This window comes from Elgaria multicarinata, chromosome 8 (assembly GCF_023053635.1).
Source record: "Elgaria multicarinata webbii isolate HBS135686 ecotype San Diego chromosome 8, rElgMul1.1.pri, whole genome shotgun sequence".
NCBI classification, from domain to species: domain Eukaryota; kingdom Metazoa; phylum Chordata; class Lepidosauria; order Squamata; family Anguidae; genus Elgaria; species Elgaria multicarinata.
Window position 1 is genome coordinate 58305127 of NC_086178.1, and position 125227 is coordinate 58430353.

General features: G+C 42.6%; 1 protein-coding gene across 1 annotated transcript; it reads left to right on the forward strand.

Annotated features, from left to right (window-relative positions):
- Window positions 1-25038: 25038 nt before the first annotated feature.
- On the forward strand, window positions 25039-99205 carry TRIM8 (tripartite motif containing 8). Its single transcript, XM_063132566.1, has 7 exons — window positions 25039-27390; window positions 27624-28310; window positions 85393-85488; window positions 87336-87569; window positions 90722-90753; window positions 92365-92480; window positions 97522-99205. Exons 2-7 carry the CDS (start codon window positions 27741-27743, stop codon window positions 98127-98129), a joined length of 1656 nt encoding a protein of 551 aa, XP_062988636.1. The 5' UTR covers window positions 25039-27390; window positions 27624-27740; the 3' UTR covers window positions 98130-99205.
- Window positions 99206-125227: the final 26022 nt, after the last annotated feature.

The window sequence follows — 125227 nt, forward strand, 5'->3', positions numbered from 1 at the left end:
GCAACCTTATGCACATTCATTTGGAAATGTTCTACTGAATTAATGGGACTTACTGACAAGTAAAATTGTATTTATTTATTTATTTATTTATTTAAAACATTTATATCACGCCCTATATCAATAAGATCTCAGGGCGGTGTACAGATAAAAGCATATAGTATAAAACAGTAAATATACACAGCTAAAAACAAATTAAACCATAAACCAAGTTAAAACAATATATAATTTAAAAGCAGTAAAACTATTAAATGCATAGGAACGGGCTGTGCAGGTCAAATGAGGATGATAAAAGGAGGAGAGAAATACAAAATGGAGAACATCATAAGGACAATGATGACCAGTGGATGAACAACATTGACAGGTAAGCAGGAGGACTTAGCTATGACCCAAAGTATTTCAGGGAGGACCAAAAGGTTATAAAAGTCCTCCACATTTGTGAGGAACATGCAAGCCCTTTTTGATGGCAGAGCAAGCATTTGATGGCAGAGCAAGCACCAAGAAAGGGCTGAGCACTTAAGCTCCTTGATTTAATACGTTAATGTTGTGTTAGATTGTGGTGTTTGTCTCTTTCTACCATATTGGCTTGTTCAACAGAAATAATAGAAACAAAAAAACATTCATAAGTCTCTGGTTCTCATATCCTGAATGTGGACCATGGACAGTTGGAATAGGCATTCTTGTGTGGCTTTGTAGCCACATGATTATTAGCTCCACATGTATCCACGTTGACAAACCTAGACTTTGTCGCTGTTTGTTTGTTTTTTAACTTATCTCCAATACACAAGTCCAGTACACTTTTACGCAATGGGCTGGGGTTTTCTCAGAGAGTAAAATCTAGATAGATTTCTGTGGGGCTGCAAGTTCACTTGCTTTTTAAACTATAATGGTTTGAAATTGAATACCTAAAGGGACAATACATGACCCATCTAGATCGGTTCTGATTCTGACGCTAAATAGAGACAGGCTTTGTTATTATCCAGTCCAATAATATATCCACATGGGCCAATTTATGTAACCCATACCTGGAAGTATCTCAGAAGAGAGGTGTGATACACACTTCATCATACAACTTGCCCCAATTTGTAGTGTACTTATGGTAGGAGTGGGGAGCTGTGGCCCTCCAGATGTTGTTGTACTACAACTCAGATAAGCTCCAGCTAACATAGCCAATGGTCAGGGATAATGGGAGCTGTAGTCCAACACATCTGGAAGGAGCCAACATGGCCAGTGCTCAAGGATGATGAGAGTTGTAGTCCGATCACATGGAACAATGTGCATCTCCTCCTAAATTATCTATCGGCTTCTTGGAAATTAACACTTGGCCAGCACAGATGGATCTTCAGAGCCCTTATGACAGCCAAAAGACTTATATTAGCACGTTGGAAGTACAAATGCTCACCTCTCATAATGCAATGGACTGAGGACCTAATAACACTATCAACTTTTGAATGGGTGTTATATAAGCGCAACTTGAAAGTAGATAAATACTTGGATATTTGGTCTGCTTTTCTGGAAACCTTTCTATAACTCTCTCCCTTTTTCTTTTCTTTTAATGAATGGTACATATAATGGGAAAATGACAATATTGTTATATATGTAATGTGTGTGTTTTTCCTCTTCTTTTTCACAGTGTATTTTCTGTTCTGTTTTGTTGATATTCACCAAAAAAGGGGTGGGGGCACAACAGGAATGAAAGAGGAATGGATAAGTGTCTCACAATGTGCCCTCATTGGTACTGTTTTACCATTTCTCCTTCATTGTTAGAACCATTTTCCTTTAAAAAGAAAAGTAAAAATAACCTTTTATACACATCTACCTTTTCACCGTAGACTCCTTGCAAAAAAAAAAATCTGTTAATTAGTTCTTGAGGGAAGTCAGGAGGGTTATTTCTGACTTTGCAAAATCTCAGCTATTTTATAATCGCACAGAGAAGTCTCAAGGACACATATATGCACAAAGATGTCCTTTCATTCTTGTTTTACTAAGTGCATCAAAAATTATTGGGTTTTGTCCGGATACACCTTTGCATTGCACACAGCCTTATTTAACAAGATGAGGAGATCTATATGCCTAGCAAATGCACAAGGGCAAGAAAATTAAATCCAAACCAAAACTAAAGAGAATCACAGTGAAATGCAAGAAAAGACCCCTGGTCTGTCCAATGCCCTACAGAACAATTCTAACCTTGTTTACTCAGAAGTAAGCCCCACTGAGATCAATGAAATATTCTACTACCAAGTAAGTGTCTTTAGAATTACAGCCTTAGAATTCTATCCAAAGCATACTGACCAGGGCGTAAACCCATTGAGCTCTGTGGAATTGCCTTCTGAGTAAATATGCATAGGATTGTGTCCAGTATCTCTCCCCAGCAGTGACCAATAGGACAGGGTCATGGCTTCATGGTACAGCATGAACTTCACATGTAGAAGAACTTAGGTTCAATCCTTGGCATTTCTAGTTAAGTTATCTTCTTGAAATCTGATCATGGTCCTGGCCTGAATCCCCGGACAGCTGCTTCATTCATAGTAGACCGGACTAGATAGACCAACAGTCTGGCTCAATACAAGGCAGCTTTTTATAACTTTATAGATTTTACAGAACAGGATCATGAGGCACCAGAGAATGTTGTCTGGTTCTGTGCCCATTACTCGATTTTGGTCTCTTCTCTCTCTCTTCACATGTTCATATTACAGCTGAAAAGTAGAGGAAGGCCAGACAGATAAAGACTACACAGTCCTTGCGTGTGTGTGTGTGTGAGAGAGAGGGGGGAGGGTTAGAATCACGGAAAATTAAGTAGTAGTGAGCTCCAAAAACAAGATGTGAATTTATGAAATTAAAGATGGCTATTGACCTATAAGGGAAAGGAAGAAAAAGTCTGAGAAGTGCTCCAAGGTCACAGTTGCAAAGAACTTGAAAAGGGGTGAGAAGATAGGCTGGGAAGAAATAGTCAAAGGACTCTGCAGGGCAGCAAAAAGTGACTTGAAGGGCTCTTCCACACGTTGTACCGAGACCGCTTCTAAGCGACCCCAGTGCGACCTCAAAACGATCGTGTAACTGGCCTTTGGAAGAGCCGAGGAAGAGGCGTCCTTGCCGCCGCCGCCGCCACCCACAGACCTCCTCGCCTGCTGGGACGGAGAGCTCGGGGGAAGAAGGCGGGGTGGAGAGCTTCTTCCGCTCTCCACCCCGCCTTCTTCAGCAGAGCTCTCCTCGCTGGCTGGCGAGGAGGTCTGTGGGTGGCGGCGGCGGCGGCAAGGACGCCTCTTCCTCGGCTCTTCCAAAGGCCAGTTACACGCTCGCTTTCACGTCGCACTGGGGTCGCTTCGAAGCGGTCTCGGTACAACGTGTGGAAGAGCCCTTGTGCTGTCCTTTGTTGGAGGTACTGGCCATGATTCTTCTGCTTCTCAGCATTCAGCTAGGTGGGCGGGGTTCTTCTTGAGGAAGTTCACCCACATAAGGCTTCCCTTTTAAATCCATCAGGGTGCACTCCTTTACATACTTTCTTGGGAGTAAGTTCCATTGACAAGTACAGGCTTGCACTGTCAGTATTATTAAACAGATAGACTTTTAGACCTGGGAAATAGGCTTGCAATTCCTAACTGGGCTATGGACTCGCTTAGGTGACTTTGGGCAGGTTAGGATACTTATTCACTACATGGGTAAACTAATTTGGAGCTGAAATGAAGACACTATGATGGTCATTGCTGCCCCCAAAGAAGCCTGGGAATTGTGCTTTCATTATCATTCCAAGAATTCTGACAAGAACCACAAGTTGCCAGTCACTGATGCTCAGCCTGATTGTTGTGAGGAAAAAATGGAGAGGATGATGATGATGATGATGATGATGATGATGATGATGATGATGATAATGTACTACCTTGGACTTCTTGGAGGAAAGGCAGGATATAAATGTAACAAAAACAAAAAAAAATCAATAAAACACTTTCTTCCAGGGACGCCCTAAGACATTTTTCTACCTGGGGCAGATCAGCAAATTACACTCCATCCGCACCCAAGTCAAGGTGTATAGTACTGAAGCCAGCCAAGTTCATTTGGCACCCAGTGCAGAAAATCCTACAAGCACCTCTCCCCTTCTCTGGCAGTAAAAATGCAACAATAAATTAAACTTAACCATTTGCTGCCAAAATTATGACACCCCAAATCAGCAGTCAGAAGCAGCCGCCTCACTCTGCTTAATGGCTAAGACTAACAAGACCAAGCCGCCTTGAACACCATTTTCTTGGTACAAAGACTGGGTATAAACTTAATAACAACAAACAAACAAAACCCAGGCCCATTTCAGTAAGGTGGGTGGGGTCAGTGGTTAAAGATATAGGCCATCTCTCACAAGTGAGTATGTTTACAGCAACACTAAAGTCATGCAGTGTAAAAATATGCACAGCTAATGTGGCCACCCATAAGCTTCTCTCCACCATGCCTAGATCTTGACGACGGCTCTTCACGACCCATAAAAAGAGTCTCTAATGTCCAAATGAACATACATTTCTTCACCGGCCTGTCTTTATCATATGAAATCATCCAGAGCGCTTCAGAGGCATTAAAGAAGGCTTTATTCTCAGGAGTCAAAGAGGAGGCAATTTGCTCCAGGGGTAGAGTGAGTGTCATGTGGATGAAAGCTCATCGACAGAGTGCAAGGGGAGCTGTCCTGTGACAATAAAGCAGAAGACCGAAAGAGTTCCTCCACCCATTGCTGGAATGCAGCCACCCTGGTTGAAGGTCACAGAGCAGCTACTTACCATCACTTCTTCAGGAGCAGAGGACGGGAAGTACTGAATCGATCAGAGGAGTGGGCAGGACCAATTTTTTGGGAATTGGGCAGTACCGGCTCCAGTTTTTTGAGGCCTCTTGGGCCCGACACCCTGAAAGCCCCCACTCCCTCAGTGAGCCGGCCTTCGCCCTGACATTGTCAGCAACTGCTCTTGTTCTTCCTCGTCTCTCTCATCATTGCTACTACTTGCTTGCTAGTCAGGCAGAGAGCCAGTGAACAAGTAGGCCGTGGCATCTACAGCCCCTCCTTCTCTCCACCAGAAAGAGAGGCAGGGAAACAAGCACAATGCAAAGGAAGAGAGGAGGAGCAACTCCAGGCGGTTCTGTCAGTGGGCTCCTGCTGAAATGTGGGCCCTTGACAGTGTGAATTTCTCTGTCCCTTGGGCAATCATGCATTCCGGCCAACTGACACAGGACACTCAAAGCAGTGAGACTTCTTCATTGCAGGAAATCCCAGGGGAAAAGCTTAATGGTTACACCCTTCAGAAATCATGTAGCTGATGGTCAGTAGCTTTAGGCTCCAAGAAATTCCAGAACCGTCAAAAACTAATCACTCCTACTGTGATAAGATCCCCATCAACACAGTTTCCCCATTGCCGTCTCCACAGTTCTAAGAAGCACAAACAGCATCCTTATAGGCGAGAGCAGCGCAATCGTCTGATGTATAGAGCTGCAAATTATAAGAATCGTTACTGTTTTTGGTACTATTTCTTGGTCTCAGGAGCACAACTATGACACCTGGCAAAGTAAGAAATATTGGGCACTGGTTAGACTTTTGAAGAAATTCCTCCCTGTCAGTTCCGATGCAAGTCCTTACACTATGGCAGGCCTGGCACTATGAAGGGTAACACAAGAACCTATTACTGATGTGTTAATATTGATGTGAATATTGGAGATGTATCGTTTTTAATTGGTCGGTTTAGCATCTGATTACTGCTGTCAGGCTTAGCCTGTGAATGGGAAGGACTAACAGGAGAGACAGACCCTTTTGATTGGCTGGGACCTCCCTGCTGACTCACCTCCATCCAGCACTTTGCTCCGCTTTTCCAAATGCTAGTTCCATCTGCTGACTCACTTGAATGGTATATAAAAAAGAACTGGTCAACTTAGCAATACATGGAATAGCGTGCTTCTTGTCCAGTCTGGCTTTGGACTCGCTAAATGCAAGTAACGTAAGCTTATTCACCCGCATGAAGAGAGACCTATGCCCAGTGCTGGTTCCAGCGTTGTGGGAGCCTTGGGGCAAGATGCCCTCCCTCAGCAGGTCTATCCTCTCACAGCAATTGCCAGCCGCTGCTCTTGCTTTCCCATCCTCAGTGGACAAGTAGGCTGTGACATCTACTGCACCCCCTTTTCACCACCAACATTGTCTAGGCCAGAGCAGGTTGCAATGGCAAAGAGGAGCAAGTCTAGGGGGCTCTGGTGAGATGTGGGCCATCGGCAGGTGCCTGACCATGCCTAACTTTGATGCCGGCCCTGCCTATGCCCTGCTCTTTCCAGCTCACAAATTCAAGCAGGCCCCAGCAGTGAATCTGTTCCCCAAAGGATGTTTGATGTTCCCACTGGGATACAATGCAATTATCCAGATTAGAGTTGCCAAACCCCTCCAACCAAACATCTGAGCCCCTGCCTCTTTCATTCCTGTTATGCCCCCCCCTTTTATGGTGAATATCAACAAAACAGAACAGAAAATACACTGTGAAAAAGAAGAGGAAAAACACACACATTACATATATAACAATATTGTCATTTTCCCATTATGTGTACCATTCATTAAAAGAAAAGAAAAAGGGAGAGAGTTATAGAAAGGTTTCCAGAAAAGCAGACCAAATATCCAAGTATTTATCTACTTGCAAGTTGCGCTTATATAACACCCGTTCAAAAGTTGATAGTGTTATTAGGTCCTCAGTCCATTGCATTATGGGAGGTGAGCATTTGCACTTCCAACGTGCTAATATAAGTCTTTTGGCTGTCATAAGGGCTCTGAAGATCCATCTGTGCTGGCCAAGTGTTAATTTCCAAGAAGCCGATAGGTAATTTAGGAGGAGATGCACATTGTTCCATATTATAGATTGTTTTAGCACAAAGTTTATCCTTATTATAAATTCCTCCCCAAAAGGGGCAATTACAGGGCGTTGCCAAAACATATGAGTTAAAGAAGCATTAGATGCATTACATCTCCAGCAGTTGTGCAAGTTAGACAAACCCTTATTGAAAAGGCATTGTGGAGTCCAATAGACACGAAACATTTTTTTTTTTTTGCTGAATAAGGCGTAACCTAAGGTCCATAGAAGCTTCAGGTACAGATGCTAGGGTGAAAGTCCATTGATTAGGCAAAATTGGCCACTCCAATTTGCTATTCCAATCCTATCTTAAACTATGGGTATCATATTTATTTACTTTTATTAAATACTTATGTATATGGGTCAGTTCAGCTGTTATAAGTGTTTCTAACAGTGCTGGAGGCTCTGAGGCTGTAAAAGCAGCTGGACCAAAACTAGATTCCAACAGGCACTACAATTGGAAGTATTGCCATTGAGCCGTAGTAGGTAAATTATATTTAACACATATGTGTGAAAAGGACAAAAACTCAACATCTGGGCCTGTTAGTTGATCTAAAGTAAAAAATCCTACCCATCCATGTCCTCCACAAAAACACTTTCTTTCCAATTCTTAAATTTGGGTTTCCCCATAAAGTCAATTTTACATGAGAGAATGGATCAAACTTTAATTGACATGATATTATACACCACACCATTCCTGTTATAAGACGTGTTGGGGATCCTAGAAGAAAGCCTCTGGGAGCAGGACTCAGAACCTAAATTTCAGCATTGTCATGGGAGCTTGCCAGATGAGGGAACTGTTGGCCTGTTCTGTGTTGTGGTTTAACACCATCATTGTGGATGGCCAGAGGATTGTACTGTAGCTGCCAACTCAGCAGGGGACAAGTGATACAAGGGATCAATAGGGTTCTATTTGGCCATATAAATCTGCTGCCTCTGGCCTGCCTCCTCATTTTGAGCAACTTGTTACCTTGGCACTGATTGACCTTTCCCCCGACTACCATCCCTGCTTAGTAGCATGCCTTATTCTCAGCTTTACTACCAGTTTATGTTCGTATTGCTAGCCCTGACACCCACTACCATTAGTTTGTGTCCATTGCTCATGGAGGCTGCTGACAGTGCAGTTCCAACCATCATGGTTCTGTACAGTGTTGCCAAGACACACACATCTGCAGTACCAGCAGAAAGAAAACATGGCAGTTGGAATTAAGGCAGTGTCATGGTCCAGCAGCACCATGTTCCCTGAGTGAAAGGGAAAATGGGAAAAATAGTGCACTGTCATGCCTGCCCCTGATGCTGCATTCTCAGAGGAAGAGTCTGATTCAAAGATACCTGAGAGAGTGCCTTCTCCCCTATTAACCTGCCCCGTCACTGAGGTCATCCCAGGGCATGCTCCTGGTGGTTCTACATAGACCTGTCATGCAATTGGAGTCCATTGGGAAGAGCCTTCAGTGTAGTGGTCACCCTCCTGTGGAATTTCCTGCCTCTGGAGGTCAGGTGGGTGCTAACTTTGCATTCCTTCCAGTGCCTCCTGAAAACGTCATCGTTCCAGGAAGCCTTCCCTTAACGACCAGCCATGGTTTATTTTGCACTTCTTTTCTTTTAAAATGTACTTTTTATGTGTTTTTATTCTATTTTATTTTATCCACCACTCTGAAATTTTGAATGGGGAGCAGTATATAAATATTGTAAATAAATAAATAAATGATAGAAGGAGATGATTTAAAGCAAAGTTAAGATATGGATTGGATGGGCTCAGGGAATTAGTCTCTGCCTGGTTTTACAGTACATTGCATTGCAGGCTGGAGGAGGAACCTGTACCACCAGACCTAGTCATGGGATAAGTGCTTGAGAAGCCCAAGGCAGAGGAACATTCCTTGATAAGTGGGCTGTAGACAGAGTCAACTAACACAGGGGTGTGCCCAAAGTTATCTCCTAGGGGATGGCATAGATTGAAGAAGCTAGAGGAAAAGCAACCAACTAGATTAAGTGTGCGTCTCCAGGTGAAGTTTCACAGTAGAGATAGATTGACAAACAAGGCTCTCTAGTTGCTTTGCCCCTGTATGGAAGCAAGCAGATGCAATACCAATTTCTGAGTACAAGGTTGCTGGTCGCACACATTATTTTGCATGGACCCCTGGACTTTAACACCCCTTGAAGCCTGTATTTGGACCCTGCTTTGGATTATAACAGTAGACTTTAAGATCCTGCCTCTGGCAACTGTTGAATTACCTGGATTTATTGAACTTGGGCACACTAAAACCTTTGATCCGTGGACTCTGGTGAAGTGCTTGTGCTTATGTCCTTCTGTAATAAAAGAGTGTGCTGATTGTTTGACACATGTCTAGTTGCTGAAGTGGTAAGGGAGCCAAGCCTAACATGCGCCCCCACTCCTTGTTACCATTCCCTTCCTGTGGCCTTTTCTGCTGCCACTAGGTAGAAATATTTTCCCCCTCTGGCTGTTTCCACCAACCTAGCCTTAAAACTCTCTGCATCTCAGCTATTGACTTTAGGTGGTGTATGTCAGGTTGATCCAGGCCAAGGTAACTCATGAGATTATGTTTTGGAGACCTCAGAGTCCAACAAACCTGTGCATCATCCTGACACTGACACCCCTAGCACCTCCAGGGAAAGGACACTGGGTCCTCCAGTACTGGTGGACACTGCGAACTCCCTGAACAGGGACCCTGAGGACCATATATCCCCTGCAGAGTCTGAGGAGGAGCCTGAGCTTCTGCCCAGCCCTAGAGTATGCCCATGCCATAAGGTGGAGGCAAAAGCGTGTGCCTCAATAACCAAAGCATGTGCCTCAATAACTCAAGAACAAAGGGCTCCTTGTGAAGGCCCTCCTTCTGCCAGACAGGCAGCTGAGCCCAGGTGGAGCTCTGAAAACTATATAAGCCTTCAGTCAGAGCTTACTAGAAACAATGCTTTATCTCAGCTTCTAGCGCCTTGAACCCTAGTTTCTCTGACCTTGCTCCATTTGCTATTGACCTCTGAACTCCTGCTTAACTCTGCTTTTTGGACTGTTTTTCTGTTCGACTACTCACCTGTGTTTGGACTTTGGATGCACCTGAGACCTTTCCTTGTGGAAACCAACCTCTTGCCTGGTGGTAATACTGTGTCTTGGCCATTGCCTGTATCCTAACTACTCCTGCCTTAAATTGATCCCATACTGGACTGAAATCTCTTGTGTTTGACCATTTGCTTGCCTAATTGACTTGCTATTAGATTTACCTCTCAATTGCCTTAACACTAAGGTTGATGTGGGGTGTGTAACCACCCCCAAAAAAGAGATAATAAAATTTAATTTTTTAAAAAAAGAAATTCACTGAAGAAAAATGTTAATAGGATTTTTAAAAAAGAAATCTGAATGGATATAAACACCCATCACACACACCCTACACACACACCGTATGAGCATTGGAATAATGAAATGACCAGGGATAAATGCATCCAGTTAAACTAACTAGTCTCTTATCCAAGGAATATCTTACTATCAAGATTTCAGCAATTCTACAGTTCCAGCAGCTCTCTTTCTAGCCTTCTTTTCATCTTCTTACTTTGTTTGTCTCTTTTTTGTTCTTTGTCTTAGGCTTTTGATCATAAAACTAATTATTCCCCCCACAACTCTAACCAATCAAGAGGATAGTTTCTTGTTCTCCTCTCCCTGCATTCTTTTTCCTAAGGTCTTCCTCTGACCTTCAGTGGAGTCTCTTGAAAACCCTTTTTTTCTCCTAGCTGCTCTGCAGGGCCGGTCTACACAAAGTAGGATATAACACTTTAAAAACGGTATGAAAACAGTATATGTAATGTGTCCTGGGCCTGAACAGTTGTCATAACCATTAAAAACTGTTATAAGCAGTAGTGTAGATCCTGGACTCCATACCTAACTAAATTTTTAACTTGAGCTACCTGATAACCATTGGCTTCCTGAGCAGACATCCTGGCTCCTCTAATCCAATGAAAGGTTTGACCTTTTGACTGATACTGACCAGCACAGACAGACACATACAAATGTTTTAACCCCATAATATCAAACCCCCTAAACTAAATACAAAAATGGAGGGCAATTCTGTTCCTACAGAGGCACCAACAGTCATCACCAAAATTAGGTTTGGCATGGGCACGTTTCAACCATGTTTCTTATTCCCATATGACCAATATAGCTCATCACCTGGAGGTTACTGGAAGACATCTTGACTGGCTGCTACTTTGGCATAACTGTCTGTCCTTGGCTCTCCCTTATTAATCATTACTATAGCAGGTGTTCAGACTCATGGTAAACACTTGAAGAGAAGGCGCGCAGCACAGGAGCCCCAACACCATAATTATCTCTTTTGTCACCCTCTACCTATGGAAGACAACTTTCTGAAAAGGACAGCCTCTTGTATCTGTGGAGGATCTCCATGCAATTCAGGACACTGGAAAAATCAGACCACTGACATCAGAAATGGAGGCTATTGCATGATTGGACAAAACAACCATCCATCTCTGCTAAGGGGCTAGCTTTTACTGAACTCAGATTCCCATAAAAGAAGTCACTCATTCCTTCTGGAGCCATCCACATACCATCTAATCTGCTCTCTCAAGCCATCCTCTTTACAGTGAACTCAGCATATGCTCTGTAACCCAAGACTCTGTCTCAAGTAGGTAACATACTGTATAACTAGATTAGCTAGATTGACTTTATTGATTTCATTTTGAATTCTCTCTCTCTCTCTCTCTCTGTGTGTGTGTGTGTGTGTATATATGTGTGTGTGTGTGTGTGTGTGTGTGTGTGTGTGTGTGTGTGTGTGAGAGAGAGAGAGAGAGAGAGAGAGAGAGAGAGAGAGAGAGAGAGAGAGAGATTGATTGGTTTTTGCCCTTTCCCTCCCCCTCTTTCCTAAATACTCTCCTTTTTTGTATTTGGACATTTAGCTGTGTTTTAAAAATGAATCCTCACTAATCTTTTCCCCAAGTGAAAGATTACATAGTTACAAAGCCAACATTTGCGTTTTTAGGATTTTTAAAGGGTTTTGTTAAGTTCTGTGTTTCTGTACTTTGAGAAAGAAAATCCGAAATACCCTTCTTACCTTTTCCTAGGGCTGGGCTGAAGGGAAGGCAAAAGGGCTGAGGACAGACTAGGGTGACGGGTGTGTCACGAGGGTCATCCTGACTAGGAGCAGCCTCTCAGAAATCCCTTTTCCTGGAAAACTTTAAAGAAGGGGCCCAGCAGGAGGAAAAGTGATCACCCCTCCCAGTCCCATAACAGCTGTCAGATTTCGTGGCCAGGACTGCACAAGAGGACCGAGAGCTGCATGCTACCCACCCCTGCATCACATGCATCACATTCTAGCCTCCCTTCGCTTACAATCCCAAACTTTGTGCATGTTCAGCAAGAACCATTCTCCACCGCTGCTAGAGGGGAAAACAGCAACCCATGGAGATGGGACTTAGGGCCAGAACTGCAAAGTTCCCAACAATACCCAGGAAGGGGCCAAGCTCAAATTATCACACACTCACACCCCACAGCTTCCAACACACAGCTTTTAGAACCCTCTAAAAGAAGGCACTCTGCTGTGATGATATCATGAGCTGGCTAGCGGCCTCCTTCAGCAAGCTCCTCAAGGTCCTGATTTTATTTATTTATTACAGAATTTATAAACTACTCCACATTACAATATATCGGAGAAGTGTACAACAACTTAAAACACAAAAAGAAAATTACAATAAAAATAAAAACATCAATAAAATAGTGGCTGGAATAGAGTCATTAGTCAAGAAAAGCTTGCCTGAAAAGAAAGATCTTCAGCAAACACCGAATAATGTCATTGCATGTCTGATTTCTGTTGGAAGGGCATTCCAGAGGGTGGGAGCCAACACATGAAAGGCCCTTCTCTTGGTGGTCTCCAAGTGGATCTCTAATTCTTGTGGTACCACAAAGAGTGTCTCAGAGCAGGCAAGATGATAAAGAGGAGGGCATGATTCTCTTAGGGCAGTTGCTCTTCTCAAGGATTGGTTGATTTGTGATGTTTATATACTGCTGAATATAATACGTTTTATAATCAATCCCTCACATATAAACCTATAAATAAAGGGTTGTTGAGGTTGCCAGATATTTCTGACTGCTGTAGCCTAACTTCTAATTTGATTCTAGGGAATCGAATCCAGCACGTCTCTTGCCTCTGGCTTCCACCTTGGTAGGGACGTGAACTCTAGTGCTCACCCTATTCCTGCTAGGTATTCCGTGAGATGGCAGGCAACCATGAAACCTAAATCTGTACAACAAACACCCACTCTCCTGCTTTTCCTCATTTGTTCCCTTTCACCAAGGGCAGGAAATAACTCAGTCTTTATGGGCTAGAGTTGAAGAGCTACTTGAGCTCAGCCTCTAAGAAATGCAGTTGCTTTGTTAGGTTATTTCCACACTTCCCCCTTTTCATAACCTTCTGTAAAACCTCAGTGTTTGCATAAGAGTCCAGAGAGAGCACATGGTAGTGATGGCCCCTGCATGCCAGAAACAAAGAGCTTATATCAGGCCCCTTCTGTTTTGTTCTCCTTTTCTGACAGGCTGGATAAGAGTAGCTGATCTATGAGGTTTGATGAGGTAATAATCAACGTTTTAGATTAAGGCAGCAATTCTATGCATACTTTCTTGGGACATAGTGAACACTGTGAGACTTACTTCTGAGTAAACACGTATAGGAGTGGGCTGAACATGAATCAACCTTACTGATGATGCATGTTTTATTACCTCTCTCCACCCTATTTTTCTCATTCCACCTTTCCTCTGTTTTCCATTAGTTGTTTATTGTCCTTCCTCCTCTCACCTCAAATTGATGTATTTTCATATACTTAGTGCGGCAATAGTAGTACAAGTCTACTGTTTTTATTTCTAGAAGCCGCCAAAATATCCTTCTTGCAAATGTGCTGAAAGTCAAAACGCAGAAAATGTTGTTTTTCTTCTAACTTTTCCCATTTTCCTTCATGAAGTGGAGTCTTTGGGCCTGTTTGCATGTCACGACAGCCACTGTGGATTAATGTACCTATCAGGGCCATGGCATCATACTGGTGCTTGCAGGCACCATTGGTCTGTGGCACCTGCAAACTTCCGGCTTGCTGTGACTTGCTGTGTTGTGCAAACCCAGGCAGTAGGGATTGTTTCATGGTTAAGCAACCACAACCCTCAAACTATCCTTGCCACCTAGGTTAACATGACACAGGAAGCCAGGTGCCCATAGGGTGCCATGAAAAAATGGTGCACAATGCAACAGTTTGAGTAGGCAAATTAAGCTGGAGATGGGCACTGCAAGGTGTCCAGGACTACAACATGACTGATCCTGGAGAAGCCAGCAGGAGCCCCGGGAGAGTTCTCTTTCCTTCATGAAGGTCAGAGCACCCTGGAATGGGTTCATCCCAAGAGCATTGGAGAGTGTTGCAGTTCCAGCGGCATCCAGTGAGCTCTCGCTGGCCCTTGAAAACCTAGGAAAGAGGGGGTAAATCTGGGCCATATCCATATCTGCAGCAGGTCACCAAGGTGAACAGCCTCTGGCATGTTAGAACCGATTGAAAGGGAGTTGGGTTCCGATCCCCGAATCCAGAGTGGCAGAGACGAGGGTAAATTAAGTCATGGTGGGCTGTCGTGTTGTGCAAACCTATACATCAGGGGTGGGGAAGAATCATAGTGATGGTATGGAAGATACACATGCAGAAGTCATTCAAGTCCATCCTATGGCTGGAAAGTCCCTAGATTAGAAAGAACTTATCTACTTGCTTAAAGGCTAGTTTGGAACAGAACAGCCTTAATACACATTTTCCTGAGGCTTAAAAAGGAAGGAGCCATTCTTAGGCTGCAGTCGCACACCCAGTTTCCTGGGAATAAGCACCATTGGATTGAGTGGGGCTTACTTTGAATAGATGTGCCTAGCAGTGGAGGGGAACTTCTTTTGACCTCTTTCAATTTCAGAGTAGCTCTCATGGGTTGCATTCCAGCCATACGGGGCAGCATTGGAAACGGGGTGGGCCAAAGGCAAAAGGAATAGGGGCAAAAATGCCAGCATATTTTAGCTTAAAGCTCTCCTAGCCAGTAACTAAGCCGTAGGGAAATGCACCTTTTTAATGGTGAGCTGCTTTTAAATGCACTGGTTTAAAACATTTGAATTAGTTTTATGTATTTTATGGTGTTTTATTTGTGTTGTACCCCGTCTCGATCCAGAGGGTTTATTACTATTATTACAGACTTTTAGAATGGGTGAGAATGTGCAAAAGCTGGGATAGCATCACCAAGCAGGGGAAATGGGTATGGACACCCCAGAAGGCCAGATTTGGCCCACAGGCCTGAGCTTCCCCACCCCTGATCTATAGGTTCATGCTGTTAGGCTCTTTCCCCCACCTACATCAAGGCTGCCATCCTATGTATTTGGGAATAAGCCCAATTGAACTCGGGCTTAATTCCAAGTAAATGTGCATAAATTGGGGCTGCATTTTAGGAGTCAAATTTCTGGGCTGGGTGAGATTAGGAAACCCAGGCTGGATGTTCCATGGTTGCGACACACTTGCCTGTTCCATAGCAGCCATTGCCTCAATCTTTCCTAACTCAGGAACGTGGCGCTGCAGCTGTACGTAATACAGACAGACTCATTGCAGCCAGTTGGTCACTTACATGACATCAGACTAGTTTAAATAGGGGAGTTTCAGTGAAAGGATCATTCGCGGCAACTGTATCCATAAGGAGAGAGGTTGATGAGTAACCTGTAAAATAATTGGGCCTTTTCCATGGCATTGGCAATAAATATGCACATGGGATTACATTCCTCCACAGTCAGCTTTACTTCCAGAGCTCCATGCAACATGTCAGTCCATGAAGCTGCAGCATCATGTCGGATCCACTCAGAGTGGTTTTTTTATGGCGGTTTGCTGGTGGGAGAAAGGCCAGGCAGGGGCTGCAGCAACATTTCTATTGCCTGCACACCGCCTGATCAACCAGAAAGCAAACACCAATGGGTAATGACAAAGTTTGTGCATTGCTAAGAGACACGTCCCTACATGCATGTATTTGTTTTACAGAGTCTGTTCGGGAAGGAAGGAATGTCTTCTTTTAAAACACAAGGGATATATTTTCAAGAAATCCCCAACTGGGATCATGACCTAGTTAAGCAATTGTGAATTAGTAACTCACTTCACTGTGGAAAGAAAGCAGAGAAGTTAACTTGGTTGCAAATAAAGAAACAACATCACATTAATTATCTCCTGTGCCCCATTTTGTTTAATATTTTTGTGTCTTTGGAAGTTTTAGCTGCTCAAGGTCACTTCACTAGATTGTCTAAAACTCCAAATGTTTTATTAAAAACTATTCCTTATACTCCAGGCTCCTTTGGCATAATGTACCTCAGCCCTTCTTGCTCCATGTGCTAGACTAATACAATAATATGCATCTAAGTCATATGAACATGCTGGACAAGATGAAATTCTACTTCAGTGCAGTTGGTTGGACTACATATCCTTCCAGCACTACAATTCTATGACATTTGTATTTTACACCTTTCAGGGCGGTCAATCATTACATTTATGCAATATCATAAAAATCTTTACCAACTTCTCTCCTATAAACAGAAAGGCAAATTCTGTGTTCATAGCCTCTTCCTCATTCTGAGGTCACTTCCTTCTCCTTCTCCAATACATAGGAAGGGCATTTTGATTCGTCAATTCAAGGCCAACTCATAATGTGAAAGATATTTCTTTTGGTGAAATAATCAGGTAAACTGAACCCAGCAGCCAGTCACTACAGAATGCAAGTAGCTACGACAGGCAGCTTCAGAAGAATGAGACCTTCACATAATATTCTTGATTCTTTGCCTCTAAACCTCTCTCTCTCTCTCCAAACTAGGGCATATGTAGATACTGAACCTGAAAGGCAACATCTAAATATCTGGCTAGAAAGTGAGTATGCAACCTGGCCTATTATCAATTCAGGAATTATTTCTAATTCATCAAGTACACTTTTAATTGTGATTGGCTCTTACTCTGTAACTTTCTGGCAAATGTGGTTACTGGCATCATTGCTTTTGCCTGTATCTGTTCCCTGTTGGATCAGAACCTCACAGTTTATGAACCTAGCATACTCTGACAAATGTCTTTAGAGTATCTCTTGCTCATAGATCCTGGTACTATAACTGGTGTCAAAGTTTGTCAGTCAAGTACACGTGGGGCAAAAGTAATGAAGGCAATCCTGAAGTAGCACAATGTCCAGAGCTGGAGCTGACTTAACCCATAAATCTGATATAGAATTCCTAGGAAGGCTGAAAGATCAGAACATGAAAAGTTTGGAACATGGAAAGATCTTAAATAAGTAGAATATAGGCAAAGGAGCCTATTTATTTGTTGATACCAAAAAGGATATGGTTCATCCTTGGTTCTTCTAAGGGCTCTAGACACTAGTTTCAACTCAAGTAAGGTTGTGGGTGCACTGCTAAATGCTTGAGATCAACAGCTATTTCTGTAAATGTCAACCTTGGTTTCCTCACCTGTAAAACAGGAGCAGTGATTCCCTGCCTTCAGGGCATTCTAGGGCTTCATTTGCTGACATCAGCACTGTTGCACTCAGCTCTTGGGTTGAAAGTTGTTATGGTAATGGATAGTATTGTACGAGAATAAATAAAAGGGAATTAGCCCATCTATAAATCAATCCTGCTTACATGAATTGTGAACCCCTTGGACAAGGGTTTACCTGTCAGTTAATTTTCTGCATTTCAAATATTTACATATAAAAACCAAGCAAGTCAGGGTGGTATGAAGAGGGGCTGATATGTTTCTCTTGGATTGCACAATGCAGAATGTCCATGATGAGACTGTCAAAAATCTGCTAAAAACAACTTCTAATCATGCATATTCCATTAGCATTACCTATGCCTCTGTATCAGCCTTTCCCAACTTGGCGCCTCTGAAATGTGTTGGACTACAAGTCCCATCACCCCAAGTGCAGATGATGGGAGATGTAGCCCAAACACATCTAGAGGAAGGCTGTTTTATATAGTGTTGTTGCCAACATTTCAGCTTTTTGAGGTAGGACATTATTTTTCCCATTAGCTGCAGATGAGAACCTCTTCATCTGTGTAAACTCACCATGAGTTTGTAACTGAGTCAGGATTTAAATCCAGGCCCCCTCTCATTCACTCAGCCTGTTCAATGCATTTCAAAAATGCTAATGAGTGGGGAGAAGCTGAATGGCAATTGACTAAACTACTGTTAACACATAGTCCAATTTTAGAGTAGCTTCTTTACTTGTTACTGAAGAAGAAGAAGAAGAAGAAGAAGAAGAAGAAGAAGAAGAAGAAGGAGCAGCTGGCTGGTAAACTGAGGAAAAAACAATAACAGAGTTGGAGATCAGGTTAGTATTTGTTTATGACAAGTTCAATTCATTTTATTTACAACTAAGCACAATAAGAACTCAAGGTTAAAATCCTACGCATGCTTAATCTATACATAAGTACCACTGAACTCAGATGAACTTACCACTAAGTAGAGCACTGCATTGCATTTGTTTTGGAAAGCTGGCGATCCTGCTTCTTCTCAGTCCAAGATGCTTTAAGAGAGCCACCTAGATTCACTACATTCAGTGGTGCAGCTAGGTAATTGTAGATCCTAGACTTAATTGTTTTATGTTCGCACTTCCCTTAGAAGCCGTGTGCATTACTTCAGTTGTGAAGCACACAAGTAAACTTTCTCTTCACCCACAACTGCCATTCCATGCTTTACAACTGCTTCTAGTCCTGATAGCTAAATGCTACCTCCAGTATCAGGGGCAGTATGCCTATCTGCACCAGTTGCTGGGTAATATGGGTGGGAGGGTGCTGTTGCACTCATGTCCTGCTTGTGGGTCTCCTGTCGACAGTGGGTCAGCCACTGTGTGGACAGCATGCTGGTCTAGATGGACCCTTGGTCTGATCCAGCAGGGCTTTTCTTATGTTCCACATTTCTGATACTAGAACTATAACAAAACTGTCTGCCAGCTCTGACCAAAATCATCATCATCATCATCATCATCTGATCATGTGAAGTTTTGCATTTTAAACTCTCTTAAGTCATAACGCCATAATGACTAGAGGGGAAAATGGAATTTGCTTCTGCTGGCCTCTCCACCTGCCACTCTCTGGTGGCCATTGGGGCAAGTCCTGGGCTGCAGTTCTCTGGACTTTAGCCCCAAGATCCAGTTCTTGTTGCACCACTGACTACATTTGATTTCCAGGACCTGAATTTAATAGATTAGATTTTGTTAGATATTGGTCTGTATTTTAGACAGTGCCCTTTTATTATACTGGTTGAAGCAATGTCAGTTTAGTATTGGCTGGAGATCTTTTTGCAATCATAGACATATAGCTGCCAACACAGGTTTTCTTTGGAGCAGTTTTTTAATGGTACTCCCCAGTCAAAATGTAGATGCATCCGTACCAGACAAAATAAGCAATGAAAATTTAGATAAAACCCATCCCTTATAGGTTCCTTCCTTCTTGAGAAGAGCATGGCTTATTGAGCACAGTGTCTGGTTCACCCACAGCACTAACTCATTATGAGTTGTTGAATTCTGGGTTGTCTGGATGGCTTCATACTACATGAGTATGGGCATACCCTGGGTTGTCATTGAACCATGGGTTTTTGTTGAAATATTGGTTGCTGAATTGTGTGAACCCAGACACAATAACAAATCATGGGTGTTAACCGCAAACAACCCACAGTTCACAATCCTACAACAAACCAAGGATTCTCTTCGTAAATTGTTTGTGGTTAACAAACCATGTTAGCATGGCTGGGTTCATACAACACAACAACCCATGGCTCAGTGAGAACCCACACCCCACTCATACTCTATTGGTTAATATTATGTGCAATCTAGTCCTGTATATTTCACCTACTCTAGCCTCACCTCCTTTAGGAAGTAACCTGCTCATCTCCTATTCATCTTTTAACTAAATCAGTAGCTTGCCTGACTTTGGCAACCATATTTCTTCCAGATACTCTACACTAAGGATCCTGTTGATTTTACTCCATTAAAACCAACAGGAGTTCTATTCATTCCACCCCTACCTCTCCAAACTCAACACAAAACTGAGCGTATGCATTTTTCTTCTGGCCAATCTATTTACACAGAGTAGAAAAGTATATCACACCCTGCATGTTTTGCAGGATTTGGACTCATAACCTTCTCCCCCCATCTTGTGGGAAAAGCTGCTGCTGCTAAGATTGTCAGGAAAGTTCTGATAACAGATATACTAGTCTGTATACTTCCAGAGGAGAAGAGAATTGGTCAGTTTTCAGAAGAAAAAAAGAAGGAAACAATAGTGGCATTTACTGTTTTTGGGGGGTGGGGTGGGGAGAGAAATCCTTTGTGTATAATTTTTAACATTATAAACACAAAATACAGCTGCGGCGTGCTGGAAATGCGTCCTTTGGCTTTAAGAAGGATGGATTTGGGATTTTAAAAGCCAAGAATTTCAATATTTATTTTATTTAACCTGTTCCCTAGCAAGAAGGGTTGGCTGGAAAAGACTAGCCCTACAAATGAAACTGCTTTTACACCAGTTTCAAATCATTTTAACTGCCACAGCTTCTGTAAGAAACCTTGGAAATTGTAGTTTTATGAGGGTGCTGAGAATATTTTATTAGACATCTTTCTACTCCCTCAGAGTCCCCAGGGTTCCTTGGGTGCATGTTGTGGCAGTTAAAGAGAGTTGAAAATGCTTTACATTTGTGTTGTATAAAATAATGTTCTCAGTTGCCTGCTTTTCCTTCCTTCTTTTTTGATCTATAATTAAGTGCAAGTAAGAATGGATAAGTAAGTGGGTTTTAAGAGTTTGGGTTGGATCCAGGATCTGCCTTCCACAACAGGAAGAGACCTTCTGCAAGAGAAAAGGGTCTGCTTGTGGAAGATCCATCCACCTGATTTTTTGGATGGATGCCACATTGCCACAGCTCACCCCATGCAGTAGGATCTTCTGACTCAATAAACTGGTTCACATGGCATGCTAAGCTATGGTGGGTTGTCACCATGAGTAGTTGCAGGGTGGCTTAGTGTGATGTCTGAATCCAGCACAGCTTTTTAGTCGGCCACCCTGAGAACCCATGGCTTGTAGTAGGGTTCTTTAGGGTGGCTTGTTCTAAGGGTGGTGGCTTGTGATGTCTGAACCCAGCAGAGTTGCTTTAGCTTGCACTGTTTAAAACACTGATAGAACTGCCTGGCAAGAGTGGCGAAAAACCTTGCCAGGCTCTCCTGATATTCCTTCTTCATATTTCAAGATATTCCTTGAAATGACACTAGTCAGTTTCATCCTCCACTGCCTCATCTCTCTAGACAGCGACAACACACCTACCCCTGCCCCATTTTCAGGGAGATTTGCACAAACTTATTTGGCTTCTAGGGAGGTTTGCGCCAGTCTGCTAAAATGCAGTAACTACTCGCTAAATATGTGCAAATAACATTAGATTTGCAAAACTTTAAATGTGCACAACTTTTTTTTTACGAATTCTACAATTCCCCCATCCCTCTACTCCCTAATGAGTACAAATCCACTCATTTGCAGATTAGTGGAGTAGGCTGCTAAGGTTGTGCTTCAAAGGCTGATGGGATACGTGCTGGGAGGAGGCGGAAGGACTAAGTGGGAAACAAGCCTCAGAGTACCTGATCGTCTGTGGGGAGTAACATGGGTCAGTGAACGAACAATCAACTCAACATAGCTTATCTTCAGGGTGGCTTATCTGCAAACTAGCCCATTAGCATTTTCAGGAGTGGGGGGGGGGGGACTGCCGCAGTAAGGAACGGGATGGGGAATCCACTTCTGCCAGTGCATACCGTGGATTCAGGTAAAATCCAGATCCAACCCTTTGTCTATAGGACTCTTCATTGGCACAATGCACATAATATTTGGGCCTGTTTGAGCCCCCATCCGTTTTATAGACTGCGAGATCAAAGCAGGTTTTGCAGTATGTACAGTAGATGCACAGTATTCATGTAGGAAGAAAGGGAGTCTGCTTTTTCCTCTTCCTGCATTTCCAATATAGCACCAAAGAGCTGAACCAGAAGCACAGGCAGCTCCTGTCCAGACATGACTTAAGAACCCAATTGTTGGTCCATTATTTGCTGCTTGTCAAGAGCACAGTGACACTGGAGCCTTATCACACAGTACACCCTGCCAAACATCCCCATCCACCACCCCCCACCACAAAAAGTCCCATGTTGGCTGCAAAAATCATAGCACACATGAGGAAAGTCACTTAAACCTACTTTGAATTTGGAAAATTTAGAGTAGCTCCAAATATTCTAGGAAAATATGTGTGTTTAGGCTGTTTTCGTATTTAGGGTGGTTTTAATTTATCCTCCTTTTTCTAAAAAGATTATGGGTATGGGATAGCCATGACTTTTTTCTTTACATAGGCACTGATAGAAAATTGTAGTTCAGTATGAGCTGAGCTGTAAATGCAGCTGCTACCAATGAATGAAACATTTTCAGGATATTTTTTTTAACATGTTCCCCAGACGTGGCAAAAGAGAACTGGGTCTCCCACAACGAGGAAAGTTGTGTGCTTCCCCGTGGGGAAATCCACGTGCTGTATATGCCCACACGGGGAGCACATGGATTGGGTGGCAGGGAAAATGCATGCTTCCCTTTTCTCATGAGAACTGGAAATAGGGGAAGAGAATGCCAGTTGCACTGTATATTATGTTTGCCAGTTGTCTGCAAAGTGGCGCTTACAGTGCTTCAGCCCTTTGCCTAGCGCAGCAAATGTCCCTCCCAACCTTGATGTGTTCCCATGCAACTCCTTCTAATTTTGTTGTTTATTCGTTCAGTCGCTTCCGACTCTTCGTGACTTCATGGACCAGCCCACGTCAGAGCTTTCTGTCGGCTGATGCCACCCCCAGCTCCCCCAAGGTCAAGTCTGTCACCTCCAGAATATCATCCATCCATCTTGCCCTTGGTCGGCCCCTCTTCCTTTTGCCTTCCACTTTCCCTAGCATCAGCCTCTTCTCCAGGGTCTCCTGTCTTCTCATTATGTGGCCAAAGTACTTCAGTTTTGCCTTTAATACCATTCCCTCAAGTGAGCAGTCTGGCTTTATTTCCTGGAGTATGGACTGGTTTGATCTTCTTGCAGTCCAAGGCACTCTCAGAATTTTCCTCCAACACCACAGTTCAAAAGCATCTATCTTCCTTCGCTCAGCTTTCCTTATGGTCCAGCTCTCGCAGCCATAGGTTACTACGGGGAATACCATTGCTTTAACTATGCGGACCTTTATTGTCAGTGTGGTGTCTCTGCTCTTAACTATTTTATCGAGATTCTAATTACACATTGAAAACATTCTAAACCCGTGCTAAAGCATCCAGCAGCAAAATCCACAGCATGCAAACAGCACAGAAGTTAACTAGTTAGCAAATGTGTAGCAAGGGGTTAGATCTGGTTTAAACAGATCCAGTTGGTCTTCTGCCACCTTTGCTGTTTTCTTGATTTAGAAATGCTAAATGCTGTGCAGAAAATTATTTTAAATGTATACACATTCAAATTACTTAATATATGGAAACATACCCTCTGATATTTCAGATAATAGGTACCCTTGTTCCCCGTTACATGACAAAGGAGCTCCTCTAGCTTTGCTGATGCTATCAGAGGAAGAGGAAGCAGCAGTCAGGTACTCTCTTATCATGCCTGGATGGAGTTCACGCCAAGAGGGCTCCCCCACCCCACTACCAACTGCCACTGGTATGAGAGGGAGAAGTAGCAGTAACCTCTCCCTGTGTTTAGATCCTGCTCTCTCCGTCCCTTTTCTAAACAATAAACCAGTTCCCAGTCTAAACAACTGAATTTTTTGGTCAAAATGTTTTTTTTTTACCCACTTAAAAAACACACACTTTTGTTTTCCACCCACTACATATCTGAATATGTTAATACCTTGGTACTAGATGCACAGAACGTCAGCTGCATCACTCTCTGGCTCACGAAAGAGTGTAAATCAGCTGAGCTGTGATCACAGGTAAGATTTGTACAGCACCTGGTACGCTGCTGGCACTAAATCAATAGTAAATAGCAGCAGTTTGAGCAGAGCATAAAAGTTTATCTATTCTATTAACCAAATGAAGCAGAGTGGGATAGGGTTAGGGGCACAGGATTGAATGTACCCTTCAGGGGCTGAGTAGCACTTGCCGAACCACGTTCCTGTTTTGGATGCTGTATTGCAGTGGAGAAGATGGAATTTTCTCCATGTTTGCATCGACTTTCAGTAATTTGTTTTTTAAACTATTTGTGTAAAGAGAAGCAGGAGAATGGGGTTTCTCATAGGGGATTCCCCCCCCCCACACACACACCCTGATGCAACTACCAATGTACCTTTTTGAATAGCAAGGGAAGGCCTGTACCTGATAAAACACATATGGCTTTGCACGCCAACCATCCCAGGTTCAGTCCATGGCATCTGCAGGTAAGGCAAGGAAAGAGCCCTGTTTAAAATGCTGGCGAGCCACTGACTGTATGGCCAATACTGAGCTATGCCAATTTTTATTATTTTATTCGTAACATTTATGTACTGCCTCTCCGCAGATGTCACCAAGATGGTGTACAACAATTTAAAATCAAAACATAAAAACAATAAAACCACACTAGAACATTTAATCAGCATTGAAACAACATTAAAACCAATAGACCAAGGGCCTGCCTTGCTATTAAAAGGTATGGGATCTTTACCCTCTATTGCATTTAGCAATGGCCACCCTCGATACAGCAGCTGGTCCGTAGCGCAGTCTGCCGCCGGTGTACATTATACATATTATATACACATACACACACTGAGAAAACACGCGCTGTGCTTGTTAAATAAGTAGACCTGGCCAACGTTTCCAACATCCACTCACTCACCCCGCTCCCTGCCCTGGTGGGGGTGGCAACCCACTGTGACTCAAGCCCTGACATCTAGCAGAGGTAGGTGGACGGGGACAGAGGGGCTCAGCAATGGCTGGCTCCCCTCCGGCAGAGCGAAGCGGCTCGCCACTCCCGAGTAAGTAGAAACGCGGAGAGCGAGCTAGAGGCCTACTTGGACCCCCTCCCGGCTTCTTCTTCGACAGGGGCGCCGTTGCCCCTTTAAGAGAGGCCGGACGCATTGTGTTTAATGTATCAAATTGTAGCGGGTCACGTGAGGCCCTGGAGAAGGGGTTGAGCAGCAGCGCGGCGACACCGGCAGCAGCCGCCGCCGAGAGTCGACTGAGCCGGGAAGCGAGAGGTTGGCGGTAGCTGCAGCTACGCTGGGCACAGACCCGGCGGGAGGCAGGGAGGGGACCGAACCAAGGCGAGGCCCAGAGCAAGGCTTCTCACCCGCCCACCCCGGATTGGGCTCCGGTTTCTCCCTTTTTCTTTTCTTTTTGTCCTTGCTCCTCTTGAGGACTCCACATCTTGTTATTCATCGGAGCCGATCGATCGATTGGCTATTGATCGGTTAAAGGGGCCCTGCCGCTTGGGAGACTCGAAACCAGGATCGTATTGAGACGCTGTTCCTTTAAGCCAAGCCGCGGGAGGAGGCGGGAGGAATCCAGCGATGCGCCCTTGATCTGTAGTCATCCTTCCGCCCTTGAGTTCCTTCATACACCCCCACCCCCATTTTTCACACCAACCCTAATGCGCTTTCACCACCCCCGGGAGAAGAGGACGAGAGGATGAGGCAGCAGCATCGCTACCTATTCCCATAGGCAACCCTCCCTCTCTCTCCTTCACCTTGATTGATACTCCGTCGATCTGCTCAAAAGATTTCGTTTAATTTTTATTGTGCCATCTACTCCCCAGCTCGGTCTCGCATTATATTGCAAAACCTGACGGGGAGGGGGCGGCGGCGGCGGCGGCGGACGGGTTTTTAATCGGCTGTATGTATGTAGGGGAAAATCTCTCCTAATCAGGCAGAAGAGCTCTCTCCGCTTACCTTCCCCCGCACCCTTGAGCCTTGAATGGGGAAAGGATTTTTAAAAATCTATATAGGGTTTCTGTTTTGGGTCTTAACAATCGATAAATGGATCTATTTTTTAATGTATCACCCAGTTCTCATGATCTGGAATTCCACTATTCTTCCTTGCCTTCCTTCTGTGCGATAGTGTGGTGATAGATCGATCGCAATCCCTATCTTCTACCCCCCCTTTCTCCCCCGTCGTGTCTTTCTCTTGGGTGGAAATCGTGGGTCTGTTCTGTGTTGTTTCTTTTGCATGTGGCAAAGGTGAAAGAGATCGTCGGATCCACTGGGCTGCTAGTTAATTCCTGTTGTTTGTGACTGGGAGCTTTAGGGAGAGGTGCCGAAGCTAGCTGTGTGTGTGTGCGCGCGCGCATATATAAATATATATTTTAAAATAGATTTTTATTTAAAAGAGGAGAGACCCAAGATGGCTGGAGGTGGTTCTGAGGAGCATGTAAGGGTTTTTTAAATCTGATGATAAAAGCTAAAAGGCACAGCAGCAGCTGCAGCTGTATAAACTCAATTTAGAGCCTTGCCCCTTCTCCCGATCTCCCCCCCCCCCAACATCAGACGCACACTTTGCAGGGTGGTGCTATCCACCAGCTTTCTCCCTTCGATCTTCGTCTTTTAACAAATTTGTTTCTAACCCCCCTCCAAATCTACCAATTAAAAAAAACAAACTCAAAATGGCTGAGGATTGACTGGGTCCTCTTGGAATTGTACGTTTCAGCAGTTCCCTTTAAGCTTGCCTGTGTGTGTGTGTGTGTGTGCGTGCGCGCGCGTGTGTCCGTCCGTCCTCCTCCTCCCCCTCCTCGTTTGCAGGCTGGTTCCAAAAGGAGAAATAGCTTTCATGTCAGAAGGAAAACAGAGAAGCAAAGGGGAAGAGGCGGGGGCCGGGCTCTTCATTAGCAGTTGAGAAATTCCTTTTCAGTTTGATCAAGGCATACTTGTTTTCCTTCCAGCGAGAGCAACCCATCACTCTCCCAAAAGACTGAGGATTTTGAAGTGGGGAGTATTGTTTCCATTTCAGTCTTATTAAAATTAAAATAAAAATTGCGACGGATTTTGAGAAGGCAAAATCCCAGGGTGAATTGGGAGCAGGTTGATTCTCTTGGTTGAATTTGTCTTCAGCGGTTTCCACTCTCTCGGGGTCCTTATTTTTCTTCTTCTCATTCCTATTTGTGAAAGGAGCGAAGGATGGGAGGGTCCCTTTGGCTCTGGGCTGGAATTTCATCCGAGAGTGATTGACCGTCTTCCTACTGAGAAACCCAAGGAAATCTTTTTCTTTTTGCACCATTCAGCTGCATTAGAAGTTAGCTGCTGTTTTTCTTCTTTGTATCTTTAATCCTGCATTTGGATTTTATCTCCCAACTTTTTTTGGTGGTTTAATTAAAGACTTGAATTCTGAACTCTGTTACGGAAACTAAAATTCGAAAAGGAATCCTCTTTGACTTTAGTCAGGAAGGATAAATGTCCCCTCAATATCAAATATTGGGCAAAAAGTCGTGATAAATTGGCACTGTAACTTAAGAGTTTTATATGGCATTTGGACTCCTTCCTTCTGGATTTTGTATGGATTTTTTCCAGTTCTCGGTAAGTTTTGCTTTTGCTTTTCAGAGTCAAAACTAAAAACTTTGAAAGAATTAAGATTGTTTGGTTTTAATCTTTAGAAGCTTCTCTGCTTTGCAGCTTTTATGCTGATAGTTAATTTCATTGCGTCTATTGAATTTTGCTACTGGTTTTTCTAGGTTGGGTGGGTTATTTTGCTTTGAATTTTAGGAGATAGTTCTGCATTGAATTTTAATTTTAATTTTTTGGTTCATTAGCAACTTAGTGGCCTTTCTGTTGCAAAAGTGGAAACTCCTCATCATCTGCGTTGGTAGACCAAAAACTGACTTTTTAAAGAGATTTTTTTCAAAATAAAATCTGTGTTGGTGTGAGACATGGCTGAAAACTGGAAGAACTGTTTTGAAGAAGAGCTTATATGCCCCATTTGCCTGCATGTCTTTGTGGAACCTGTCCAGCTTCCTTGTAAGCACAATTTTTGTAGAGGATGCATAGGAGAAGCTTGGGCCAAAGAGACGGGGCTAGTGCGTTGTCCTGAATGTAACCAGGCCTACAACCAGAAGCCCAACCTTGAGAAGAACTTAAAGCTGACCAACATTGTGGAGAAGTTCAACTCTCTCAACCTGGAAAAGACTCCCTCAGTCTTACACTGTGTCTTCTGCCGCCGTGGGCCACCTTTGCCTGCCCAGAAGATCTGTCTGAGGTGTGAAGCTCCATGCTGCCAGTCCCATGTTCAGACACACCTGCAGCAGCCCTCCACAGCGCGTGGGCACCTCCTGGTGGAGGCGGATGACGTCAGGGCCTGGAGTTGCCCCCAGCACAATGCCTACCGACTGTATCACTGCGAGGCTGAGCAGGTTGCTGTTTGCCAATTCTGTTGCTACTACAGCGGGGCACACCAAGGACACTCTGTATGTGACGTGGAGATTCGGCGTAATGAAATCAGGGTAAGTGTGCAACATTTGCCTCTCTGTCAGGCTGCCTGGTTGTTGTTGTTTTGTCTGCAAAATATTAGTAGTGTGCTTGGTGCTGTACAGGAAGAGTTCATAAAAAAACAGTTCCTTGCCCCATGGTGCCTCCAGTTTCTAAAAGACAACCCCCCCAAAGTAAGATCTGCCAACCTTAATCAGAAGCCAAAGAGGTAAATAATAACTGCAGGTGCAGTGGATGCTTGTTTCTTACAGTTTTCTTGATTGCGCATTGACTAGATCAATATTGGCCCAGCAGCTCTGCTTTTTAACCTCTAGGGCAGGATCTACACTACTGCTTATAACGGTTTATAATGGTTATGACAACTGTTCAAACCCAGGACACATTACATATACAGTTTTCAAAACGTTTTTAAAGTGTTGTATCCTGCTAAGTGTAGATCGGGCCTAGTTCTGCCAAGAACTGTTTTATCCTTAATGAGACAAGTTGCCCGTCTCCTCAAATGTAACCTTTTACAATAACAAAGTGAACCATTCCATTCAAAGGTGACCTTTCCTTTTAAATAAAGATAGACAGTTATTCCCCCCCTTTTTTTCATGGGCTACAGAATATATCTTCCCATCACTGCCAATAAGATTTGCTGTAGGTTGCTGGGTATAGTTTTGCTCCACCTATCCTAGTGCTGTGCTGACATCTTAGATATAGTGAAAATGAGGAAGTAAACAAAAGCTGACATGATCTTTTCAGGCCCCATTAGAAATGCATCCAGGGAAATGGACCCTCACTAAACAGGATGTGATGGAGGAAGGGAGGGGATAAAGCATTGGAAATGTGTGAGTTGAGGGGGATTAGAGGGGGCTACTTTCAATGTAAATGTAGCTTTTCAAACAATAGTGTGTGAAGTGGGGGATGGGGTGTATGGCGGTGGTCTCTGAGGCCCATTTGTTGTCACTGTGTGAAAACAATAGAATCTTTAAATCTTCTAACTGCTTTGCAAACGATTAGGAGAATAGGAGGAAATCTGCTTAAGCTGCAGATCATTTGTATATGGTCAGAGATAAGTGCAGGCCTGTTAGCAGGTATAAAAGCTCCCTCCTGCATATATTCTTCCCAGTGGTCAGGGAATGGTTCAGTAAGATTCTTGGCAACTCCCCCTCCCCACTCCGCTTTTAGCTTTAAAAATCAAACACCCGTTGCTCTTTCACTTGTCCTGTAAACCTCCAATGGGCTTGAAGCGATCTGGTTCTAGGCAGCTTTGCTCCCAGGGGTTGGGAGCAAGGCCTTGATTACAATGCAGCTCTCCTATTGTAAGGCTTGTCAATGTCAAATCACCATCTCCCTCCCTTCCTTCCCCATCCTTTCTAGCCAAGCCTCCTATCAGGAGGAAATTCCTTTCAAACCCATCCCTCTCTCCTGATGCTTTGGCTCTGTGCTATGGAGGGAGGTGGAGGCCATCTCTTCCTAGCTATCCAGATGAGAAGAGTATCCCAGTGACAAGCCGTTCTTTAGTGTTGGGGGAAGGGAACTTCACTGGAACAACCCCAGCAGCTCCAGGCTAGCCTTTGCCATAACAATGGAACAAAGTTTGGGGGGAAGGGCAGAGGGGATCTCTATCCACTTCCCAATCCCAAATCCATTCCAGTCTCTTTCGCTTTTGGATATTAGTCTGGAATTTGATATAATGGAACGAGTTTAGAGAGGGTTGAGTTGTACCTGCATGAATGGAGGCTGGTCGCAGTGAGGATCCATGAAAGTTGATAGGGTATATAGTCTCAGGATTACTTAATGTATGATGTTTACCCCTTAACAACAAAGGTGGCCGAAGGGTGTTAAAAGGGAAGGTTTCCCCCCACTCTTGTTTCTCTTAATGGATATTTATAGATGAAAAGAGGTTGTAGTCTGCATTGGTGATTGTGGCATTTACTCTGGATTAATATGGAGTTCGAGGGTGTGATATTAAGTATGTGGCATGTGAGACAGCATGCAGGTGTTGTAACACAGCTGTTCTCCAAAGCTGGGTTGCCTAGGCCTTTCCCCTTGTTCTTTTCTGGTTAGGCCTCTGCCTCCTCTTCCTGCTCTGATCCAACCGCCTTGAAATCTCTGAGAAAACTGCACCAACAGCACTTCGGATTCCTTTCAAGCTTCCTTGTGTAGGATAAATATTTAACAACAAATGAACAGCGGTGGCTGTAAAACAGAGACAACTTCCTGTGTATTCTAACACTGCCAAAATGAGTCACCATTTAGCCATTAAAATGGGGGGGGGAGAGGAAGAGAAGAGTCGTAAATAAAATTGCTATCTAATTATTTTCCAATTGGACAGCCAGGCCCTTGTGGATGGTGTGGGGTGTGGGGTAGAAAGGAGAGCCTCTGAATTCGAACAGGAAGGCTATTTTTTCCTCTTCTGGGTTTTTGGGTGAAGCCAAAGACCTCAATGGAGCTGCTGGCGGCTCCACCACGCCCACACAGGAAGAAGGAAGATTCAGCGAGGCAATTGGGAAACTAAAAGGACTGGCTTCTCCCCTCCCCCTCCTTTCTTTCTATTAATAGGCACCCATGAGGGAGAAGGGAGGAGGGAATGCTGGGCCAAGCAGAAAAGATGGCCTTTTTTCCCAGATCTGGGAGAGGCCTTGCGGTGACGTGACTGGTGAACTGAGCCTGGCAAATCCCAGTGGCAATTCAGTTTAGAGCTAGCTTTGTTTTTAATGACTCAATTTTTAGGAATCTTTCGTCGTGTCCACACCCATCTTTTGCTAGAAGTTTACCTTGTGCTTTCTTTTGCTGTAGGCTTATAATGTGGAAACATGCAGTCATCATGCCCCATTTTAGTCTCTCCTTGCTCTTGGTAGTTAGGCCACATTCTGTGTGAGTTGCTGAAAAGCCTTTCCAGAGTCTCCCGTGGGAATTTGCCTGACTAAGCCGAGAAGGCCTGGAGCAGCTAAAGCCTCTGAACTCCCATGTCCTTGTGTTGTGGTAGATGATTCTGGGTTCTGTTCTCGAAAGAACCAAGTTGCTGTGTATCACAGCTGATTGTGTTGTATGTGCCAAACCTACCATCTTCTGGGCAGTAGACAACTCAATATATTGAGGCTCATTGTTTCCCATAGCTGTCTCTAATCTTACCTGCCATTGCTTAGCTTGTGTGTTTCATTTCCCACAGGAGGATTTTTTTTAAAAACTGAGGTTTCCTCTACAATATTATCTGCGCTCAAGCTCTGCAAGAGCTGAGCTGCTACATCTCACCAGTGCCCCTTGCAAGAACTGGTCTGCAAGTTTTTGATTAGAGCTGTGTCTGTTTCAGTTGTACATGTAACTGCATTTTCTCTCACACATTTCTTTTCCAGGGGGTCTCTTCCTCCCCTCCCTTTGTTCTCCTCTAATGTAGAAATTTCAGTTGTAAGTGAAGTGGGGTAGGGACGTACTTCTTTTGCTTGTTACTTTGACAAGTGCCATGCATGTGGGTTGTGATATATAAAATTAATAACATAACTGCCAGTATCTGATGCAGTCTGCACCTCTTCCTGTCTTTGAATAATGCTTCTTTCCAGTTTCCTTGCTTAACAGTTAGTCCTTTGATGAAGCAGCAGCAGCAGCCTTTCCATAGTGCTCCTCATGGTCACATTAACTAATATCCTGGGCTGAACCTAATCCTGGCCATTGTTCTACTGCTTGAGCCTTCTCTTCTTCTTCCTTTTACATGCTGTCCTTATGCACTTCAAAACCTTATTCTCTTTTGCTCATCCACAGGATGATAGGCTGAATGTCTTTCTTAATGCATATTAATCAGGACTGCTTTAAAAAGTTTTTGCTCCTAGAAGAAGGAAGCATATATATATATATTTGGCAAATCAATGAAGGAGGACTATAGAGAAATTATAAAGTGTGACAGGTGTAAATCCCCCCCCCCAAACAGTGAGAGAAGCTTTAGGAGAAGCCGCTTGATGTCCAGACTCCTACAAGAATGGAGTAGAAAAGGTTAAAATCTACTGCTCAGTCTTAAAATATTGGGATTGGAAAAAAATTTTACATATGAAGTTTAGGGATACTTCCTTAATTCCAGTACTAAAGTACCTGTACCATTTTTACTGGCTTTGGCTTAATTTTTACCCTGTGTCAAGTATCAAAGGTATGGAGGAGGTAGAAGGTATGTTAGAGGGATGGAGACATTTAATTTCCGGGGTGGGGGGAAGGGGACGGGGATGGGACAGTGGTGTAGAATATAAACCACCCACATTCTAAAACTTAGATTGGCGTGTGGAAAGGCATCTAGACATAATTGGGTCTTTAGTCCAGGTTTGTGCAGAAGGTAGATCTCCGGAAGTTTTGGACTTGAACTCCCAGCGTTCCTGACCATTGGCCGTACTGACAGGGGCTTCTAGAAACATCTGGAGAACTATCTTCTGCCCACCCATGCTTTAGTCAAGCTTTGAAAAGTTTAGCAATTTCAAAGTTTAGCAGGTGGTTCAGCAATCTTTTAAAAAATGAATGAGGAATTTCTGTATTGTTATGCATGAACACAAAGTACCTTACAGATCCTTTTAAAATTAAATTTGGACTATTCTACTCCAGTGATTTGCAAATTTGATGGACAACATTTATTAAGGTTTGATTATGGGCTGCTTCACATTTTATGTAGTGTTCATATGTGCTGTAGTAAGTATGTAAAATTGGAAAGGCATATGCATGTCTCAAACACACAGTGGGTATAAGCCAAATGCATCAGTCTGAAGACCTGAATCTTCCTTTCACACTTAACTGTGTTAAACAACAGTGTACAGCTAGTGTAAGTAAGATCACCATATTATTTATCCTTTATTGGTGGCCTCTGGATATCAAGTGGTGTCAATGAACAGAATAACAAAAGGGTTGTTAGTATAAGAATTGAGATAAAACTGCAGTGGATTCTTTTGCTAAGTAGGAGTAGATCTGATGGCAAAAGGCTCTTCAGGTGGCACTTTTTCTATGCTAAATAAGGGAAATGTGAGGCTTAAAAGCAGGAGAACACTATTTGTTTGTTATTCAGATCTCATTTCAATAAATCAGATTCTTGTGTGTGCTTTATGAGAAACTGTGGGCTGCCTTTGCGTCAGGAAAGGCCTTGTTCTGTTTAGGCTGGTTTGTCCTAAGGGCTGCAATAGAAACTAATCACAAGTTAAAGATTTTTTTTAGTTGTCTAATTTGCATATTGTTATGAATACGGTACATGATATGTTCAACAGAGGCAGAAATAGCTCGCATCTACGTATTTGTGGACTTCATATTGGGGTTACATACTTTTCCGCAAGTTGACTTTCTCAAAATATCACAAGAAAGAATACACTTGAATTTCATCTTTTCTTCTAGTCTCCAAATGCCTTGTTTATTTTGGGGAGTAGAAACTTTCCGAATGGAGGCACAGTACTCCAAAAAGAACCTGAATGTTTCCTAGTTCTTCTTTTAGGCCTTCTGGAGAGATCAGTCTTCTGGACTATTCCAGTTAATTGGAAACTTAACTGCTCATCTCACTGGCAAGGGAAGGTCTGCAACTTCTTTGGCCAATTGCTGAAATTCAAGAGGAGATCTTCATTTTACTGCTGCCCTAAATGCTCCTGTCATTATTATCCCCAAAGACCCAATCGGTTTATCTTTGCTAAAATTAAAACCAATAGACTCTGTTCATTGCATTGGATATGTTGCAATTCACCATCCTAAGTTTGCATCAGTAGCAAAACAAAAAACAACTTTTTGTCTTGGTGTATTCTGAAAGCAAGTTGGGACAATTTATATTTTTCTGTTAACATTTCTGTATGATATAAGTAATTGAACTCTTAACTTGCAGAGGTGCTAACTACTGCAAGCAGCTTTGGTGCAATAGACTACGTCTTTGCAAAAATAAATACCTTAATTGTGTATGAGACTTCAGGAATAAATAGAGACTTCTAATAAAGAAGAAATTTGCTTCCTCATCTTTGAGCCATTTCCTGCTTGATGTCTTGCATTTGTAGTGCTAAGTGCCCTACATCTTTACTTCTTTTTTCTTGCTGAACAATTACACTGTGTTGTATTTTCCCTTCCTTTACCCTAAAAGTCAATCCTGGAAGTTACCTACAACAATTTCCTGTACTAAATATAGCATACATTTAGTTTTAATTCTGCAAATGGGCAGCCAAAACTCAGTTTTTATTTAAATAATCACCTGAAAGAGAATAGGATGAAATAAACACATCTTGAAAATTGCCCCACATTCTGTGCGTATAGCTATTTTCAGCTAGACTTTTATAATAAATTCAACAGATTGCTATAAGCATTTAAAATATCACTATTTAATCACATATAGTTCCTCTTTAAACTTGTTCCTTTACAGGGCAACCCATAGTTCTAAAAGTATATTTAAAAGATGTCTTATTGTGTGAATGAAATTCTCTCCCCTACCCTCATATCTAGCATTTACATTGGGCAGTGTAAGCATTTTGGATGCCTAGCGCTTTATGTGAATGCACAGTATTCCTTGGTTTCCTTATAGAAGAAATACTGTTTTAACTGCCAGCATGTCTGCTCCGGCTAACAAGCAGGAAAGATGCTTCTGACTCTGAAATGCCCTGTATTGCGTGGATGGATGTATCTGTTCTATAGGGGACAAAGCCCAGCCTGTTATATCTAATGAAAGAGGAAAGAGCTACAGTACACCGTCATTTAAAATGGGAAAGAGGACAATGAGTTTTGCCAAACATAAATGGATTTTTGTGAGGGAAGGATGTTAAAATGAGTCATCTTTGGGGAGAGATCTAGGACTGAATACTACAGCATTATAAATGAAAGGCAAGAAGGGTAGCGACCAGAGAAGAGGTTGCCAGCAGCCTCAGCTTGGGCGGGATTAGCTTGCTTTGCCTATGAAGGCAAAGCAGCTGCCAGCTGATATCCTGCAAATTGGCTGTTCTCTTTACCATCGCAAGCCACCACCCCTCTCCATTGCCAATAGCAAAGCAGGTCACAGAAGATGGCCTTTGTGTAAGATAAATTCTGGCAGGGGCGCAGTCTCTTGCTGAAGAGAGCTCCATCACTTCCAGTGACTGAAAATGCAAAGTTACTCTGGCTCCACCCAAACCACAGAGCAACCAGCAGTGAGAGAAAACAGAATTCACAGAGGATGTTTCGAAGGCTTTCCTTAGGCCAGCGGCTATGCTGAAAGGTGGTAGTTAAAACCCTTAAGTGTAGATGGTGGTATCATGTCCTCTACATAGGCATAATTTAAGAGGGTCACCCTTTTCTACCCTCCCCACCCCCATCCCTTTCCCCATCTATGTCTTTGCTACACTGCCATGATTATAATCTTGCGCAGACAAGTAGGAGTACAAGTTTCCGCAGGCTGGCCTGTAAAGCGTGCTGTTGCTTGCTTTCCCAGTTCCCTTTGCTGCTATGCCTGTCACTTTAAATGTTAAGCTGCAGGCTTTCTTACCCACCACAGCTATTCTAATACTGAAGACCATTTTCTCCCTTAGAGGGACCTCGCCTGCTTTTGCCCTCTAGTCTCTTTTCCACAGAACCTTTGATCGTCCCCTGCTTGGTTTGCCAAACTAGTACTGTTATATATGGTGATTTCTCTCTCCATTGGGCATACTGCCCAAATGGTTTTTAAAAATTATTTGTAATGACTTATTAGGCCTTGGGTGATCCCAGCAAATCTCTCATCACCCACTCAGGCTCATTCTCCCTGTGCCCCTCACTGGTCTCCCTGACTGATTGGTCTGGACAGCCTCTAAATTCTTTTAAGCTGGGCTTTTGTTTTTATGGAAATTTAGGAGGCAGGAAATTAAATTTATGAGATAGCAGGAAGGACGGCTTCATAGGAATCTGAGAGATTATGGTCTCTTCAACCATTGCAGATTCTGAATGACATTACATCTGGGGTGCTACAGTGGGGTGGAGTCTGCTATAAGAATGCAAGACGAAGGTACCTTGGGAATTCTTTTCTAGACTAATAAAGGTTTTGCATTTCCAAGGTTAAGTTATTTCTTCTCTTGTTTGTCTTTCTAGTAAGCTCTGTGGAATTGCAAAATCTTTAAATGGTTTCACTTTAGCTAAGGAGCCTTCACTGCCACTCCCTCCATATGCTTTACATTGAGCCACTAAGAATAATAGGATGATGCCCATGCTGGGAAGGGCATGTGCAAGACACCCTCACAGGCCCCTCGTCTCCCTCAGTGACTCTTACCTTCTTACTGCCGTTGTCACCAGCTGCTCTTGCTCTTCATCCTCTTTCTCATCATTGCTATCTCCTGTTTGCTTAACCGACAGAGCCAGTGGGCAATTAGGCAGTGGCGTCTACTGCTCTTCCTCCTTATTATCATTGTTGTCTGAGTGAGAGACAGGTGAACAAGCAGGTTGCAATGGTGAGGAGGAGGAGCCTTGTTGCTTGGGTGTGGTCCCTTGGCAAGTGCCTGACCATGTCGACCCTTGATGCCATCCCTGCTCGGAGGGCAACGCTTTGTAACTACAGATGGGACCAAATACACGGAGTTTCATTAAAATAAATAGGATGCGTTTGTTTCCTGCGTTTGGGGTACATGTGCGATACAAATAATTGCTTATCCTTGTAAGGAAGGATTAAGATCTCTTTTGCATGCTGAGCTTAAAGAAATCTATCACTTAATTTTTGTGGCACGGTTTTGGCTTGTTCTCTTCATTTAACCATCTGGGGGAAAGAGAGCATATGGGAGTAAAAGTGAGCACCCTCAAGTGACCTTGTGGGTAGATGGGGGGAATGGAGATTGTAGCTTGTGGCTTTCCTTTGTGCCCATCCTCATCAAGCCATGCTTGAATGGAGAGCAAAGCAGAGAGTGGCCGTCTACTGCCATCACTTAACATTTACTTAGTGCCAAAGATATGCTAGGTGCTATTTGACAAGGTGACAATTTGGCCTTCCCTCTGGAATAACTCTGGTCCCCTGTCTAGACCTGCATAGTTACACACAGCTTTGGAGGGCTATAGAAAAAAAATACCTCTGGCAGTGATAAATTTTGGCGCTGTATCAGTCTGACCCTAGGTTGCATCTATATTGTTCAGTGCAACCATTGGGGGAGCAAAGGCATGGTGAACCATTCTTTTCTCCCCGGCATGAATCCAATTGGAAAAGGCCAAAAGCACCTTCATTTAAAAGTCTAATTTCCTCCTAGGAACAGAGAAGCTTGAAGGCACGGCTTGACATTCTCGCTGACCTCCCACTAATTAAAAGGGCAGAAGACGCGCTTTTTAGTATGGTCTTCATTGTTTGGAAGGCTCTTCTTGTTTCTTCCTTCTCTTGTCTCATACGCTATGCTTCGCTTACAGTCCCATGTTGAAAGAATGATTTCCTGATTTCTCTCTGCTGCATGCATGTGTGTGTTCCCCTTCACTGGAGTTGCTCTTGAGCTGAACCACTTGCAAAGGCCAATGGTGTGCTTTTTATGCATTGAAACCTGATAAGAGGAGTTAAGGGGTTGTCTGGCAACAAACGCCGTTGTGATTGGTTGTGAAAAAGAATAAAAGGTGCTTGCTTCCCTAGAGCCTCATGGCAGTTCGCCCATATGTTATGGGGCTTCCCTTGTGAACTGTTCTGCTGCTTACTAAACGATCTTCCCTCTTTAATTTGCAACATCCCTCAGTGTACCATGCATATGCCATGTGGGGAAAGCGTCGGGGCTTGGAGCCAAGTTCTCACAGACTTCAGGGGCCCAAATACTGGACTGTACCACTTCAGCTTGTAGATGAGAGATAATATTTTTAAAAGATTCCCCACAAAAAAACCCCTGCATCTATTAAACTTTCATAACAAGAAGACTTTTACAAAGCTTTATCTCTTATGTGCTGATTTTCTACATGCAAGAAGGAGTGATTTAAATATATATTTAGAGGGGAAGCGCTATAAAATGAATACTCCCCCCCCCATACAAAATTGCAATTTTGAGTCTAGAGTTCTGCTCCCAGTGTACTACCTCATTCTCATTAATATGTATATCTAATCTTGGGAGTTGTGGAGGTCATGCATCCAAACAAAAGAATTTTGATTTTAATTTCTTTACAGGCATGCCGCTAGTCCTTATAGCTGTAAGTTGCTGTTTTATGCTGCAAAGCTTTTTAAAGATGGCTTTAACAGAAGGACATGTTTGAATTTGTAATTAATTTTGGGAGGGAAGTGATGGCAATTCCATGTCTGTTCAGGGAAGCAACAGAAGATGTGGGATTACAAAGGAGGAGAATTGAAAATGGAAGTCCTCGCCAAGAAACATGCAGGAGAGAAGGCTGTTAAAAGATTCAGCACCTTTTCAGAAGGGCCAGTCTGGATACTGTGTGTGGAGCAATGGGGAACAGCTCCTATTTTAGCACCAGGGCTGGCATGGGCATGCAGGGGCCTAACAGAGGTGACACTGCTTACCACAGCACACTTTCTTCTTACTTTAAACATTGTAGAGCTAGGAGGCAGCCAGCTGGGCATGTACATGTCTACAGTGGCTCATTTTTATTTTTTATTTTTTAAGCTTTAAAAACCTCCTTTTCTATAACAAAACAGTGCTTTCCTCAAGTAAATCTCTTTAGTATCAGAGCAGCAGAAACAACCCCTTCTTTAGTTCTGTAAGCTATGATTTAAGTGAATTTAAAATACAAAGCTACACTTGCTCAAAGCTATTTCTTTATTATTCATTCTTACATTTATCTCACACATTTCCCCCCTCCAAGGAATTGAAGTGGGGCAGAAATGATCCTCCTCCTCTTCCATTTTATCCTTACTACAACCCTGTGAGGTCGGTTAGCCTGGGAGTCAGTGACTGGCTCAAAGTCATTCAGTGAGCTACATGGCCGAGTGGGGGCTAGAAACTGGAGCTCCTAAGTCCCAGTTCAACACTTGTTGGTTTGTGGGGGTGGGGTTCTGCTCTAATGTATCAGCAATGTAGAAGCAGTTGTGAAGTATGGAATGGTGGGTAAGGGTAGAAAGAAATGTTAGTTGTGTGCTTCACAACTGAAGTAATGTACATGGCCCTTTAAGTAGAGTCTAAAATTGCCCAGGCATCCCACTGGATGGCCCTGGGAAGTTTGCCTTCAGGGTTGTTTTCTTTGGTGACTGTGCTGGTGTGTTGCTGTGTTCTGAGCAGCAGGCTTAAGGAATGAAGGAGTTGGGCAGCCCTACAGGGACATATGGCCTAGGAAGTAATGCCAACATTGTGTGGATGCTCATAACAAAGATTCAGTAGTCTCCGTGATCAAAGCATTCATCTTGATATAAGCAAGATTTTGCTTCCTGTTGATCTCTGGAAGGTCAAACATCTGGCTAATGTGCCTCAGAAGCCACTTGTGTACTTGTGTGTAAAATAGTAAGGCACTTCATTACATACTACTTTTTCCATTTAAGGTGCTGGCTGAGTAAAAGGCTAGTATGAGCTCCGTATGGTAGCAACACCGGCTGTTTTCTGTGCATTTGGTTTCTCTTTTATTTATGGATTTCAGAATGTTCAGCTGTAGACAGCATCTGTGGTAGAGGCTATTCGAAGTGACAGATCCTTGGTCCAAGGACACTAGATGTTTTCTAGGTGCAAAGGACTGAAAGCTAGCACTGGGCAAAATTATGTATCCTCAAATGTCGTCTCAGTAGTTAAAATTGCCTCTAATTTCCACTGCTAGTCTTTCCTTTCACATTTGTAGATCTGGTTTCAAAATCTAGTTTTTTTTTATTAATCCTAACAAGTAGGAATTTATCGAATTGCAGTCTTTTGTGCCTTAGGATTTAGCCTGGGCAGTCTCTGTAACCTTTTCTCTTCATTCTTATTTCCTGAAATGTATGTACCCATTTTCCCTACCCCATTTTTAAAATTAAAACTAAATTTTGTATGGAACCTCTGGGGCATGAAGAAGAATGATTTAACTTGACAAAACTTGCAAGATTTTGTAATTCCTCTTGAATTATGGAATGCCAGTGGTGTAGTGTGTAATGTTCTTGACCCCCATGGTGATGAAACTGGTGAGGTGGAGACTGTGGTCATGCTGTTTTGTGAGGAGTACTTTCAACTATCAGCTGACAAATGCTTCAGTCATCAAGTAGGAATTATGTCAATCCCAAGAATTAAAAGGTATATGGCTTGGTTCCATAGAGGTACTGTGGGGGTTAGGAGATGGAATTTGAACCAGTATGTTCTGAGTTCAAATCTTTTCTCAGCAATGAACTCTATGGATGGCTTAAAACAAGACTTTGTCCACATCAGTAAACCGCCCAGAGAGCTTCAGCTATGGGGTGGTATATTAAATAAATAAATAAATAAATAAATAAATAAATAAATAAATAAATCAGCCTCTTCAGTTATATGAAGATGATTGTACTGACCTACCTTACAGGCTGGGTGTGAAGATTACTGAGAATGTATGGGAAGCAGTCTGATCACTCTAAAGTGCTCCTTTAAATGCCTGGTATTCCAGTGCAAAGATAGAAAGGTGAATGTGCTCTTTTTGAACAAGATAACTACTTATGAAGCTTTGCATGTGCTGGTCCGAAACAAGGATCTTCTCTAGGCGATATGCTATTCTCTCTGTGAGGTATTTATTGAAAAGTGTGGAACAGCAGTGTACAAATTACCATTTATTGGCAAGGACTGAAGTGTTGTACCTTCTTTGGAGTGCTAGTTTGAGCGGATCCACTCTTAACCTGCAATTTGTGCATGCCATTATTTGCTTCAGTTTGGGTTTGATCCATCAAGGGCCATTACTTTGCTGATATAGTTTTACTTAGCAACAGGCATACACTGGACAAATCAAAGACTTTAAAAGTAAAATTCATAATGCTGAGAAAAACGAACAATTAAAAAAAAATTTTTTTTAAAGCCACTTGTACTTTTGGAGTCTGTCTTGGGTGCCGTTCCACAAAATGGGTTGTACTCTCAATCCAGTAGGAAGCAGATCGCATAATATAAATATATTGGCAATATAAATTGATTGGCAACTGCCTCAAGGAACAACACATCTCTTCCTGTAGCCTCCTAGAAGTCTTTTCCCCTGGCAGAAAGTGGCAGGCTGGTTTTTTTTTTTCCCCCTTGGCAGGCTTCAAGGTCTAACAACAAGCTTGCAGCTAGAGACAGATTCATTCGATTACTTCAGGCACCTAACAAGGGTGAGCCTTCACTTTCCTAAACCAGTGGTTACCTCACTATATGCTGCCAGGTACTCCCACCATTGTGCCTCCTTCCTAATCCTGAGTCTAGTTCAGCATAAAAAGACCAGAGATTTCACAGACCTAGTATACAGTTAGGTAACCATAACCACCTAAGACTTGATGGGACTAAGGCTAAGAGAGGCAAAGGACCAAGAAAAGGTTACAGGTTTATTGGTTACGAGGATGATTCTGCTGGATGAACAGGGAATACATATTTATCCGTGTCTTGATGGCCTACTCATTCTGGCCTGTTAAAAGAACAATCGAACATGCACCTATATCTATAAAATGACTCACTTGACATGACTTTCAGATCAACTGGAAGAAGAGATGTCCAGTCAATCTAGTGCATCTTGGGGTGATCTGGATGTAGGAGACCTGTTTCCATCCTCAGAGCCCATAAACCACACAATCTTATGTCCCCTCAGACACTGTTGGGGGGGGCATAGGATTGCTCCTTAATAATACTGTTTTGTCTCAAAACACAACAAAAATCTACCTTTTTAAAGGAATGCAGTATACTACAAGAATGGAGAAGCTGTGGCCTTCCAGATGTTGTTTGACTACATCTCTTATCATTCTCACAAAATATATCCGATTGCATGGTTTATGAGAATTGTAGTTCAACATCTGGAGGGCCATAGATTCCCCATCCCTGGAGTACTCCTTGATCTTCCTGGAACTTTCTTCCCATTTCAAGAGAAAGGTAATCAACAAGATCTAGGTGGAAGTAGGACAGGTAGCTTTAATAGAACCTCGCTGGCCTTGCCTGCTTTGGTTTCCCAAATTTCAAGAAAGGATGTGAAGTTGCCCCATAAGCAGAAGGGGCAAAATGCTGTTTGAGTACTCTGCATACAAGTCTTTAAGCAAGACTGTTTCCAGGATGCCATAAAGAGTAAAGCTAATAAGACTCATAGTGCAATGTTGAGAACTTTTGTAGAATGGTGCAAGGACTATGAATTGCATCCCACCCAAGTGACAATGTGTCACTTTGCAAGTTGGCTGTTAACCTTAAACTGCGTTTGAGACGGAAGACTCTATAGCCAAGTGTCTTATCATATGATTGAATTTGGAACCCTGGTGTGATGTATTTCTTAAGTGCAAGTATTTGATTGAATTTGGATTCCAAATTCAATCACATGGTTGTGCTCAAGTGGTATACTGGCTTCCTTTCAGAGATTTTAAGACCAGCTTCATGCTAAGATGTCCTTTGAGCCCATTTGTCAGGAATGCACTCTTTCCTCATATTAAGGTAGCCTTTCTCTTTGCCATTACCAACTGGGACTTCATCTTTCCCATCCAATATTTGTATAATTCCTAAGGACATAAGATATCTTTTTCACCAGATCTGGACTTCAAGCCAGAAGTTAGTAGACTTCAGGCTTGCAGGATCTACTTTTTTTTTTTAACTAGAACCCAAAGTTCCTCCAACAGAAGCCTGAAACAAAAGACAAACACTTAGAGTTAAATAATTCTGAGCCCAGGAACTCAGCTGAGCTCCACTCACCTTCCCCACTCAAGTCCACTCACCATTAACCTAGAGTTTAATTTCAGCAGCCTAATTATACTGGAAAATGTCATTTTGATATTGCTTTGTTAAGCAAGCAGGAGTCAGAAATTCTTAGTGATCTACTGCAAATCACCCAGAGACCTACCAGCGCATTGAGATTCTGCCTACTCCAGCTTTAGCCTGAAGTGACTTCTCTGTCATTCTCAAAACCTGGTCATGCCATCATTCTTTCATAACATACCATGAAGAAAGTAAGACACAGACTAGATGGTGGAGCAGTTAAGGTTTCAAATTCTAGGATGGATTCTTTTCTAGGAGAAATCTGTATTATTAACTCTGGCTAAGTAAACATGAGGATGGAAAGCTTTAACTGAATTTGTATGAAGGTGGATAAATGCATGGAATTTTTTTATAGCACGGATCCCTACATTTGTTCGGTCAATAGGTACATTTTGATTGCTGAGAAAGTGTTGTGGGTGCTCTCACAAAATGGCTGTCAGATAAGGCTCAGAGTTATTCTTGGAAATAAAGATGGTGCTGGAGGCACTTCACTTTGCAGGATACAGACCTCCCAGCTAAAAAAAATAATAGTAAAAGAAATAAAAAATATAATAAAAAATAGGAGAGGCAGGGAGCCTTGAACGTTCCAAGAGTGGTATCCATGGGCATATTGGTGTCCATGGACACCATGTTGGAGACCCCAATATTATAGGAATCCTATAAAGCCCCTCTGGTCTGGTGCTCTTCTTCCCCACCTGCCCACTACACCAACATCCTTTACATAAGGATGCAGCAGTTTTCTGAGCCCTGCAATTCAGGGCTTCCGGAGAAGAAAGAATTATGCAGGACAGCCATTTGGACATGATTTCTTTTGTGCGATATTAAAGGATGGGAACTTCTCGTCCTTGGTTATATGGTACAATATACTGTTCTTTTTTAATTGGCATGCTTCCATGATGGAACATAACTTATTCAGTCCTTTCTTTAATCTAGTTTGTCCTCCCTCTCATCAGGGCATTCTGCTGTGATATAATGCATGTTGAACGGCAACTGAGACAATCTAGAGCATGGTCAGTGGTGTACTTGGCTGTGATTTGTCTTCCGCTGATTTTGTCAGGGGCCACTCCAGCTTCCCATCCATATGGGAACAACAGAAAGAAGAGAGGCGGGGGATTAAATGGTTTGATCATGCAGTGAGTGGCTTTGGATTTTTACCATAATGGATAATAGGGGGTTTGGTATATGTAGATGTAGTGTCCAGTTGACTTGTTCATATGATTGGCCTCTCACTGCTCTGGGGGAGTATAACCCTTCTTGTGGAGTTTCACCTAAGAGAATCAGAGGGCCGCTCACAACCGTTGAGCTCTCTTGACTGCACAGTGTACAATGTTAGCATTCCAAATAGTTCCATATCGATGCAGTTTTTATGTTCATGTTCTTGCCACACACAACCTGCCTTTGAAAACTGTTGGGAAACTTTAGTTGGTTCAGAATGCTGCAGCCAGACTCTTGATCTCCTTGCTATAACAGCTTCACTGGAGTCTGTTTCTAGGCACAAATCAAAAGTGTTGGTTAACCTATAAAGCCCTAAATGGCTTAGGACCAGGTTACCTGAAAGGGTGGCTTTCTCCTGTACAAGCCTGCCCAGGTCTTAAGATCTTTGGGAGAGACACTTCTTTTGATACCGCCACTTTCAAAGGTGTGTTCAGTGGCAACATGAGAAAGAGCCTTCTCAGTGGTTGCTCCCAGGCCGTGGAACTCTTTGCCAAGGCTTGGTTGGCTTCCTCTCTGTTGTCATTCCACAGGCAGGCAAAGAAATTTGTATTTAAGTAGGCCTTTGGCGTGTAAGCAAGTCTGTTGGGTTGGATGTTGTTTTTATTCTGTTATTTCATTTTGTTATTACTTTCATCTTATTTATCTGATTGTAAGCCATCTTGAGTGCCATTTAAGGGGTTAAGGTAAAAATTGGCTTATATATAATTGAACACCAGTGTACCTTCTTCAACTCTCTTCTCTTCCACACCATGCCTCCCAAACTGTTCCTGAAAAGAATGTGTGTGTGTGTTGCTACTTCATTTATATGAATGCAGTCCAGCCTGGTTCATTTGCGCATGACACTATGTGCGCATGGAAGAGCTGGAAATGATCCTGTCTATCATTTTGATTCTGGTTTGCAGGACAAGCACAAACCATAGTTTGTCAGTTTCAGTGAAATGCCAAACTAGTTTGCCTCAGATCGGGAGGGGAGGAAGGAGGGAGCCTGCAATCCTAAACCTGGGCATGTAATGTCAAACCACCCAACTAAATTCATATGCAATACATTGATTACTGTGGGCTTCCTAGAACCACGCAGTGGTAAGTCATCAGATCCTAGGATCTAAGAGATATTATCATGTATATCTCCATTTTGCAAATTGCTCTCACAACTATGAATGGGGTATAAGTTTACTGACCATTTGCTGAAACACGATTCCAGCCTTAAGTGGTCAGTGGGATAGCCTGTTTGAACGTCAGGGTAATGGGAGTTATAGTCCAAGACATCTTGCCTGTCCCTGGTTTTACCGCTTACTGAAGATAACCCTCTTAAGGATAAAACATGACTGAGGCGTGTCCAACCATCCCATATGTACGCATGCATGCACTAACGTAATTCTAGGGAAATAGTACTTTTGTTTGTTTGTTGCTTCTAAGTAGCTTCTAGGGCTGATGTTCTTGAAGCAGCCCTCCCTAAGGATACTTATTTAGTATTCCTGTAGCACTTTTTCTTTAGAACATGTTTACAATAAGGTACACAAGCTTTTTTCAGGTGGATTAAAATATAAAAGAAGATGACTTACAGCTGGTGGCCTTTTGGGGGGGGGTTGTTCTGGTTGTAGATAAAGTCACAGGAAAGACAGGGTTTTATGAAGTTCACACAGGAGGCTCAAAACCCAGTGGATAATAGAGGGTTGTCCCATGGCCCCTAAAATTGTCAACAGGTCGTTGTTAGGACACGTATAGCTCCCACTCTTCATGTAGCAAAACCAAGTTGCAAGGGAGATTGTGGAGAGCTTATGTTCTTCCCTGGCAACTCAAAGCTGGTGTAGCATAGCGACTTAAGAGCCTGAGCTGTGTCTAATTCAAATTTCTCCTTCCCTGCTAACTCATTAAGTGGCCTTGGGCGAGCTGTTGTGACTTAGACTTGGCTCTCCATGTGCAATTTGGGTAGAACACTGACCTTCCTTACAGGGCTGTTGTAAGAGTTACTGAGGGAATGTCTGTGGAATGCTTTGAACTTGCTACACCCACAGAAATGTGTGGTTGTGTGTTGGAGAATTGGCTTGAAAAAAAGGCCTCAGCTTGAGCATTGGAAACGTGCTGGGCCATTTGAACAAAAGAGGGATGGGGTGCTTCGCTGCCTTGGCTAAGATTAAGCGTAACATAGTGCACATTGCAAGTCCATCCCACAAAGAGCTGTTGGCTGAAATAATCGGTCTCTTCGCCTTGACTCTGTGTGTGGAATCTTTTACTGCCTGACTTTCTCTCTCCCCCTCACCTCCCCCCTCCCTCAGGGCGAAAGGGTGGGGGGGTTTCTACGTACACCCGGGCTCAGCTGAAAACACGTCAGCTGTAGATGGATCCAGATGAAACAGTTGGCAAACAGGGACGTTCTGGATGACTGTCTTTCTTTCCCCCCCTCCCCATGTGATATCTGAATAAATGTTGGCAAGCCAACCTGCTTGTACAGTCTGCTGGTTTTGCAGAAAGCTGTGTTCTGTAATTCCCTCCTCTCCTGCTCCCCCCTTCCGACCAATGCCCATTTTTTGGAACACCTTTATCGCACAGTACTTCTAGGAAACAGTAAGGTGGACCAGAGCAAAGAAGCTCCGTACCATAAGCTTTCTTTGAATAGCTTTGCCTCCATTCAGTATTATTCAGTATTATTAATCTGCCTTTTTTCCTGAATGCATTTTTCACTTGTCCTACTTACTTCTTTATAGGTCTGTGTGTGTGTGTGTGTGTGTGTGTGTGTGTGTGTGTGTTGTTATTTTTGCTGACACTGCAAACAAGCATGAGGTCAGATGCTCAACAGCACACAAACCGTATCGATCATGGCTTGTCTCAGGGCTGGGAGGATTTCTTCTGCCTCTGTAAGGAAGGTTGGGGGGACTGTGGTTTTCTGGATGGGAAAGGGAGGCGAACTTCAAGAGGTTCTGCCAGTTTTCATTTGTACCTTTGAGAGTGGATGGGTGAATCAGCACGAGCTGCAGCTCTAGAAGCAGGCAGGGATGGCCTTTCTCAGACAAAGGGACCATGTGTGTGTGCCTGCCTGTCCCTTTGTTCTCTCCGCACCATACGCTGACATTGAAAGCTGCTTTCCTATGGGCTTGGGATAGGGGGAGGAGAGGGGGGGGCTGAATTGCAAGCAAAATAAGATGAAAGCCGTAAGATCTCTGGCTCCGTTGTGACCCCAGTGGTGGTGGAAAACAACAACAGGGATTCTTATGAATCTCTCTTCTTCCTCACTCCTCCCAATCAGCTTATTCATGGACATTCGTTAAAAGAACCCCCTTTTCTATTTTTGAGGGATGTGAAGTTAATTCAGAGTGCTTCCATGGAATAAATGTTTATCGTGGAAAGGCAGGCCTCTGAAGAGTGTGTCTTTGAGCTAACTCATGTATAAAGGTTGAGCTAACCATGATTTATGACGTGGGTCTGGGCTTCTGCACCTCACCCCACCCTCCAGTATCTCAATTTTGTGTAATCTGTTAGTTTAATCAAGGCCCAGCTCCAGAAGTTTGATTCAGCAGCCTTTAAGTCTCGTTATTCGACCACATAGCATAGCAGCCAAAATGACCACTACCACATGGCCTCTTATGTTAGTTTCCCTCCCCCCACCCTTACAAAAAGGCACTAATTGATAGACTGAGGCTTCTTTTTCTCTGTCCTCTCTGAGTGCTATGTACGTGTGGAGTCCCCGGGTTTCCCCATTGCTCCAAGAGCAACCAGGAGAAATTTTCTTCTGAAGTTCCCTTGGTGAATAGGTTGTTTGTGTATTCTGGGCTTCCTGAGTAGTGAGCCCCAACATCATAGGAATATAGGAAACTGCCCTATGCCGGGTCAGATCATTGGTCTGTCTAGATCGGTCTTGTTCACACTGACAGGTAGTGAGTCTCCAGGATTTCAGATAGGAGTTTTTGCTTGGTCCTACTTGGAGATGCTGGGGACTGAACCTGAGACCAGGATGCACACCGTGTTGTCTTGCCCTTTGGCACTCTTCTTTATGTTGTACAGCAGAGGTAGGCAAACTGATGCCCTCCAGATGTTTTGGGCTACAGATCCCATAAGCCCCAGCCCGCATGGCTAATTGTCAGCGATTATGGGAGTTGTAGTTCAAAACATCTGGAAGGCACCAGGTTGCCTATGTCTTGACGTACAGTACTAATCAAGGACCATTGTGGGTTTGGGATTGGTTCAGCATTCAGAGCCTGTATAATTTATAACAGGGCTATTTTGGCCATATTCAATGTTATGTTGAATGTCAGCTGAATTGTTCCATCAGTTGAAGTTGGCCTAAGGGTAGGTGACTTGCTACTTCATTTTTTTAATGTAAAACAAAAACTTCAAATCATTATTTTTTTTTTAAAAATCACATCTGTGGTAATATCAGATGGATTTTTTCATTTCTAAAACTACATAGTTTCATAAAATTAATTTATAATTATCTTTGTTTTTCAGGTGACTAATTCTAGGAAGCACAACATTTATTGTGTATACTGCTCAGCTCTTCACATGCACAAAAAAATTGGTTATAATCTTATGTACAAGTTATCTGAGAGTAAGCTCCATTAAATATGATGGGATTTACTTCCAAGTAAAAATGCATAGGAGTGTGCTGCACATATGTTAACAGTTTTCTGTGCCTTGGTTTTCCTTACAATTTAAACAATGTTTATATGTATTCTAGTAAAAAATAATTTCCAAGTTACGCTTTGGTTTGAATATAATTAAATCATGGTGAACTTTACTTTTGCAATTTATACAAAATGTAGAATTAACATAGCTTTAAAAAAAAAAAAAAAGCACCCACCAGCAACTTCTTGTCCTTTACAAAATGTAAGTCAAAAGCTAAATTCCAGTAAGCTTAAGGCATTGCATTTTGTTTCTGGAACACTTTCCAATTCAAAATGTTCACGAAAAGCTATACCACTGTACATCCGTTCATACCGTATAACCCTAAAACATTTAATACATTGTAGAAATCAGAACTAATATTCTAGCATTATACCTTAAAGCAAAGATCAAATATATTGAAGATAATTTATTATCTTCAAGGAGAAGGCAAATATTTGTGTATTTTGCCTTTGAAATGCATTCCAAAATTTAATTAACATGCTCATCTGGAATTTGTTCTGCTTGTATACCCTCTCTAATACTTACTAGGTTTATTGACTTAATTATCTTCATTGGTTTCCAAGCATGTCATAATACAGATGAAAAAAAATCCATTTTGCTATTTTGATTTTTGCCACAATTAAGTTCAGTATCATTTCCACTTCTAATTGCTCAGAACTCTGCCCCCATTACCATTTTGTGAGGTTGATCTAAAAAGCTTTATAGAAATGCTTAAAACAAATATCCAAGAACTATTATAGGAGGATCCAGAAGTAACAGCTTACGTAATTCTTTGTACAATCTATAGAACTTGCTTCTAGAATCCTTTCTGATAATTTGCTGGCAGCACCAGGATATTTTCTTTCATATTTTGACTAAAAGTCAAAGTTCAAGATGGTTAACAAATCTCATGCATCCATAAGTGAATAGTTAAACTAATAAAGTTGAGTTTGGAATCCATCAGCTCTGGAGTATCTTCATTTCTAGTTGGTCAAAGAGAGCAGTGGCTATTGATAGACCACACCTTAAGGATACCCACCCCATCCCTAAAACCTAAGTACCTACCTATCTCCTACTTGCTGGGAAGACTTTTTCAGGGAATGTGTTGATCTAGAGATGCCCTCATGAATCTGATATCTGCTAAGAAGAACCTTTAGTTGGATGGTGGTTTCAGAATTTGTTCATTTAATTTTGCCCAAAATTAAAAATAATTACATAGGTCTACTATTAGACCTTTGCACCAAGTGTGGAGTCCTGTCTTATCAGCCCCAGTTAATTGCTGGTTAGGGAGTTAATTTTTTAATGCAAGAGCCATAAGTGAATTTGAATTAGTGTCATTTATGTGGTAGGATTTACAAGCTAAAGCGGGGGAACAATGTCTATAGATTTTCTCTGTGTAATGCATGTATGAAAATGTATTGTTTTGTTGGTTAGACACAGTAGATAGTACTGAAGCATTGTACCCCTTTGCTCTTGTACAATGACAGCACTGCAGGGAGTTTATATTGCCACCAAATTAGTTGGTAGAACCTTTTGATGAGCTCACAATTCAGTTCTAGTCCCTTTTGTGGCTGTAAAAGACAACCAGTGTGGTATAGCAGTTCGAGTGTTGGACTGGAACCCGGGAGACCTGGGTTCTAGGCCCCACTTGGCCATGAAGCTACTAGGTGACTTCAGGCCAGTCACTGACTCAGCCTAAATTACTTCACAGGGTTGTTGTGAATCTTAATCACCCACATGCTTAGTTTTTTTTAAAACGGTTTTTAATACTTTATGTGTGTATGTTCTATGTTTTAGAGTTTTAAATTTTGTATACTTGTTTTTATCTCAATTTTAGAATTTCTGTAAACCGCCCAGAGAGCCCTGGCTATGGGAGCGGTATATAAGTGTAATAAATAAATAAATAAATAAATAAATGAAGAGGAGGGTCATGTACGCTGCTGGAGTCTGGTTCTCATGTAACAACAGCCCAGAATATGGGTTGAACCATGGGTTATTGTTGAATTGTGAGTTGTTGAATCATGGGTTTTCATTACATGCAAACCCTGTACCTTGGTGTAATTATGGGTTGTTAAACACAAGCAACCCAGAAAAAGAACCCATAGTTTATTTTTGAGTTGTGAACTTGTCAATGCATACAAAGCCCGTACTATGGGTTGTCATTATGTATGAACCAGGTCTTAGGCTCCATGGAGGAAGGGACAGATATAAATGTAACAAACAAATAATGAATAATAAAATCTGTGTAGATCCTTATTTGATATAGAGAAGATTTTGGATGTAGAAGGAGGGAAAGCTACAATAGAGCAGCACTGTAGTTTAGCCTTCCCCAAACTGGTGCCTTCCAGATGTGTTGGATTACAACTCCCAGCATCTTCCGGCCAACACATTTGTAGGCTACCAAGTTGGGAAAGGGTGCTCTAGTTTTTTGTCAAAACTAAGGTTGCCATAATTTTGGCAAAATCAGTTAGCAGAACCGTAATTGGTATGAATCAGCTGTATAACTTTGAATTTGAAGAACTTTGCAGGCTTTTTTTGCATGCTGCTTTTTGTGCAGAGTGTTCTAGCTCTGCTAGATATTTGTATATTCCAAGATATCGCAACCACACATCCCCCAGGCTATTTCCTTTCCTAATACCCTATTCTTCTAATTGCTTACAAATTCTTTCTCTGTCCACTTCTCTTCCACCTCTGGCCACTTTTAGTTCTTTGCCTGGACTGTGACATGAAGCAGTTAAAAACTGCTATAGAATATTTCACGCACAAAGAAGGATCCTGGGAATTCGAGTTTGCAAGTATTTTATTAGCAATGGCCCTAGCTTGGAAGGCATTAAACCAGTGGTTCTCAACCTTCCTAATGCCGCAACCCTTTAATACAGTTCCTCATGTTGTGGTGACCCCCAACCATAAAATTTTTCGTTCTTCTCTACACAATCCATTGTCATGGTATGGTTTGCTAATGAAAATAATACATAACAATAGCTTTAGTAATACAAAAGATGATACATGACATAGTTCAGTCAATACAGTTTCCTAAGACCATCGGAAATATGTGCTTTCCGATGGTCTTAGGCGACCCCTGTGAAAGGGTCATTCGACCCCCAAAGGGGTCCCGACCCACAGGTTGAGAACCGCTGCATTAAACCATCAGTCTGTTGCTTCATAGGGGCCAATATGGATAGTTGCCAGCAGAAATGGGGGCAGTCTGTGAAGGGTCTCTGTATAATTGCAACTGTGCTACTTTCCTGGTTATAAGCAACCTGACTTTGCCATTCCCAGAATAGGGAGTGTGATCGTGGAAAAATAGCTCTGTAGTGAAACAGAAACCCCTCATAACTATAACAGTGCTGAGAAAAGCAGGAAGCTAAAAAGACCAAGAAACTAGAGGCATAGAAATAGCTGAGCATGAAGCAGCAGCTGGTTGTCTGATGTCAGAGCCGTGTCGCAGAAGAGGAGGAGTAGGGTGGAAGGCAGATTCCCATAAGCAAAACAGTGGCCATTGCATCTAAGAAATCTATGAACACACCAAGCCTAGAGAAAATTTTATAGCTGATTCAAACTTGCTCGGTAGTTGCAGAAGGAAACCTAAGTATAGAGCAACTAGCCATCTTGACGCAGGGTTTTCACTGAGGAGGAGAAAGGCATGTGTTTTGTGTATGTGCTCCAAACCTACTTCAGACAGAACAGGATAAAGATGCGGTTGGGCCCCTTGAGATAATTCTTTGGGTCCAATGCAGTTGCATTGCTGATCTGGAGCCAACCTGTATCAAGTTCTTGGGAGACTTCATGAGGGCGACTTGTTTGTCATTCTGTGCTGTCATTTTGTACACAAGGCAGGATGCAAATATAATGAAACAAAAGGCAGCGGTGTGAGGTGACTCAGCTGACTTGGCCTCAAGAATCTGACCCGAGCCTTCCAACACCAAAATTGGAGGAAAAGCCCATTACTTCTGGGTGTTGAGATCATTGGCGTCAAACCCAACAACAGCCGAGAATGCAGTGTTAAGATAGGGGTTCATATAATTAAGATTTTGTATTACTTACGTCAAGTTACCCATTACAATAATGGAACATTGTTCATTTCTGCAAGGACTGCGCAATTCATAGGAGTTATTAGATAAATATTACTACATAATTCTACAAGCAGCAGACGTTTCTGCCTTGGCCACAACCCTTACGTGGCTCCACTTTTGTCACACAAGAGTGGACACTCCATGAACTGTGCATTTTCAGCAGACAGAATTCTGGAACAGGAATCTGTGTAGAGTTAAGGACACTTCTTCTTTTTGAGGGGGGAGAGAGAGCTCAAGCAAGAAGTAAAGGACACTTCAGTAGAGAGAAAGAACATACCAATAAACTGGGTGCAACAAGGACATAATTTAACAGGAAACAAAATTGCTATGCATGTTTACTCAAGAATTGGTCTTACTCCCCAGTAAGCGCATTTAAGGTTACCAGCAAAATATTACAGCAGACTACCAAGCCAGGGAACAGATTTGCCTCTCTACTTAGCTAATTGAACCTAAACTTATTTGTTTGCAAGAATTATGGAGTTGGGTGCTAACGGATTGTTGGTCCATAGAATTTTAAGATGCTTTTCAGGAAACCTGTTGGCCTCCAGATCCGTTCTACAGTAAAGTTTGAAGATACTTTGACGTTGTATAAGAAATCTTTTAGTTAAGGGAAATTGTTTGGAAATAGCAAGCTTTAGACCAAGGGTGGGCAATTTGTGGTCCTCCAGATGTTTTGGCCTACAACTCCCATCTTCCTTCTCCACTGGCTATGTTGGCTAGGACTGATAGAAGTTGTAGGCCATAATATCTGGTGGACCACAAATTGCCCACCCATCCCTTAGATTCTTGGAAATCAGTGGCACAGCACCAGGGAAGTGTGTGGTGAGTTCTAGCTGCTGTGTGATTACATTCTTAGTGCTATATTGATTTTCTTCCAGAGCAAGCAAGACAGCACCTTTTTATTTGGTTCAAAATGTTGGAAGGACAATCTGAAGGACTGCATGTGCCTAACCTTCTAGACCTGAAGATTGGCCATGGAGACCCTGTTCACATGCCTGCCAGAAAGATCTATCAGGTTGTCAGGCACAAGAGACAGGGTCATTTCTGTGGGGGGGTCCCATCCTTATGGAATGCTCTTCCCTCCTTGGCTATTTTTAAATGGGAGTTAAAGACATGGACATTTCATTCCACTTTTAATTGATGGTGGCCTATATCCGGCATTTTATGGTTTAAATTGTCTCTGTTATTATTTTATTTGTATTTGTATTGGGACAGTATTTTAATGTTACTGTTTTTATACACACACATGCACACGGACACTGTTCTGTGTTTTTATTATCTAAACCATCTGGAGAAGATTTTTTTTAACCTTTAAAGGCAGTATAAAAAAACTTTTAAAATAAATAGGACACACGCTTTTGAGAGTTTAGGCCTCTTTAGTGTGTTTTGTCTGGGGTTGTGTGCAGTTGTTTTAATCAAAAGTTGACAAGTTACTTCTTTGTGGTAGTATCAACCCAGCATAGTTGAGTGCAGCTTTCTAAAAGTAAAGGTATTTTGTCCCTTCAGCTCTTATTCTTGCCACGTCGAGCTCTTTAGCCTAGAAGCATTTCACAAGCCAGATTCTCTAGCTCCCATAAGTTGTAATTGTCAGGTTTCTGGGTGAGTGAGCCAAAAAGTGACTAGAGGTTTTTCTGCCATTATGACACATAAGGAGAAATCCAGATTAGCTGGTGGTATTTTCATGGCCAAAGTGATTATTGCACCTACAGTCAGGTGACTAATTAAGAGCAGCTGGAATGGTTTGCTGACTCACAAAGAGTGTGGTAAAGCTGATGTAATAATACCACATGGTAAGAAAGCCACTAACTGATTGGCTCAAAGGACTATAAAGAAGAATATGGACTATGGATGGTGTGAAGAAGAAGGGTTAGGTTTAGAGTAAAAGTCATTGTGTATATTGATGTAAATAGCTACTGCTGCACTGCCATGCTGTAATGATACTGCACAGTAAAGGACTTAGTTGAGTACTACTGATCTTTGTCTGTGTGGTCTTTCATCTTGAGATCAGCTTCTTTGTTTTGACACTGGACTTCCTGAAAAACTCTGCTTGTGTGAGTTGCATTCTGCACTAGCTTTAAAAAGTGCATTACTATACTTACCACGTCAGTGTTGGGTTATGGGCCCAGACCGCTTCCAGTGCGAAGACTGAGAGTTGGTGATATCTCAAAGAAGAGGTGGCATCTCAAAACTGCGGTCTGGTGAGTGTCGTTTGCTGTGCCGAGGAGGGGTTGAGGAGCAAGGCATCTCAAGAGCAGTTTGTGAGAAAGTTGCAGCTATGGCTTTTACAGGCATGCCGTTGAATCGTCTAAATGAGACTAATTATCTGGCTTGGAGCTGCAAAATAGAGCACTATCTCCGGAGGGAGAATCTGTGGAATGCTGTAAGCAATCCCCCAGCCCAGCCAGATGAAGAGGAGGAAAGGAACAATGAGAAGGCGTTAGCAAATATTATTCTGTGCTTGGAAGACAGCCAGCTGATCCATGTGAGAGGGCTAACTTCAGCACAAGCATGTTGGAACGCCTTGAGAGCAATCTATGTGCAAGATACTGCTGCAAGTAAAGTCTTGCTAACTCGCAAGTTGTATAGAGCACGTCTGCAGTCAGGGTCAAGTGTGTCTGACCACATCAACCTGATGCGGAAGCTGTTTATGGACTTGGAGGAGCGAGGCATGAACTTTGCAGAGTCACATAAAGTATATGTAGTACTCAGTTCCTTAGATGATTCGTGGGACAATTTTGTCCTAGCCTTGGAGGCTATGCCAGAGGCTCAGCTCACACTCCATTACTTAACTGGGCGCTTGATAGAAGAGCAAAGTCAGAGAGATGATAAGCGGCTTGAGTCCAGTAACGGGAGCGTGAGGCAGTCTGCCAAACCGAAGTATTCTTCCACCGAATTGGCAGCGACCCAGGATGAAAATAAGGCGTTTGCTGTTAAGTGTTGTTTTCGTTGTGGATCAAGAAAGCACCTGCAGAGAGACTGTCCAGTACCAGCGGAGAAAAAGCCTGCACCACAAAAGAAGAAAGTGAGGCCCAAGATCTCCGTGGTTAAGATTGCTGTAGAAGAGCCCAATGACGTTTGGCTAATGGACAGTGGCTCCAGCCAGCACATTGCAAACAGAAAGGAGCTGTTTGCAAGTTTGCATTCTCCACACCAGAAATCAGTGACACTGGCAGATGGAAAACCTTCCAATGTCCTTGGTGAAGGTTCTTTATTTATCCCTTGTCTTGGTAAAAATGTAAATAATGTGCTTTGTGTACCGTCTTTAGAGTACAACTTGATTAGTGTATCTTGTTTGGATAAAGAAGGGTATACTGTTTTGTTTTCTGACAAGCAATGCAAAGTACTAGAAGGGAATAATCTGCTAGCTAAAGGAGAATTAAGAAACAATTTGTATGAAATGGTTCAAAAAGGTTCTAATGTTTCTGGAGATGTAAAATCTGTTTTTGAAAATAAGCCTATGCATGATAACTGTGTGCACCTGTTACATAGACGCTTGGGGCATGCTAGCTTTAAAGTGTTAAGCAAGATGCCAGATGCGTGTCTTGGTTTGAAGGTAAAAGCATGTGACCAATTTCTTGACTGCACCACCTGTAAATTGGCGAAATCCAAAGTTGCCCCTATTGGAAAGAAGAGTGATAGAGTCACAAAACAAATTTTTGAATTAGTTCACGCAGATTTAATTGGGCCATTGGATAAGACACTAGGAGGGGCAAGGTACGTCCTGGTGTTGGTAGATGATTATAGCAGATATGGGTTTTGTTATTTGCTACACAATAAGAGTGAAACCTTTAAGGTGTTCCAAAATTGGCTGAGTTGGGTGGAGAGAAAATTCTCAACCAAAGTTAAGCAATTGCAGTCAGACAGAGGAGGTGAGTTCATGGCTGATGTTTTCCAGAAGTGGTTAAGAAGAAAAGGGATCTCAGCCAGGCGAACTGCACCTCATTCCCCATGGCAAAATGGAGTGGCTGAGCGTAGAAATGGAGTTCTTCAAACCATGAAAGATTCAATGATGGCAGACTCGGGGCTTCAGGCCCACTTCTGGGGTGAAGCAATGCTAACTGCCAATTATGTGGTTAATAGGTTGTGGAGTTCTTCAATTAACAACACCCCCTATTACCTCATGTTTGGAAAAAAGCCATCTCTAGCACACCTGAGAGTTTTTGGCAGCTATGCATGGGTTAACATCCCAAAAGCTGCAAGGAGAAAGGGGCTGGCAAAAGCCAGAAGGTTGAGGTTTCTGGGCTATGCACCTGGCTCCAAAGCATACAGATTCTCAGCAGGAGGCAGCAATGTTGTTATCTCCAGGTCTGCAAGCTTTGAAGAGCACAGCAGCTGGGGGAGGCTTCATGGAACTGAGGTTTTGTTGCCAACTGAAGAAAAGAACTTAGAAACTCCAAAACGAGAAGAGGAACAAAGAGATGTTTCCAGCAGGAGTAGCAGTAGTAACTCTACTGCAAGCTCCAAGAAAGAGGAGGAGGAAGCTGGCACATCATTAGGACCCAGACGCTCAGAAAGGAGCAATAAGGGTGTTCCACCAGATAGATTCACTGCTGGCCAAATCAGAATTTGTCAAGTCTCCTATGAACCTGAGAATTTTGAAGAAGTTAAGAAACTGCCTGAAGCAGAAAGGGAAAAATGGGTTCAGGCCATGAGAGTAGAAATGGACTGTATGTCAAAATATGATGTTTTTACACCAACTATGTTACCAAAGGGAGAAAAAGCCATTGGTTGTAGGTGGGTGTATAAGAAAAAGGTGTTAGGGTCTGGAGAGACAAAATATAAAGCCAGACTCGTGGCACAGGGATTTACACAAAGGAAGAACATTCATTATGATGAAACGTTTAGTCCTACAACCAGGCCTGAATCGATGAGGCTAGCTTTAACGGTTGCAGCAATTAAAAAATGTGAAGTATATCACTTTGACATAGAAACAGCTTATCTAAATGCTGATTTGAAAGAAGACATTTACATGGCGCAGGTCCCTGGTTATGAAAGCCCAACACCAGGTTTAGTATACAAACTCAACAAGGCAATTTATGGACTGAAGCAATCTGCCAGAAATTGGAACAAATGCTTACATGAGGTTCTTGAATCTATGAGGTTCAAAAATAGCAGGGCAGATTCATGCTTGTATACTAGAAATGAAAATGAGGAACAAATATGGTTGTTAATATTTGTTGATGATATTTGTTTAGTGGCCAAAACAAAAGATCAAATGGAAAGATTTGAGAAACAATTGGGCAAGCACTTCAAGTTAAAGAATTTGGGAAAAATGAAAGAGTATCTTGGGGTGGAAGTTTCAAAGAAAGAAGGGGCTTATGTGATAAGCCAAAAGCAAAAGATAAAAAACCTGTTAGCCAAATACAACATGGAAAAAAGTAAACCTGTAAAGACACCAATGATATCAGGTTTTGTTTGCAACAGTAATGATGCAGAATTTGAGGAAACAGATTTGTATCAATCTGCAATTGGAAGTTTGTTATATTTGGCACAGTGGTCTAGACCAGATATTGCGAATGCAGTGGGTATTTTAAGTAGGTTCTCATCAAAACCTACTTACAGTGCCTGGCAAGGTGTAAAAAGAATCTTAAGATATTTAAAAGGAACTATTGACACAGCTCTGATGATCAAGCCCACAGAGCAACTGTTTTTTCAATGTTTTTCAGACAGCGACTGGGCGGGAGATTTTCAGGATAGAAAATCAACCTCAGGTTTTGTTATTAAATATGCAAATGTATTAATTAGTTGGAAAACTAGAAAACAAAATGTGGTAGCATTATCAACTTCTGAAGCTGAATTTGCTGCAGTCTCAGAATTGTGCACTGAAATGATTTGGTTTGTGCAATTGCTAAAAGATTTTGGATTGGATGTAGAATATCCAGTGACAGTTTTTGAAGACAATCAAACATGTATTCAGATGGCACACTCTGAAAGAGTTAACACTAGAAGTAAACATACAGATATCAGATACTGCAATGTTAGACAGGCTGTACAAGAGGGGTTAATTGATTTAACTTATTGTGCAAGCGAGGATAACACTGCAGACATCATGACAAAACCCCTAACAGTATTGAAGCACAGAAAATTTGTCAAACAGCTTGGCATGGCTGAGCAGGTTGCATAAGTGTGCAAATGTACAGAAAAAAGGAGGGGTGTCAGGTTTCTGGGTGAGTGAGCCAAAAAGTGACTAGAGGTTTTTCTGCCATTATGACACATAAGGAGAAATCCAGATTAGCTGGTGGTATTTTCATGGCCAAAGTGATTATTGCACCTACAGTCAGGTGACTAATTAAGAGCAGCTGGAATGGTTTGCTGACTCACAAAGAGTGTGGTAAAGCTGATGTAATAATACCACATGGTAAGAAAGCCACTAACTGATTGGCTCAAAGGACTATAAAGAAGAATATGGACTATGGATGGTGTGAAGAAGAAGGGTTAGGTTTAGAGTAAAAGTCATTGTGTATATTGATGTAAATAGCTACTGCTGCACTGCCATGCTGTAATGATACTGCACAGTAAAGGACTTAGTTGAGTACTACTGATCTTTGTCTGTGTGGTCTTTCATCTTGAGATCAGCTTCTTTGTTTTGACACTGGACTTCCTGAAAAACTCTGCTTGTGTGAGTTGCATTCTGCACTAGCTTTAAAAAGTGCATTACTATACTTACCACGTCAGTAATGGTGAAAGATGCCACAAAATTCAAACAAGGGGGATTTATTTGAATTGGGCTTTTTATAGTCTTTTTTTTATTCCTTAGGCTTATGGCAGCCAGGGCAGAAATTCATAGTTGGAACATTTTATTTGGTTTGTCTTGTCCTCTATTTCTTTTTCCCAAAAGGCATTGCGCCTTGGACAGCTTTCTATTACTCGATGCAGATTAGGAGAAAAGCAGAGAGGAATAAGACAACTCACAGTTGCAAGAATTTTAGCATGGGAAGAGCACAGAAGCAAACTGTAGTTGGCTAGCAAACTGAATACCGGGCTAGATCTGGCAGTAGTTAGTCCTGCATTAAAAAAAAAAATGGGTGAGAGCACTCTGAGTTCAAAGTACAGCATTCATTCATTTAACAATGCTGGATCTTGAATATATTTTGTTTAGATCTGCAAAGTGGGCTATTTTCCCTTGAAGCTTACAAAGGCAAGCTAGTTACATTTCTCCATTTTGTGAGTCCCTTGTTACTAATGCAAACCAATGTTAGTGGGAGGTCCCAACAGTGCCGGAGGCTTGACTGAGGAGTTCTCCCTCCTCCTCTTCTTCCTCCTCCTCCTCCTCACATTACTGCAGCTCACCTGCAGTGCTTGTGGGAAGTAATTCTTCTTGACATCATAAGGGAACTAATGGTTTGTGCAGGCCCAGCCAGGGGAAGAGCATGTCCCTCTCTCTCGATTAGAGCCCCAATAAATTTAGCAGCTCAGTAGGAAAAAATATACTACATAATAGCAGCCCCAGTCCCATATAGACCAGGGAACTGGGAAGGCAGCTGCTGAGCTCTGTTGGAGCATCCGTTCTCACTACTTAGAGTAAGGCCTTAATTTGCTGAATAAGTTTGCAAGCAATATGGATGCACTGAGCTTTATAAGGCTTCCTTTTCTCTCCCCATCCCCCAGTGATTAGAAAAGCTTTATTGTATAGAGCAGCCTTCACCAGCCTGGAACCCTCCAGATGTGTGGGCCATGCTTGCTGGGAATGATGGGGGTTAGAATCATAGAATAGTAGAGTTGGAAGGTGCCTATAAGGCCATTGAGTCCAACTCCCTGCTCATTGCAGGAATATACCTTAAAGCATACCTGACAGATGGCTTTTCAGCTGCCTCTAGTGTGGGAGAGCCCACAACCTCCCTAGGCAATTGGTTTCATTGTTGTACAGCTCTAACAGGAAGATTTTCCTGATGTCCAGCCGGAATCTGGCTTCCTGTAACTTGACCCCATTATTCCGTGTCCTGCACTCTGGGAGGATCGAGAAGAGGTTGTAGTCCAATACATCGGAAGAGTGCCAGGTTGGGGAAGGCTGGTACAGAACCACTCGCCTTTGTTCAGTTCAAATCATGAAATGACTTGATGCATTTTTAAAAATCCATATAAAACAATCCATATTAATAAGTACAGTTTGGGCCACTTGCATGGTATTAGCAGTCCAGAATAGCTTTGGTACCTGCAATGGGGTGGTGGTGGTTACAGATTATATAGAAGAATGTTTCCCTAAACCAATTGGGAAGTTGCTTAGAGTATTTAGCTCAACCTTGTACATATTCTAGTACTTCCCGAAGCTATCCGAAATGAGTGGAAACATTTGTTTCTGGAATGGCACAGGTCAGCGGAGCTTGCAGAACAGAGCACCGCTGACCTTTCCTCTTGGAAACGCACGTTTCCACTAATTTCTGGGTTTCCTTTAAGAAGTGCTAATTTCTGTAACTTGAAGGTGCAACAGATCCAGCAGAGGCTCAGCAGGCATATTGGATACTGCCCAAAGTTTGCATGGCTTTGTATCGAAATGATTTAACTACAGAATCAGATGGTAGCAGATGATGTGAAAGGCTTCTGCCTTGAGAACTTGGAGAACAGTTGCTACTCAGAGTAACCAGCCTTCTCCAACCTGGTGTCCGCCAGATGTGTTGGACTCCAACTCCCAGCATCCCAAGCCAATGTTGCAAATGCTAGAGAGATAGTGGCCCTGTTCAGAAGATACCTTAAACAAAAAAGGCTTAACCACCATGGTTTAAGGTGCCTTCTGAAACAGGGCCAGTGTGGTTTAGCATCTTGAGTGCTGGACTTGGTCCAAGGAGACCCAGGTTCAAATTCCCACTCAACCTTGAAATGCACAGATACCCTCAGGTCATCTCTGAGCCTGAACCACCTCACAGGGTGGTTGCCGAAGATCATTCATGTATGTCACCTCAACCTCCTTAGAGGAAGGATGGAATAAAAATGTATTGAAATAAACATGACATTATTCAGAATGGCCATCTGAAGCTCTGGATTGACATCTGAAAGTGGCAGGACCACTTCTAAAAATCCTAGATCAGCCTTCCCAACCTGGTGCCTTCCAGCAGTTTTGGACTACAGTTCCCAGGATTCTTGGCCATTGGCCATGCTGGCTGAGGCAGGTGGGAGTTGAAGTTGAAAACATCTGGTTGGGACAGGCAGTTCTGGGGGGGATCTACACTACTGCTTTTAAAGCGCTTTAAAGCACTTTGAACACATTTTGAAAACTGTATATGTGGTGTGTCCTGGGCCCCAACAGTTGTCAAAACTGTTATAAAGCGCTTTAAAGCAGTAGTGTAGATCCCCCCTTAGAAGCAGGTCGAAGACTGCATTTATATTTGAAGGTGTGTGTTTTTTTCTTTTGGCATGGAAATCAAAAGTTTGACAATGCTGTGAGTAGCTGGGACGGTTCACACCTTGTGCTATTCCTGATTAATAATAAGATATTGAAAGTACTAACCTTCCCACTGTGTCCCTTGTATAGTTTGGATAAACATCATCAGATCAGTGGTCCATCTAGTTCAACATTCTGTTTCCTACAATGGCCAAGCAGGTGCTACTGAGAAGACAGACATGGAGTCCCTCCTGTTTCTCCCCAGAATATTGCTCTTCCGAGTCACAGTTCCTCCATACTCTTTTAATGGGCTGTGGGGGATACATAACTGGATTCACAGTGACACTTTAATTAGAACAAATCCAAAGAGCGACCCATACTCCTGGGAGGAGGTAGTTGTTTATAGCAACAAGGCAAAGGGTGGCACAGAGCATTAATTTATCAGTTTGCATGCAAAGCCAAATCGTCGTTTGCCCAAATCAAGCCATTGTTTGGCAGTCACCTGCAAACTGTGGTTTGCTGGCTGGCACCAGTTCTGTCACAGTAAGCCATCGTTTGGCATTACTTCTCAATGTACCCTAAGTAATGATGATAAAGCCCAAAGCTAAGAATAGCAATAAGAGATGTTGCACAGGCTGGCTTGAGGAATCCCAACCCTATTTTAAGGAATGAAGCTGCCCAGTCCTATCCTTGAATTGCCTTGCTTCCATGGAAGTCCCGTGGACAGCAAGCATGCACTTCACATCTCTTTATGGGAGGGTGCGGAGCCATAAAGCTAGAAAATCAGCTAAGATAGTGTCATCCAACTGTTTGGCTGCCTCGGTCTTCTACCACATCTGACCGCCCAATCTCTGTCTCTGCTGTTAGGCCATAATGTGCCATGGTTGGTGAGCATTTGTGCGCCACATGGACGTGTATGCAAAGCAATAGCCATACACATCAAAGGAGCTGAGCCACTCCTTTCATAGGGTAAGGCCCTCCCTCAAAGTCTAACTAAGGTTCATTAGTCAGAATAACCTGGGGGAAATGTCAACCTGCCTGCCATTATGGCCAATCAGAGCCTGAATATGAATCAAATCTATTTACTGAATTTCCCAAAATTCCCGTTGCCTTCTTAAAAGCACAAAGCAAATCAGCATAGATGCCATCTATTTCAAAACGCTCTTGACTTGAAATGTTTTAAAAACCCTATATTTTAAATCTAATGATTCTAGTATGCACAGTTAGCTTCATACGGAGGCCGTATGGGAAGACAGTGTAGGTTGGTGCTGTTTTCGTTTTGCTTGGCTTATATGGACAGGCCTTCAAACAGGAGTATCCCACTCCATTGAGAAACTTGGTTCTTTTTCTGCCCTTAGGAAGGGTCCCAGGGAGTTGTGGAAACAAGGGGCGCTCCTTTTCTAGAGTGTCTCTACCTCTGCTAATTCCTGTAGATAAGCAATCCTCACAGCTTCGATCGGTATCATAAACCCTAGCTGTGTGCTTGTTTAAAAATATAGATCTGTATCATTTTGCTTTTTAAAATTAACAAAAACAATCCAACTCCCCCCCCACCCCACCCAAAAAAAACCCAAACCCATGCTGCAAGCTGTAGCCAGCTGCTGGTTGGCAGCTTTGCTTGAACATCTGGTGTTCCTGGGCTGTTCTAACGATAGGATTCATAAAAGATTATAATTCAGGCCTTTAGAATTCCGAACAACCACCCCCTCAAAAAAAGTAAAATCCAAGCTGATTTTTTTATTGCATTTTTTAAAAAAGAGGAGACAGCTGGAGGGTGTGTTAGCAAAATAGTCAGGATGCTTCAGCAACTTTGTAATTAGCACTGCTACATGGAGGCTGAATGGAAAATCTGTCCTGATGTGGAAATCTCTTCTCTAAAAAACCCTGGCTGAGGTCTTTGTCAGCGGCTGTATCGGAGGTCCTACCCCAGAAATAAGAGATTTGTTTCTGACTTGTGGAATGGACCAGGCATGTCTTATAACATGGCACTGAAGAGACAAAGATTAAAGCTTGCTGGACCTTTTCATGCAGCAGGCCAGCAATTTTTTAATTTAAATTATATAACAGGGGTGTTCTTTAATTGGAAGGGGATATACGCTTGCTCCTACTATGTAGTAGTTGCAGTACTGTGTATTCAGTTCCTTTTCTTGACCCTGTGCTTGGCTGAATTAACTGAGGGTTGGCATACAAAAAACCTAATGTCTCCTATATTTGAACCACAGACCAATCCATGTCTTAGGAAGAAGATAAACCCAGCTACTGTGATCTAGTTGGATATTGCATGAATTGCTTTATAGATGCAGAACGGAACGTGCTGTTTAATGAGAGTGAGTAGTTGTGTTGATGTGGATGCAAACACGCAAACATGGAGGGGCCATAGCTCAGTGTGATAGAGCACATGCTTTGCATGCAGAAGGTCCCAGGTTTGACCCCTGATTTCTTCAAGTAGGGCTTGGAAAGAACCCTGCCTGATACCCTGGAGAGCCGCTGTCATTCAGTATCATCAATACTGGGCTAGATTGACCAATGGTCTGACTCGGTTTAAGGCATCTTTCTATGTTCTAAGCATTATATCTGCACATGGGCCCCTGCACTCCATGCCAGAGTTCACCCTGAGCTAGATTTTTTAAAAGAAAAAACCTCTAAGGAACTTGCATATACAGCTGGTGCAAAAAATATTTAAAATTCCTAAGTTCTAATGGCACATTTTTAACCTGCCCAGGCAGTCAGGTGCCTGAGATTTTTCCAGCTTTGCCCATATCTAAGACAGATTGCCAAATATTTTTTTCAGGTCAGATGATAGAACAAATGTATGTTACAAGTGCCTAGAAGTAGTACGTGCCTGTACGTTTTTACCCCCTTTAAAAATGTTATCCACAAACTCAACCTACAAAGCCCTATAGATTTAATCTCTTTGGGCTACAGATAGGGCTGGATATCTGGGGTTGACATCCAAGGCTTCCAGCTATAAGCCCACAGTGCTGTTCTTTCTGGGTCTGTAGCTTCCAACGTGCTTGCAATGTAGGGCCCAGCAAATGGTGCAAGAGCAGCTAATGCTGCAGCATGTCTGCAACTAAGCTGGTGTGGATCTGAGCAGTCCCCTGGATGGGAGACCTACTGGGTGTAGGGTGAGATAACAAGTTTATGGTTTTAAAAAGCTTGTCTATTAAGCACCAAAAATCTTATTCTAAAATTTGCCCTGGGTTTTGAAGTCTGTGATAGGCTGTGATAAAATCCAGCTGTATGCTCAAAACTGCTCCATCCTTAGGTGACATACACAGGTTCCTTGGTAGGTGGAAATAGAAATAGAAATTATACAGTTTTTAGAAAAGTTAGGTTACTCCTACAGCACGATGGCAAAAATGTTCTGTCATTTTGCAGCATGAGTTGCAGAGGGACTGTGCCTGGATGTTGATAATTCTTCTCTTTGACCTGTTAGTTTTCTATGTACAAAGAGGAGGAGGGGTTGTCCCTTGAAGGAGCATTCAGGTATGTAACCTCCACCTGCAGCCTGAACCCAGGAACAGTTTGACCACTTGGGTCTCTGGATTGTATAAACATCCTTAGTTTGTAACAACACATCAACTTTGTCTTTGCTACAAATTTGGGGAAGGGTTTCTTGAAATTGGTAGTTTCTAAAACTGGGGGTTTAGCTTTCACAAAATAATCCCGTTACTAGTCCTTCTCTTTTGTAGAGAAAAACCTATAAAAATGTTTGTGGAGTGATCCAAATGGCTCAGAAGGAAAAATACCAAAACAAATTACCAACACTATTTCATTTTGATATGTGAGGTTGGAATATTTTCAACATTGGTTCTGTGAATACAAGAACTGCATTTAGAGAGCCCCTCATGCAGGAGATCAGGAAGGTGCTGCATTCAGTGGGTCAATTTGTCAAGTTTACAAGGAAGTTTGTGAATATCCCATCTGCGAGTCACATTTCTATAATATCTTATTATTCTTTAAGGTTTTGGGGGATATGTAAACAGATGTAGTTCTGTTCACATTAGTACAACTGCACTGACTTGTGTACCCTGAGAAACTTGCTCACTTCTGAAGGCTAGGCACACTAAGAGACCTGCTTTAGATATGACAACATAACTCTTGCATGGAAAAGCCACATAGGAAATAGCATGCAATCTTCATGTAGATTATCACGAAAATACTTGCTCTTGATTTTCTAGTCATGCATTTTGAGGGTTAATTTGATTGAGGTACTAAATTCATGGAACTTAAGCGTGCAGATGTTTCTGCCTGTAAATTGCAGGTGGTAGACTCTTTGCTTTGATGTGCAAGCTGTTAGAGAACCAGGACCAAAGCTTTGAAAAGGCCAGGCTAAAACTATCAGGATTGAAACTACTGAGAAAAGGGTGTGAAAGTAATTTAATCCTTAAGAAAGTAATTTAATCCTTAACTTGCAATAGCTTCTGTATTGTTCAGATGCACAATGGTAATCCTAAAATGAAAATCTAGCTACTTTCCTTCTGTGTGTGTGTCTGCTACATTCCTCCATGCCTCCTCCTTTCATACTGATTATCCCCCTCCCCAAGTTGCTAACATCTGCATCAGTGTTCTGAATTTTGAGTTCAGTGAAAACTCTCTCCCTTTTGCACACACTCCCATCTGGGTACACCCTCCTATGCATGCACACTGTGCAAACTTACTCTGAAGTAAGCCCCATGAGTTTTAATTGGATTTTCTTCAAAGTAACTGCCTCTGATTGCATCCTTGCATCCTAGACATACTTACTTGGTTCAGTGGGGCTGACTCCCAAGGTGAGTGTGTATAGGATTCTCGCCTAAGTTTCTCTAGGTTCCATTTCTGCTTCTTGTCTCCATATTTGGCCCTCTGGTTTTTCCTCACGTACTTTCTTAATGGACCAACCTGCCTTTTGCTTTTTTCTTTCTCTCCTTATGCAGTTCCTCCTGCTCCTCTAGCTTCCACTGCCAACAGCACAGAGGGAACCTTGGTGGAGCATGTGCAGGGAAAGATGTAATTCCCTCATCCCAAAGTCAGGGGGAGTGACTAGGCATGCCATCTGGGAAGTGTGGGTGGGATATCGATCCACCACTCCTCTCCCTCACTGTAACCTCCATTCCTGGTCTAGCAAGTGGGTGAGGAGTGACTGGTTGATATGTCCCCCACCCCCCTGATCTCTCTGAGCTGCTTTTCGGCAGAGCAGATTCTGTTCCTTACTTAGCAGAGGGTAACGTCTGCTCTTTTAGCCACTTATCTGCTCACTTGGCCACCAGCCTAATGTTGCTGTGATTGACGAGGCCATCCTGCTGACCTCCTTCCCCTTACATAGCTGATGCACATGGTGGTGCCCCCCTGTTGCCATGGTGACTGGGCCAGAGCAAGTCCTCTTCCCACATTGCCTTAGGATGAATGGATTGCAGCCTGATGCAGGCCTTTGCATTAGGGATTTTATGGCTGGCAACATTCCACTCTTTTCCTGAGTGAGGGAGTGTAATCTAATTAAAATCAGAGAGACCAGGTCCTCAGTGGTCAGCATCATTTTCTTCCTCAGCCATCCTCTCTCCTGAAGTGGGGGAGGAAGCAGTTAGCTGTTGCGCAGAGCTGCGGGTAGTAATACCAAGCAGGATTTCATCCATGGACAGGAGCTGAAATAGGCAAGGAAGTGTGTGTTTAAAGATTCTGCATGTGAATAGATGGCTGCCCTGTTTCTCTCAGCTACATCCGCATTCTCTGAGAGAGCTTCTTCATTCAGTGTTCTTCTCATTGAGTAAGGGCTGACCTACATGTGCAGCAAAGTCATGTGATCGCCTAGATTTGAGACTGCAAGGTTAATGGCTGCATTTAAAAAATGATAAATCTCCCCCTTCAAAGAAATGTAGAAAACAAGCATGTTGGAGAGAGAGTTTGTCGGCTACTCTTCCTAATATGTTAGTATCCTACGTGCAGGGAGGGGCTTTGTATGTGAGAGAAAATTCATAGTATCCTTCCTGCAAACTTGCAGGCTGAAATGCTATGGCGTGTTATGTGGTATAATGTTATGTAATTCACACAACACATTTTGGGATTTCTCCATAGGAAATGTGGTGTGTAAGATTAAGATTAATGTGCAAATTTGGGATGGTGGGATCCAGGAACTTACCCACAGATGATTCTGGGAATTGAAGCTGCATTCCTGCCATTGTTAACCAGGACATCCCAAATCCATGCTATTCCCCCAACATGTTTGTATGGGAACCTTGCCTGCCACCTCTTCCCATCTTCCTTCAACTCCATCCTTCTAGTCATCCTATGTGATCTGGGCCACATTGGATCACAAGTAGAAAGCATGTGTCGGCAGAGTAAACGACTCCATATGACTCAAGCAAATGAGCAGCTTATTTCCTCAGTGTGACTAATCAATTTGGTGTGAGGACCAATCGTGGGTGTTGGCCAAGGTCATTGGTCAGACTCAAGGGAAACTTTGAGGTATACAGTTCCATTCCTGCGCGCCAACCTATGTCTCAGTGTTCTAAAGGAACATATCCCCCCAAAGGATATTGTAGAGTTGGAAAAAAGGGCAGATAAGGGCACCTAAAATGGGACTGTTTATGCATGAAAGTAGATAGGGAGACATTTTTCCCCTCATAATACTAGAACCCAGGATCATCCCATGAAACTGATTGATTCAGGACAGATAAAAGGAAGTACTTTTTTACATGGTGCATAGTTAAACTATGGAATTTACTATCATAAGATGTAGTGATGGTCACCAATTTGGATAGCTTTAAAAGGAGATTAGACAAATTCCTGGAGGAGAAGGCTATCAATGGTTACTAGTCCTGATGCCTATATTCTACCACAAGTTTCAGAGGTAGTATGCTGCCTATGTACACCATTTGCTAGGGAACATGGGCAGGAGCCTACTATTGCATGGATGACCTACTTGTAGGCTTCTCCAGGCAGCTCGCTGGCCATTCTGTGAACAGAATGCTGGATGAGAAGGACTTGGGTTTCATCCAGCATGACTCTTCTTATATAAAGGGAGGGGGGAACACCTGGAGGGAAAAAGGGGACACTTCTGATATCCTCCCCAGTGGTTTTTTTTGTTCTCTAAGGTACTAAGACAGCCTTGCCCAGCCTGTTGCCTTCCAGGTGTGTTGGACTACAGCTCCATCATTCCCAGCCAGCATGGCCCATACTGCCTGAAGAAGGTAGGAGTTGTCCAATACATCTGGAGGACACCAACTTGGGCAAGTCTGCACTAACAGATTGAACTGCCCTCGTTCTGCATCTTTTATCTGCATCTTTGGAAGCACATCACTTGCTGCAGCTCTCACTATTAGTATTCAAGGTGTTACTTTTTAAATAATCCTGCTGGTGCCAAAAAAAAAAAAGTGTCAATTACAAATAGAAAAATCAACCTGCTGGAAGAGAAAATGCAGATCTCCTCCATGGCAACGCACAAAAATATCAAATCTTCCAAGGTCTTAGTGGGCTGATACCACCTTCCTCTGCATTATTTCAAACTGAGATAAGACGACAATTGGGCCGCAGCCTCTGCAGATATACTAATGCGTTCTCTGTGTCCTTGAGAAAGGACATGAGTAAGGCCACCAGAGAAGTCAGTAGCAGAGGTGAAGGGTGGCACCCAGGCATAGTATCAGAGTTCAAAGGTCACTACCCCAGTTCTTGATGCCCCCCCCCACTCTCTTGTTTGATCCGCCTCCACCCTGGAGTAGATAGATTATCCAGCCTGCCAGACTCACTCACACTTGCAGTGCTGAATTCTAAAGTAAACAATCGTATTATTTACATTAAGCATTCCACATGAGATTAAAACATTCTGAGAACCTGTGCAGAAACGTCTATATAGGTAGCTGGGTGATGGATGTAAGATTCTACTCATAGGATATTGAGAGAAGAATTTGTTGCTGTCCTCATATGAAAAGTAAAAGCTCTGTGCTTGAGGGCACTAGAGCCAGTGTGAGGAATAGCTTGGCCATTTGCTGATAATGGCTGGAATGTCCATCTATCAAGAGAACACAGAGGCACCCAGCATTCTCCAGGGTTCCTTGCCATAGACAGTCCCCTGACTATCTTATCCTGATGTCTATATAAGGGTTTATCATATCAGACCCGAGTCTCCCTCAGAGCTGGTTTAGATTTCCATACAGGCTGTAACTGTGGTCAGACCTATGAAAGGGTTAATCTTCTCTCAGGAAATCCCATTGGGAATCATGTTTCCATCAAAGATTCCTTTTCTTCTGCTTCCTCATACTACATGAAAGGAAAAATGGGTGGGGAAACCAGCTTTCTGGCTTCATCATGCACCATTTCTTGCACGAAACTTTTTCTTTTATATACTCTTTTATATTCCTTTTCCGCTCCTTTCTTTCTTTGCCAAGATACACTTAGGACAGGCAGAGTACTGTGGATAGCAGGGTAGTGGAGAATTTGGGACAGGGTGGGGCTTATAACGACAGGAACAACAAGGACTGGACTGGATCTGAGCCGTTGAGGTGTGCGAAGGTGGCAGATACAAATCTCATTGTGTTGTGAATGCTTTGTCGGGAAGCTAAAACAGAGGGTGTCTCTGGATTAGTACTTGGAAAAATAGGATGGAAACATGATCAAGCTTTTACACGATAGCTATTCCAACTTGTTGTGTGACTATAAGTATACCCGCCTCCAGTTCAGGCCAAGCTGGGATTTCTTCCATAAGAATATGGTGTATCCAGGTACATTTGTTGAGTTTTTCTTCAAGGCTGGCCGGCCACCTGACCAGGATTTTTGAGAGGGAGTCGACACTTGGCTGGGTGGCACAATGTACAATGCAAGGATCTGGGAATGCCTTCCTGACCTTGGATTTCTGAAGCATGAAATATAATTATCCTGATCTTACCATGCATGACTTGAAAGTTATCGCCCATAAAATTATCTAGCCGACACACTTGACTCTGCTACCTCTCAGTGGTGTCATCTCATTTGGGTTGGCTTTGTGCCACAAGATTAGAGAAAGGAGGTCTTCTGGCTTGTTCTAGCTACTTCCAGCTTTTGATGCTTGGCTTCCATGTGAAGACTCACCTAGGTTTCATGAGCATTTCAGCAGAAAACCACGATGGCACTCCTGCAGATATGAATTAAGTTTGTAGTTTAGTATAGGAGTGAGTATCCTTTTTTGGTATTGTGGATCCCACTGGAAGTAGATGATAAACTAGCAAGCTTCAAACAATTTTGAACTGATGAAATTAACATAATTTACATGTCTTATTTATGAACATGGCAGGTGCCAAACTATAGTTACAGCACCTGTTACATTTATCCCATCATATTTTTATGTGCATTCAAATGTGGAGATCATGAGTTGGCTTTCAAGCTGTGCAAACTTGGAAATCATGAGAATATAAAAGATATTGAATGTATGCTTTTTATTTGCTCTCTGATTATTTTCTACTTTTGCAGTCACTCTGCAACGGTGAAGGCAGAAGGAACACAGCTGCTGTGTAGTGGCCAGATTCAAATCCCCACTCTGTCTCGAAGCTCACTGGGTGACTTTGGGCCAATTACTGTCTCTTATCAGCCTAACCTACCTCACAGGTTGTTGTGAGGACAAAATAGATGGCTATGTGGAAACATGCTCTGAGTTCATTGGAGGAAGAGTGGAACAAAGAAGTGTGTGTGTGTGTTTTGGGAGTGAGTAGCTCTCTGTAGAAGCATAAGTGAGTTCCTTTGCAGCAAATGCTATTGCGGGTTTGTGGCTCGGAAGTTTGTCCCAGTGCTGCTTATTAATCTGTGAGGGTGATGTTAGCCTTGGCAGCTGCAATAGTACAAAATGCCTCCTTATACCAAACTGAGGTGATGATTAGCTTCATTTCAGAGTGGGAGGGCTTTTTTGCTTCTGTGACCCAGTGGCGTCAGGTTCTGGGAATCTGTGGCATCCTGCCTATCCCGATTGAAAGTAGGTGGGGTTCTAAGTATTTTGTTGTAATGGGAACTTGACTGTATGTTTGTACTGCAGGTACACATAACAAAACAAGAGGGTTGCTGAAAGCAATTTTTTAATAGCAATGCCTTATATACTGCAAAATAATCATGGGATCAATTAATCATTGGTCTTCTCCAGCATGGCACCCTCCAGATATGTTTGACTACATCTCCAACCATAGGTGATTTTTCTTTTTTGAAGTGGATTCTGGTTTTAGTTGCCTTTCACTTCCTTGATTTATCACACTTCGAAAACAGATATTTCCTGAGATGAAAAAAACTTTCTTGATTCAGAAATGTTTGTGCATGAATAAGTAGTTTATGTAGTATTTAAACACTATAACTCACTGCCAACATAATAATGAAATTGTTTAATATAACAGATTTATGCCCGTTTAAATAAATTAAGATGTCTCGGGGGTGGGGGTGTTAACCCGGTCTTGTGGATGTGCTTTATTAAAGGAACCAGTTTTGTGATGACAACAATAATATGCAGCACAGATACATTTTATTCAAAAATTAATGAGTAGCAACTAGTACAAAGCCAAGTGTGCTCTTTCCCTTAAGCCACTAAATAGTGCCATCGGTCTCAAATTTAGGATTCAGAAAATGGAATCTAAAAGCCTCACTCTTGCTTCCAGACAACGCTAAATCCCTTGTGGGGAACATCTGTGCTAGCAGTTTGGACTTTGGGTAAATCCTTCTGCTAGTATGTGGGGATAGTTACTTTCTGATACTCTTTCAGCCCCTATGATCTGCGACATCTGGGTTCAAATCTCAGCCATGAAGCTCACAGGATGACTGTAGGCCTGTCACTCACTCTTCCCCTGCATCAGAGGTTTTTTGTGAGGATAAAGGAATTGGGGGCGGGGGGCATCTGTGCTACCTTGAGCTCTCTGGAGGGATAGGAAAAAATGTAGTTTACAGAATAATAATCTTATAGGATTGGACCATTAGGATATTTTGTATCTCTCAAAGGTTTATGGAAAGAAAAAAATCCAATGACCTGGATCTGCATTCATAAAACAAGTTCAAAACACTGGTTAATTTTGTGGAAAAAACTCAAGTTAATTTTAGCCAGTTCTAGTGAATGTCTTTTATATGCTTCTGGGAGTAGATTTATCTTTGGGTCTTTGATAGGACAGTCCTAACTCTTTTTCAGTTAGGTTGCTTTGTGTGTGTGTGTGTGTGTGTGTGTATTGATAGAATTAGATTATTCTGGTGCATAACCCAGTTACGTTACATAGGCTGTGGATTTTTTCTAAATGGCTATTGTCTCAAAATTCCGTATCAGTTTTAGACTGAGATTTCCAATAGCAAAAGCTGCGCTGAGGAAGTAGAATGCTACTTCCCTTCATTCAGAAGTCTATTGTGTTCAGACATTGGAATTGTGTCTGTGCTCTTCCTGTTCACTATTGTATCACTCGTTGCCAGGGGAACCAGCTATGGTAACTTAAGAAGGGAGATTTCACAGTGCAGCAAAGCGGCTGATGCTGAAGGGTGCATAATGTCATCCTTCTGTTGCATTTAGCATGCTTGTCTTGTGCAGAGACAGGGTGTACAACACACAACATTTGCACTGCGTAACCCCTCCCCCCAAAAAAAAATTTTTTGTAGAGGCGCAGCCCAGTGGGTCTCCTGTCACTGTGCTGAGAATTGCAGATTTTGTTTTTAAAGTAAGTTTCTAGTTCTCAGTTTGAAGAAAGAGATTTGATAACATAGTGTTAAGAGGTAGAAATCTTTGTTTAGCTTGGACAAGTCATTATTACTTCGCCTATTTGAATCACTTTACTTGCATTTACGTAGCTCCTTTTTCCTATGTCTTATTATTTTGTTCAGGAATGGGTAGAAAAATAACAACAGCCATCCAATCCCATTATTACTCATCTTAACCTGGCTTACATTTGGGAGTTAACAATTCCAAAATAAGGCTAGCGGAGCATATGGGCCACATGCCCACCAGCCATGGCTTGCAATACAGTGTGTTAATTAAAATTATATGCAAATTAAGTTACATTTGGAAATATGCAAATTATTGAAGGCCTCCTGGCTCATTGTTCCAGTGGGGCTTTCAGTGCTAAACCAGTTGGCTGCTACAACAGTAGAGGGGAAATTACCACAGATCAGTGGTGTAAAAATTGTTGTTGCTGCTGTTAGTATTATTTAATGACTACTTGTTATATAAAGAATCTTTGTTCTGCTTTAGAATTTCTGAATGTCTGTAAACTGTAGTAGCTCAAAGGGTAGGAATGCAGATTAAATTAGTTAAATCTTCATATGTGAAAGGGTCCTTTACATATCCGGCAAGGTACTGTCCTATGAAATGTAGCATGCAGGGGCAGCGGGCAGCCTTGGAGAATTGATTATCCATGTTGCCTTTCACTTGCTTAGCTATGCTTATCAGCTTTCTTTTTAGCTTTGAAGAGGCCAGTGTTACAGTCTTGCAATAAATGATCCATAATTGATAAAAATGAAATGTACATAATCCTCTCTCCTGTCCCCATTTTCTAATGGTCTTTTTTTTTTAAGTAACTTCCAAGTTGGGATATAAATGAGAGTACCAACCGTGTGTGTGTGTGTGTGTGTGCGTGCGTGCGATCGTGCGTGTGCACACGTATGGGATTAAATGATGAAACTGGTTTTATTAACCCTTCCTCTGAAGCAGAGTTATTTATTAAATTATGCGTGGCGTGGAGAATGTGGATAGGGAGTCATTTTTCTCCCTCTCTCAACATACTAGAACCTTTGAAACTGATTAGTGGGAGATTCAGGACAGTTAAAGGAAGTACTTCTTCACACAGTGCATAGTTGAAGTATGGAATTTGCTGCCACAAGATGTAGTGATGGCCACCAATTTGGATGGATTTAAAAGGAGCTTGGATAAATTCCTGGAGGAGAAGGCTATCAATGGCTACTAGTCCTGATAGTTGTGTGCCACCTCCAGTATTAGAAGCAGTAAGCCTATATATGCCAGTTTTTTAAAAATAAGTCAGCTCCTTACCCAATTCTTTCAGGTTTTTCCACAGGCCTTCACATCTCTTAACTTGCCACAGTTTGAATAACAGAACTGAAGGACATTTTGTTTGATCTAACAAGGCAATTCTTATTTAATTAGAGTCTTTTCTGCAAATTTTTGGATGATAGGGGCTTTTACAGAATATGGTTCGGTGTTGTGTTTGGCCTTCTTAGGAATTCTAGGTGCCACTCCAGCTCTAAACTTCAAGAATGTTGGATGAGGAGTTGTGGATCATTTTAAGTTCGAATAAAACCAGTGGCAGGTTCTGGCCACCAGAGTTGGTAGAGCAAATGGCAGGGTCACCAGAGGCAGAGCAGGATTTGAATCCCCAGCAGCCAACGGCCCATATCACAGAAAGGGGGAACTGAGGTACATGAACTTTAAGATTATGAGTACAAAGGGGGCGAATCCACACAGTCACACAATTCACTTATTTAGACCCACATTCACCAGATCCTACAATTCTCATTACGCAAAGAATCCTGTGACTCTATAGGAATACAACTAATCTTTGTAATGTAGCAACACATTCTGAAAGCACCCAAAATCCAAGCTTTTGCACACAGTTATCCCTGCCACTACTGTTCTCCATGCTTCCTCAGAAGTAAGCAGCACAGTAAAAATATATATGCAGTTTATGGATGTCTACTCAGAAGCAAGGACTGGATTACTCGCGTGGGGGCAAGGGCAGCAAGGTCTCAAAAGCCACCTCTTTCCACATCCATCAAGGATCCCCAAAAGGGGAGGAAATGTTTACAAATCTAGGAGCCAGTTATCATTAGGGTAAAGTGGAGGGTTGGGAGTGGGGGGGGGGAGGTCTCTGACCCAAACAACTGCGTTAAAGCAGTCCTTTTGAACCCACATTGGTCTGCCCAGATCTCAAATCCCAAGGCATGGGGGCGGGGGCGGAGAGAGCCCTGATGGTTTTGGAAGGGGTGTGTGTGTTTAGAACTCAATTGCCATAGCCAGGCCTTTAAAAAAAAAAGAAGAGTCCAAAACAGCCTATAAACAAAACAAGCCTGCTTTCTTACTGTGGTGAAAAGGTTCTGGATTCGATGAGGCATACAGGGATTTGGCCTGCGATCTTATATACACTTACCTGGGAGAAAGCGCAATTGGAAACAATGAGATTTACTTCTGAGTAGATATGTATAGGATTGCACTATTAATATTACACAAACCCAGGCAAGTCACACAAACCCAGGCAAGTCACACAAACACTTCCTCACTCTGTGCTAAACTTGAGCAGATCTTCATCTTCTTGGTTTAGCTTAGTATAAATGTGTGGGCCCCCGCTTCCCCCTCGCCCCATGTGTTACCAATGAAGTTTCTTTCCTTTCTTTAAGCCTCCATGGGGTGGGGGGGGGGAAGGAAGGTTTAGTAAAAAGAAAAAAAAGTGCCTGTGCGTTGATCAGAGCCCCATGCATTTACACGAAGGTAAAATAGTGAAGAGTTTTCCTTTTTAAAATCCCTGGTTCTCTTTGGTGGGAATTTGGTTAAAGTGGATGGGTGGGAAGATTGATACCTTCCCTACCTGCGTGTAGTGGCCATGATCTGTGCACTTACACTAAGGTAAAATGGTGAGGAGGTTTCTTTTACCTTTTTAGTCCCTGTTCTGAGGGGGAATTTTGGTTTAAAATGCAGCTGGGTTGGAAGGTTTACACCTCCTCTATCCATATGTGATAGTCCAAATTGGGGCCCTGTGTGCTTACACTAAGGTAAAATGGTGGGGATCTGAATGCCACTGTGTAGCTTAATCCTGTGTCAAATGAGTTAAAATATACTTTTCACTCACTGCACAAAAGTTGAGGGTGGAATATTTGTTTCCTTGCCTCTGTGCTTCCTGCTCCTGCAAAGTGCTGCATTCAGCAGATGCTGCTTTTCATTCATGGTTGGCTCATCCATGGACAACAGCCTTGATCTTTTGCTTAGTGATTGGCTGGGGGCAGTTGGACTTCTGAAAGTATTTCCCAGCTGTCTCCTGCCTGCCCAGGGGGCCTAAATATGCCCATATTTGGCTGCCAGGCAGGTTAGGACTCCCAAGCGCCCTGCCTGCTGCCTGAATAAACTGAGAAGAAAGGAGTGAGCATGCAGAGTGGTTCTGTTCTTTTGCATGCACATCCTAACTTTATGGGCTCTTGATGTTCTTGAATGAGGAGGGAGGAATGTATATCAGGTGCACCTGCTGCTGGCAGTAGTAATAATAAAAAGATACCTGGTAGCACAAAGGTAGCTAAAAACACTTTTCAAACTGTTGTTGCTGAGAGTCAGGCAGGAAGCATAAGCTGGGGCCTGGTCTGAAAGCCCTAATGGTCCCATAGTGTCTGAATAAAACAATATAAATAATTTAAGATTGTTTCCATGGGGCCCTGGAATATCCCTCACCAATCCCTAGTGTGATATCTCAAGCTGTTTTTCTCGTTTCTTTCCAGAAAGTTACAAAACTTTCTTACTTCAATGGTATTTGGCTATTATCTGTTGTAATAACTTTTTATTATTATTTTAATGTCTGATTGCCATAAGCTGAGGATAGGCAAGAGAAAAATATTTTACGTTGAATAAATGAAAATGAAATATTAGCCCAGAAGTACTGTGATTGGAACAGTAAGCCAAAACTAATCATTGCACAGAGAGAAAGTTAGTTTGGAAGTAGAAACTACCTTGAGAAAACTAAATTCTTGTTCATGTCATTACGCCCTCCTCTATTACACTGAAGTGAAAATGTATAAACAGGTTTGAGGACCCGTTCTGGCATAACACGGTATGTGTAACCCTCCTCACCCCCTACCCCACATGCAATAATTTTGAATATCAAAATGCACATTCAGACCTTTTAAAAAATTAGTTGCACGGAAGTATTCTCAGAGCCTTACTGCACAATAAATGTATTTTTCTTGCACACAGTTCACAAGTCTTACCTGAAGGTTGTGCTTCAATTGCTGAGAGACTGTATTTTCTAGGCTTTCTAAACACAATATTTTGTACCTGAGGAAAATGCAATATTTCCCCAAATAGTTGTGGTGGTTACCATGTGGAAGATATGTGTGAATGGCATTGGTACCTATTAAATGTTTCCTGTGATGTTGTTAGGGACCAGCAACACAATGTCTCCTCCTTTCCACCATTCCCAAATATCCTATCTGTGAACGTTTTAGCCTTTTTGTACTTTGCAAAAATAAAAAAAAAATTGTGAACCGCCCAGAGAGCTCTGGCTATTGGGCGGTATAGAAATGTAATAAATAAATAAATAAATAAATAAATAAATAAATAATTGGAAATTATGTGCTCCCAGGCCATACAAACCCTGCTCTGAAATATGCTTCCAGGAATACTTATTAAAATAGAAGGAGTATCAAGTCTTCCTTCCTCCCTGCTACAACATATTAGGGGAACCTTTAAAAAGAATACTAGAAAGTATTGAAAGAATGATCCTAGGTTGTTCATTCATGTAAGAGAGAGAGAGGCCATTTTCATCAACTTCCCCTCTCCACCTGCAGATCCTTGCACCATATCCCAAGAAGTTTCCAGTTGTCTTACAGTTCCCAGGAGTAGATTTTCAAGGTGCAAAAGACTGTAAAGGGAAGAGAAAGTTGAAAAAGTGCTCTTCCATTCCTGGAAGGAAAGTTAGGATCCAAGCCATTGCATTTCCCCTCATCTAGGAATACTGTAGAATGGACTGGGTGAACAGCTGCACGATTGTTGGTCCTGCAGCAAAACTCCTTCCCCCATTCCATCACATGCATCCAAAATGCAGGGGTTCATTTGTCCCCTGGTTAACGTGAGACTGGAAAGCATTCTCCCTCCTCAATCAACGGCAGCTTTTCTCAACAGGGCACCCACTAAGTGTGTTGGATTATAACTCCCATCAGCCAGTGCCCACACTGACCGGGGATGATGGGTGTTGTAGTTTTAACCTAACTGAAGGGCATCTGGTTGGGAAAGACAGATCTATGGCCTTCAGCATTGAGAGCAGAAATATCTGAAGAGAAATTGCTGGTAGCTTGCCTGGAATAGATGTGGAAATGTTGCACATTGGTGCCTCCCACATTTGCCTTTCTATTTTAAATCTTCTCTCATTTTCTATTTTAAAGCTTCTCTCATGAGTGCTGCAAACACCTCTGGTTCTTCTCCAGCACAGCATTCTCTTAAAACTGGGAGAGAACTCAGAACTGTGGGATGTCCCCCATAATGACAAGCTGGAGCGTGTTCAGAAGAGGGCAACCAGGATGATCAGAGGTCTAGAAACAAAGCCCTATGAAGAGAGACTGAAAGAACTGGGCATGTTTAGCCTGGAGAAGAGAAGCTGGAGGGGAGACATGATAGCACTCTTCAAATACTTAAAAGGTTGTCACACAGAGGAGGGCCAGGATCTCTTCTTGATCCTCCCAGAGTGCAGGACACGGAATAACGGGCTCAAGTTAAAGGAAGCCAGGTTCCAGCTGGACATCAGGAAAAACTTCCTGACTGTTAGAGCAGTGCGACGGTGGAATCAGTTACCTAGGGAGGTTGTGGGCTCTCCCACACTAGAGGCCTTCAAGAGGCAGCTGGACAACCATCTGTCAGGGATGCTTTAGGGTGGATTCCTGCATTGAGCAGGGGGTTGGACTCGATGGCCTTGTAGGCCCCTTCCAACTCTGCTATTCTATGACAAATAGTCAAGGGGGATGCAAAAGTCTCTCCTCTTGTCCTGTCTTGACAGGAATATGAACAAAGCCAGGTTGGGGATTTTTAGCATTTGCACTTTGTTCAGCTCACATTTCCAAATGGATTTGAAAAGTAAAGCTATGAAGTCTTCTTTTCTTTTCCTGCTTCTCTTCTGTTTGGGGATACTAGTCTTAACTGATTCATAGCTCAGCTTTTGCAGCGCTTATCTTAATTAACTAGCAGAGTAGCTGAGCTCTTGGAAACAGCTGTGGTTGCACTGAGCAACTTTGCTCAGGCAGAATGCATCTCCCATCTCTAAAAGAGCCAATCGTGTTGCCCCAAAACCTTTCGATGAAGAAATACCAGCAGCACTTTAGCTTAAAAAAACAACAACAACCTTCCAGAAGGGAAAAGCAAACAGACAAACAAGCAAACTGAAAAAGCATCCTAGTAAGCAGAAGTGGGTCTTTTTTCCTTCCTTAAAGGGGCCCAGTCTGCCAGCCCCTCCCTTTTGTTTTTAGACAACGGAACCGGAGGCCACCCAACTTCCCATAGCGCTCGCTGCAGCCCTCCCAGCCCTTCCCTCCTCCCAACGTGGGCAGGTGTTAACGAGACCGGAGGTGCCTGAGACCGTAAGGGAAAACAAGGGAAACAAGAGGGGAGACGCCAAGTTCTTTTTTACTGGTTGAGGAGAAGGTGGCGGCCTTTCCCTGCAGTGCCATTAATCCTCCCCATCTCTCCCTGCTTAGACCCAGAATTACTTACTTGATTATAAATCCCAAGTAGTAGCTTACAATAGTCATAATCCCTTCAAAATTGGCCTTTGCCTGTTGTTCCCGCACCTGGTATGCAACGTCTAGAAACTCCCCTGCCTATTTTAACCAGTTAACATTTTCTCCCTCTCTGTCCTCCCCTTAGGGCAAATGTCTGTGGAGTGTGTGTATGCTCTTGAGGTAGTGACTGGAGGTGCCCAGCATTGATCCTGTACCAGCAGCTCTTCCCAGGAGAGCTACTTCTCCAAGCCAAGCTGCTGAGCAGATGAATCAAGCGGAGTAGCCATTTGGGGGTTGGTAAATTTGGTTGACTTAGCTTCCCCTCTCCAGGAATGTGAGCATTTGTGGGGAGTATTTTCCCCCATCTTATGATAGTGGAAAGTACAGTACCCAGAATGAGACTCACTACCACACGGAGGGGAAGAACACTTTGAGTTGGTTTTAAAAAGCTTTGCTGCCCACTTTATCTCCTAGTCTCTGCTTGCCCTGGTCTGTGTACAGATTTTGTTGCGGTCACAGAACTAGGCTGAGTAGGTAGTGTAGGTATTTCTGTTCTCATTTTAAGGAATTATTCATTACTTTAAAGACAAGTGCAACAGCATTCCCCAATCTCATGCCCTCCAGATGTGTTGCTCTGCAACTCTCGTTGCCCCCAGTTGTCCAACACATCTGGAGGACATCAGGTTAGGGATGACCGATTCACAAGGAACATTTATGGTGGGTGCCATTATAGAAGAGGCAGTCCTGCTTCTACCACCCACAAAAGAGAATGTATCTTCTAGGATGGTGCATGCTGTGACACATATATGTATCACCTAAAATCAAGAAAAGATGTGGTTCCTTTAGAACAGTTGGCTTTACTCGTACGCAATTTGTGTAGATTTAATTGGTTTAAAACGAACACTATTCACTGGCTGAGACCCTCTTTAAATGGACGACATGATTCATTTCTTAAAAAAACAAAACAAAACAAAACAAAACAAAAACATGAACAAACTTCAAATCCTGAGGCCTGAATAAATTCAGCAGATTTCATCATTGCCATCGTATTTTATTTATCAAGTGCCTTAAAACTACTAGGTGCTGCACAATAAATTTTTAAGAAGACTATTCCTAGCCTGTAGGCTCACAGTCTGAAACAGACCAATATAATATGATGGGTAAAGGAATAGGAAGGGAAGAGAAGGAAACAAAACTTAAAGGTGTTTACTTATTGTTCAGAATAGTCTGAAGGCAGTTCTAGGGCTGAAGCTTAGCAGGTTTGGCTTTGTCTGAAAAGAGCTCCTGAGAAATATATTTAAGCTGCTTTGACATCTTTGCAGGCAGGGTGGGATGGAAGTTTAAACAGACAGCCCTTTTGCCTGTTCTGTGAAGGGCAGAGCCTCCTGCTTACCTTCTCCCCTCACCCATGCCTTATAACAGGGGTGGGCTGAATGTGCCCCTCCCCAGTATGGCTTCTGCCCCCACTCTGCTGGAGGCAGTGGGGGAAATGATGGATCAAATGTAGCTTGAATAAGCTACATTTGATCCTTGACATGCTTCTTAGCAGTGAAAGTTCAGTGGTGAACTACCAAGGGTTTTTCTGGTGTCCTGTGGAGTGTGCAGCACTTCACAGAAGAGTCCATGGATGTAGAAATGATCCCCAGATCCCCCAGAGTTGTCCACCCCACCTTAGACAATTTCCCCCAAATCCCATATGTTCACTGTTCACAACACATGGAGTAAACACATCAATGCTTCTATTGCACATGCTTTCTACAGCCAGGTACCAGATGTGGGGGCCACTTTTGTGATACACATGGCTCAGTGGTAGGTTAATCACAAGGTATCTCCTCACATGAGAACCAGTTTGGCATAGTGGATAAAGCATCAGACCTGTTAATATTTTCCAAAGGGTAACCTTGTTCGGCTGTTGCAGCAAAAACAGCAGAGAGTCTTGTGATACCTCAAAGACTAAGAAATTTATAATGGCAAAAGGTTTTGTTGACATGAAGTGGACAGTTTCCATGAAAGCTTATGCCATAATAAATGTATTAACCTTTAAATTGCACAAGACCTATTAATGTTGTCTTGTGTTATCCATCTTTGGAATCTGGAGGAAGTTCTTCCTACAACATTCTGTAGTGTATGGCATGGCTGGCTGGCTTTGACCTACACATTTGTTTTGTGATCGTGGTTTATTTTGATCCTTTTTGGTGACTGTTTGAGACATCCTGTAGTCTAGTGAGTGATCATAATATGATTATGAGACTGCCAGTGCAGTATGGAGCATTGGGCTTGGATTAGAGAGGCTTGGAGTCAGATCCCTGCTGTAACAAGAACCTCCTTGGGTGGCTTTGGACTGCCTTTCAGCCTAACCTGCCCTATAGGGAGATTGCAAGGATAAAATGACCTCTGCATCTTGGAAGATGTGCCGGTACAAATGTAACATTTTTTTCATATGGGAGTTGTTGATCAGCGGTAGCCATTTTACACAGCAATAAGGGGTAGAACTTACATTTTGTCCCATCAGTAGCACATTTGGGCAATGTTATCTGATATAAAGGTGTGTATTTTACTGTTAAGGTTATACACAGAACCCGTTTGTTGATGCAAATGGCAAGGATTCACTAAGACTGGTTTATCTGGATCTTTATTATTATAAAGCTCCTGTGACTGAAAAAAGACCAACTTCCCTGTCATATCAAGTCAACCAGAAAGCTTTCTCATTCAAAAACCTGTTTGCCTAAAGTACTTTCATATCTCCACTTTCTTCCAAATCAGTGAAGTTTCTTCCCCACTCCTCAAGAACCTGCTGGAAGGGCTTTTGAATTAGAGGTTGCATTACCTGGATTTTCTTCTGTCAGTGCATTTATTGTGCAATTACCAAAATGTCCTTTCATCTCACTGTCTTGGTGTCATTTTTCCAGATCTGGAGTTTGGGGTTGACTGGGGACCCAGAAAAGCCTAGTGGTGGTGATAGTTAAACATCTAATAACCAGGCTTAGAATATGCTTGCACAACTTGTGATTCTAGCGACCATGTATGGTGACTTGTGTTTAACTCAATACATCTCCTGTTGTTCCTGCTTGTTTGGGACTACAAAAACAAGGTGTGAGAGTTATGAAGCATCTAGCAATCCACATACATGATTGGTAGGTCACAAATTGTGCAAGCTAGCACTGGGGAATATTAATATTTCAACATTATCACTCTTTTTGGTTGTTACGCTACAATAGTAGGACTGATATTCTTTCTTTGCACTTTTTAATCTTCCTTGTCACTTCATAGTGTTTGGAGAGAGAGTTGGGGTTGCCAGTTGACCTGGTATAAAATGTTATAAATTCTTTCTTTGCTGAGGTTTGCTAAATAGTGCTGTTGACTGCTAAGATAACCAAGGCAAATGCCTCTTTTTTATACAGTGCCCAGCTTCTTAAGTGTCTCAGAAGTACATTATTATTATTATTATTATTATTATTATTATTATTGTGACTATGTTTTCAGATACAAAATATACACGAAGTTCAAAGAAGGGGGTTGGGGGTAAGTTAATAACAATAGCAAAAATAACAGAGAAAATAAAATGGAAAGAAATGTATGTAACTCCTAAACAGGAATGAGCCAAGCAAAATTGTCTTGGTTAATGAGAGTTGAACTCTTGTACATGATAATAATTTGGCCCAATGGTTACAAAAATAGTTATCCTTTTTATTAAGGCATAGATGTGTGTTTCCTTTTCAGATACCTCTCAGGGATATTTTAGGTAGCAATGAGATATTCACGTGTTTTAAACTTTGGGTTAATAAACCCACAACATTTGCATGATCTCTAACATGATATATAATTGCTAGTCTGCACTTCAAGCATGCTTAGGAAAATAAATAAATGAAATAAATAAATGAATAAAATTATGTACTAATAAACTAGGCTTGTTCATGATATTGGGGGCAAGGGTTGTTAATAACATGAACTAATCAAAAGTGATCTTGAGCCATTTGAGGGACCAGGAATGGAAAGGTCATTTGTGGGGAGCGGGCTAATGGGAAAAATACACCTTCAGTCTGATCCAGCATGATATGAAAAAATAATAAACCTGAGATGTCCAAGAGAGAAGTGCAGAGTTTTCATCCTCTTCAAATGGCCACGCCATTGCCATTAGTGTGTGAGTGTGATAAGCTCTTTATGTTGTTAAATGAAAAAAATAAGTTGTTGATGGGGAGTGGGGGCATGGAACCTTCTGGGGCTCAAGAAAGGTGGGGCTGCCTTGATTATTTTAAGAGCCACTCTCTAATTACATTTGGGTGCATGCTGCCAATTTATAATGTAGGATGGTCAAAATATGAATCGCGATAAAGCAGTTTGTGTGCTACTTAGAAGCATGGAAGAAAAAAGAATTCTTTCTCTGTCATTATGGTAATATCACATTGGGAGAGTCAAGAGTTTGAGGATATTTGGGGACTCAAGGCTCACACTGCAGGTGAGATACGGCTTGTACAGATTCATTCATTGCAAACAACATGAGACTGAGAGAACGAGCCGCTTATGAGTTACCCTGCTTCTAGGATAAACCAGTTCTGAAGTTGAGCGTGTTTTCAGAGTAGTGCCTGACCATCCATAAAACTGCAAGATAGGTTTCAAGCTGTTTTGTGGCTACTTTCCTATAGAAACGTAGCAATGGAAGTGGTTTATGCACACGTGTTTGCTGAGCTCTTTCAGTATTCCTTACAGTTGATGCAGCTGTTCAGTCTGATGTCAGTGGTGTTTTTTTGGTGTTTTTAAGGAGTCTCAATCGCCTCTTCTCTGCTTATCTCTTCTCTTGCAGAAGATGCTGGTGAAGCAACAGGACCGCCTGGAAGAGCGTGAGCAAGACATTGAGGAGCAGCTGTACAAGTTGGAATCAGACAAGCGGCTGGTTGAAGTAACTCTGATTTCCCTCCCCTCAATGCTAGAACCAAGATGGGTCCTGGGGCTGCAGTCGCCCGCCAACTCTACCTTATCAAGGAAGTGCCTTGATAAGTGATCGTAGAAAGGAGAGAGTTGCAATAATCTAACTCCTAATGATAAAGATAATAATAAATAATAAATTTATTTTGTTACCCGCCTCTTCCTCTGAATCGAGGTGGGGAACAACATCAAATATAAAAATACTATAAAATATATAAAACTGATTAGAAACAAACTACCACTTTATTAAAATAACAGCCAGACATTTTAAAATTTGACTGGGAAGAGATCAGTCTTTATAGCTTTTTCAAATTCAGAAAGACTGTTTAGTTGGCGGATCTCTCCCGGCAGGCTATTCCACAGTCTAGGAGCAGCGGAAGAGAAGGTCTTCTGGGTAAGGGTTGTCAGCCTAGTTTTCACTGAAGTAAATTATTCCCAGAGTACTCGAGTGTGCAGGGCAGATTGTATGGGAGAAGGCGATCCTGCAGATAACCTGGACCCAAACCATGTAGAGCTTTAAAGGTAATAACCAACACTTTATACTTCGCCCGGAAACTAATTGGCAGCCAGTGAAGTGATTTTAAAGTTGGTGCAATGTGGTCCCCCCTAGGTGTACCGGTGACCAACCTGGCTGCCATATTTTGAACTAGTTGAAGTTTCCGAACTAGGCACAAAGGTAGCCCTATGTACAGCACATTGCAGATGTCGAGCCTCGAAGTTATCAGCACGTGGACTTCTGTTTTTAGGTCTTACAACTCTAGGAAGGGGCGCAGTTGGCGCATCAGCTGAAGCTGATAGTAGACACTCCATGCATGGAGAAACTGAAGTAGACCTATTAGAATTGGCTTACAAGAGGACTATTTATACTGTATTTTTTATACTGTATACTTTATACTGTATGCTTTTATACTGTATTTTATATTATGGTTTTATACTGTTGTTTTACACTTTGAATTGTCTTAATTTTGTAAACCGCCCAGAGAGCTTCGGCTATTGGGTGGTATAGAAATGCAATAAATAAATAAATAAAATATCTGCTACAGTAGGGGTGGGCAACTTATGGCCTTCCAGATGTTTTGGCCTACAACTCCCATCATGCATCACCGTTGGCTACACTGATGGGAGCTGTAGGCCAAAACATCTGGAGGGACTCAAATTGCCCACCCCCATGCTTCAGTTTGTAAGTAAGCCAACAACAATTATTTAAGAGCACAGCAACTCCTTGAGTAAAGCCTTGGGTAGGGAGAGCAGCAGTGCAAGTTATCCCTCCCAGCTTCTATAAATCTGAGATTTACTTGTGCATGGACTGGTCTCTAAAGATATGGTTCCCAGCATCCTTTGCCCCGGTGCCTTAATGAAGGCTTCTTACTCTCCCCTTCCATGACCTAGGAGGGGGAAAAGCCAAGCCTTGTGGCTCACAACCTCCTCCAAATGATTATATCCTGTTCTCCTCCTGCGTGTCCAGTGTCCCTCTGCTCTGACTTACTAGCTTCCCTGAAACTGGATTAGAGCATCTGCTGCTGAATTACTTTGCCAGACTCTCACCACTCTGTCCTTTTGATTTCTTGAACAACTCTAATCCTGAAATTTTCATAAAGTCTGATAAAGCAAACCAAGTGAACACATTTCTTTTTTTTAAAAAAAACTAATCAGTGAAGAGAGTGAAAAGTGCTTAGTATAACTACCATTTTATAAAGAATACCAGTAATTGAATTTCAAGATGCAACCTCCCCACCCTCCCCCAGCCAGAAAGTGATGCCACACGTAGGTGTGAAGGGTGGCTGACCACAGGCATTTCTCTTCTCTCTCCTGTCCCACCAGGAGAAGGTGAACCAGCTGAAAGACGAGGTGCGCCTACAATATGAGAAGATGCACCAGATTCTTGATGAGGACCTTCGCAAGACTATGGAGATCCTAGACAAGGCCCAGGCAAAGTTCTGCAATGAGAACGCTGCCCAGGTGCTGCACCTCAGTGAGCGCATGCAGGAGGCCAAGAAGCTGCTCAGCTCCGTTCAGGTCATGTATGACAAGACCGAGGACATCAACTTCATGAAGGTGAAGTGGGGAGGGTTTGGGGAAGGGGAGGGTTTGTTGGGACACTTGGTAGGAGGATAAGGGAGGGGTTTTGAGCCTATGGTGCAACCTCAACCCAAGAACACCTGCTTCAAGCTCCCATCTGCCCTAGCACCTCACAGCCATGCCTTCATCCTCTGCTCAGCCTTGCATCCTAGAAATAGCGTCTGCTTCATATAGAGATCTCTGCTGTCCCCTCCATCAGTGTTTGCCAAGTCACTCTGTGGCATTGCGATGCAGATTTACCTGATGAAGGTCAACTTTATCTGTGTCTGCTAGATTGTTCCTCTGGCTGCAGGAGAAAGTGTGGCTGAGAGAGAGACCTGACTCATCCATCTGGAAATGTTAAAGGATAACCAGGGCTTTCCTATTTTCTCCCTTTCGTACAGAAGTATAGGCACCATTTCTGCATTTTTAAATAACACACAGCCACCAAAGAAATATAAGGAAGGATTGTGGCAAAACTGAGAGAAGTGACAAGGCCTCTGTGGTTAAAAAGTTGGGCCAAACCAGGATTGGCTTCTTCATCGTATCCTGCATGGGCTTGTCAGTAACCTGAGAGACCACTCATTGACCTGCCAACTGACACCCTTAAGGTTGTCCGTTGAGTTCTAAATGAGCCCGTGCAGGCAACCATTTTATCTCATCTTCTATCACACTATACACCACAATTTGAAGTCCAAATACATGGCTAATTTTCCTTCCCACTTGACAGGGTGACCAAGCACTACCCCAGGGGAGAAAACTTCAACCCATGGTAGTTTGGTCTTCCATATGGGGCCAGAGGTGTGGAGCAAAGTATGTGTTTCAGGGCTGCTTCTTAGTTTCTTCTTGGATGTGGACACCCAAGAACAAACTCTGTGTGCTTTGTGTCAATTGCGAGTAGGGCAGAACGTTTCAATTAGGAACATAGCACGATGCCTTATCAAACTATTAGTCCATCGAGCCCAGTGTTGTTGACTGTCAGTGGCTCTCCAGGGTTTCAGGCAGGATTTTTTCTTGTCTTACCTGGAGATGCTGGGGATTGAACCTGGGACCTTCCGCATGCACAGTAGGTGCTTTTCCACTGAGCTATGGCCTCTTCCTAATTACAAAATACATGGAGGAATTGATTCAGAAAGTGTTGGGCTCCCACACCTATGTAATGTTGTTGGCCAAGATGGTATAGATGGGGGGTAGGGTGTGTGGAGCATTGGATATACAACAGGGAGACCCCAGGTTCAAATCCCCACACTCAGCCCTAAATCTCCCTGGGTGACCTTCATCCAGTCACCCGTGTTTTAGGTTATCTCACCTTACAGTTGTTCAAGTAAGATGAGAAAAACCTATGGGCCTGTTCAAACAACACACTAAGCCATGGTTAGGCCACTAACCCTTTTGCAGTAAATGGTTAGTGACTGTGTTTAAACTGTGGTTAAGTAGCCACCATGGTTGGGAATGGTTCACACAACACACTGTTCACATGACACGCTAAACCATAACATTTAGTTCAAAACACTTAGAGCCATCATGGTTTAGCGTGTTGTCTGAACAGGGCCAATATGTGTTACTCCAAGGTTTTGGGAGGGGGGTGATCATCACAAATATATTGACAATGAAGATCCCCTGAAGAAATATGATGATGCAACCTTGCTGAAGCTAAGTTGTTCTGGCCAATGCCTGGAGCTGTCACTCTCAATAATATTCCTGTGAAGTAGTATAGGCTGAGGGGTTTCTGCCAACCCTTCTTTAAGGCAGAAGGAGGGAAGGTTACTACCTGCCATAGGAACCATCACGAAATTACCAGAATGAAATTACATATGAATTGTCGCAACTCTAGGGTGAAGTTTCCTCAGGGGAACCCCCCCCCTTTTGATTTCAGGTTGCTGGGATTTGTAATTCAGATGGTGCTTTTAATAGCTTGTCGTGGTGGAGGATTTCCCTTGCAGCTGGTGATGCACGGAAATGACCCCAACAGGTTTCCCCCTTCTAGTTTCCTAGATTGAATCTTCCCATGCCATACAGCACGCTAATGACTTAAAAGGGTCACCTCAGACCTTGTACTCAGGCTAAGGTTCTGCTCAGCAACCGCCACCACCCTGGAGCTAATCGCCCCCTCATGTAGACCAGATGGCCCACTCCTCGTTTTAGAAGGACAATATACCCTTGACCTCTTGAACAGTATTGTCTGTCAAAAAGAGGCTTTCCAAGTAATTCTCAGCAGCTGATTGGCATGGTATTTACACCCTACTAGAATATATCCGTTTAGCTGGGCTGATCCACCACAGTTGGCCTCATTTTGCTTCAACAAGTGTCCAAAGCCAGACCGCTGGGGTTGTGGTAAAGACCATTGCAAATCAGACCTTTTCTTTTGCCAAGGCACAGGATATTTTTATGTCAATGTGATGATGATGATTGGGCTGACAAACTGCAGAATGGGGCCATGACAGGGGTGCTAGGGAGTTATAGGGAAATGAGAACAATAGCCCTTGTAATCTTGTATTTCAGAGTTCAGGGGCTGTGTTGTTATGGACTGTAGCTGAAGTGGGAGGTTAAAGTCTAGGATTCATATGGTGCAGCAGATAAGGTGCTGGGGCAAGGCCTGGACTGAAGTTCCCTTCTGAATTAGAAGTTTGCTAGGTCATTTCTGCTGGCTGCTTCAGAGACACAGCATAAAGAATAGCCACGAGGTTGATGAAGATAGTCCTTCTAGACCCACCTTTCTGGTCTAGGAGATGGGAGCAAAGCTATCTAAAGCTTTGAAAAATTCTGCAAAGTAGCAATATTTTTCATTTTGTTAAGATGATATACATGCTAAGAATTGAGCTTGAGCAGATGGCGGCAGATATTTTAGTCCAACGGTGAGATGGAAGGATGTAATTGACCTTGAGTATAATAACAATGCAGTTGCATAGCACTTCCAGGTGTTTTTACATAGACTTTCATTCATTCTTGAAACAACCCCATCAAGTCCAGTATTATCTCCCTAATTCAGTCTAAGAGGCTCCCTGATAGCATTAGGCCAATGTCCCATGTAGCTTGGTAAGCACCTATTGACACCGTACTCCAGGGTTTGTCTACAGAACTGGGCAAACTGAAGCTGCTGTGCCCATGACTGACGGATTCTGATTCCATTTTTTTCTATTGCTTCCTAGAATACCAAGTCGGTGAAAATCTTGATGGATAGGTAAGAAATCCATTTTTTGGCAATTTGGGCTTGTGCGAAAGAGTGTGTGTCTAATGCAGCAAATCCAGATGATCTCCTGGGGGTGAAGCTCAAGTTATCAAAGGGTGTATATCCTAAGCAAATGTTCCACTCATGGCTTATTATTGCACTGTGATGGAACTCAGTATTGTGTACCATGTGCATAAAAGGGTACAGGGTTCCATCCTGGCCAGACATGGAGATGAGACAGGAGTGATTTTGCTACTGCCTTGTTCTGGAACCTGTGTTTTAAGAAAAATGTTGGAGAATTGACTAAAGTTCAGCACTATGATCAGAAATATCTGAACACTGGGAAAACAAACCTTGCTTTAAGTGAAGGAATTAATATGCACAATTGGTTTAGCTTTCCAGAAGGAAGACTGAGGAGAAATTGGATTATAAGCGTCAAAGCACTTTCACGGGGGGAAAGTACTAGATGTTTTCATGAATAGTAAGGGACTAGATAGGAATGTGTTCATATATTGCAAGAATTGAATGAAGACTGGGCAACCTTTCAAAAGAGATGCATTGACCAAATCTCACCTCAAAAGAGTGGAGTAGTTCACACAATACATCACATTGCGGTTTGTTAAATCCATAGTCAGGCTGTGGCACATGTGACCATCATTTTGAATATGCAACCGTCTCTCAGTGTTGTGTGAACCTGGCGAGCCTGGGTTATGCAAGGGTCAAAGCAAGATTCCAGTAGGGTTAAACAACCTTTCTATAACCCATTGTCTATTTTAGAGTTGTGCAAGGGTTCTTTAACCTGTGCTCACCAGGTTCTCATGACCCGTCAACTCCCAAATGGAGGTTGAATTTGCAACTTAGTGCCTGCAAGCACTGGGGCTTGGCATGGGTTAAATAACTCATGACGAGCAGTAGTGTGTGATCTGAATCTGGTCAGTGACTCTGAACTCTAATGGAATCTTGCTTCTGTCTCTGGTATGGTTCTGTGTTACTTGGCTATAGTCAAGTAAGAGAACGCAAACAATGCTGAGTAAATCTAGCTGCATTGAGGTGAGTAAATCCAGCTGCGTTCAAGAGGCAGCTGGACAACCATCTGTCAGGTATGCTGTTCCTGCATTGAGCAGGGGGTTGGACTCGATGGCCTTTTAGGCCCCTTCCAACTCTACTATTCTATAATTCTAAATCCACGCAACTTAAAATTAATTCCTGCTCCGTGTTAGTGAAAGCTATCTCTAAATAAATAAACTAGATCATGATGATGATTGACAGATATATTTTTTTAATGAAAACATAGTGGTGAATGGAGTCAAAGTTGAGAATATGGGCTTCCCCTAAATTAAGTTAGGGAGACAATAAGTTGAAGAATTGTTTCCTCACAGGGCTTAGGGAGGAAAGCAGATTCTCCACAGGGATCCAGAAAACAAGGTTGGGCAGAACTACCTGAGGGAGAAACCACTTGGGGCCCCTCCCAAATTAGCAGAGTGACAGAGCTCTAGGAAAGAGACAAGTGGCCTAAATTGGAAACCAGAGGGAATTGCAGGTCTTTTCCCTGAAGCCTCCATCAGGAGGTAGGAGGGAAGCGCCGTACTTCAGACTTTAATGCATTGTTATACTCCTTTCAAGGACCCAGAATTGCACAGGAGGCAGCCTGCCCCCTCCCAAGATCGGCCACCTCAATTCCAAGCTCTTCCTGAATGAGATTGCCAAGAAGGAAAAACAGTTGCGGAAGCTGCTGGAAGGTGAGTGATGGCCCTTCCTTCTCCTGTGTATATAGCAATGAGTCCCTGTTAGCATAAGCTATAGTCAGAGAGGGAGAGCTCTAAGCTATCTTTGTATCATTTCTGCCTATTCCGCTTTGATTACACTACTAGTCAGTATAGTGCTTTTGACCAGAGATCTAGGTGTAAATGGAAGTCACACCAAATAATGTTCTACATGGCCAAGTTGGTCTCTATTGTGTGATGGCTGGGATTAGTACCTAAATTTGATTGGTCCATGGCTGTCACCAGCTCCACTGAGATTTAAGGCGAACCTTAGAAATCCGTGGCATTCTGTGATTTATCTTTTTTAGCAAAGTAGGAAGTAGCAGTGCTGGAAAAACCATTTGGGCACTAGAACATCTTGACCTTTTCCAAGCTGATCCTCTAGACCAGGAATGGGAATCCTGTGGCCCTGCAGTTGTTGGACTCCAGTTCCCATTACACCTGACCATTTGCCATGCTGGCTGGGACTGATGGAAGTTCAGAAGTGCAGTGCCACGTTCCCTCAGTCCTGTTCTAGAGGTGTCACTTTAAAACCAGAGAGAATCCTCTCCAAAAGGTGCATTCGTTTGTTAAGGGAGTCTCTTCTAAATCTCTGTAGTGCAGATGCCCGCAGAGTAATCCTGGGGCAACCTATGGACTTTGAATCAGAGGGCAGATTTTGGCTACTTCCTGTCTTCTAGAGTTGGAACCAGGAACAGTTGGGTGTTAGGCTTAGAGAGTGTTGTTTCATGACTTAAGGGAGTTCATAATGACAAGGCTTACTAACTCTTAGTCTGACATTTCAGGCTGTTTTTCCTCTCCTACCCCACACCCAATAGCCACATTCTCCTGTAATTTCTCTTCCTCTTGCAGCCTAACCCTGTGCATATTTACTCGGAAGTAATTCCTGATAAATCTTTGGGTGGGACTTGCTTCCAAGTATCTGTGTGTAAGCGTACAGCCTGATCTTAAGCCTATTTGCTCAGAAACAGGCCCCACTGATTTTCAGGGGCTGGCTCACATGTAAATCTGTGTAAGATTTCAGCCTTAGTTTTGCTCTTTCCACTGCAGTCCACAAAATAAAAAACACCTCTTCACACCTGAAGGGGAGTATAAATGCTATGAGCTATCTTCTAAGCTTAATTAGCTAAACGAAGCAAGGCAGTTGCCTATCAACTAAATGGACATTTTACTGCCATGCCCGACAGGATTTTACCAAACTTCTCCTTCGGGGAGGATTCTCATGATGTAACCTCTGTTGTGCAGCTAGCCTGGTGGACCGCCTCCCACCTCCTCTTAGCTCCACTTGCTTGACCCTGCATGCTCTGGGATCTGTCAATTCTGATGTCCCCTCCCCTCTGACAAAGACTGAGTTCCCAGGGGAAGGGGGGAGACGATCTCTGAGTCTGGGCCTCCTGTTTGATAAGCTCCTTGGAAGACTTTTCCCTGACTCCTGGAGAGTCTTGGAGAATTTCCTCCCTTGCTTCCTGTCTTGTCTGGCCTTTTGTACTTCAGGCTCTGAGTCTGATTCAGAATCTGAGACCAAACTAGGGAGCCCGGACGTTATCCTGACAGCATTACAGAGTGAATACAAGTCAGCAACAATAAAACTTCTGCCTATAAAGAAAAGACAGTTTCTCTTTTGGGTTGTAGTAACCCAAACAACGTAGGCAACACATGGGAGACAAAAGCATTGCCTTACGATAGCCCTATACAAAATGTTGCCTTTCATGTGTTTAGAATGACAACTTTCATCAGCCACAACCAGTCCAAAACATCTCGATGATGCTAGGTCATGGAAGAGTACTTTACAAATTGGCTATACTTTGGTTTCAGCTGGAGTAATTCTTCCCGTTTTGAAAGAAATGTCAAAAAAGGTGATAATTGGGTAAAAGTGCATGACATTCAAACAAAAGAAAGATGAAAGAGCTGGGCTTGGTACAAAAATGGCCGTGGATTTGATACAACATTTCAGACACCTGAAATACTTAAGAATAGAATGAATACCTATTTACTAGGATCCACTAAGTCTAGGAAAAGCAGCAGTGTATTCAAATTGCAACCCTCCAAATCTAGGCTGAATACTGGAGGAAGAAATTCTCTTAATTGCAAAAGCAGTTTGGCAGTAAAAGAAGTTGCCTTTTGCCTGGGGTTCCTTCCCTGGGGTTCTTGAAGAGGAGGCAGGATAAAAATCTGTCAAATTATTTAGGTGTAGGTATTGCAGGGATTTGGGGCGAGGGTATCAAGTCTACCCATTCCAACTCCCTGCTTCTATTTTTTACTCAACAGACTTAATACATTCTGATTGCAGAATACAGGTTTCCTGTTTGCAAGATTTTTGACCAAATCATGACCTTTGGGTCAAAAGCATCAGACATGCCTTGGAGATGCAGTAATAATGTCTACATATTTCCTGATATGGATCTCTCCTTCACACCTTCCCATCATATCTACTCCTGTTTTGAAATAAATGGGTTTTTTATACTTTTTGCTTATAAACAAATATTCTCTACATTGGGAGAGTGTTCCCAGTGATGATTACAAGATCCCGATGCAGTCGGATGACAAATTTAAAATGAATGCACATAGGCCAAACAAAAACAACAACCACGCACGAAACAAGGCGTGTCATGTTTAAAATGCAACATGAAATCCTACAACTTCATTTAAAATACACATGCAAGTGCTTCACTAAAAAAAATGTTGTTAAACAACACTGCCTCTGAATCGTTTTTTCATTTATTACATTTCTATACTGCCCAATAGTCAAGGCTCTCTGAGGGGTTTTAAATGATTAAAAGGCTTAAAAATGTATTCCGCCCTGAGATATTAATGATATAGGGCGGGGATACAAATGTTTTAAATAAATAAATAAATAAAAATACAATATTGGATATAATGTAAAAACTGTTTACATACAAACATAAAGAGGCAGCGCACATACACACACACCCCTAAACAAATTTAACAATCAACAATGAGAAATCTAGGACCCAAGTTTTCTATCTATCACTAATCTAATATTAACACCAAATACTAATAATCCAAAAATAATCATGCAAAGTTTCTATTATATGTGCAGATCGATGCTGTAGTGGGAAGGTAGATCTCCAGATTTTTGGGACTTCAATTCTCAGACGCCATTGCCAGTATGGTTAATGGTCAGGAATGTGGAGAGTTGAAGGCCAAAACATCTGGAGATTGATTTTCTGCCCACCCCTGCTGCATGGGACATAAATGAATTTATGGAACATAAATAATCATAGTCATCATCTTGTACCTAAATTATGGATAAACTTCAACTGAAAACCTAGATATTTGTTCTCTATATGGCATGTTCACTCTGTAAAGTATATAATGTCACTGCTTTTACTCAACTTTGATTATTAAATTATTATTGTTACCTTAAATTAATAATAGTTTACCCACTAGAGGCGAAGAGCAATGCAATTATAAGTGATGCTGTAGCACTTGAATATGCCTCTGCTTGTCTTATGGTTACAATGTATCCATTCATAATAGATTTCCTGAGCTTACATAAGAACATGAGAAGAGCCATGCTGGATCAGACCAAGGGTGCATCTAGTCCAGCACTCTGTTCACACAGTGGTCAACCAGCTGTCGGCCAGCGACCTACAAAGCAGGACATGGTGCAACAGCACCCTCCCACCTATGTTCCCCAGCAACTGCTGCGTATAGGCTTACTGCCTCGGATACTGGTGGTAGCACATAGCCATCAGGGCTAGTAGCCATTGATAACCTTCTTCTTCAGGAATTTATCCAACACCTCTTTTAAAGCCATCGAAATTGGTGGCCAAGTTTACTACTCTTAGCCAATTGTAGTAAACTTTGGATGCCACTTTGATTCACCTTTCCTCTTCCAGACCCATTCTGAAGGACTTGGTAACTTTGGATCTCTTTGCACCTTTCCCCAATTGTGTCTACTCATCAATGGCTACTATATGCTATCCAGTATCAGAGGCAGTATGCTGGGGAACTCAAGCAGGAGGGTGCTGCTGCACTCACATCCTACCTATGGCTTCCCACAGGCAGCTGGTTGGCCACTATTTGAACAGACTGCTGGACTAGATAGGGCTGTTCTGATAGATTGCACACATTGTGTGTTGTTCGAGAACCATCTTGTCAGTGAAATACTCTTTGTGGCTTGACTCTGCCAAATTGCTAGGCTAATAATGAAATCTATTAAAAACAAAGACACACACACACACCCGAAAATACACATCCCAAGCACCTTATGCCTTCCATGGCATCACTATAGCTGGAAAGCTGAGAATGAGCCAAGGGGTGAGGAGGAAGCTGGAAAGGCTGGCTATTAAAGGCTTCGGACTGTATCTTCAGCCTTTGGACTACTGGTCTGGGCAAGTGTAGGTAACACATCATTTTGTGAAACACGTGTTTTCAAATGTTTATTGTGAGAGGCTGGCAGGCAGCTCTGAGACCTAAAACAGGAAGGGACCTGGGGGCATTGCCTTTGTTTATGTGCAGTACTTACCAAGTACTGGCATGCTGCTGGTGTTCTATGCCAAGTTCTGGAAAACATTAGGTGGCCACGGATTTGCAGGTTCCGATGAATAATACCTCCTTGTCTGGAACTTGGTTAATGATCCTGAGATGAAGCCCCCGTAGTTTGCTTCAGTGTTGGATTTATTTACCCCATGGAGGAGAAGAGCTAGATCAGTTTTTTTCCATCCTGGTGTCCTCCAGATCCGCTGGACTGCAGCATCCATTATCCAGCAGCTGTGCTGGGTGAGGATGATAGGAGTTGTACTGCACTAGGTTGGGAAGGCTGGGCTTGGATAATCAAGGGCTGTTTTTCCAGCTTCTGTTTTGTTTTTCACTAGCTGGAGTTAAGGTCAGTCCTTTTGTTGGCATTACCTGCCAGGACTTGCATTGTTGCATTGAAACCAAGTCTCTGGAGGAGGGAACCTCTTTAAGTTGATCTGATCACTTAATTCAAAAGGCATGGGCTGAGTTTTTGATAAAGATAACTGTATCCGTCTTCTCTGTTTCCCTTCAGGCCCCTTCAGCACCCCGGTGCCATTCCTGCAGAGCATCCCTATGTACCCTTGCAGCGTCAGTAACTCGGGAGCCGAGAAACGCAAGCACTCCACCGCTTTCCCAGAAGCCAGCTTCTTGGAGCCACCCTCGGGACCCGTTGCCAGCCAGTACGTGAGCCAGGGGGCCTCGGCCGGCGAAGGCCAATCTGCACAACCCATGGTGCCTTGTAGCTCCACCCAGCACATAGTAGGACTCCCCAGTGGCCCCCAGCCAGTTCACTCCGGCTCCATGTTCAACCCGTCTCACTACCCCAACAGTACATCATCTCAGCAGTCTGTGCTGTCTCAGTATGGTGGGCGCAAAATTCTCGTCTGCTCCGTGGACAATTGCTACTGTTCCTCAGTATCCAATCACAGCGGGCATCAACCCTACCCACGGTCAGGCCACTTTCCATGGACAGTGTCATCGCAGGAATATTCCCACCCACTCCCACCTGCTCCATCTGTACCTCAGTCGCTTCCGGGATTGGCAGTGAGAGAATGGATTGATGCATCTCAGCAACATGGACGCCAGGATTTCTATAGAGTTTATGGTCAGCCTTCCACCAAACACTATGTCACCAGTTAACCATCTGGTTCGGATAGAATCCTGTTGATTTTTAAAGATTTTTTTAAAATCTAGTTTCTGTTGTTTTAAATCAAATCCATTTCCATTTCTCCCTTCCACATGCCAGAGTCTGAGAGGGGCATTGCTGTCATCTCTATTTTTAATTTAATATTTGTTTAAATCCTCCCTTGTATCAGGTTGGGCAGGGAGGGGGAGCTGTGGAAGAAATTAACAAGGATTTCAATCAAGCATCTACTTTTGGATCATGTGACGTTGATACTTTTCCAATTTGGAAAACTTTTAAGGGGACAAATGATCCTTTTCTATTTCAAAGTCTCTGGGCTCTTTGGTTTTGCTTTTAAAATTCTTTTTCCTTCCCATTTTTAACAGGAGAAAATTTCTATCGTTGATTCATTAAGAAATGACACTTGTAGATTTTTTTTAAGGCTGATTTTTTTTTGTGTGTTAAAAGGCCACGTACCGAGCATATTGGCATTTTTTTCTTCTTTCAGAGATTTGTAAATACACAATGGCAGGAAATGAAATGCACAAAAAAAGGGAAAAGAAACTTAAAAAAAAAAAAGAAATAAAAAAAATCTGTTTTAGTTTCCAGGAGGGAAGTGTGTGTCAAGGTGCACACATTCCTTCCTGTGTTTTGTTGATGCAACTTCCTCTAACAAGCACTTTGTATTAAAAAAGTGGACTTCCTGTTATAAGGCGCAGGTATTTATTCTGTAACCAATTTTAGAACACACACACACACAAATATTCAAATAAATGTGATCACTTAGTGCAAATGCCTTGTTCTGCTTTGCCTCCGTGCAACACCTGCTTCAGCCAACATCTCGTCTGGGAACAGGGGAAATGTTACTCAAACAGAAATTTGACGGCCTTTAAAAATAGATCACACTCTGCTCTATCTCAGTGCTCCCTTTGGAATAATCTTAACTAGAAATGCAAGGATTGGGTAAATGTGGATAAGTGTTGGTCAGTAATGCTGTCCCTATTAAAACAGGACTTGTAGTTTCTGTTTGGATATAATGAAACATTGGATTGAACATGAATCAGTGCATATGTGCAGAATAAAAGATCCATGTCATTTACAGGTGCTATATTTAGAAATAAGATGCACAATATGATAGCTAGACTTTACCCCTTACCTGCTAGAACTTTGTTAAAAATGTGAGACTCGCAAATTAAGAAACATGTAGCCCGCCTACCAAGCAGTGAACTCTAGAATATGTTACAGGGTTTGGCTTCCTGAAGATGGCTGCTTTCATTTAAAACAAAAACACCATTTTCCAATCCTCATGGTAAGCATTGTTTGCAAGAGTAAATGGTTAATATCAGATATATATTTTTCAAACCATTAATTATTTTGTATATTTCTGTTCTAACATGTTTAATGCTCCAATCCTTCACTTACTTACACGAGGGTATAATTAAGACAGTGGGACTTATGCCTGAATAAACCTGTATAGGATTTCACTGTTAGTCCACCGCTCTTTTTAACTAGAATCTATATGCACATCCCTCTGTGCTCCAAACACCAACATTACTTTTGATTCCCACATTTCCTTTTGCAATGTCTGATTTACACAAGGCAATCTAATGAGGCTGAGAGCCAAGCAATTTGCTCAAGACCACAAACAGCACAAGGCAGATTTGGGGACTGAGCACTAAATGGCAAATTCTAAAAAATCATTTCTCAAACACACACGCACACAATTAATTCTCCTTCCGAACCTGTACATCCTCTCCCACAATTTTACCATGTGCTTCTCACTCATAATCTAGGGGGCTGTTCCCCCATTAGTCTTAACCCATTAGCAGCCAGATTCTTTTCATTAATACCTAAGGAGAACCAAGGTACTGAAATTAAAAATAAAAATGGGTGGCTAACAAATAAGCAGCCATTTAAGCAGTGCCCACACCAGCCAGCCAGCCTCCATCATTCATCCATCCACAATTTATGCTACCCAGTAATGCAGACACTGGCTGAGTTCAGACAACACGCTAATCAACTGGGGGCGGTAATAGGAACAGAATGAGAAACAACCGTTGATTAGTGTTTTGTCCGAACTCAGCCAGCATGTGACATTCATGCATCTGTAGGAGCAGGCAGAGTGAACTCTTTTTACGCACAGAGCCTCAAGCATCCAGATCTTATTTAGTTATCTTGGACACACATTGATTTTTAATCATTTTTCATTTTGCCCTAAAGATAACCATCAGTTTGTAATATGGGTTGGATTTTTGGGGTTGTGTTTTGCCCTTAAGATGGAGGTTATGGTACCCTGTATGCCCTTGAGAAGCAAACTCCCAACTGCAGCCAGTTTCCGCGGCTGTGCTTTTTATATTCTTGTTCAGATGGCGTTTCTGGAAAAAATTGAAGAGGCAGTGATTGCTGGAAATTGATCGATCAGTCTGTGGTTTCACTTTCTTTGGGCATGATTCCCAATCCTCTTAAGTTCACCCCATTAGTATTTTCCCATCTTAAGAGCTTTGTGGCGATATGCTCAGTGGTGGCTTGCTTTTGTGGATTTTGCATTTCCTACAGATGTTATGCATTGAGTCAGATTGGGGCTACACAAGTATATGGGATACAGTTAGGTCTGCTATCCCTTACATGCGTTTGTTTCCTGCAGCATTCAGAAACTGAAGGCAGCCATGGCTATTACCACATGGCACATTTAAAGACCTCCTTGCTTCGGCAGATGAGGCAGGAGAGGGGATGACAGGACCAAGGAATGAACAGGTAGGAAAAGCCACAGCTTACCTTATCTCCTCATCCATTAGGAGATTTAAAGGTATAAAATAGGGATGGCAATTTTGGAGACCCAGTTAGACATGTTGGCAGGCCTTTAAATGCAGGTCTGCACCCATTACAAAGTGTGCAGGTGGAGCCCCCGTCCCTAATTTAAACAGTAAAAATGGCATGTTGGTGAAGAGTGTTGAACTCTCCCCTGCCCCCTAACACAATCTATAATATATAGACTTAAGATTTATAATTAGTGAGTTCCTTTGTTTCTTTAGTGATTGTGATTAATATGTATGTTCTTTTTATTGCCTTTATTTCCTTAACCTTATTTCAATATAAAATTTGTATGTGTGCGTGCGTGTGTGTGTAAGTCCATGCCCAGAACCCCTTTTCCTTTTAAACTCAAGCCCTAAGACCCTATTTTATACATGGAGACCAAGGTGGATTGGGACCAAGTTGAATTGAATTAAACCCCTGATTTAAATCAACAAGGAAAAAGGCAATGGATTTAAATCAAGTTTCCCATTGAAACAATTTACCTGTATTTGCTAAACCATGATGTAAATCTGACAACTAACCCATGACAACTAAATTATTTACTTAGTATTATTTACACTTTCATTCTTACAAGCAGGCTTTGCATCTTTTTTGTCTCTGCCTGCCTGCTTGTCTGTCACTATTGCACAGTTTCCTTTAGAGAGAGGATGTCTTTAAAATATTCCCTTAAAGGGTCTTCCTTATGACCGGTACCCAGGACAGTTTGAATTAACACAATCCTATACATGCCTCTTTAGAAATATGTTCCATTGAGTTCAACGGGGCTCACTCCCAAGTAAATGGATATAGAATTGCAGCCCTATGACAATACAGGAAGATGCACACTCCTACAATTTTGCCTTTTTTTCTGTGTTGCTCCTTTCTAATTCATTCTGTGTTGGCCCAGAAGCCTTGCCCTGGGGAAAAAAACTAGCAAAGAAAAACAAAATACCCAAGAAAATTAATTTAGGGTGCAATCCTATGCATGTTTAGGCAGAAAAGAGTCCTACAGCTCACAGCCTGGCTGGGGAATACTGGGAGTTATAGGACTTTTCTCTGTCCAAGCATGCATAAGGCTCTGTCCTTAAAATCCAATTTAGGGATTTATTTTAAGCATTTTTATCCACCCTGCTATATGGCATATTGTCTTTCTGTCTTAACTAACTCCTCTGCCTTGCGTGGCCCAACTCCACCACCACATAAACACAGGACAGCAATGATATCTAGCCTGTGTCTTTACACATGTGACTTTAGTCAGAAAAACTGAAAGCCCAGAACGTTCAAGAAGCAAGAGCTGTTAGGCTGGACAAAGCCATTTTCAGGAGATGAAGAACTGAAATTAATGCCCATGTTTGATTGGTAGGTAACTTCATTTTTATGAGACAGTAAGCGTAGGCTTCGAATATTTATGATGAGTTTTAATTGTAACTTATTTTTAATTAGAAATTATATATATATATATATATATATATATATATATATATATATATTCCAAAATTTAAAAATTGATTTAATTTTTAATTGATTTTTTAAAAAATCAATTTTATTTTTATTTGCTTTTTAAATTGTTAATTACATAATAGATATAATATGCAATAACATCAAATGCTGTTTACAATTATATTTTAATATCAAGGTTCATCACAAATTAAAAGCAGCCTTCAGAAGTTAAACAATCAGTTTTTATACTGAAGCTGATATTAAATCATTCCTAGAAAAGTAAAGGTATTTAATGATTCCTGAGTTTTTCATTCCAATAAATAATAATTTAAAAAACCCTCCACTTTACTATAAATTGATCATCGATTTTTATCTACCCTGACTGGAACAGTTTGGGACAGACCTGCGTTTTGTAGACAGGTCTTCTGCTATTCCACTTACATACAATTAGACATTTGGGTTCCAAGACTATGATCATTGGGCCCTTGAATGCCTTGATGTACAAGAGACACCTGCATAAGGTCCATGTTCCTGCTGCTGCATAGTAAAGAGATAGTCAAGAGCAGCCGGTTCCCTTCTTCCAGTAAAAGATTAAACAAGATTTTTCTTTGGGTATATTACAGTCTAGAACAAGTCCAAAGCGCCACCAAGTCATTGGCTTGTTCCTGAATGCATTATTACTTCCATGTTTTTTGCAAGAAAACGAACATGTTTGTTTCATCATTGGAAGAGAATCAGACACTGCGAAACAGAGGTTTCTGTACGATAAAAGGCACATGCATTCTGTATTCAAGCATGTGCTGCACTTTTAAAAGGAACAGTGTTTATTCCATATTGCAAAACGCCATGGAAAATACTCTGCATCTACCTCTGTAACTTGCTTCTGTATTAACACTAGTGCTGGTTTGAATCTGACTCAAGCAATAGATTCCTTCCAGGTGATGTAATTTGGAGCTTCCTCTGCTGTGGTATGATGAGTGGATAACCAGAGGTTAGCCATACTCAGCCTGTTGCCTTCCGGATTTGTGGGACTGTAACTTCCATAATTCCCAGTCAGTACAGCCATAGGCTGGGAGATTCAGAACAACACACCTGGAAGGCACCAGGTTGGGGAAAGGCTGCCATAGAACGAACTTTCAGGGCTGTTTCTCCAACAGGGAGGGGATCAATGGATCTGCAAATGATTCTGAAATGGTGTGTCCAAATAGTGTTGAAAACATTGCAGCCTAACACATTTTGGAACACTAGGATCCATCTTCAGGAGCAGTCTACGAAGAATTACAAATTAAAGTCAACTATGTAACACAAATCTAAAATTGTTTCAAGGGAATTAGGGTGACCATATGAAAAGGAGGACCGGGCTCCTGTATCTTTAACAGTTGTATTGAAAAGGGAATTTCAGCAGGTGTCATTGGTATATATGGAGAACCTGGTGAAATTCCCTCTTCATCACAACAGTTAAAGTGCAGGAGCTATACTAGATGACCAGATTTAAAAGAGGGCAGGGCACCTGCAGCTTTAACTATTGTGATGAAGTGGAAATTTCACCAGGTTCTCCATATATACAAATGAAACCTGCTGAAATTCCCGTTTCAATACAACTGTTAAAGATACAGGAACCCTGTCCTCCTTTTCATATGGTCACCCTAGATTAGGATTATTTAGGATTAAATCCTCTCCGGTTGGTCCCATGACCAATTGTTGTAGGGCACAGTCCTTTTGGGCATCAAGAAATGTAACCTCTGTCATCACTGGAACATGCATTTACTCATTCAATGTGTGTGTATGGGGGGGGGCAATTGAAGTCACCCATTATTATGACAAGTCCTTATTTGGATCTCTCCCCCCCCCCCCCATTTCATTTTCCATTTCGATCACACTGAGCATTCTAATCTGGGAGATGACAGTGTGCTCCTAGTACATTACTTTTGGAACCTGGTAGTATCACCCTGAGTGCTTCTGTGGAAATGTCTACTCTTTTTAGAGTTTCTAGTGTGGTTGACATCTTCTTTGATGTACAGAGCAACATCTCCTCCAGTACACTCTTCCCTATTCTTCCTATAGAGTTTATATTCAGTAATGACCATATCCTATGGGTTTTCTCCATTCCGCCAGGTGTTTCTTATGTCCATTATATGTTTTCCTTTAAAACTAGGTACTCCAACTCTATAAAGGTAGTTGTTATGTTGAAGTATTAGTTTCTAAGGAGTTTTATTGTCTCTTCCATTTGTATTAATATTTTTAATTTTAAATGTTTAAAATGTTTTAGGCATTTAAATCCTTACACGTTTTAGCTCATTTAAACAATTTTGTATAGATTTGTGTTACATCATTGATTTTAATTTCTATACTGTTGTAGGTTGCTCCTGAAGAAGGATCCTAGTGTCCTGAAATATGATGAGGCGCAATACATTTTCATTGTTGGTCCTCTTGAGAACTAGCTCCTCTTTTTGCATTCTTTCTGGTTTTGATGCCTCCTGTTTGGCTTTTGTCCAAACGGTGTTGACAACAAAGGTGTCTTTTGTCTTTAACAAGCATGAAATTGTGAGCTATTCCAAAGGTGCTGCTTTCCCCTCTTATCATTTCTACTCCTTGTTGAGGGAAGCTGAATTTCTCCCAAGCATGTGTCTGTTAGCACATGAGCGCTAACTAAGCCCTTGAGTAGGGTGACCATATGAAAAGGAGGACAGGTCTCCTGTATCTTTAACAGTTGCATAGAAAAGGGAATTTCAGCAGGTGTCATTGGTATATATGGAGAACCTGGTGAAATTTCCTCTTCATCACAACAGTTAAAGTGCAGGAGCTATACTAGAGTGACCAGATTTAAAAGAGGGCATGGCACCTGCAGCTTTAACTGTTGTGATGAAGAGGAAATTTCACCAGGTTCTCCATATATACCAATGACACCTGCTGAAATTCCCTTTTCAATACAACTGTTAAAGATACAAGAGCCCTGTTCTCATGGTCACCCTACCTTAAGTGACTTTCATATAAGGGACCATGTGTGTGTAGTTCAGTCATTGTGGGTTCCTCATGCACAAGCCAGGTTGCCACTTGCAGAACTGTGAGGCTTTCTGCACCTCCAAGACTTACGCAGAAATCAGAATTTTCACCAGGTGCAGCTTTCTTAACCAGAGTTGCAATTACAGAAGAAATTTGCACCTGGTGCAATTTATCATGCTATGCAAACCTTAAAGTTGCAGGAACCCTCTTGGGCTCTGGACCTGGCAACCCTATTATTCACAAGCAGCACAGCAAAGGTTTCCCCAATTGCTGAAACTGGGGGATGGATGCTACTTCCTGGTCCTAATATAGGAATCTACCAATTGAACTGGAGGAGTGGCTTTACACAGGGCTGCAACTGAAAAGATTCTGCTTTTAGGAATCAAATGAGGATCAGCAAGGGGTGGAAGAGAATCTGGTTTAAGCAGCAACTTCCAAGGGTTAAAGTCTTCTGGTTCCTCTTCCATTGTGGGTGAAAACAGGAAGGTATTTCTGTAATAGGCAAGTGATGATCTTCCCAGAACTAGGATATTTTCCAACCAGACCCTTGGGCTACCCATCCGGTGAGTGATCTAGTTTTATTTCTTTTTAAGAAGCTAATCGGTTCACAGCAGGAGCTCTGGGCACAGTGACCAACATTTTTGTGTGTGAAGTATGCATCCTGTTTTGTTTTCAGAAGCCAGGAGATAACTGGACCAAAGTGTGAATTGCTCTAGTTGATTTCACTTGACTATCCCAGGCCTACAGATCTGCTTTATGGCAAAAGAGAGAGACAAGGTGGGGAAGAAAAAAAAGGCAGAGCTATTCAACTCTACCTCAACTTTAACTCTTCCATAGCCATAGCATGATACTGAACAAACCATACTAGTGTGCTGATTATTATTGTTGTTCTATTCCTAGCAGGTCACAGCAATACAATACAGTATAATAATTACAAAAGCATCAAAACTGATATAATCTTAAAGTATAAAATCCATGGAAAAGCAGCAGCAAAAAAATTACTTATTTACTGTACTTTTAAACTGCCCAATAATTAAAAAACTCTGGGTAATGTACAATGCATTATAAATATTACACATTAAAAGGCTGTAGAAATAAAAGCTTGTTCTTATTTTGATAATAGGAAAGGTCCCCAGTTATGCTTGCTACCAATTGAACCCTCACCCCCCCCCAAAATGGGGACTCGTCAGCTGAATCTTCTATACATCTGAAGCAAAGCATTTGTGAGGGGAGATCAAGATAGGAATATTTAAATAAATAGCAAAGGAAGTAGTTCTTAAATTTGAGCAACAACGTGGGGCTTAGGGCTGCCTGCCATTTTTTTTATTTTCAAACTTGCATCTTAAGCCGAGTACAATGTCGGAATATGGTTGGTTGAACATACATCTTTTCAATAAACCATTCCTTGGTAACTCTTTAAAAAGGCAATCCCGTATGTGTGTATTCAGAATTAAACCTCATTGAGGTCAATGGGACTTATTCACAGGTAAGCTATTTATAAGAATGCAGCCTATGTGACTCAAGGCTTATTATGTGTACAGATGGGGCTGGATCTAGATTTACGCTGGACCAGTGCTGATGGAGGTTGACTTCCCTGCGCCCTCCTTCCCACAGCAGCCCCTCCTCCCGCCTGAAAATGCTATCCAGAGGGTGGAGTGAGGTGTGGTGTGAGTTGAGAGGGCAGGCCACCTAAATATCAGGTGGAGGGACATTCTGCTCACAGAAGGCAGCTGGCACGTCTGCTTCTTCTGAAATAGAAGACAATGCATGTTGAACTTACTAGATCAGCCTTTCTGTCTGGGGAATGCTGGTAATCGTAATTCAACACAACTGAAGGGCGCCAGGTTGGGGAAGGCACAGAGGAATATTGATGGTGTAGGTTGCAACTATGACAAGCTTTTCTCATTCAGCCTGAAAAAAATTGCTTAATGCTAAGTTCAGGCAACTGAAATACATTCAGGACTCTGGCGATCCACAGCCCAAAATGTCAGCACCAATGTCTTGCTTCCGGCGGAGCTACTTTATCAGGGCCAACTTGTAAAGAAGCTTCTCTAAACTGGGTTCCTTGGAATTAAGAGGTTTGGGGGAAAGTTGTGAAGTTAAGATCCTTTTAATCTGCTGGATCCTCAGTTTTTTAAGAGCATGACATATCAATTGTGTTTTCTCCATCATGTGCACTTTCCAATTTAAAACATTTTCATTCTGAGCTATTTGGAGAGGGCAGGGGAAAGTTGGAAACTGGAGGGATAGATCCATCGAGAGAAGCCCTACTTCTGGTGAGCTGAACACCATGTGCATTTTCTCTGTCACACTGCGTATTGTTGCCCCAGCCAAGGGTGGATCACTGTGCAAAGGAGCATTCTGTTTACATCCTGCACCAGAGCAGTTTCCTGAGATGAAGTTGCTTAAAGAGCTGCTCTGAGAAAATTTATTTTATTTATTTAAGCATTTTTATCCCACTATTCAGCCAAAAAAAGCTCTCATGGCAGCTTACAAAAATATTTCTTGACAGTCCCTGCCCACAGGTTTACAATCTAAAAGACATGACACAAAAGGAAAGGGGATTGGGAGGGAGGAGGAGGAGGAGGAGGAGGAGGAGCAGGGGGGAAAGCAAAGCAAATTCAGGCACCACAACTGTTCAGCAGTGACAGTTGACAGCAGGAGGGAGGGGAGCTGGACCCAGGCAGGATGGAGAGGTGCCTGGCTGCTGCTTCCTCCCTCACTGGTGGCCTCTGCAAAGACAGTTGGCAGCAGGAAGGAGGGGGCTCTCAGTTGGAGCTGGACCCAGGCACGATGGAGAGGTGCCTGGCTGCTGCTTCCTCCCTCACTGGTGGCCTCTGCAGTCAAAATGGCTGGGCGCAGGAGGAAGCAACAATACAAACTCCCCCACCACATTCCCGCCCCCTTGTTATAAAAGCTCTGGACATAACCTGGGTCTTTTCAGCCAATAAGAGGAAATTGCCAATTGCTCATAGGGCAACACCGATCACAGAACTCTTTATCAGGTCTGGTGACTCTCCCATCATAAACCAGTCTGCTGTTAGAACAGAGATTTAAAATGCAATCCTTTGTTTCCTGTGGTTAGCCAGTAATAGGGAGGGATATTCTGCACCACCCCTTCATGCTCAGTGTGGAGGGAAGTTGTGCAGTTTAAAGCCTTGTTTACATAATCTCTTTCCTGTGATGAAAAAAATGAAGGGACTTCCATTTTACTTCTGGTTTGGGTTTTCATATTTTTTTTTTTTTTTTTTTACAAGAGTAAGGGGTAAATCAGAATCTGAAACAAGTCAAATAGCAATGGGCTCTTCATAGATGTGGGGGTGGGGGGCGTGTTTAACACTTTCCTGCCATTGGGGATAACAATTGAATTGTATGGGATTTACAATTCAAAATGAGCATACAAGAATCTAGAAAACAACCAGGCACCATTAACAATGATGTATGAATAAAACAGTGGGATTTCTGCTTATAATGTCCCAGGTTTCAACCCTGAAAATAAGTCAAGTGTGCACCACTGTGGCTCTGTTGAACATCTGGCTCTGTTAACGCACCTAGGATGTGGATCTGGGGCTCTTTACATACAACCATTCTTCCTCCGAAGTTCCAACCAAGTTTAATTTCTTTTACACAGATGTTATGCCAGCCATACATTGATGCTGTGTGGGAATGTAAGGCAAGTATCTAGAATTACCTTGAGGGGGAAAGAACACAACCACCAACCCGTCATAAAAGAGATAACAGACTTGAATGATCTAGCATTAAGTCTTCAAATTCATTATTATTTCAGCTCCACCAGTGCAAGGATGGTTTAAAATAGAAGAAAAGTTAACGTTCAGGTTAACACTTAAATAGGTATTAGGCCTATATGCAGGGGAGTAGTAAATCTGCATTTGGATCTCTAGGTGGAGGAAGGGCTGAAAGTCCTCATCCCATTCAGACTCCGCTGTTCACATTTCCATTTCTCTCCTGCCCCTTCTACTAGTGCTGATTCCACCATCTTTCATTGTTGGCCTCTTTGCAATAATATGAAAGGGGAACTCCTGCCCTATGAATAAAATGGCCAGTGCATGGTAACTTGCATGGCGACTTTAGGAGCTACTGTGGCACCAAAAAAAGAATAAACAAAATCAGCATAAGGAAGTCAGGAACTCTGGGGAAGAGGCCATTGAAGGGCTGAATCAATGAACCAGGTTTATGGATTCAGATGTAGGAATGGAGATTGCATTATTTAGGCCGAGATGGATCTTCCATGGAGCTATGAGCAAAGCTCCAGTGTACATCTGACAGAAGCAAAGCTGTCTTCGAAAAAGCAATGGAAAATCCTTGCTCATCATTCCACTGTATTATTAATCATTTAGAGACCATCCGTAAAGTATGTCATAAATCAGTGCAAAGAGCGGGGGTGACAAAGGAGTGATTTATTAAGGCTGTGTTGAGTGTTCGCACCAAGAAACATTTTTTTTTTGGTATAAAAAGGGGAGGGGTTGGGGGATTGGAGGGGATACCAAAATGTTTTATGAATCTTTCCCCCATCCTTTGCTCACTATGTTTGTCTCCTTTCAGAGTTTGGTTGCAGCCCTGATTGGCTGTTGTTTTGGAGTGGTATTTTTAAACAAATGGAGCAGTGACATAATTGCTTCTTGGGCAGTGCCACTAATGGCAAGCAAAGCTAGTTCAGAGTGAAGTCCATGAAAAGGTGCAACCCATTTCAGCCATTTACCATTGACTAAAAGAGGGAAAATGTGATTAGGTGGGTGAGGGGGTGTTAATTTTTTTTTTAAAGGCCCTGAGATTAAAGGCACTTTTAATCTTCCCACAATTCCCAGTGCTTCTTCCATCTTTTTTCTTTACACACTCACACCCTTTAGGGAAGAAAAGATAAGTTACCTACACAATTTATTTTGATTGGTCGTGCTGAGAGCACCCTTACACATTAAAAATGCATAGGCCAGTGTTGTAAGTCACTAGTAAAGACTAACCAGTCCCTTTGTCTCCTCTAGAAGCTGTTGGATTCCAACTCGTATCAGCTCCAGTCAGTATGGCCAATTGTCAGGGATGATACGACTTGTAGTCCAACAGCAGGAGTTGGCAACTTGTGGCCCTCCAAATGTTTTGGCCTACAACTCCCATCATGCTTCACTATTAGCCATGCTGGCACGATGGGAGTTGTAGGCCAAAAACAATTGGAGGGCCACAAATTGCCGACTAATGGGAGTTGCAGGCCCAAATATTTGCAAGGCAACAAGTTGCCCACTCCTTTCCAGCAGCACTTGGTGAGCCAGAGGTTCCCCATCCCAGCTTTAGGCCAATGGCATCAATAGGCTTGGAGCAAACACAGTAGTCCTAGAAGAAGACAAATGTGAAGTGTGAGGTCCACATGGGTACATAGCAAAGAGGTTAGAAAACAACAAAATGAGTTCAGTACTGCCCCTGATCAAGGACTGTTTGACAACTTTATTAAAACAGTACTTTTCAATTGTTGGACTAAAGACTACATGTTAGCCATAGTCAGAAAACCAGTACAGTGTTCTGGCCCACTTGATCTATAGAAGGTGACCAGACTGGCAGTTGAATCTTTCTTCAACACTGATGATGGGACAACATCCTCTGCCACACCAGAGGGTAACAGGCTAGCTGAGGTGGTGTGCCGGACAGGCAGCCTGACATACACAGTGTTGCTCTTCAACACCTCACCACCCCTCAGTATCTGTTGCCTGAAGCACCGTCTCACTCTGCCTAATGGTAGGGCCAGACCCACTGTAGCTGACTGGGTACCTTGGTTCTGTTCTTCCTGCAGCAATGAATCGGCACCCACTTTCCAAGAGTGAGGAACTGGGCATCGTTTTCGTGTCTGGAAGCAACAAGCCACACCTCCCTCATACAAAGAGCTAGCTGGGATTGTTTGTGTTTTCCTGATCAGGCAATTGATCCGTTATTATTACCAGTGCTGCAAGGGGGCGGGGAAGAGCTATTCCTTCCTTGCTGATTGCATGGTATTGGAAGAGGCTGTTGGAACAGGTCCCAGGTTTTGCAGCATCTCTCAACTGAATGACCTGCCCCTGAAGTAAGGAAAAGGGTGGGACTCCTGTACTATGCTGAAGAAAAGTATCTGTTCTCTACAAGGACATTTTAATTGTGTCAGGCCAGAGAGCAAGAGGCCCAGTGAATGCAGTGCCCTGGAATGACTCCATGTGAGAAACAGTTAAACTCGAAACTCAGCGCGCCCTCCCTAGAGAAGGGTGCGGACGGAGGATGCTTATTTTTCTCAGGAGGTGCAGATGTGCCAAAACATACAGCTGTGCACATTGAGGAGTCAGAGCTGAGAATGAGAGGCTTTGTATTTCATCAGTATTTTCTTGCTGTCTTTGTGATGCAGCAAGCTTCCAGCTTCTTCCTTCTCCTCCCCCAGCAGCAGTCCCAGCCAAAATCACACACTATCAGTGGCCAAGGAATCTCTTGCAGCAGGCCGTGTTTCCTGCCGTTTTAGAAATGGGGGCCGCAGGAGGGGCAAAACCAAAATTGATTTGTTGTCCCAGTGTTTCAGAAGAATTAAACATGCACGCACACCCACCCACACGCACAAATGAAGTTGGCTTAAAATCAGGAGTGTTAAAATGTGGGGTTTTAATTCTTAATTTGCATTTCGAAAAATTCAGTGCATCACTTCTACACATTCAGAAACACTCCCACTACTATTTAGAGCAGGCTTCCCCATCCCATCACCCTCCAAATGTGTTGGACTACAACTCCCACCATCCCTGACCATTGTCGATGCTCATTGAGGATGATGAGAGTTGTAGTCCAATACATTTGAGGAAGGGTGCTGGGTTGGAGAAGACTGAATTAGAGGGCTGCAAATGGTTTCCTTTGGTTAGGATTTTTTTCTTTTGTTATTGAATGGGTAAATAGTGCTGTACCACCTCATAAACAAATTGTTTTATCCTGTCCTGAGTTTTCCGGTGAACTAAATGTTTGCTTGCAGAAGCTATCCTTGCTTTAAAGACTAAGGCACAGTTACACTACAAACTTTATGAACTTGAAAGTGGCTTAACTTTCCCCTGTTACAGAAGGCACCATAGGAACTGAGCTTTTGGGAGAGCAATGAGAACTCTGTACTAGAAATCCCCTGTTTTGTCAGAGAACTACAACTCCCAGGGTTCCTTGGTTGGAACACATGAGCATTATAAAGAGATTTCAAATCCTTTTCTATTTGTAGTACAGACACAACTGCCGTGGTGTTTTTCTCTGCCTGATGCTACTCTACAAGCACTCAGCAGCACTTCTTCTGGAATTTCTTACATTTTTACTGTAAATATTTCTGCATCCATCACTTCCCTCCTTAAGTGGGATCAACTCAAATAAGATGGCAAGTGAGAGCTAAAGCTGGAGCTGTTGGATTCTGTTTAATTTACTTAATCCATGGTGGGCTGCAGTGTGTAACAGCTGCCCTTTTGAATATTTAAGCCACAGTGTTTGGTTGCTGTGGTTTATTGTGCAAGGGTGGCTTCTGTGAGGGTGGTTTAACTTCATATAAGTTCATGAATTATGTGAGGATTGTTTTAACCCTCCCAAAAGCCACCCTTATCGGGTTTGCATGACACTATAAATCATGGTGACTGATCATGGCTTGAATATTCAAAAGGGACGCCGGAACCCACTGTGGCTTAAATAAACCAGGGTGGACTGCAGTCTTCATGCAAACCTGGTTGTTGTGTCTTTCTTTGTCCCTTTCTCAGGCAATCTTAGGTCTCTCCAGCCAAAGTCCAACACGGTAAGCATTACACTGTCCTTTGGCAGATCGCTGTTTTCTGACTATCAATTAATCCGAATAAATTGGGTATTATGCTGTGTACTGCTGCTCTTTGAGTGTGTGTATACACACAAACATACTAATATAGACCAACACAGCTGCTTGCATTTTGGCTTCTCCTTTGGGGCGTAGCTATGGGGACTGTAATGCTGAGTGCCAGCACTGCAACATTTGCCACTAGACCACTGGCTTAACTTGTACCAATGCCCCAAACTCGGCAAGGGCACCCCAGGACGCAGATGCTCAAGGAAGGCACAAAACAAAACACTGTCTGCCGGAGGGAGTCGTGGACTTGGCTGGAGAAACAGCTGTCCAACTGCCAGAGCTGCTGTTCCTTTGGATGTTGAGCTTCTCCATGAGGTCCTTCTGGTTGTTGTTATTATAATTGTTGTTGTTGAACCAGCATTTTCAAGCAGCAGTGCTTTGACTCCTGTATTAATAATTTCATCAGTAAAGTACTCTGCTCTTTTTCATACTACCTCAGTGGGGGACTGAACTCTTTCTGCTTCCTTTGCTTGAGAAGAAAAACTTGAGACTTTCTGTCACTTGCACATTGTTTTACCTCCACAGTAGCTTCTCACAGCCATGGCTGCAGGTGAATGTATTTGAGCTTCTATGTGCAGAGTATAGGTATTTTTTCTATTGATTCAGTAGAAGGCCTTAGCCCATGGAAAGAGGAGCTGATTTTGATTCTTTCCCCTCGTGTCTGCCAGCCATCTAAACAATAAGCACCATTCCTGTAACAGCTGTTGAACATCTGCATGGCTCATAACAGACCCATAAAACACCTCCCAACATGTCTGATTCCAGCTCCGATATACACAAGTACTTACAACAGGAGCTCTTAGATCCTCGGGGGGGCAATATACTTCAGCCATGTCCTACTTGTCTAGAGGACTATGACTGCCACCCAGGAAACAGCACAAGAGAGAGGATCCAAAATTAATCTGAAGTTATTTGCTAGCAGGGGAAAACACAAGCTTGATTTGAGACAGAGGGACTTGTGAGAACAGTCCAAAATGGGATGGACATATAGAGAACTGGAAAGTAGGATTCAAGCAGTGAAGGACTGCCAATGAATACAGGCTTGCTAGTGTGGGGAAACTGAGGTGGCAAGCTGAGGAAAATGCAGGGCTGCCTGTTTTGATTTCAGTAGGGATAAATATGACATTCAGAAAGCATCGTTCAAGGTTCACTTGATTCTTTTTTAATATACCAATAGCCACTTAGTATTTAGAACCAGATGCTCCTAAGAAGTTAGGAAACACTGGGATTAGTGAGATTGCCCTCATCCCCCTATCTAAATGTCATCACTGCTAAAGGGGGGAACACAGATGAACAAATGTTTGTTCAAAAGAAGAGAGCACATTAATCTGATCAATGTAAAGATTTACAAAGGGGCAGGACAAGGGTTGAGCTACATGGCTAGGCTGGTGGCAGTACCACAATAAGGAGGAACCACGAGAAAGTCCATTGATATTTGTAAGAGAGGGCAGAGGAGAGTATCTAAGATACCTTGCCAGAAGGATTTTATTTGGGGGCCCATTTGGGAGGGGCAGGGGGCATTCACATCTGCACACATACTACTTTAGACCATGCATGGTTATTAATTAGAACAGAGGTCTGCAACCTTTTGGGGTCAGTGGGCTCATTTGGAATTTTGAGGGAGTGTAACGGGCACTCTCACAAAATGATTGCTATGGTGAGTGTGGACAACACACCCATTTCACAGAAAGCAAACTGGAATGCTCAGAAATATGCAAACACACAGGCAAAACATACATACTAAACAAACAAACAAAAATGCATACACACACACACACACCACAAACCCAGGCAAAACATACAACACATACACATTATTTATTTAAATTACAAAATGTTTTAAAATAAATAAAACCAGGAGGGGCAGGGAGACTGGTGAGTGTCCAGAGAGGTGACAGCGGACATATTGGTGCCCATGGGCACCACATTAGAAGCTGCCCACAGGTACCATGTTAGAAAACCCAGCTTTGGAAGCTTATTATTATAAGGTATAAAAAGTAACTACAGCAAACACTCTTAGAATAGGCTGCTTTTTTGCAAATCAATCCTAAATAATCTACAAAAGCAGGTTTGGAACCATTCTGTGAAACTAGTGGAATACTTTTGCCCTCCGACAACTGAAACCAGAAATGACACCCATGACCATGTCCCTTCCAAGCAGGATTGCAATGTGTCACTGTGGCTTGTGAACAGGGAATGCATTCAGACACGCAGAGAGAATGGCTGATTTCATCATCCTTTTCCCCTGTCACTCCCTGTCCAGACCCAACCCCTGTCCTGCCATCTCCTCATTGGCTTCTTCTCTCTGCTCCCACACCACTGCCTCCCTTTCGAAATCCCAGGTGAAAAATACTTGAATTAGGTCATCTCTGTAACTTGCCCATACACGCATCTGTTCACGAACCCTGTCAGCTTTTTCTTTCTCCCTGTTGCTGAGGGAGAAGGGAGGGAAGCTGGCTGTATTTCTCTGGGTGGCTGTCTATATGTCTTCTAAGCCCCAAGCAGCTGCGCGGTGGCGCTGGGTCAGTTATACCATGCAGTAAGTCAGGAACTTACTCTGACTTTTTTTTCTTCAAAGCCAGGTCCCCACGGCCCTTCCGCCATGTGACCTTGCTCCGGGGTTGAGCCGGGGGTGGATGGCAACCCCTGATTGGTTGCTGGGCAGAGGGCAGGGTTGTGTTAATTAACTTCTCTGATCCTGCATTAATTCACTCCAATTTATATCTGAAACTGCGGATTTGTGGAGGGAGCTTTTATCCTTTGCTGATGCACAGCTGTGCATCTCCAGTTTCCCTGACAATTTGCTGGAATGGGGTAAAATGTGTAGGTGTTCTCCCTATGAGAGCACCCCCACCCCAATTTCACCCCATTTGAGCAAACTGTCAGGGAACCAGCAGATCTCTATTTTTATAAACCTGAGATGCACAACTGTGCATCAGCAAAATAGAGGATAAAAGCTCCCTCCACAAATGTGCAGATCCTCCCTCCAGTTCCTACCCTGGAGAGCTTGGGATTTTTGTTTCTTCTCAGAAGAGTGGTCATAATGCAAGGATGGGGGAGCCATTACTCCCACATCTCCCCAACCCACCCAGAAGTATATTTTTCCCAGCACTGAAAAACCAGGTTTTAGGGATAGCTAGTTCTGCTATATAACACTGATGGAGCAGTGCCAATTTCATCATGCTGTGGAGAATAAGAGCAATGTACTTTCCTCCTCTGCTGGTCAAGATGAAGCCCGGGAGGTTGTTCTGGACAACCCTTAAGATGTCTCTGCTTTCAATAATTCCTGTGGGCAGAAGTGGAAACCGAATGTTCTCTCCATTAAATTACAGTTTGTAAAGGTTTTGACATAGCCTGCAATGATTGACATAGTGTGTCAGGATTAAGGGTGAAAGAATTGTGGAACTTTGTGTAAAGAATAGGAAGCCTTTGTATGATATTGGGAAAGGCATTATGGCAATATTTCTGAAACTCTGAAGTTTGGCGTTATTCAGATTACCTACTTTGCTTGATGATGATGATGATGATGATGATGAAACCATCCTAAGAACCAAACCATAAGTGATGTGGGAGAACTGTAATGGGATCTCCAGTGCTGTGTTAAAAACACACACACTGCAACAACTTTAAAACAGGCGTGGAGGGGCCTACCATTAAGGAGACTGAGATGGCCACTTCAAACTGTTGATTGTTGTTGTTATGAAAGAGTAGCAAATAATTAGTTATTTAGGACACGATCCTATGTATGTTTATACAGAAAAATTCATACAACTCCCAGCATTCGCCAGCCTGCTATACTGGCAAGAGAATGCTGGAGTTGTAAGGCCTTTTTCCGGTCTAAACATACATAAGATTGCACCTTTAATATTTAATTTATTTATAGCACACATCTATGCATGTCTACGCAGAAGGAATCCCCACTGACTTCAATGATCCTTACTCCCAGGTAAGCCTGTATAGGATTGCAGCCTTAATGTATTATTATTGCATTTTTACTGCAAGGGAGGGAGAGAGGTGTGTCAAAATTCACAAAATGTGGGAAACTTAAAACCCTATTCTGCCATTTTGTGACAGTCTCTGCCCCCATGCACAGCCATTTTTTGGCTGGTGGGCCTCAGTAATTTTCAGTTCTCTCAAGTGGGCCCTGGAGATCGAAAACTTGAAAAGTTCTCGCATTATGATATCACACGCATAACTATACAAAACATTCCGATTCTCGTTGTATTACGACAAGGTGGTTATTCTGGTTTTTATGCAGGAATGTGTGCAATACCTTGAGACAATGTTTATGGCACAATACTGATGAAAATAAGAATAACATATACTGGGTAGGAAAGAGTTGTTCTGTGTTTGGTCAGTTGTTCTGCCAGATAGTGGGAATTTATGAGGCTGGCCTTGGTCTGGACTGTATCACACAAATGCAGAGGCTTTGTCCGACTGCTGATCTTCCTCAAAACACACAACACACAGCAGCTGTGTTTAATAGAATGACTGTGAGTGAGAAGAAAATAACCTCTTCCTGGCACATGGCAAGGATACAATACAGTCCTTTGGGGAGAAGCAGAGTCAACTATTCTAGTGGTATATGTGCACAGGCAAAGAAACTCATGAGTCTGTTTAACATAGGCTGCACACTGAGGCACAGTGAATTTCTCTGCATGAGCTGTGTCACAGGTGGATTATAGATTGGCTGCAAACTAGCATGCAGCCACACCAAATAACTGTGTTCCATACACTGCTAGTGTATGGTGCCAAAGGATCATGTGCCATACACTGCCATTCTGATGGCATTTGTGTGGGGTCTTCGGTGGCAGTAGCACTGGACAACTTTCAGCATGCAGCTGCTCTGATTTTAGAGGGAAGAAGCCCTCAGTCTCTCTAGCTGTATCTGTGGCAATGGAAGGTTCAAGCATGATTTAAGTCATGGATGCCCAACCTTTTCAGACCCATAGGCAAGTCTGGGAATTTGAGAAACTGCTGGGGGCACCACTACAAAATGGCTCCCATGGAGGATGTCACAGAATGGTTGCTGTCAGAGCCTGGCTAGTCAAAGGAGTTGTGGGTGGGTGGGGAGAAATAGTGAGGCTAGAGGCTGGGAATGGAGAGAAACAGCAAGATAAAGGGATGAGTTGGAGAGAATGAGCAATACAAGGGAATAAGAAGGAAGAGAAAAAAGAAGGCTAGGGACAGGCAAGGGAGACAAATAGCGAGGAAAGGCGTTGGAGGCAGAGAAAAGAGCAAGGCTAGAAGGGAGAGACCAAGAGAGAGAGCAAAGGGGGGGATCTGTGTGGATAGAATAAGATTGGGTGGAGCCACAAAGGAACTTTCCTTCTTTTCCTGCTTGCTGAACAGTGGCAGGTTCAGAACAGGGAAGAGAACCTTGCACCCTAATGTTTTTCAAGGTTTATTTTTTTTTTTTAAAGGAGGTAGGTAGCAAGGGCTTCACGGGTGTCATTGGGGGTCCCTTTGGAGTCTGCATGGGGACTCCCTATTGAAGTAATCCTTAGTTCAGAGCACTCTATTTTAAATGCCCAGTCTGAGAAATCTGAATGGGCTTGATCCTTCCAATGTACTGTGAGCCCCACTTTCCTTGGCTTAGACGTTTGCACAAGAACTTCTTATCCGGAAGTCACCGTGGGGTGAAGAGGACCAAGATTATAGATATAACGATTACCAGGATGTTTGGTCAGTGTAGCCATCATTGGTACAGATTTCCAGCAAGAGTGCTGTCAAATAATATATTGCAAAAAGAGTTTCTCTGGAGGTTACTTCCCATAGCCTTTCCACAAAACCAGATACATGTAGGGCAAATTCCTGGAAGGAAATCCAGGGAGTTATGACCTCTCATAAATACTTTACCTTTCCCAAACTACACATTAACATAACTCCAAGAAGCAACTGTGAGGAGTTGCCTTGAAACCTGCAGGATGGGAGGATGAAAGTTTCAATGTTGCTGCTTCATTATTATGCTTTAATCAAGAATCTGCCTCAGGCAGTGCAAGTTGCCGTGCTCTGTAGTTACATATGTGACTATAAAATGCTACATATATGCACCATATTTTTAAGTGTGTGTGTGTGTGTGTGTGTGTGTGTGTGTGTGTGTGTGTGTGTGTGTGTGTGAAGCCCCTTTTGTTTCATCAAATCAAAGAGTTCAAATTATTAAGGACTGTCATAGTTAGCTTAGTATTTGTTTTGAAGAATGAATGCCAGCCACTGCGTTGGAAAGAAGTGAAGCACTGATTGAGATAAGACAAGTTAGAACATGTGGACTATACAAACTTCTTACACTGAATATGGCCTTGTACAAATCACTCCTAAACTGGCTAATTTCTGGAGACAGACCTTCAGCAAGTTCATCGCGCTGGAAAGGGAAGATCTGGATCCTTACTATTCTTCCCTCGATGCTATAACTGACAGGAGCTAGGATGGAACGCTATCCTTGAGATTTACTGCACTTAATTTGTGCAATTGGAGCACATTGGATTTGCATGCTGTGCAATTTGGAGCTTTTGTCATATGACATCTTTACTTGTTGCTTTGCAGTAAATGGGAACTAAGTGGCTAAACAAGGCATTTCTGGCAGCCTGGCCAGAGAAATGTGAATAGCTTCACTGCGTTTATTTGGCTCTTTTCAAAGCAGTCATCATCATCAACCCCCCTCCCATCTTGAGTATGACTTCTCTAAATTAACCTTTACAACAACCTGTAAGGTAGAGTGGTATTATTATCTTTATATTAGAGTTAGTTGCCTAAAGCCACCTGCTTAGTTCAATAAGGCTTCAATCCTATACATACTTAAGAATATAAGATAAGCCATGCTGGATCAAATCAGGGTCCATCTAGTCTAGCATTCTTTTCACATCGTGGTCAACTAGCTTCCCACAGGAAACCCACAAGCAGGACATGAGTGTAACAGCACCCTCCCACCCATGTTTCCCAGCAACTGGTTTACATAGACATACTGCCTCTAATACTAGAGGTCGCATATAACCATCTGGCCCCATCTATACGACAACAGGATTGCTCCTCATTAAATATAAACGCGTTGATTCAAATGTAGGTAAAGAGCATCATGCAGCAGCAGCAATTTATTTCCTAAATTATTATTTTTTATAGTGAGTTATAAATGCACACATGCACATTATTGCATAGACAAAGCTACGGAGGAGAGAGGAGCAAAGCTATAATTATATATGCAAAACTCCGTAGATTCATAGAAAGACGCAGCACAGGGAAAGGAATGAGGCTACAGAGGGAAAGGAATGAGGCAGCAGAACACGTCCCCTTTGTCTGGCTGCCTGTTTTCCCCTCTTTGTTTTTGTGAACCATGCAGAGAACTTCACATACTAGGCAGTACAGCAATGCACTAAATATATAAATATATAAATTCGTTTTAAGAAGCTTTCTCTGCAGAGCTCCGCAGAGAGACTTCAAACTAAAATCGGCACGAATGAATGAGGCAGCCAATTGGTGCAAAAATGGGAAATTGGCCAATCATATTTTCCTACCCTCAAAGTTCCACCCACATGTCAAAATGCGATTTTACTCCCCCAAAGACACATAGCCATAACATGGTAAAAACTCAGACATGATCTAAAAGTCACGGAAAATCGTGAATGCAAAGATTGTGGTTAAAACCCGGCACTGTGGCGAATGCATGGCTGCGTCATGTAGCCTAAAACATGAATATGTGCATTTAGGTCATGGTAAACAAACCGTATAGACAAGCCCCACAACTGCTGAGGCCACCCCAGCACTATCTACAAAGCTATCTAGACAGTGCATGATATCTGCAGCCTTTGCATGAGGTAGGCAATTTACCCTGTGGTCTTTACACTCATCACAAACCCAGCTGTTTATGTGTCTAATGATCGCATCTCCAACTACCACAAGCCCCCTCCCCCTAGAGGCACATCCTCAGTGTGAGAGGATATTTGCTTGTCTTCTGAGGAATGGATCCCTTCTGAGGGATCATTTCCGACTTCCTCAGAATGATGCCCTCCTTCCCCAACACCCCCATTCTCCACGCTAGCAGAGGAACTGTCATCCAGGGATTGGGGCACTGCTATTAGGTCCCCGAAGATCTCATCCACCAACCTCTAGGCATCTCTTAGCTTCTCCAGGTCAGCAACCTTGGCTTCAAAGGAATGAACTTGTTCCCTGAGAGCTCATTACACTGAGCACACACCCATGACTTCTGTCCTGTCAGCAGATAGTTATACATGTGGCACTCAGTGCAATAATTGGATAGCCCCGACACCCCTGTTGACTTTCTACATCATCATCATCATCATCATCATCATCATCATCATCATCAGGTTTGTTTACCTGAAAAACTACATTGTTTACTAGGAGAATGTGGGTAATGTATTTATAGTTACTTGTTTAGAGTTACAGTTATTTATTATAGTGACTTATTTACAGTTACTTACTATGAGAAGGGAGTGAAGAGTCGCCTACCCTGGCCTTCTCACCTTGCTGCTAAGCTCATATATGTGCTTAACTCACTTTTGTGCTTAAACTCGCTAGTGTGCTGATACTTTGTCACTGGAGCTGAAACACTTCATCACTGGGGTTCTTCGCACTCAGAGAGCTGGCTTTCTTGCAAGCCTGCCTCCTTATACAGTGCTAACTAGCTTGGCCCAACCGCTGCTGCAGCCATTCTGATTAGAGGATTGCATTTGAAAAGCAAGGAAGGCTGTGGCTGAACTATTGGCCTGCACTAGCTTCCAGTGAGTGGGAATGTAGGTCAATTGAGGCCCCAGGAGTGGACAATAGTCACTAATTTACCTCAGAGTAAGTCCCATTGAACTTAGTGGAACTTACAAATGTAGGATTGGACTGATAGTGAAGCAAGAGTTGAATGGGGAATTTAGGGCTGAGGAATGCTGAGAGTTGTAGGACTTTTTTCTGTCTAAATATCGCACCCTTACTGGCTCAGAATGCATACTTCTAGTACTGTGCTACAGCATCCTATGAGCTTTTTCTCCCCCCCCCCACTTCTTCCCACTACAAATTCTGGCAAACATGCCAAATTGCAAAGCACTTGAATCGCATTTGCACTAAAATGCTGCTCTTTAAAAACTCACAATTGACTTAAAATCACAAGATTTGAAAATAATGCCTTTACAAGTTTTCATTTACCTTCTGGTTTATTGCAGGCTCCTAGAACAGCACAATTCAGTGCACCACATGAACAGATGTGACACTTTCCCCTGGGGATAGAACTGGCTTTCTAGCAGGGGAAGTCAGCTGCCCTGTGGCAGCCCTGTAGGCAGCAGCCTATCAGGCTTGTCATGGACCAGAGGCAGGCTTAGTCAAGCCAACATGTTTCTTGCACCAAGACACTGTCTTGGGGTGACACTTTAAGCCACACGATGAACAGTAAGCGCTCCAGCTTTTACATCACTGTCATCTAAACTTAGATTCCTCCGCCCCACCGTGCTTTTACTACTTTTTTAAAAACAACAACAACAACAACAACAACAACAGGTAAGTAATGGTATTGGAATCAGAATGAACAGTATTTAGAACTTGTACAGATTTAGTGTATCTTCTTTCTTGTTTAGTCTATAGGCTCTTTCCAACCTCATTCACCAGCCATCTTTGGACTGCAATCCTGGACTACAAACTCAGTTATTGAGCAATGTTACTGAATCCCCAAAGGCAATACTCAATAATTTTCTTGCAGGAAAGCTTCTAATTTTTTGTAAATCAAATAAGCTCTGGCACATAAGAAAATAAATACAAAATTGCATGCTAACTAACATTGCCCTTCTCCAGATGTGAAGAAGCTACAGAAAAGGGTGCAAGTCTTGTAGTTACATTGCTGGAATATTGATTCCATTTTAAGTAGATGCAATATTCACATAGGGCTCTCCCTTCCTGGAAACATAGATTGAAACCACTCTTCAGTACTTCCCCCAGAGATCCTCATATAGTTCACTCTTTCCATGCTGCTGCTAGCATTGAGGAAAGACAATCTGTATCAGGATCACATGTGTGTGTGCATGCATGCAGCCCCCAACCCTGCATCACATGCAGCCATCGGGCCTGATCTTGGTTATAGCAGGCCACATGGAGGCAGTTAGAGTCATGGAATGTCAGTCAAGTGTATTTCTAGAGCCAATGCATCACATTTCTTTATGGCATGCCATAGGGGCCTAACTAGGCCATGTTGATTATAGAAAGACTTTGAATCTATGTGGACTGCACTGGTTTAGTCACAGGGAAGACAATTGACCCCCAAATCCTGGAACTCAGCACAAGCATGCAAGGTCGCCTCCAACTTCTCTTTCCCAGAAAGTGAATGCTGTTTTGATGCAGAGTGCTGAAATAAAGCCTGGAGGGTTGGAACATGACCAGATGGAAGACTGGCTAAATATAAAGCTGTGCTGTTGTGGGTTTGTCTGTTTTTTTTGGTTTTTTTAAAGAAAGTATGGACTGTATAGTACAAATAGTGAATAACAGATTTAGTGGGGGGAAGGCACCCATATCATATTGGTTGCTTCATAGCCTGTAAAAAATAAAAGCGCTTTGCAAAGATCTTGCCATTCTTATGGCATGACAGTGAACCATTGTTGCTGAGTGCATTTTTCATAAGAAGGTAATTATCCTTTACAAGCCCAGCCTTGCCTTATCCTGGACTCTGGTCGTGTACAGATGATCATTGTTAATGCATATTGTTTCTGGCACACTTGGGTGGCATATGGACTTGTCGGCTCTTTGCACATTAATTCCATACACCCTAGCAGCATTTTAGCATTTGTGTGTTGCATCTGCCGGTCCCTTTTCAATAGAAATATCCAACCCCCAGATAATAAAGAGAAGAAGAGCCTTACTGGGGTGGACGGAACAGGTTTGCTGTTCTTTGATCTTTAAGGAAAATCTGATTGGATGTGCCTTCCAGTCCCTGCAATTAGAAGAGCATAGCTTCTAATTTATTAAAAATGAATATTAACTAAGTATTCCTCCATTGGAGCATTGAGCAAGGAGGATGGCTTTGTTGGTGTTTGCCACTTTTTAAAAAGTGGGGATAAGAGTGCTCCCCTGTTAAAATTATAGAAGATAAAGTCTAGAGCTTCTAAAGAAGTTCAAAACAAAACAAAACTTTAACAAAGTAGAATGAGCATGGAAAGACAATATCCATTTAGCCACTCTGCTAACTCTAGTGAAGATGTTGGAGGCACTGAATGAACCTTTAGGAAAGAATTCCTCTGAGCAAAAAGGTTCAGGTATATCATACGTAGCATTAACACAGGCTGGTGTAGACAAAAATGGGTGGAAGAGTGAGCAAATTCTCTCAAAAGCTTCTGATATGAACTCAATAAAGTTCCATGAACTCAATAAAGCTGTGTGTTTTTAAAATGGTAAACTAACTAAGAGCTCCATTGCATGAGTGTTTTATTGCACACTCGTTGCTGGGCACTCACGGTTTTTTGCGGGTCCCTCTCACAACATCTCCCGCCCCTTCTGTCCTTCTTTGTGTGACAAAAAAACCTCAGAAAATCCAATATATTTTTAAACACGGAAGTTGCTGCTATCTCCTGTGTACAGGAGAAACAGCGCAATTAGAACAGCCAACTGAATGGGCCTCGTGCACATTGCTTACTTCCTCTATCAAAAGAGGAAGTAATGAGCAACGAAAATGGGGGCAGAGAAGTGACAGCAGGGAAGCGTGGTTTCCCCCATCTGATGGAGCTCTTAGATTGCATATACTCATCCCTATCAAAAGTTGTCAGGTTTTTCTTCCCACCCTCAGGCCTGTGGGTGAGCCTGGTTCTCCTCCACTTTCACAATCCAATTGACATGCGTACAAATTAGCAATTTAAATGCTGATTTAGCCATTCGTTCACCCACCCACCCCTAATTCAGGTATACAGTATAACTTGTTTTTTTTGTTTTGTTTAAAGCACCACTTTTACATTTTATACAGCTTAAAGTTGTTTGAAACCTTATTTGAAAACACACACCACATCACTTATTTTTACAAGCTGAACACTGTTCCCAAGAAGTGGGGTCATG

Coding starts and splice junctions, on each gene's coding strand:
- TRIM8 (XM_063132566.1), top strand. CDS start 27,741: ATGGCTGAAAACTGGAAGAACTGTTTTGAAGAAGAGCTTATATGCCCC. Junction 85,489..87,335: donor CAGACAAGCGGCTGGTTGAA/GTAACTCTGATT, acceptor CTGTCCCACCAG/GAGAAGGTGAACCAGCTGAA. Junction 92,481..97,521: donor GTTGCGGAAGCTGCTGGAAG/GTGAGTGATGGC, acceptor GTTTCCCTTCAG/GCCCCTTCAGCACCCCGGTG.